The sequence below is a fragment of the Phoenix dactylifera genome, chromosome 1 (genome assembly GCF_051530095.1).
Source record: "Phoenix dactylifera cultivar Ajwa chromosome 1, Ajwa_hap1_PhDact_Kaust_v1.1, whole genome shotgun sequence".
Classification (NCBI taxonomy): domain Eukaryota; kingdom Viridiplantae; phylum Streptophyta; class Magnoliopsida; order Arecales; family Arecaceae; genus Phoenix; species Phoenix dactylifera.
Window position 1 is genome coordinate 62,244,808 of NC_143190.1, and position 144,179 is coordinate 62,388,986.

Sequence of the window (144,179 nt, forward strand, 5' to 3'; positions counted from 1 at the left end):
GCAGGGAGTAGTGGAGCAGGAGGCCGCGGCGTGCCTCTGGAGAATAGCCTGTCGTTATCAAAAGATCTCCGACTCGGGGTCGGAATGCTGGATCATAGGGCAGCCGACCCGGGGTCGGGCTGCGAAGCCGAGGAGGTCCGACTCGGAGTCGGAGTGCTGGATCATAGGGCAGCCGACCCGGGGTCGGGCTGCGGAGCCGAGGAGGTCCGACTCGGGGTCGGAGTGCTGGATCATAGGGCAGCTGTAGCTTTCCTGGATACGCGTGCCGATCACGTGGGGCATGGCGGCTCAATTCCCCCATAACAGTAGCCCCCCACTTCCGAGCCTGGAACCAGAAGGGGAACAGGTGAAGGGAGTGATGTTTCGAGATTGCCGCCATCCTTCGGAGAGGCGCGCGCACTTCAAGCTTCCCGCCTTCTTTATGGCGTATGGCGGTTGCTGCTGACCTGGCAACCTGAGGATTTCGGCGGACATCCTTCCTTAATGGTGTCGATTCGCCTTTGGGGTGCGAGCGACCCTTCGGCGGCCAGGCGTCTTCTGGCGTCATCGAGGTGTCACTTGCCCTTTCGCCTATTTAATCGGGGGCCCTCCCCCGTCCGTCTTCTTCTTTACGGACATTTTCGAGTTTCTCCTTTGCGCTACCATTGTTGCCGCCGAAACGTTCGCTTGCTTTTCCTCCACTTTTTCTTTTTGTACTAGTGCACCCCAGTCGTTCCGGCCTTTCCCTCCTTCTTGACCCCGTCCTGACCGTAGATTGGCCATTAGGGATGGGCGAAGTGGGAGCAGATAGCATCAAGTCAAAACTGGTCGCCGAGGACTTAGACGGATTTGTGGCTCGGTACCACCTTCCCGAGGCCTGCAATGTCACGCTCCCAGGGCCTGAGGAGAGGATGTCTCATCCTCCTCGAGGGAAGATCGCCATCAATGAGGGCATCCTCCAGGCCGGGTTCCGCTTTCCCCCTTCAGACCTAGTCTTACAGGTGCTCCGGGGTTTAGGAATGGCACCGACGCAACTGGTGCCGAACTCGTGGCGTGCTCTGACGGTCTTCCAGGTTCTCTGTCGCTTGCATGCGATTCCCGCCACCTTGAACGTTTTCTGGGAGCTCTACGGCCTGAGCGGCCACCCCCAGGACAAAGGGTGGTGGTGCTTCGCAGCGCGGCGAGGGTGCGGCCTTGTCAAGGAGGGTCCTACCTCCATTCACCACTGGAAGGAGCGCTTCTTTTTCGTTGATGCAGACCCCTCCTGGGAAATCAGGGCAGTCTGGGGGACGCCGGTGAAGTCCCCAATTGGCCTGTCGAAGTTGTCGAGGGAGGAATCCGAGGGCGTCGCCGCCTTGAAGGGGTTGGTCGCCGAGGGCCAGCTTCCCCCGGTGGGCCGCCTTATTTCTGAGGATACCTTGGTGAACGTCGGTTTGAGCTCGGTCCCCACCGACCGTGAGTCCGCCATCGTTTCTTTAGCTCTTTTCTTCTCTTTCGTTCCTTCTTCCTTTCGGTTTCTCAGTCCCTGACCATCCCGTCCTTCTTGCAGAGGTCGACGACGTCATGCGGTCGGTGAAGTCGAAGGCTGTTGGTAGGGCGTCCCTGCTGGAAGCAGTCCGGAGGAGGAAACGAGCTCTTCCGAGCGGGGCCCCACCGGCGAAGAAGTCCCGTAAGGAGATACCTCCGATGCCGACCGACGAGTCCGGGCCCACCGGTCAGGGAGATGTCGTGGGCACCGACCGGCAGCTGACGCTGTATCAGCCCTCCGGTGGTAAGGTTGCCGCTACTCCGGAGGTGCCACCTGAGCCTGCTCAAGACGGACGGGTCGGACGTGATCGGTCCCCGACCCGGCCTTCGACTCGGTCGGCTCCTGATGACTCGAGGAGGAACGCGCCGAGGCCCCGGCCGAGCGGGACCCTATCAATTCCTGGGGCGACCCCCGCCCCGAGCGCGATCAGCCGGACTCTTCCCCAGGCGATGGATAAGGGTAAGGCTGCAGAACCACCATCCGGCTCCGGGGAGAAATCGGGGTCTGCCTTCACTACCGATGGCGCCCGAAATCTCATCGAAACAGTGTTGCTGGAGAAGGACCGTCGGCGGGTCCGGGAGTTGGATGTCTCTGACGTTGGGGCCGCCAGCTGCGTCTGTCTCATGTCGGTGAGTGTTCTTCTGGCCGTCTTTCACCATTTATTGGCTCTGTTGTTCTCCGCCTGACTCCCTTATTTTTCCTATTTCTTAGCTCGCCCAGTACATGATCCGTCTGGAGGAGTGCTACAAGGAACAGGCGGGGCTTTTGGCGAAGGCCGAGGACCGGCTGAAAGCAATGGAAGAGGGAGGCCGGGCTGCGGCAGGCAGGACGACCGGGGACCTCGAGGCGAGGCTCCGGGAGGCCGAAGAGCGGGCACTCGGCTTCGCCGCCCTGGAGGAGCAACTGTCAGAGGCTCGGGAGCAACTCAAAGCCGCCTCGGGCCTCGAAAGCAGGGTCAAGAAGGCGGAGGAACGGGCTGAAAAGCAGTCCCGGAAGATCGCGGACTATCGAGAGCGGTGGGAGAAGGCCCAGCGGTCTGCCGACAACGCCTGCGACCGAATCCGCTCTTTTGAAGCCAAACTAGGCGAACTGGAGTCGGCCCTGGAGAAGTCATGCACGGACGTCCAAGAGCTCCGTTCGCGCCTGAAGGAAGCCGAGGCCGCTCGGGTTGCTACCGAGGCGAAGCATAAAGAGGCTCAGGCTGATCTGCTGAGGGTCTCCTCTGAGGCCGAAGGCCGGATTGTGGCGAAGGTCTTGGAGGCCAAGGCTCAGATTATGGAGCGAGCTGAGGCGGAGCTGGCCGAGAAGAGGGCGGAAATCGGGCGTCAGGCGGTAGAGGCTTATCGCCAGTCCGCCGAGTTCGCCCATGATATGTCGGAGGCAGTGCGGACCTATCGCCAGTCTGACGAGTTTGTCCATGACGCGTCGGACGCGGGGGCCGAAGCCTTCACCTTGGGCTTCGAGGAGGGCCTGGCAAGGGTGTCGGCTAAGTATCCCGAAGTTGACCTGAGCGAGATCTCCCTCCTGGACTCCTCTCCGGCGCCATCGCCTGCTGGTTCTCCTGCTGCTTCCCTACCTCCCGCGGACGAGCCCGGCGTTCCCGACCCGGGAGTTCCTCCAAGCTGACCTCTTGTACCTTTCATTGTCTTTTTTATTTTTGTATGTCAGCGTTTTGCCCAATTGTATGGGCCTCGGCCCTGAAAATTAATGCACGTTGAATATTTCTTCATCTCGCCCTCGTCCTCTTTTTTTTTTTTTTTTTTTTTTTAGCTCTTGGTTGCTTCTTGCTGACTTTTGATTCCCGAAGTTCTTCCGGCGCTAGGCCAGGCATCCGAGGGTTAAACCTCAGGAAACTCTTCCGGCGCTAAGCCAGGCATCCGAGGGTTAGGCCTCAGGAAATTCTTCCGGCGCTAAGCCAGGCATCCGAGGGTTAGGCCTCAGGAAATTCTTCCGGCGCTAAGCCAGGCATCCGAGGGTTAGGCCTCAGGAAACTCTTCCGGCGCTGAGCCAGGCATCCGAGGGTTAGGCCTCAGGAAACTCTTCCGGCGCTAGGCCAGGCATCCGAGGGTTAGGCCTCAGGAAACTCTTCCGGCGCTAAGCCAGGCATCCGAGGGTTAGGCCTCAGGAAATTCTTCCGGCGCTAAGCCAGGCATCCGAGGGTTAGGCCTCAGGAAACTCTTCCGGCGCTGAGCCAGGCATCCGAGGGTTAGGCCTCAGGCAACTCTTCCGGCGCTAGGCCAGGCATCCGAGGGTTAGTCCTCAGGAAATTCTTCCGGCGCTAAGCCAGGCATCCGAGGGTTAGGCCTCAGGAAATTCTTCCGCTCGCTGGTCGGCCAAGGCTGGCGCAAGCCGAAGCGACCGGTCGGGGCTTCCGGCTAGTCTGCTCCCGGGATGATCATCGGGTTAGCCAGGCATCTGAGGGTTGTCAAGCCTCAAGGAAATTCCGCTCGTTGGTCGGCCAAGGCTGGCGCAAGCCGAGGCGACCGGTCGGGGCTTCCGGCTAGTCTGCTCCCGGGATGATCATCGGGTTAGCCAGGCATCCGAGGGCCGAGCCTTGGGAGATTCCACTCGTTGGTCGGCCTAGGCTGGCGCAAGCCGAGGCGACCGGTCGGGGCTTCCGGCTAGTCTGCTCCCGGGATGATCATCGGGTTAGCCAGGCATCTGAGGGTTGTCAAGCCTCAGGGAAATTCCGCTCGTTGGTCGGCCAAGGCTGGCGCAAGCCGAGGCGACCGGTCGGGGCTTCCGGCTAGTCTGCTCCCGGGATGATCATCGGGTTAGCCAGGCATCTGAGGGTTGTCAAGCCTCAGGGAAATTCCGCTCGTTGGTCGGCCAAGGCTGGCGCAAGCCGAGGCGACCGGTCGGGGCTTCCGGCTAGTCTGCTCCCGGGATGATCATCGGGTTAGCCAGGCATCCGAGGGCCGAGCCTCGGGAGATTCCACTCGTTGGTCGGCCTAGGCTGGCGCAAGCCGAGGCGACCGGTCGGGGCTTCCGGCTAGTCTGCTCCCGGGATGATCATCGGGTTAGCCAGGCATCTGAGGGTTGTCAAGCCTCAGGGAAATTCCGCTCGTTGGTCGGCCAAGGCTGGCGCAAGCCGAGGCGACCGGTCGGGGCTTCCGGCTAGTCTGCTCCCGGGATGATCATCAGGTTAGCCAGGCATCCGAGGGCCGAGCCTCGGGAGATTCCACTCGTTGGTCGGCCTAGGCTGGCGCAAGCCGAGGCGACCGGTCGGGGCTTCCGGCTAGTCTGCTCCCGGGATGATCATCGGGTTAGCCAGGCATCCGAGGGCCGAGCCTCGAGAGATTCCACTCGTTGGTCGGCCTAGGCTGGCGCAAGCCGAGGCGACCGGTCGGGGCTTCCGGCTAGTCTGCTCCCGGGATGGTCATCGGGTTAGCCAGGCATCTGAGGGTTGTCAAGCCTCAGGGAAATTCCGCTCGTTGGTCGGCCAAGGCTGGCGCAAGCCGAGGCGACCGGTCGGGGCTTCCGGCTAGTCTGCTCCCGGGATGATCATCGGGTTAGCCAGGCATCCGAGGGCCGAGCCTCGGGACATTCCACTCGTTGGTCGGCCACTTGTCGCTCGCCGCCCATCGGGGTTTCTCTGTGCCCAGCCGCGACCGTGTTTCTCCTCTCCTCCAAGCGTTGCCTGGGGGGAACACGAGAAGGGTATTAAACGCTAATTAATGCGTTACCTGGGAAATCGGATCGCCAGTTGCTGCTGGTGAGGAGTGTTAGTTGAGCGGCCGCGATACGCGGGTTCTTCGAGGAGGATGCGGCCTGGGCGCGAGCGGAGACACGTGGACCTAGGGGTATACGTCACCCGGATCGTCCTGCACAAAGAATGCGATTTAAGGAGAATGACGCTTAGGAAATCGCGGGGAGATACGCCTCGGGAGCCGGAACGGCTCCGGATTCAGTGCGCCTGCATTTATTGGAGCCACCCGTATCGGAACTACCAGGGGGCCGCAGCTTGGCTATAAATACAGGTGCAGGTACGATGGAATTTGCCAAGCCGGAGCTGCAGGTTGCCATGGATCGCGGACCTCCTCCTTGGCATATGACTGAGAGACTCCTGTCGAAGGAAAGGGGAGGCGCTCCCCTTACAACTTCAGCCAACTAGCCGTTTCATCTGGGATCAACAAGGAGGGTCTCCCCGGCGGAACTCCGCTCTAGGCGTTTCATCCGGGATCACATCTCCCCTCCTTGAAGTTCAGCCTCCCGGTTGAGCTCTGCGCCGGACGCTCAATCCGGGACCGCGCCTCCATATACTCTTCCCCCTCGAATCCCTTCTCTTCCCTACCACTGGGGAAGATGGGAATATCCTTTGGAGGCGGCGTTCCCCTGGGGGCAGCGGGAGCTTCTTCTGCGGCGGCTCCTCCTCTTTTTGGTGAGGTGCTGGATGGCGCCTCCGGTTAGAAGCACCCACTTCTGGTGGGACTGCAGCCGCCCTGGGTTGAGGGTTTGGGTCCCCACCTCTTCTTTACTTTCTTTACTCCCTAATTCCCCTCTGGGAATTCCTTGTAATCACACGAGCACGCCACTGTAACCAGAAATTATTGAAATGAAAAGTATTGCACCTTTTTAAATTGTCTTTCTGGCCTTGTTGTTCTACTGGTAATACATCCGCAGGTTAGCGGAATTCCAGCCCCTTGGAATTTTTCGGCCATCTAGGGCTTCCAACTGGTAGGAGCCAGGTCGGTTTACCCAACGAACTTTATACGGGCCTTCCCAATTTGGCGCTAGCTTCCCACCTTCCGTAGGTTGAGATGCCTTAGCTCGCCTCAGCACCAGATCTCCAATTCTGAAAAGCTTCGGTCGGACTTTGGAGTTGTAATATCGGGCCACCCTCTGCTGATACATTGTCATCCGTACCTGAGCTATTTCCCTTGCCTCTTCCAAGAGATCCAAGTTCCCTCGGAGTTGCTCTGAATTGGCCTCGGGTCGGTGCGCGGCCACCCGAGGCGAGGGGAGTCCGAGCTCCACGGGGGCAACGGCTTCCGTGCCATAGGTTAGGCTGAAAGGCGTCTCTCCAGTAGGAGTCCGTTGTGTGGTCCGATACGCCCAAAGGACATTCTCGAGTTCCTCGACCCAAGCTTGCCCCGTCCGGCCGATCCGCGCTTTGATACCTTGGAGGATTGTCCGATTTGTGACCTCGGCCTCGCCGTTGGTTTGGGGATGCGACACGGATGTGAACCGATGCTCGATCCCGAATTCCTCGCAGAAGTCCCGGAAGTGCTTGTTATCAAACTGTCGACCGTTATCCGAGATGAGGACCCGAGGTACTCCAAATCGGACAATGATGTTCTTCTTCACGAACTTCCGGACTTGTGCCTCCGTGATGGTGGCCAGTGGCTCTGCCTCCACCCACTTGGTGAAGTAGTCGATGGCGACAATCAAAAATTTCCGCTGGGCCGAAGCGACGGGGAATGGTCCGAGGATATCCATTCCCCACTGTGCGAAGGGCCAGGGCGCGGTGATTGGCGCCAAGGGGACAGAGGGGACTCTCTGGACGTTGGCGTGGCGCTGGCAGGCGTCGCATTTCCGCACGTGGTCCTTCGAGTCCTCCAACAAGGTCGGCCAATAGTAGCCTTGCCTCATGATCTTATGCGCCAAGGACCTAGCCCCCAAGTGCGATCCGCAGATGCCTTCGTGGACTTCGCCGAGGGCGTAGGCCGCTTCCGCGGGGCGGAGGCACCTTAAGAGGGGGGCGGTAAACGAGGTCCGATACAGCCTCCCTTCATAAAGTACGTAGTGGGCGGACTTCTTTACAAGCCGCCGGGCCTGATCTTCGTCTTCAGGGAGGATTCCTTCGGCGAGGTAGGCGACGAGCGGGTCCATCCAAGACGGCTCCGGATCAATTGCCATCACCGCTCCAGCCCCGTCAATGCTCGGGGCATCCAGGGTCTCCAGGTAGATTGCCCTCGACAAGTTGTGCGCGTCTGCGTCCACTAGGCGGGACAACCTGTCGGCCCTGGCATTTTCGCTCCTCGGGACCTGCTGAATGTCAACACTGCCGAGGTCGGGAATGAGTGTTTGCACCTTCCGGACGTAGCTCTGCATGGTCGGGCTCCGCGCCTCGAACTCCCCTCGAACCTGCCCGACCACCAGCTGGGAGTCGGTGAAGACTTTCAGACGCCGGATGCCGAGCTCCTTGGCGAGTTTGAGTCCCGCGACTAGGGCCTCGTACTCCGCCTCATTGTTGGTCACTGGAAATCCGAACCTCAAGGCATACTCGGCTATCACTCCATCGGGATTGGTGAGGACCAGCCCAGCCCCTCCACCTTCAGGGTTCGACGACCCGTCAATGTGGAGCGTCCAGATCGGGAGATCGAGGCTGGGTGTCTCCGGCGGCTTAGGTTCCGCCTCCTGCACAGTGCACTCAGCGAGAAAGTCCGCGAGCACCTGGGCCTTGATGGCTGGTCGGGGCTGGTAGCGGATGTCGAACTCACCAAGTTCTACTGCCCACTTCACCAGCCGTCCCGCATTCTCTGGATTGCTGAGAATCTGCCGCAGTGGTTGATCGGTCAAAAGGGTGACAGAATGAGCCTGGAAATAGGGGCGAAGCCTCCTGGTCGCAGTCAGCAGCGCGAAGGCGATCTTCTCAGCCTTCGTGTACCGCGTCTCGGCATCCCGGAGGACTCGGCTGATGTAGTATACAGGCTTCTGAAGTCTTGCCTCTTCCCGAACCAGTACTGCGCTGACTGCGGTTGGGGAGACCGCCAGGTAAAGGTAGAGCATCTCCCCCTCTTGCGGCTTGGACAGCAGGGGAGGAGACGCCATGTACTCCTTGAGCTGGTCGAACGCCGCATGACATTCGGCCGTCCAGAGGAAGTCTTTTGGGCGCTTCAACACCTTGAAGAATGGTTGGCAGCGTTCGGCCGACTTTGCCACAAATCGTCCGAGCGCGGCGACCCTTCCAGCGAGCTCCTGAACCTCCTTCACTTTGGTCGGAGGGGACATATCTTGGATGGCTTTGATCTTGTCCGGGTTGGCCTCGATCCCGCGCTGGTTGACAATGAAACCGAGGAACCTCCCGGCCGAAGCACCAAAAGCGCACTTCGCTGGGTTTAGCTTCATGCGAAACTTTCGCAAGGTGGTGAAAGTCTCCTCCAGATCTGCAATGTGCTGGTCTGCATGGCGGCTTTTTACCAGCATATCGTCCACGTACACCTCCATATTCCGGCCGATCTGCTCCTTGAAGATTTTATTGACGAGGCGCTGGTAAGTGGCGCCAGCGTTCTTCAGACCGAAGGGCATTACCTTGTAACAGTACAGCCCCCGGTCTGTTATGAAGGCAGTTTTCTCCTCGTCCTGTGGAGCCATCATTATTTGGTTGTAGCCGGAGAAGGCGTCCATAAAAGACAGTAGCTGATATCCGGAAGTCGCGTCGACCAGTTGGTCTATCCGTGGAAGCGGAAAGCTATCCTTGGGGCACGCCTTGTTCAGGTCGGTGTAGTCGACGCACATCCTCCACTTCCCGCTCGCCTTCCGGACAAGTACGACGTTTGCCAGCCACTCGGGGTAGCTCACCTCTCTTATGAAACCTGCCTCCAAGAGTTTGTCTACCTCCTGGTCGACCACCCGGATCCGATCCGGGGCACAGTGTCTCTTCTTTTGCTTTACTGGTCGGTGGGTCGGGTCGACGTTGAGGGCGTGAGAAACGACCTCCGGGTCGATCCCAGGTACATCGGCCGCCGACCAGGCAAACACATCTGCATTGGCTCGGAGGAATTCCACTAACCGGAGCCGAGCTTCCAAGTCGAGGTTGGCACCGACCCGGACCGTGCGGTCCGGGCGGCCTTCTTCGAGGGGAACTTCGATTACGCCCTCGGCCGGCTCCCCGTGCCGCAAGGCCACTTCGTCTCTGGCGTCAAGTGACTCGACGCTTAGGGCCTCCATGGGCTTCTTCCCTTTGAGAGTTGCTAGGAAACACTGCCGTGCGGTCGGCTGGTCACCTCGGACCTCTCCAATCCCGGCCGCTGTGGGGAACCGCATGAGCAAATGGTAGGTAGAAACCACCGCGCGAAGGGCGTTCAGTCCGGGTCGTCCGAGGATAGCGTTGTAGGCCGAGGGGACACGGACGACCAAGAACCCGAGCCGCACCGTGGCTTCTGCGGGTGCAATGCCCGCAGTCACAGGCAGCTCGATGACACCTTCGGCCGAGATAGCGTCTCCAGTGAATCCTATGAGGGGGGTGGATGTTTTGTGCAACAATTGTCGGGAAAAGCCCATCTTTTGGAAGGCCTCGTAATACAAAATATCAGCTGAGCTTCCACTATCCACAAGAACACGCCTTACATCGTAGTCCGCCATAGTGAGAGAGATCACCATGGCGTCATCGTGGGGAGTCTGAACCCCCTTTACATCTTCATCACAAAAAGTGATTACATTTCCGACCCGCTGCCTCTTCGCGACGGCCACTCCTGATACTTCCGCCGAGCCCCCTGCGTTCCTCACGGGCCGAGAGCAGCCCCCAGTGATGGTGTGGATCACTCCCGCAACGGGTCGATTCTGCTCCCGAGGCTCCTGAGGGGCCGGGTCGGCTGGACGCGGGTCTGCGGGGGGACGTCGGTCGTTTACATATCGACCGAGACGCCCTCGGCGAATGAGAGCCTCGATCTCGTCCCGAAGCTGGAAGCAGTCTTCGGTATCGTGGCCGTGGTCTCGGTGGTACTCACAGTACGCCCGAGAAGGCTTCCTCCCAGGGATCTTCTTCATCTGCCTCGGGACCGGGAGGTCCTCCCGCCCCTTGACCTCCATGAGGATCTGGGCCCGGGGGGCCAGGAGTGGGGTGTACCGGTTGAAGCGTCGGTGCGGAGAACGAGGGCGTGTGGCGCCGTGGTTCCTTGCTGGTGACGGGCTTCTGCGCCGGCGTTGAGGCGTCGGGCTCCTCCTCTGGGGTGCCTCTTTTCGCCTTTTCTTCTCGGGCTTTAGAGGAGTCTCGGCGGCCTCCTTGTTCCGGTGGGAGGCTGCCTCCTCGGCGTCTGCATACTGGTTTGCCCGAGACAACAGCTCCGGGAAGCTCCGCGGCAGGCGTTTGTCCAGGGAGAAGGTGAGTCTGCCCTTCCGGAAGCCTCGCTTCAGGGCTGAGAGAGCCACCTCCTGGCTCAAATTCCGGACCTCCAGTGTTGCCTTGTTGAAGCGGGTGAGATAATCCCGCAGGCTCTCTCCCTCGTTCTGCCGGACATCGAAGAGGGAGTCGGAGACCAGTCTTCGCCGGCTACTGACGGCGAAATGGCTGATGAAGAGACGGGTGAACTGGTGGAAGGACTGGATGGAATTAGCCTCCAGGCCGGCGAACCACGCCCTTGCCGGGCCGCGGAGGGTCGCCGGGAAGGCCTTGCAGAGGAGAGGATCCGATGCTCCATGGAGGAGCATAAGAGTCCTGAAACTCTCCACGTGGTCCCGTGGGTCCGCCGCCCCGTCGTAGGGTTCGATCGCCGGCATTTTGAACCCCGGCGGGTTTAGGGTTCGCAGGATCCTTGAGGCAAGCGCCGGCTGGGAGGAGATTTCCAAGTCGGCGAAGGGATCTTTGGAGTGGCCCTTCAGGACCTGGAGCTGTCTGTGGAGATCGTCCACCCGCCGGTCCAGGGAGCGCGACCGGTGGGTGGGAGACAAGGAGCGGCGCGAGGGGGACCGACTGGAGTGCGGGCCCCTCGAGGACTGGGGTGTCTGAGAACGCGCCCGGGTCCGCCTCTCGTACCCCGCGCAGCTCCGATGAGAAGGTCCTGGCAGAATGGACCGCACTCGAGAATCCTCCCCGCGCCGGCGCTCCTCTCCATGGGAGAGGAAGGAGCGCGGGTTGTGAGGAAGAGGCGAGTGCTCGGGGAGCAGCGGCTCCTGAGCCCGCTGCGGCACCCGAGAGATCACACCCTGCAGATTCTGCACTGCCTCCGCGAGGGTGCGAACCTGCTGGGCTAGCTGGTCGAACTGAGCAGGTTCGACCGTCTGAATGGGAGGAGAAGCGGTGGAATGCTGCTGAGAGTGTGTTGGGGACGCAGCAGCCTCCCGGCCAGAGGCGCGAGAGGCTCCGCGACCGGAAGCATTGGAAGCTCCGCGACCACCTCGCCGTGCCATTACGATCGTTCTGAGATTCGCCCTCCTTCTAGCGCCAACTGTTGCTGGTGGTCCAAACCGAGAACGATTGACACGACGGTGTGAACGGGGTTCCGCCTGAGTTGTCTTGGTTGGTGCTGGTTGCACTCCACCTTCCGCCAAGGAACCTGCAAACAAGCCTTGCACCACCACCAGGGTGGTGATGGCCCTCCGACGGTCAAGTCAGAGGAGATTGGAGGAGGAGAGATGATAATCACAAGTGGGAGAGAGTGCTCTGGGAGGTATTGCTTACCCCCCCCTTCTCCCCCCAGCCGCATATATACCTGGCTGGGAGGTCTCTCAGGGGGGTTTGTCGTCGTGGGGCACGATAGAATGGCCACTGACATGGCCGTTACGGGGCGTCGTGGAGCAGCGCTGGGTACGGTCATGGCAGGGCGTAGTGGAGCTCCGCTTTGTACGGTTGATACAGGAGATCGTGGGCAGCATCGGGTACAGCCGTTGCAGGGAGTAGTGGAGCAGGAGGCCGCGGCGTGCCTCTGGAGAATAGCCTGTCGTTATCAAAAGATCTCCGACTCGGGGTCGGAATGCTGGATCATAGGGCAGCCGACCCGGGGTCGGGCTGCGAAGCCGAGGAGGTCCGACTCGGAGTCGGAGTGCTGGATCATAGGGCAGCCGACCCGGGGTCGGGCTGCGGAGCCGAGGAGGTCCGACTCGGGGTCGGAGTGCTGGATCATAGGGCAGCTGTAGCTTTCCTGGATACGCGTGCCGATCACGTGGGGCATGGCGGCTCAATTCCCCCATAACATATGTAATGTGTAATTTTTAAATATGGTGGTTATTTAACATAGATCTACTTTTTAATGAAATAACCACATAGGAGTGAATTCTACACATTTATTTGACAGAATATAAAGCTCATGAGTCAAGCAAATGATAGTGGTGATCTTTACTTTTAATCATGCAAGAATCAAGATCTATTTCATCTTTTCTTGATTCAGTCTTTTAGTAGTTATCAATTTTTCTTCATTAAGTGCATTTCTGAAAAACTCAATTTTGTTATAATTATTAACAAGTTTTCAGATTGTTATATGTAAAAGATTAACCATATATAATTTGATCTTAGTATCTTGACAGTAAATCATTAGTCTCACAGAGAATAAGACGACTTGATATTTTTGCAACTAAAATCTTTTCATTGAATATTCTATATGCATTGCTTGATGAATGATATCCAAGGATAGACATATCTCTATCAAATTTGGCATTATTTTTCATAAGAACATATCAAGCATAACATGTACGACTGAAAAATATGAAAGATATGCAATGGTTCATTTTCCATTTTTCAGAAGATCAAAAGGAGTTTTCATCTAAAATAGATCTAATAGAAATCATATGTATGACAAGCAGTGATGATAGCTTTTTAATAGATGACTATCATACACAATTGTCTTTTTCATTTCTTCAAGAATTCTATTACCCCTATTTTACTTAAGATGTCCTTGGTGCTGAAATAGTTAATTTCTGCATAAACTTTATCAGGATTTTGGTTTTCAACACTGTGCCATGATACTCTTTATCTTCACAGTTAGGAAACCTTTATCATTTGAAACACTTTTACAAGATTCAGCAAATACAGAAAATATTTTCAAGTTTATTTTCCAAGAACAAATCCAATGTAAGCTTTTGAAAACTTAGAGATGGAAACAACATCTTTAGATTTAGAAATGATTTTTGGTTGTTTCCTTAGTTAGCATGCATAGCAAAACTTTGACCTTTAAGAAGATAATTTAAGTAAGCCAATGGCAAGGTCTTTTGAGATTAAGTATATACTAGCATGAGTTGATTTTGTATGCTAAAGATGGTTTCTTTAATCTTGGTATTCATAGTGCATATATTTAAAAACATACCAAGTACACATTATCATATCTATGATCAATAAACAATAATGCCATGGATAAAAACTCTCAATCAAGCATATAGAGAATTCATAGAATTATTCTTAATAAATTAATCATTTTGCAACTTATCCAATAGTGAGTAAAGTATACTATGAAGTGATTTGATCATATTTCCAAAAGTATTTTCTATATCACAAAATTGATCACTACTAGCAATTCATATCAAATACTAAGCAAAAATAATGATGAGATGCAAGGATTACTGATTTTTGTTAATAACTTTTCATAAGTATATTTTAAGTTTCTTTTGTTCCATGGGTATCTTGGTACACCTATGTGTACATCCTCATTTTCTCATTTTGGGTACCCAAGCTTGCTTGAGTCCTTGAGAGTTAGGACATATGGTTCCTTTTGAAACCCATATCTGTTTAATAGTAATAACTTTACCATTTGATTTAATTATACTAGAACGATAGGTAAAGTTGTTATTCCCATCTTTTTCATTTTTGAAATAAGTTATCTTATTTAATGGTTTGCTTGGTAAATTGATAACCTTTTTCTCTAGAGATTTATGGCTAAGTGAAGGAGTCAAGCTAAATTTTGATTTATCAAAATCAGCATGTTGGCTTTCAAACATCATTTTTAATCTTTCTGAGCTTACGGTGAATTTGTTAATGCAAGATTTTAATTGATTAATTTCTTCGCTTAAGTTTTGATTTTCTTTAATTAAGCTATGATTTTTCTGAATCAATTCTTCTGAAAATGACCTTAAGCATTCATTTTCAGAATTTAGTTTCTCTTGTATTTCATCATTAGAATTTCTTTCTTTTGAAATTTTCAGATTTAGTTTCTTAAGATTTTTATTCTTTACAGCTAATTTTCTACATTCACCATACAAATCATGAAAAGCATTTAATAATTCATCATAAGAAAATTCTTCTTGAAAATTATTTGATGTAAGAGTAGATTCAGTTTTTACCTTGTCTTCTTGTGCCATAAAGCACAAGTCAGTTACCTCTTGTAGTTTCTTGGAGCTAATATCATCATTGTCGCTCCTAACTTTTATTTTCTGGCTTGACTCTTTCTTGGTCAAGGCTTTCTTCCTTTTTATCTCTTTCTTCCTTTCTTCTTGCTTCCTTTTCTTCTTTGTCTTTAGGAAGCTGATTTGCCTCGGAGTCGACTCGGACCTTATTGGAGTCGACTTGGTGAACTTGAGAGTCGACTCTGAGATACTTGGAGTCGACTCGACTGAGGGAGATTCAACACCCTTTTCTGCAGTCTCATTGTTAGTATATATTTGAAGCACATGTGAGCTAGTCTGAGATTTATCATAAATATTTTCTAAAGTATCCCAGATCTCCTTAGCAGATAAGCATGCAGAAATTTCATTAAACTTCGTTTCTTGAATAGCACAATATAACATGTTCATAGCATTAGCATTTAATTGTGCTAAGTCCTTCTCATTAATATGAGAGAGTGTGTGAAGGTCATTTATTATGATTTTCCATAGATAATAGTTTTGTGATTGAATGAAAATGCGCATGCGTATTTTCCAATGTGGGTAGTTTATACCATTAAACAGTGGAGGTGTATCAATTGATTGTCCTTCTCCTAGAAAACTATCTATTTGAGTTGTCATGATCTTTGGCTCTAGTCGGTTAAGACTACAAATAATATTTGAGCACCTGCTCTGATACCACTTGTTGCCCAGTAGATACAACCCAAGAGGGGGGGTGAATTGGGTCTTTTAAAACTTTTATGCTACTTCTAAAACTTTATGATTAACTATGCTAAGTTGTATAGATGCACAGTGAAAGTTAAACTTAGCAAGGGTTTGATGTATAGACTTCGACTTGATTAAATATGCTTGCAACTAAAGGATGTGCGGATAAGAATTAAGCAAGCAATTTATCTAAGTAAGTAAGTGTGTTAGTTAGACAATAACTAGAGGCATTACAAACACAAAGGACATATAGTGGTTCGGTGCACCCCAGCACCTACATCCACTCCCCAAGACCTCTTGGGAATTTCACTATAATCCTACCGATTACAGCCGGTTGTTTTACAAGCTCACAACCCAACTTGTTGTTTTACGAGGTCACAACGAACTCGGTCGGTTTTCCCAGGCTCACCGACTAGAACCACTCCGATTGTTTTCCCGGGATCACAATCAAACCCTTACACATTGGTTTTACCCTCGGCTCACCAACAAACCTAAACCCCGTTGGTTTTTCCTTTGGCTCACCAACAAACCTTAATCCCGTTGGTTTTCCCTTTGGCTCACCAACAAACCTTACACCGTTGGTTTTCCCTTTGGCTCACCAACAAACCTTTAACCCCTTGATTCAATCCCTTGATTGAATCAAGTTACAAGATATTAAAACAAAGAATAAAAACAAATCAAAGCTTCTTAAACAAGCAGATATGACAATATAAACAAATAGAGTAAAGAGAAGCCCTCAAACGAGTTTTGAAGATGGAGGAGCTCGGCTTCTTCTTTACTTGATCCTCCTCTGATTTGGCATGAAGTAGAGGATCCCCGAGGCAGCACACGGATGGAGAGGAAGCTTTCGGATTCACTTGGATGCTCTTCTTCTCTCTATTTCGTTTTGGATGGCCCTTTTGTGCTTGTGGGAGATTTCCTTTGTAATCTCTTTGAGATCTCTTTCCTAGATGATCTCTCCCACTTCCATGCCTTCTCCCCTAGCTCTCCTCTTGTTTTTATAGCTTTAGATGGCGTGGAAACAAGAATCTAGCCGTTAGAGACAAAAATAGAGCCGTTGGACACAGTCTGCACTTCCTGACAATATTACCGTTGGGATCGGAGTCGACTAGCGCGATCAGGAGTCGACTCGCCTGTTGCAGGAGTCGACTCGTGCTTTACTGGAGACGACTCGGCCACTGTTCTAAATTTGAATTATGGTGCATCCTCGACTGGGAGTCGACTCGTCTTAACCCGGAGTCGACTCGCCAACTTCTGGAGCTGACTTGGCAATTTCGAAGTCGGCTCATCCACTGAAGTCCGTGGATCCAATTTTGAATTTTGTCCTCTCGAGTCGACTCGACTGTCCTGGGAGTCGACTCGAATCTCAGAGCCCGAACTCCCGATCCTCTGTCTTTTGGCTCGTCCAGTCTTGGAGTCGACTCGAACTTCCTTGGAGTCGACTCGGCTCTCAGTTTGCGAAACTTGGTCTTCTGCCTTTTTGATGTGAAGCTGTCTTGGAGTCGACTCGAGCTGTCTGGGAGTCGACTCGAATCTCAGAGGCAGTAACTTGATTTTCTGTCTGTTGATGGTCGCGGAGTCTCGGAGTCGACTCGTGCAATGCGGGAGTCGACTCGAATCTCAGAGTCCCAAAAATGCTCTCTGACTTTTTCCTTGTGTTCCGCTGAGAGTCGACTCTTGCTTTCTTTGGAGTCGACCTACCAACCATCGGAGTCGACTCGCGTTCCACTGGAGTCGACTCGAATCTCAGACCCGAAAACTGCTCTCTGACTTTTCTGCCTGTGACTCCTAGGAGTCGACTCATACTTCTCCGGAGTCGACTCATACTTCTCCGGAGTCGACTCGAATTCCACTGGAGTCGACTCGAAGACTGTTCTTTTGAATTTTTCTTTTGATTTTACTCCTCCAATTTGAATCCTTTGAACTTTAAACTTGGGCCAATAAATTGTAGCTTTCTTCCAACTTGAGAGCTTTGGAGGCCTTCTTGTGTTCTCCCAACTTGCTATGTTCCTTGCAAAATAAATATCTTTCTCCTTGCAACATAAACATTAGTATCTATACTTCAAGGTTTTGTGATCATCAAAATCAATCTATGAATCAATCTTTGGGTCATCACAAGGTTCGATTATCAGATCCTCAACCACTAGCATATTCAAGAGAGGATCCAGAAGAGAAGAAGCCACATCCTCCTTCAGCATAAAATCTGTTTGAGAGCTTCTTCCCTTTCATATTACTTATATTGTGCTATAACTCTATAACTCTCATATTCTATTTTTATTACTTGATTCAATCAAAAAATTGAATTAAGGGGATTGAGGTTGGTTGGTGAGCCAATGTAAAACCAACAGTGTAAGGTTGTGGTTGATCAACCAAAAAAAATCAACTGGAATAGATTGTAAGTCCGAGAAAAACAATTGGGTTGGTTGTAGTCGGTGAACCTGTGAAAACCGACCGAGTTCGTTGTGATCTCGTAAAAACAACAAGCTGGGTTGTGAGCTTGTAAAACAACCGGCTGTAATCAGGAAGATTATAGTGGAATTCCCAAAAGAATTTGGGGAGTGGATGTAGGAGCAAGGTTGGCTCCGAACCACTATAAAATTTGTTGCGTTTGTGGTGTGGTTCCTTGAGTATCTCGTTTTGATTGCTTTCTTTATAGTTAAGATTAATCTCTTAGATTAAAATCAAGAAAGCTTTCATAATCACATTAGATCTTTCGAAAAGAAACTAAAGTTTTTATTCAAAACCCAATTCACCCCCCCTCCTTGGATTGTCTGCTGGGCAACACTTCTAATGTGAATTAGATCTCTAAACACCCCCATGAACCCCACACCACAACTGTACCGGGCCACAATTTCGCCAGGGTAGACCAGGTGTCATACGGCCCACTAGAATGGCCTGTTTTTGATGAGCCAGACCAATCCTTTTTAAAATATATATACATAATATTGGTGACGAGATGCTATTATTGGGTGATATCAAACCCACGTTGGAAACACCTAGGAGATGCAAATAAAATAAAATAAAAATTTAAAATTATGCTATTGTCCCTGTCTTTTTCTCGTACTGTCGGGATCGCGATTTATTTACATATCTACCTATTAAGGGTATTTTAGTTATTTTAATTTAAAACCGTTAATTTTTTGGCGATGTTAGATAGCATAAGTATATATGCAAAAATAAAAATAAAAATATGGTAGAATAGCAAAACAAATATTTTACGAGGATATACATGCAAATATCAATTTTGGAAGGGTATTCATGCAAAATTTAATATTTAGGAGGGTATTCATGTAAAAAAAATTATACTATATCTATTTTAGTATATTTTTTAAAATTTTTGAAATTATTTTAATATAAATTCAGATAATTTGTTCTAGCCTTGTTGTCTTTGTTGGTCTCCTGTTCGTGTTTAGTAACTATCAATATTACTTATTTTAAGATAATTAATATATATTTCATATAATTGAATATCTACTAGAATATGATATATCATCTTAATAATACGATAGAACTTTATACATAAGCCGTATTTAATAATTCAAACTCTTGGATTTCAAGTAGATGGTATGACACTCTAAATTAGAATCAGTGGTAAAAAATGTCTGCAAGCATAAATTTATAATTTCTTACCTTGTACGTGTTCGAGGAGGAAAGTTTCTTGAACTAGTTGGTCGGATCAACTTAATAGATTTGTTTGGTTCTAGTTATGAGTATGTATTCAATGACACTAAAAAAAAATTGTCATAGAGAATTATTACAGCGACAAGAAAAATTGCTTGTTATAAAAAAAACTATGGTTCTGTGAGAACTTTTCTCGTTAAAAAAAAAAATCTTATATGATAACAAATAATTTTTCATCACCAAATGTTTATTTACTTTATGGTGCTAAAATTTTATAATATAAATAACTTATAGCCAATGATAAAATAATATTTGCAAAAACTTAAGAAGGCTTTGACGATGACAAAAATCTGCCCTAGATCTCAATTGACGTTGGTTTCCAATTGTTTGTGCGACATTACGTATATTTGTATCTTTTCGGTCTTCGAATAGAGTTTATGTATAGGCTCATCTGTGGTAACCCTTTTTTTACAAAGAATCTTTTTACTTTTTAATTTTTTGTTTTTTATCTTTTCTTTTTTTCTGAGTAACTAAATGAGTTGATTGAATCAAGCCTTCTAGCTCGTTACAAGAGAATTGGACTAAGATAGGTTGTTATACCTTGGGGACGAGATCGCTGCAAATCCGTACGTAAGGAGCATATTACGTTCTTAGATTAGTATCTTTTCAGTATTTTAAATTTATTTTAGTAAATTATTATTTTATCAAATAAAAGTATAGTAATTATTAAATAAAATAATTTTCTAATACGAATTGTCACCAAAAAAACCCCGTGGGCCTTGATAATTTTTGCCACATAAAAATTTTAATAACAATAATACTTAGATCACCATAAAAATCCAGTCTACGTTATCGCACCACATCCATGACCATCACGGAAGACTGAGAAGTAGCCCTTTTTGTCCCAAACATCTCGCTTACAGCATCATTTATTCAGTATTAATTCTCTCGCTTGTCATTTATCCACTAATTACATACTTTTTGGTAAAGCTAATGCAGCATCTTTTTGCTTAATTAGGGAGCACTTCCCAGATTAACTCGGGATCAAACGAGGGCATCCCCGCAAGCGAACACTCGTTGTTCGTTTCGGCGCACCCCGCCGTCATCAAACTCTCTTCCGACACCGACGACGACGTCTCCGACGGGCCCTGTTCCGCCGCCGCGGCCCGCGGCTCGTCGTCTCTCCGGCTCTCTCCCTTTGCCTTCCCCTTCTCGGACTCGGATCTCAGCTTCGATCTTCTCTGCCGCCCGAGCCGCTGGCAGATGGCCTGGATCTTGGAATCGACGGCAGATCCTAGCACGCGGAGCTTCTCGGGGCAATCGCCACCGTCCCTGAGGTCCGGGAAGTTGAGGCGGGCGTACTCCCCGCGGAGCTTGTAGGCGGCGCGGTCGTAGGCGTAGGCCGCCGACTCGGCCGAGTCGTAGGTGCCGAGCCAGACCCGCATCCGATTCTGGGGGAGCCGGATCTCGGCCACCCACTTCCCCCAGTGGCGCTGCCGGACGCCCCGGTAGAGCTTCTTCTTTGCCGGCCCGATGCCGCGGTATAGGCGGTGATGCTGTTCGGCTGCCGCGGCTGCCCAGGCGGGAGCGGCGGCGCGAGAAGGGAAGGCGGCGGAGTAGGGCCGGGATTGGGAGGCGATTCGCCGAAGGAGCTCCGTCTGTCGGAGGTAGACGCCGGAGCCGAGGGTTTCCGGCGCTGCCAGCGCCGGCGGCGGGATGTGGGAGAAGATGGAGTCCAGTGGATCGGTTCCGGATGTGAGGATCTCCGATAGCGCGGAGCTGATCCCGCCGGGAAAAGCCGCAGGCGGTGGGCCTTCTAGAGTTCCGTCCATCATTTCGGCGATCCCTCCCTCCCTAATTTCTCTCCCGCTTTCCGACATTTCTGTAACATAAAAATTAAAGAAAAAACGGGAGAAAAGAAATTCTAGAAAAACTGTTCCATTTCTCCGACAAAAATGGAGGAGGAACTGAAACTAGTAACGGGAAGAGATCAGGAACGGTGGGGAAAACTTTGGGGAGGAGATCAGGGGTATTCTGGGAACGGCATAGAGAGATTTGAGGAAGACTCGGGAAATTCCTGGGACCAAAGAATAGGTTTTCTTTCGTCGCTTGCTGTTAACTACGCCGAAATGGGGGAATGGGGGAGAATTTATAAACGCGACCTATGTTCCCTTGTTTCCGAAATGCCCATGGGGACCGCGAGTCGGGGGGGGGGGGGGCGGAGAGGGTATTTTGGGAAGAGAGAGGTGAATGGGACCCAAGGCAGGGAGGGCCATGCCTGGGACCCGCGGACCAGTTAACGTTAACAAGCGAACTTTTAGTATTTATTACGCTTAGCTGCGCTGGCCACATCGTTAAGTGCCACGCGTCGGTCGTCTCCCCGCCTATCCCCCATCGTATCCTGGCTGGGGCGGTGGCCGCCCGGTTACTCTCGCCCTTTCGCTCTATAGCTCAGCTCGGCTCAGCTTGGCTCAGATATCCGCTCTTTTTCCTTTTTTTTTTTTTTTTTTGGTGAAAACAATAACTCATATGACTCCAATATAAGTACCACCTGCCAAATTATATATAAAAAAAAGTAAAAAAAAAAAGATATATCAATTATGGATGTTTAGAGAAATTTTTTAAAATATCGGATGACAAAAAATACGAGTCAATCTGCTGCTATGTACATCTTTCAGAATATATGTGATGTCTAAAAATTGTTCACCTTTACCATCCCCAAGTAGCACCTTACGTCTTTGCGTCCAATCGGTAATGTTAACATTGATGGTAAATATAAAATCTTTTCAATGCATCTCATATATATTATAAAAAGCGAAAGAGGACACCGAGAGAGGCAAGGTGAAGCTTTCTAAAAAAAGGAAAGTCGAGATACACCAAGAGGCAATAAGAATATGATAAAAAATTAAAGTTAACTTGGAAAGAATACGAATCAGGGTCAGTTTCATATGAGTACGAATCAGTGGCAGGTACCTAGCCCTATTCTTGGTAAAAGAATCATTATTTTATTTTTTTATTTTTATTTAGATATAAATTAAGCCAGTAATATATTAGTTAAGAGTGCACGGTATATTTTATTTATTACATGCCATATTACTCTAATTATTCTTTCATACTTGTCATTTTCTTTCGGACTTCTCATTAACAACGAATCTTTAGTTATTTGTAGGCATGGCAATGGGATCTATTTTTCCTGAGTATCTGATCCATCCAAAATTCTAATAAAATTTATTTAACAAAAATTTATAAAATTTTAAATATATTAAATATTTACATTTAGTAATTTTGGGATGAATTTAAGATTTGCCCAACGGATACTTGCAACCCAGGCCTAGTTATGTATAATATATGTATCCGTAAAGATTTGGAACGACTTTGGAATTTGCTTCTGGTACAGACTTATACTTTTACCGTTGAGCTACAAAACTTATTTCTATTCAGATTGTTTGCCGATTTATTTATATTCATTTTTAGTTGATATTATTATCTTCTTCCTATATTTTTTTAATCGCGGGTCGGATGCCCGATCTGAATAATCGGATCCAAATAAAGATTAATTAGACAGGTTCAAGTGATACAAATAGAAAAGTTTTGCATGCACCCAACCCATGGCTATTCATAATTATTTGTAACATCTTCGATTATCCCCTCCTTCTTTTTATTTAAAGAAATACATAGATGCTTATAATGTTATAATATCATGTTGGTATTCGGCAAATAACTAACGCATAATTGAGCTATTCCTAAAATGTTCTATATATAATTGATAAAGTTCCTACTAATTGTTTACGCCAATTTGTCAATGTTCATGCATGATATGATGTTTGTTGTTCTATATATACATGATTGCTTTAGCTATTTGCATTTATATATAGGTTCACATGATCATTCATGCTTGTGTTTTTATCTTCCACTACTATTTTTCTAATTTATACTTCTCTTGAATTCCTTGCAAAGAAGAAATTTTGTATCATCTCTTTTTCCTAAGTCCCAGTATTTTGGAAGAGGAGGGCCATGGGCTTTGGACTCAGTGTCTCAAATTCAAAATTAATATTTAATCAGCATATACGGTCTACGGCCTATGTCCGGTCATCCCCCATCCTTGTCAGAACAGCAAGCTACCCGCCTTACCACTGGACGGGTCGTCTGCAGTTTTTCGTCTTATTAATCTATAATTCTTTAATGTTCGAGGACCGTCATCCAATTGCTCACCTTAGAGGACTAGTCAAACAATTACAAAGCTTCAAAATTAGTTATTTTTATGGTAAGCAGGATAAATCTTACCATTCTAATTAGGCCTGTTAACGAGCCGAGCTGCTCGAGCTCGGCCCGTTAAAAGCTCGGCTCGAGCTCGGCTCGTTAGTCAAACGAGCTCGAGCCCGAGCCTAAAATAAGGCTCGTTTAAATTCAAGCTCGAGCCCGAGCAGCTCACGAGCCCAAACGGGCTCGAGCCACAACAGTGAGACCAAAAAAATGGGCCTCATTTTAATGATGTAAAGGCCTCATTTGTGGTATTTAATGTGGATTTTTGTTATGGGGCTCGAGCCCGAGCTCGAAACGAGCTTTACGAGCCCAAACCCAAGCTTTTCTTTTACCAAACAAGCCCGAGCTCGAGCTCAATACAGAGCTCGGTACCGAGCCCGAGCCCGAGTTCTGTGAAACGAGCTGAGCCCGAGCCTCCCCAAGCTCGGGCTCGGCTCGGCTCATTAACATGCCTAATTCTAATATGAATATATTCAAAAAAATAAAAAAAAAAAGAAAATGGAGAGTGTGGTGAAGACTCGTAGCTTTACAAATTCAGGCATCAGAGTGTTGTACAACATTCGATGCAACCCATAAATAGTCTCATTCGCCTCGCGATATATATGGGCAATCTAGAAGGCTACGCAATCTCCCAACAGATTGTGGATGTCCTACAACTGCAGGTGCTTGTCGCCCGCCATAGCATGGTCCTAGATCCACCTAATCACAATCGCTCAATCTCCTTCCAACTGAACCTGATCCGCCCCTACGATAAACTGCCTGTAGGTATACCCTCCTAAGTGGCTTTGATTTCAAATCTAGGAACAGAGGTGTCATAGAGCCGACTACCTCCAGTTGCAACTAATCTGAATCAGTATCTTTGATCACAAACTCGGCCCCTTCTCTTCAAATTAAACTTATCCTTTGTAGTTAGTATTCTACGCCTTTGGTGTTCCATGAGACCTCATGTTATGAGAAACATGTAACGTTACCTTTTGGTAAGGAAACTTGGGGTTGTTTATAGATTTCTTGGTGCCCATCATATGTGATCATTATGCAAAATTCTTATAGGACCATTGCACTGTCGCCATTTGAAAGTTCAAATGGATTATCCATCATTTCTCTAAGGATAAGTTTGGTTCATAACTAGAATTAGAATTGGAATCGTAATGGATTGCAAAAGATATCAGATGGCCATATTTTCTGATACATTTAGTTCGTGATCAAAATCGAAATCGGAATAGAATTTGAATTTAGGATTAAGTTTTGGGGATTAGGACATTTCTATTTCTTTTGGAATCAAAATAGAAATAGAACTCCTTCCAACCAAATAATTGGATAGAAGTTACTTATTCCCATTTTCATTTCAGAGCTCAACTTTTTCTAATCAAACATGTCCTAAGAGTGTAATAATTTGATCAACACAATGGATCATACAGGTGTGGAGAAATTAATACGATAAACTACTATGTATGCTTAGTGATGCCGGACAGTAGAGAGAGAAAGAAAGAGAGAAAAGAGAGAAAGGAGAAATAGGGAAGAAGGAGAGAGGAGGGGGGAAGGGGAAGAAGAACTAGGCATCGCACCTAGCTCCGCTCAGCGTTTCACACGCCAGAGCTTAAAGAAAGAGAATCCATTTTTTTATTCATCATGGCATAACCCTAAACGAAGTATGGTCCAACAAATTTATAGACCTAAAAAAAATGCAAAAAATCCTAAAAAGAAACTAGTCTCACAAAAAACTCTCAAAATAATGAAATACCAAAATATGCCCTAAAGGCTGTCAAATAAAAAAAATATCCTAACAAGCCCAAATAATATAAAATCACTCCAAGAAAACAATCAAGCTGTTTGAGCTATCCTCCTGCGGCGACCTTAGACCCGAGTGATAGGTAACTTAGCACTAATATCCGCACCAACTCCTCCTAGTTGGGAAGAAGTTGACCTCGACGAAAGCGGCTCGGTGTAGTTCCGATAGTACTCCAACAAGTTCGGGTCAATCTGCTGTAGCTCCTCTCATGTGATCCAAGTCGAATCGGACTCCGGTTATCCTCTCCAACAAACCAAGAAGTGCTGAATGCTCCCATCACTGGATAAAATGGTTTGGGCAGGGCGACGATCAGAGACGCGGTTGCAGCAAGAAGGCTCGTCAAATTGCTCCAATTGGGTCTGAGTCCAACAACTCGGCGGGGCGAAAATCAGCAATTCGTGGGACCTGAATGGCCTGCGACTGTGGCCCGGCAGATGAGGAGTTTGGGGTTGTTGGGGAACTGGGCTGGCAGGTTGTGGGCCTATCTATGGATGAGGGTTTTTTTTTTGGGGGGGGGGGAGGAGGGGGGAGAATTTGTGCAGATGTGCAAATGGGCTTGTCGGGCCCGAGAGATGAAGGAGGGAGGGGGCTATGGTGCTGTTGGGCCCGTGCTTTTAAAGAAGAGGTCGAGCGGGCCGGTGACTTGGGCCTGTGCAAACTCAATCGGGCCCGTGACGGTATTGGGGGAATTGGGGGGGAAGCTTACCCTAGATCCCGAAGTGGGAAGGGTTGGGAAGAAGGAGAGCTTGGCGGCGGGAGCGACGGACTGGCGGAATAGTGAGGGAGGAAATGGCGAGGGAAAAAGAAGAACATTTGCAAGGGTTAGAGAGGGTGGGGGAAGGGGGTGGTGCATGCAGCAAAGTAGGGTTCGAAACCCTTTTAGAGGGGAAGGAGGGGTTCAGGATGGAGGAGGGAAGGATGGAGGGATGCGGACGGGAGGGGAGGTGGGGGTGATGAGGTGGAATCGAAGCCCTTTGGCCTCAGATTAGGGATGTGCAAAGGGGTATGGAGGTGGTGAGGGTGGTGACGGCAGAAACGGAGGTGGAAGGGAAAAGAAGCAAAAGCGAAGCGGCACGGGCGGAGGCGGTCGCGGCGAAGGCGGAGGCGGCGAGGGCGGAGCGGCACTGCGGGCGGTCACGAAGGAGGAAGATGAACGGTCAGTTTTTTTTTCTTTTTTTTTTCTTTTTTGTCTTTTTTCAACTCGGATCCGATAGGATTCGGGTTATTGGGCGCGACCCGCTCTGATAACCCGTTACGGATCCGTCATGTGCACTTAAGGGTCACGTGTTTTTTTTTTCTTTTTAGCATAATGGACTTAGGTTAACGGGCTCAACCGCTCCGGTAACCCGTTCCTAGTCCGGCTCCTTCGTGGAGGCTTTGAGGGGAAGGGTTCGCAGTGGTTACCTGCTTATGAGGAAAACGGAATGCAGTAACGACCAAGCGTGGATCTCGGTTGGCGACAAGGCTACCGCGGTCACGTGAGGCAACCGATGTGGGTGTGGGGTTCTTCCTTGGCTCCGGAGGAGGGGTGACAGCAGTGCGGGGCGGCATCAGGTCACTCGAGATCGGTTGTGCTCCTCTTTCATGTCTGATTGCTGGCTTTTCTTCTCGTGTGCCGCCGGGAGAGGGGAGTACGCAGGCGAAGGGGTTTTGGGTTTCCGTTGGACGAACTTCTGGAAATGGGAAAGAGGAAGCCGGAAGAAAGAGGCTTTGGAGAAGACATCCAAACCCTTTCAACCTGGGCCCGCATGTGAATAGTGATGCCTGCAGGAGTCCAGAAAATTTTGTTGTCATGTCTCTGATACCAAACTTGATGCCGGACAGCAGGGAGAGAAAGGAAGAGAGAAAAAGGAGAAAGGAGAAATAGGAAAGAAGGAAAGAGGAGGAAGGAGGGGGAAGAAGAACTAGGCTTCGCACTTAACTCCGCTCAGGGTTTCACACGCCAGAGCTTGAAGAAAGAAAATCTATTTTTTTATTCATCATAGCATAACCCTAAATAAAGTACGGTCCAACAAATTTATAAGCCCAAAAAAAATGCAAAAAATTCTTAAAAAGAAACTAGTCTCACAAAACACCCTCAAAATAATGAAATACCAAAATAAGCTTTAAAGGCTGTCAAATAATAAAATATCCTAATAAGCCCAAATAACATAAAATCACTCCAAGAAAATAATCAAGCTAGCTGAACTATACTCCTACCACTTCCGCACCACTTAGCATGGATGTTTAAAAAAAACTTTGAGCAACTTTGAGGAACGCCGAGAACTATGGAAGTTTTGAGCGGATCTGAGCACGGTGATTGGACAGCCCTTTCGAAATTTACTTGCTTTACAAATGTGCTCATATATTTCACAGTATTTTCTATTGACTCGCTCTAAATCTATTTATGTTAGTATGAGTCGTGCTATGGACATGCATGAGCCAATGGGAAGCCTAGAGTTTTGAGCTCTTGCATGCAAAATCCCAGTGCGAAAATAGAGCTACACGAGTCGAAGCCTCATTGACAGAGGGTAAGAGGAAAGTTTCCATTCAATGTACAATAGATATACGTAGCCATGTTGTCCTCTCGCCCTACCCCCTGCCTACTTGGACGTGCTTCTCTTTCTATATATATCAAAAAGTAATCTGGACTCAAAATAAAATAACTCATTTTAAGAAGGCTTTTAGTACAATGCAGTGAAAACATATGAATTTCTAACTTATTATTTCAAAATGAAAATATGCGACAGTGTGAGATAACTGCCATGATTCTTCCCAGTAAGATATGCCACTACGTGATGCCAGCAACCAAGTCGATACCTTTAATCCGCATTGGATATGAAGGATTGTGTTGCTGCTAAATTCTGAACCAAAGCTGGATGTTGCTCTGCTTATCTCGAGATCGGTAAAAACCGAGCCGAACGAGGTCAGATGAAATTGAGGTGAAGAAGATCTGGTCGCCTTCGAGTCTAGCATGTAAGAAGTCCACTTACCGAAAAGTTTCCGGTGGAGAACCTTCCGATGCTTAAATCAGAAAAGCAGAACGACAGTGTAAAAAGGAGAAAATTTCTAAAGAACGGGTAGAGGTACGCCATGCTTTCTTCCTTCAATGTTCTCTCTAGAAAATGTTCAAATGCTATATACATAATTCGCACAGATTATTATTCGTCACATGTAGCGAACGATGGGCATTTGCTTGCACTGAAATCAATTTAGGTCTAACAAAAAGGGAAGGCAAAAAACCTCTTAGATGCCTTTAAAACAAAAGGCCTAGAATCTGAAAAACAAATAAGTAAACGGTCGATATCATGGTATGTTACATGGCATGTAAAGATTTGTTTCTTTGGATATTATGTAACAAAAAATTCATTCACCAGGAACTACGTTATAGGATTAAAGAGCTTGTCATGATTATTGCTGTCAACATGATGTCATAAACCCAAGAAAACCATGTTTTGCGTTGTCATCTCAGCCTGCGGTTCGAGCCAAATGGTGGAAGCCAAGCCAAAGCCTTTCATATCCACAGCCACAGAGCCTTGAAAGCACAACGTCCGAACAATAACTCTACTCCCTTCCCCATCTACGAAGTCCACGAAAGCCGCGCTACGTTTCAAACCTCGCTCCCTGTCATTGGAGCCTCTCCGAGTGCGACCCTCCATTTAATCTCTATCCCACCAGTATATTGGATTGGATAGGAATGAAGAGTAGGCGCCTGTTCACGTCGTCGTGGGTCCGCAGTACCTCTCGCAGTACTTGCACATGTAAGACCAAAAGGTGGCGCGACAAAGTCAGTGCTAGGTCGACTATCCAATACCACTGGGAGAGAGAGCTATAGAGAGAGAATAAACGAGAGAGATAAGAGTGATAGAGTCCACACATACAGAGAGAGAGAGAGGTCTCCATGTGAATCTAGGAGACACTTCTTTCGGCTCCTAACTTTATCTTATGAGATCTCAGGCAGATATAATGATGGCTACCTTTACCTCTGACTTTGTTGAGCTTGAGATGTTGGTCTTCCAGTCTAGTAAGGCCTCAAGTCTGTCCAAAGTTCCATCCAGTGGAAAAATACTGCATACACACATTAAGAACAACCCAAACTGCACCTGTAGATGTATCGCCAGGTGTCGGTGTATTAATTTCGTGCATGGTCCGAAACCAGCTTCATTTACTCCATCTAGAAGTATACAAGTTGTATACGCTATGGCCTGGACAAAAACATGCAACACATTTCATACGAAATGTGGAGTTCAAGATATGCATAGTAGTTGATTCATAATTAATATTTAGATGCAACTGCGAAGTCATGACGGTTACGTTTTTTTTTTTTTTTTCCTGCGAATTAAGAAGAGGACGGTTACAAGTATTAATGGAGCATAATGCAAAATGCCGTAGAGACTGGAGGGGCGCCAATTTGTGCATGCCTCTGAAGCTACATGAGTAAGCGACTTGGGTTACTTTTCTTGTATCTTACTCAACCTAATCAGAAACCTGGTTCGAGGAGGAAAAGGCCGTAGGAAAGATATACATCATCAACGAGGTGACACTCAGATATGAGATTTCGTGTCGGTAAATCATTTTCTATATTGGAAAAGTTTAGATTAATTTCGTGTCGGTAAATCATTTTCTATAGTGGAAAAGTTTGCCACATGAGCATGACATTTCATGGAAACACACTGCTCATTCTCTTCTTCAAGGTAACGTGGCATCTTATAGTACGATAATTATCTTCTTTCATCTCGAGCACATGGGTGGTTCTTTGGTACGTAGAATGCCGTGAATTCTCTCTTTGCCAAGAGATTTCAAAACCCAACAGCCCATGTGTACTTAAGTAATTAAATTTAATAGCCAGCCTCGATCAAGAATTTTGAATTGACAAGCTTTTAATTTGACACAAGCCATCGGGACTGAGATGACATCTTTGCGTTCATATGGTATGTTCAACCATTCCGTAATACCATTAAGAAATCTTCTACGCTAGAATATAATAGGCATTTGAAAAATTCATGACTAGCAATACCAATGCCCAGTTCAAAACACAACTGTTGTGGGAATAAAAGATCTCGGACTTAGTCCCACATCGACTAAATAGCGAAAAGGTCCGTGCCTTAAATGAAGAGCTAGATTACCCTTCCCTCAGGAGGCGCCTTTTAAAGGACAAAATCATGAGGGGTGGCGCCCTCCAGCGAGCCTACTAGGCCTAGAGCCACCGATTCCCAAAACGGACAATACTTTCTATGGGGATGCAGTCTTCTTTTCATATTCCAGTTCGGTGGGGGCTAACGTCTGAGTTCGGAGGAACTTCGACCTCAACAATAGCGTGCCAGGTAGGGGCCCTTGACCTCGGCACAGACCTTCCCGCTGGAGGGGCTGATGTTGTGGAAATAAAGGGTCTCGAACTTAGTCCCACATCGACTAAATAGCGAAAAGGTTTATGCCTTAAATAGAGGGCTCGATTACCCTTCCTTCAGGAGGCGTCTTTTAAAGGACAAAACCGTGAGGGGTGGCGCCCTCCAGCGAACCCACTGGGCCCGGAGCCACCGATCCCCAAAGCGGACAATACCTTCTGTGGGGACGTAGTCTTCTTTTTCTGTTCCAGTTTGGTGGGGGCTAAAGTCTGAGGTCGGATAAACTTTGACCTCAACAACAACAAACACATGACCCTCCTACATTGCCTACTAGCAAGCAAGTCCAATTCAGACAAAAATTGTCATGCCCCAAAGTCAGAGTGTAACGGATGCCGCATGTCTGTATATCGGACCAATGTAAGGCTATACGTCATATCAGAATAATATTAATTTTTAAAAATTTATTTAATCAAGAACTTATCCAATAATTCATACAATAGTTTAAAAGTGACAAGTCAGCATTTGCTATCTATTAATATAAATTAAATAAAATATTATAACTCATCTAACTAAAACTTTAATAACTAGTAGTATCTTCAAAAGAACTAGCGCACTTCTCAAGTCCCGAGCAATCATGCATCTGGATCTGAAAAATATAGAAAACATAACAATGAGCTACACTAGCCCAGTAAGCAAGATAACACCCTTGTCAACCCTAAAGGATGAATTTTGATGATTACAAAATACTTGAGACAATGTTGTGTACTAATGATATTGGCTTAATTGTAAAATTTTATAAGTCAAGAAAAATCAGAAGAAATGAAACACTGCAAAATCATAAGTTCTTCGCAAACACTTCATTGGATATGTTCTAAAAGGAAAATGATCTTAATCTAATCCATGGAGATCAGAGATGAAGTCTAAAGTTTTCTTTTTGAAAAACTTGAGTCAACCCCTAAGCAAAAAGGACATGTTTAAGTTGATTCTGGTATGTTTTATTCAAGAAGCATAGTCAATGAGTCGACCCCCGCAAAACATGAGTCGACCCTTGTGTAGTTCAAAGTAAACAAAAAGCTTTTACCATCTAAGACAAAGTTTGAAGAGTCGACCCTTGTTCAAAATGAGTTGACCCCCGAAATTGAAGAGTCGACCCTTGCATTTGAAGAGTCGACCCCTGTTCAGTCTCAGCGTCAGCCAGAAAATTATAGTATGAGTCGACCCTTGTATTTAAAGAGGCGACTCCTGAGGGCGATGAGTCGACCCTTGTGTTTAAAGAGGTGACTCCTGAAGAAAATGAGCCGACCCTTACGGTTAAAGAGTCGACCCTTTGAAAATGGCACAGCAAGTACCTTCTCAACATCTTGAAGTGCTGATCCAGAATAAACATGAGTCGACCCCTGAGTTACATGAGTCGACCCCTGTACTGCTGGGACCACAACGGAAAGCTTGCAACAACTTTTGTCTTCTTCTCTAATAGAAAAAGATTCTCATCAAAACGGAAAGAAAGAAATTCAAATTCCGCCGAAGAATTTGTCTATAAATACGAGGAAACCTCAGAAGGAAAACAATAAGAAAAGAAAAAAGATTCTATTAAAAACAAAAAGGTTTCCACTGAGAAAAAGAGAAGAAAAAGCTTAACAGTTCATCATCCTCACCGGTATTTCATCTGAAACCTTCTTTCGTGAGGAAATCAGTCGAAGCTTCTCACTACATCGAGAAGAGCAGCTGTTCGAGCATTGGAACATCCTTCCACAGCCAACCTCTTCATCAGCTTCAACCTTCATTTTTATTGTTTCATTCTTTATATTCTGAAGCTTTAAGTTCTCTGGTTACAGCATTCATTTAGTTGGATTAACTATTGCTGCAACAGTTTCATTCATTTGAAACTTGTAAAGGCTCTTCCAAATCTTGATTGGAAGTTGCTGTATCGGAAGTATTCAGTAAGGAAGATAGTTTTTGGTTGGTTTGTCTGAAAACCAACTGGGTTGTTTGTGATCCCGGAAAATAAAAGATTTTTGGTTGGTTGCCTGAAAAAACCGACTGGATTTTTGATTGTGAGCCTGGAAAACAATCAAGTTGTAATCTGCTGGGTTATAGTGAAATCTCAAGTTAGGCTTGAGGAGTTTGCATTTGCGTTTGTGGTTTTCTCTCTTCCTCCACTGCATATTCCTGATTGCTTTCCTCATCTTATTCACTGCTTCATTTGTGCAATTTTATTTCCACTGCAAAATCTGTAAGTTATTGAAAGATAACAATAACTCATACGTTGTTCACATTTATTTTTTTTAAAACACCCAATTCACCCCTCCTCTTGGGCTGCACCTCTGGGCAACAAGGGGTATCAGAGCCTGGTACTCACAGTAACTTTTTGATCTAACAATCAAGAGTTAAAGGTCATGGCAGCCGCTATGGGATCCTCTGTTGCCGAAGGACAATCTACCAACAAACCACCTCTTTTCGATGGCACAAATTTTACTTATTGGAAAGTTCGTATGTGTATTTTTATTCAAGAACTTAACTATGATTTATGGATTGTTATTGTTAATGGACCTCATACACCAACTAAGATTATAGATAGCATCACCATATTCAAACTTGAGACTGAATGGGATGACCATGATAAAAGAATGGCTCAACTGAATGCAAAAGCCATGAATGTTTTTTACTGTTCCTTAGATGCAAATGAGTTTAATCGTATATCTATTTGCATGACTACTAAAGAAATCTAGGATAGGCTGGAAGTTATACATGAAGGCATAATCCATGTGAAAGAATCTAAAATTAGTATGCTAGTGCATAAGTATGAATTATTTAGAATGGAAAACAGTGAATCTATAACTGAAATGTTTACTAGATTCACTGATATTATAAACGGCTTGAAAAGTCTTGGTAGATCTTACTCTAACAGTGATCTTGTTCGAAAAATTCTTAGGTCTCTTCCTAGAGCATGGGAAGCAAAGGTCACTGCCATTCAAGAAGCCAAAGATCTCAACTCTCTCCCACTGGAAGAACTGTTGGGTTCCTTAATGACTCATGAGCTTTCAATGAAACAGAACCTTGAGGAGGACGAACCCAAGAAGCACAGAACCATTGCTCTTAAATCCACTCTACATGAAGATGAGAGCAAGGATTCTGAATCTGATAACAGTGAGGAAATGGCCCTGATTACAAGAAGGTTCAGAAAATTCTTCTGAAGAAATAGAGAAAACTTCAAGAAAAGGCCTATAATCAAGGAGGAGCAAAGCAAAGAAAATAAGGAGCAATATGTTTGTTATGAGTACAAAGAGCCTGGACACTTTAGAACTGACTGTCCTCTATTAAAAAAGGCTTCGAAAAGGTTAAGGAAGAAAGCTATGATGGCTACATGGAGTGACAGTGATGAATCCAGCTTTGGAGAAGAAGAACAGCAACAAGAAGCTGCAAATTTGTATCTAATAGTCCACAAAAATGAGGTATATTTAAATACTAAATATGATTTCACTCTCGATGAACTTCAAGATGCTTTTTCTGAGCTTATGATTGAATATAAAAAACTTAGTTTAAAGAATAAGGTGTTGAAGATTAAGAACCAATCATTGGAAGAAAAAAAATGCTCTGCTTCTGGATAATAAGAAGGAACTGCATGAAGAAAATCAGAAGTTAGCTAAAGAAGTTGGAAAACTGAAACCTATAGTAGATAAATTCACCCTAAGCTCTGAGAAATTAAATTTAATTCTAGAAAATCAGAAAGCTATTTATGATAAGGTTGGTTTAGGATATAATCCTTGGAGAAATCAGAAATCGTTGAAAAACATATTTGTGAAGCCAACTTATATTCAACCGAAATCTACACTGATTAAGTTAGACAAACTGAAACAAGAATACACTGTATGCAATCTTAAAAGCCAAAAACTTGTTAGTAATGTCTCAATTATGAAAATATGGATTCCAAAGGGAACCATCATTGCTAACATTCAAGGACCCAAGAAAGCTTGGATACCAAAGATAAAAAATTAAATTTTTATTTTGCAGGCGTGTCTAGCATGCCAAGCATCAAACAGAAAATGGTATTTGGACAGTGGGTGCTCTAGACATATGACAGGGGATGAATCCCAATTCATGTCCTTCAAAAAGAAAGATGGAGGAATGGTTACCTTTGGTGATAATGGAAAAGGCAAAATCATTGGTATTGGTAACATTCGGATTACTCCAACTACTTTTATTGAAAATGTTTTATTGGTAGATGGATTAAAACATAATTTGCTAAGCATTAGTCAATTCTGTGATAAAGAATATATTATGACTTTTGAATCGTCTATGTGCTTAGTTTCAAGTACTAATAACAGTGGTGTAATATTTACTAGGCATAGACATGGAAATGTGTATTTGGTTGACTTAGATCAAATACTCATGAAAAACATGGACTGTTTGGAGCTATAAAAACCAAAAAAAGTAAAGCTAGCTGGTTATGGCATCGAAAATTAGCTCATGCAAGCATGGACTTAATTTCAAAACTTATCTGAAAATAATTTGTTTTCGGCTTGCCTAAACTATCATTTGAAAAAGATAAAATCTACTCTGCATGCCAACTAGAAAAACAGACCAGAACTCTTTCAAATCTAAAAATATTGTCTCCACAAATAGACCCTTAAAGCTTTTGCATATAGACTTATTTGGACCAACTAGTACTGCAAGTCTAGATGGAAAACTTTATGGCTTTATTATTGTGGATGATTTTTCTAGGTATACATGGATTTTATTCTTGGCACACAAAAGTGAAGCATTTTCATCTTTCACTAAACTGTATAAAAAGATTTCAAATAAATATGGATTGAAAATTATCAAGATTAGAAGTGATCATGAAACTGAATTTGAAAATCATGACTTTGAAAATTTCTGCACTGAAAATGGTATTGATCATAACCTTTCTGCACCAAGACCACCACAACAAAATGGTGTTGTAGAGAGAAAGAATAGAACTCTTACTGAAATGGCTAGGACAATGTTATGTGAAAGTGACTTACCTAAGTATTTTTTGGCTGAAGCTATAAATACAGCTTGTCATGTTCTTAATGGAGTTACTGTTAGGTCAATTTTAAAGAAAACTCCTTATGAACTTTTGAAAAATAAGAAACCAAATCTTTTATACTTTCATGTTTTTGTTTGCATCTGTTTTGTTCTAAATAATGGTAAGGATAACTTGGAAAAATTTGATTCAAAATCAGATGAAGCTATTTTTCTTGGATATTCTTCATCAAGCAAAGCATATAGAATATTTAACAAGAGAACTCTAGTCATAGAAGAGTCAATACATATTATCTTTAATGAATATAATGACCCTTCTTCAAGAAAGAATGTAGATCTCGATGATGATGCAGAAGAACTTGATAAGCAAGTCAAAGAATTAACCCTAAAGAATGTTTCTGCATTTGAAAATTCAGAGCATGATGAAAATCAAAGAGAAGAGGATCAAATGCTTAAAGGTAAAACTAGTCTACCAAAAGAATGGAGGTATGCACATAGTCATCCTGGAGACTTAGTAATTGGTGATCCTTCACAAGGCATTAGGACTAGATCCTCTATTAGAGATTTTTGTAATCATTTTGCATTTGTTTCTCAAATAGAACCAAAATCTTTTGAAGAAGTTGAAAAAGATAACAATTGGTTAATGGCAATGCAAGAAGAACTAAATCAATTTGAAAGAAACAATGTTTGGAATTTGGTTAGAAGGCCTGAAAATATTTCTGTAATTGGAACAAAATGGGTTTTCAGAAATAAATTAAATGAAGATGGAATTATAATTAGAAATAAGGCTAGATTAGTTGCAAAAGGATATAATCAAGAAGAAGAAATTAATTTTGATGAAACTTTTGCACCTGTAGCTAGACTTGAAGCTATTAGGCTATTACTTGCATTTGCATGCTTCATGGATTTTAAATTATTTTAGATGGATGTCAAAAGTGCATTTCTAAATGGTTTCATAACTGAAGAAGTTTATGTAGAACAGCCACCTGAATTTGAAAATCATAAACTTACATATCATGTTTTTAAATTGAACAAAGCACTTTATAGCTTAAAGCAAGCTCCTAGAGCTTGGTATGATAGATTTAGCAACTTTTTAATAAAGAGTAATTTTTCAAGAGGAAATGTTGATAAAACTCTATTTATTAAAAAGAAAAATGCTGATATTCTGATTGTTCAAATATATGTTGATGATATTATATTTGGTGCTACTAATGAAAGTTTATGTGAAGAATTTGCTAAGCTCATGCAAAGTGAGTTCGAGATGAGTTTGGGTGAACACAACTTCTTTCTTGGACTCCAAATCAAGCAAACAAGAGATAGAATCTTCATCTGCTAAAGCAAATACACAAAGAAAATCTTAAAGAAGTTTGGTATGGAAGATTCAAAATCAATAGGTACTCCTATGAGCCTCTCTTGTAAATTAGAAAAAGATGAGCATGGTAAATTCTTTGATTCAAAGTTGTACAAAGGAATGATTGGATCTTTACTTTATCTTACAGCAAGTAGACCTGATATAATGTATAGTATTTGTATGTGTGCAAGATATCAAGTAAATCCTAAAGAATCACACTTAATTGCTGTTAAAAGGATATTAAGATACTTAAAAGGAACAAAACACTTAAGTTTATGGTATTCTAAGGCATCTACAATTGACTTAATTGAATAATCAGATGCTGATTTTGCTGGTTGTAGATTAGACAGAAAAAGTACAAGTGGAACTTATCAATTCCTTGGAACAAACTTAATCTCTTGGTTTAGCAAGAAACAAAATTCCGTAGCACTATCTACAGCTGAGGCTGAATATATTGCTGCAGAAAGTTGTTGTGCCTAAATCCTATGGATTAAGCAACAACTTGAGGATTATGTCATAAAACAGAATAAAATTTCTATAAGGTGTGACAACACTAGTGCCATAAATCTGACTAAAAATTTCATACAATACTCAAGATCTAAACATATAGAAATCAGACATCATTTCATAAGAGATCATGCTCAAAATGGGGATATAAAAATGAAATTTATAAATACTGATAAACAAATTGCAGATATTTTCACTAAACCTCTTAATGAAGAAACCTTTTGTAAATTTAGAGGTGAATTATGCACTTGTGATTCTTTTTGATGACTGATTATGAATGATAAATTGCATATTTTGATTGACTATTGTTGGTTGAATTTTAGCTGATTTGTTATATGGTTTACCATTGATTTTTAAATCATATTTAAAAAAATTTTGTCTCTTGAATTGTCGGAGGAGACGACTCATATGAATGAGGAGTCGACTCATGTAGTAAGGGACGACTCTTAAATTAAAAGAGTCGACCTCTAACTTACAAGAGACGACTCTTAAGTTAAAAGAGTCGACTCCTAATCTACAGGAGACAACTCATTAGTTGAATGAGTCGACTAAAGTGGAAACTATTCGAAACGGATTCTAAAAGGCTTTCTCTCTCTCTCTAAAACGTTGAACCTGAAATGTTTCATACCCCTTAGAGCGCCTTTCTGTCTTCAAACTCTCCTTCAAACAAAAACCTCCAAAACCCTAGAAAACTTTTTCGAGATTCTGATTGATCTTCCAATGGTAAGAATAAAGCAAGTAACATTCGGACCAAAAAGGAAGAATATCACTTCACACACAGAGAGGAGAACGAAGGCTAGGGCAGAGAAGAAAATGAATCCACAAAGGGAAAAAACACCACCACCTCAACCCGTTACGGACCCTCTGTCTCCTCCGTCCTCAGTTTCAAAGCAAGGTCCCCTCTCCATAAGAAATGTCTCTACCAGAAGAAGAGTGGATTTTAAGTTTTTGGAGAAGAAAAATTTACCTTTAGGTCAAAATCTGAAGGAGATGGGTTGGGAATACCTATGGTCACTAAATGTACCGACCTACCCAGACTTGGTACGAGAGTTCTATAACAATGCCAGATATGGACAACGACAAATCTCGTCCAAGGTAAAAAATATCCCTATCTTAATTACAGAAAAAATTTTAAGAGATGCTCTTCGGATTCCAAATGATGGAGAAAATGGAGATCACTTAGAGAATAGGAATGAAGGGATTAGTGCCATTCTCAATAGGGAAATCATAGAAGATTGGACTGAAATCAGTGCCAATCAACTGAATGCTGAGATGCGACTGCTGCATCACATGATCAACAAAATATTCTTTCCGAAGACAGAAAAATTTGATCATGATTCAGAAAGGGATATACTAGTAATGCATCATATTATACAAGGACTCCCACTGAACCTACCCTACTTAATGATCAGATACATGGAAGCTCAAGGACAGAGAAAAGGAACTTCACTTTCTTATGGTATGGTCTTAACTCAAGTCTTCAGTTACTTCAATCTGAATTTAGAAGGAGGGACCAAGAAGGAATTACTGTACTCAGATATGTACAATGACAAATCACTGAAAAGAATGGGATTTGTCAAAACTGAGGGCAAATGAACTCATAAAGGGAAAGGAATCCAAGATGAAAGTGGTCAAGATACTTCTACACCACTCAAAGGCAAAAGAATCCCTACACAAGCACCTCCAAAAGAACCTCCAACCAGTCAGCCTCCTCCAATACAAAGGCCATCAGATCCTCCACTCAGACTTGAGAAGTGGCAGTTAAAGTCTATTGGAGATAACATTATAACAGCACTGTTTAATTCTAGAGTCTGTTTTAGCAAAGTCCAACATCTCACTAACATGACCCAAGAAGAAAAGGCTGAACTGCAAGGTTTAAGGCAACTTGCAGCTAATCAGCAAAGAAGAAATGCTGCAATTGATGAGCAACCAAGGACTCAAGGAAATTATGTTCAAGGCTCTATACAAGAACTAAAGGAAGAACACACTCAGCTTACTAGCTCTATCTCTGCACTAAACAGCAAGATTGATGGTGCTCTCGCAAAATTGCTCTCCCAAGTGCAGGAGAATCGCACAAGTAGTATAACTCGGAAGTCCGAGGTCGATTCCTCAGGGAACGATCTATGGATTATTAGCGTAATTTCAGATTTAATTAATTCAATAAACTTGTGGATTAAGATGATGTTTTGCAAATAGAAAATAAATCAGTCAATAGAGAATCGAAGTTAGGATAGATTAAGATGGTGTAGGGATCCAGAATCTCCTTTGATAATATCAAATTCATGCAATAAATTCTATGATTCTTTTATTTTCTTTAAGAATTATAAACAGATAAAATTTAATTATGGAGTATGTTCTTGATAACATGAATTCTTTTTTTAAGCATTCAACGTGCCTTATAACGTCAACGATGAATCAAATAATCGAGGAAGACATGTATCAATAAGCATAAATCATAAAAGAATTTTCAACATATAAGAATCATGACATAATCAAAAGATAAATCATCTAAAGCAAAGGATTAGAATTTACATCATGAACTTGGTACACCAAATGATCTCCCTTCACCCATCACCTAGGATATTTAGCTCATCATCTTCCTCTCTCTTTCTCACTCTTTTTTTTTTTCTTTTAATAACAGAAACAGGGCATCCCCCGTTTCTCTCTACACTTTTTTTTTTTTCTTTCCACTGCAGCAGCCCGGCTCCACTCTTCTTCCTTCCCTGTTTTTGTGTGAACCCCCAGACGAGAACTCCTTCTCCCTTTATATAGATCGCCCCCACCCCGGATATGGATTCCCTGATTCTACGTGGAGAGGAGGAGGAATGGGTGCCTGGGATTGTGCGCAGGAGACTGAGAAGGCGGAAGAGGCGGACACGGAGGGGAGCTGAGAATGCATCGCGTGATCACTGGGATTGGATCTCCGAACGGCTGCGTGCTGCTGGGCAGATCACGGAGGAGGGGGTCGGTGGCTCCTTGATGGCGAGAAACGGGAGAGGATGATGCGGCGGGATCACTGGGATTGGATCTCCGAACGGCCGCGTGCTGCTGGGATTTGGTTGCTGAGAATCTGATCCGAAGGAGCTGGGACGCTGGAACGGAGGAGGAAGCTGGGATGAGATGCGGAGGAGCTGGTAGAAGGGGGATCTCGGCAGGTTGCACGGACACGGGATTGCTGAAGAAGATTGCCGCGGGATGCTGGGAGGATGCTTGAAACGGGTTGCTGGGATGTGAGAAATCAGTGGAGGAGGCAAATGGCGTTGATCGCGGGCGGATGAAGAGGAAGCAGACGGGTTGCTGGGAGGTGATGAAACACGTGGAATGTGAGGAAGACGCACGGATGGTGCTGAGATTTGGGATGAGTGAGATTTGGAAAATCCACACACGGAAGAAGAAAATGGGTTGCATGAGGGCTCTATGGGGATGAGATGCACAGGCTGCTAGCTGCTGGGATTTGGTTCCAGTGAACTGGACGACTGAACCTAGCCTCTTTCTAGTGTGCAGCTGGGTTGACTCATACGGTTGGCTGGTCATCCGTGGTGATGCATCTTTTTGGACCTAATACATATTTTTTTCTTTGATTTACGATCACCTGCACCCCACAAAAATATAATATTAATGCAACACTTTTATCATTATTTATTAGTAATAATATTAATTTAAGCTGCGTGTAGATCGCACTTTTGTGCTCTCATCACACCCCCCAACTAGCTTATTGCTAGTCTCTAGCAATTAACGAGTAAACAATAATATGAGAGTACAAAAAGTGTTAGTCAATCCTTTGACTTTTTATTAAAGCTAAAGACATAAAAACTAAGATATGTACCCACTTTCGTAGGGCATCACGATTGCACTTAGCACGTGCAACAAGCCGTTAAACCCCTATGTTACCCTAGTGGACGAGTGTCGTCTCGTGAGGGTTTTCAGGGATGTTACCCACAAACATCATGAATGATATGATATGAGATCCTAAAAAAATGAAATAAATTTTAAGCTAATGCACATGTAATTAATTAATATATATTTTCAAGCATGGCAACTATCAAAACAAGGAAAATATGAAAGTGTAGTGTGCATAAAATAGTATGACTTTCTCGGAGTACTACTACCTCCACCACAACATGGCACCGCTTGAATTTTAGGTGTACTACTCAAGTTCACAAGTGTTTACTACAGTTTATTAGAGCCTGATCTATCAAATTTTCAGAATATCACATGTTGTCTACATTCGTCAAGAATGGTTCGTATGTAAAGAAAGAACTATCAATCCCAACTAAATATCCAAAGTACACAAAGGTCCAATACAATGGAGTCAAACCAGCCATTACCACATGTCACTGGGTTCAGCCCGACCAACCCTATTCATGCTTTTTTTTTTTTTTAAAGACATATGGTGATTACAATAGTCCAACCCCCTTAGGCTCTAGCAAGGTCCATGTAGCGAGTTTTCGGCCAATGACTCTTGATCCAGTTGGCTCAAGGCATTAGGTGAAAACACCCCTCGGGCTTAATTACTCGAACCAAACTACGCCACGAGGTTAGACTTGTCATCTCCTCATTTATTTATTTATTTTAATTTTTTTTTTTTCAAAATAGAGAAGGTAAACTGAACCATATAACGTGACTGTATCGTGACTATAGGTCAACCAAGGTCGGAACATAAGGCACTTAGGTGATCTAGCCAGGGTATTCAACCTCTATCTTTATGTGAAAACCAAATCATGAACCTTATAGTACGGACAAGGATACTCGTACTTCTTTTACAGATACGGCTTAATAAAAATGCATTAAACAAATATGAACTCCTGAGGCCTTCCTATAATCATTAAGTACATGTGCGGGGATCTAATAATAGGTCTCTGATCAGTCATAATATGCATGTGCTCCTTGCCGTAATAGTTGCACAAACAAAATATGAAAATACATGTGCATTTGCTTAGAAAAGAATGCAATTTTTTTTTTTTTAATCAAAATACTTCCCTCCCCCCAACTTAAACATTGCATTGTCCTCAATGTAATAGATACAAGAAAGCTATAATGAAAGACAGTAGAGAAAATAATATTGAAGAGAAGAGGAATACCTTGAGCTATTGATATCCAGAAAATAAAACCTACAAAACTAGAAAAATAATCCTAATTAATATACACGTACCTTTGCCTTCATGCTCAGTCATAAGAAGGCTCCCCCAAGAAAAAGGAGTCCTCTTCATCTGCAAAATTCTCAAGAAAAGGTTTTAACCTGTGTCCATTTACCTTAAAAATTTTACCATCCCGTGGATTCTCAATCTCAACCGCCCCATGTGGAAAAACAGTTTTTATAATGTAAGGACCTGTCCATCTCGATCGCAACTTACCAGGAAACAGATGTAAGCGGGAATCATATAAAAGAACTTTTTGCAAAGGTTCAAAAGATTTTTTTAAAATTGATTTATCATGTAAGATCTTCATTCGTTCTTTGCAAATTTTAGCGTTGTCATAAGCATCTCTGCGAATCTCATTAAGCTCGTTTAATTGCAATTTTCTAGCTAGACCGGCATCTTGTAAATCAAAATTCAATTTTCTTATTGCCCAATATGATTTATGTTCTATTTCTACGGGCAAATGACACGCTTTTCCGTAGACTAGCCGGTAGGGAGACATGCCAAGATTGGTTTTGTATGCAGTACGATAAGCCCATAATGCATCTGATAGTTTCAAGGACCAATCTTTCCGTGATGGGTTCACCGTTTTCTCTAAAATACGTTTGATCTCTCGATTGGCTAACTCTACCTGGCCACTGGTTTGCGGATGATATGGGGTAGCAATTCTATGGGTGACACCATATTTTTTCAATAAGGTTTCAAAAGGCTTATTACAAAAGTGTTTTCCACCGTCACTAATTATGATTTTAGGCATCCCAAATCGTGAAAAAATATTTTCTTTTAAAAACTTCAGGACAGGTTTGTGATCATTGGTCTTACAAGCAACAGCTTCTACCCATTTGGACACATATTCGACACCGACTAAAATGTACTCATATCCAAAAGATGGTGGGAATGGGCCCATAAAATCGATGCCCCAACAATCGAAAATTTCGATAATAGTAATGGGTTGAAGAGGCATCATTTGCCTACGAGTTAGACTTCCAATACGTTGACATGGATCACATGTTCTGCAGAACTCGTGGGCATCTTTGAACATAGTAGGCCAATAGAAACCACATTGCAAGACCTTTGCAACAGTTTTCTTAGAGGCAAAGTGTCCACCGCAGGCATCAGTGTGGCAGAAAGAAAGTACACTTTGTATATCATGATCCGGTATGCATCGTCTAAAAATTTGATCATTGCAATATTTAAACAAATAGGGTTCGTCATAGTAATAATTCTTTACTTCGCGCAAGAAAATTTTTCTATCTGTCGACCCCCAATGCTCCGGCATCCGGCTTGTAACAAGAAAATTTACAATATCTGCATACCATGGTATACTAGAAAGTGCAAACAACTGCTCTTCAGGGAATGAGTCCTTGATGGAAAACTGTGGCACTGAATCATGAAAAACTAATCGTGATAAATGGTCAGCAACCACATTCTCTACTCCTTTTTTATCTTTGATAGTGATGTCAAATTCTTGGAGTAGAAGTATCCATCGTATTAAGCGTGGTTTGGCTTCTTTCTTATCCAACAAATATTTTAGTGCCGCATGGTCCGTGAAGATAACAATAGGAGCACCAAGGATATAAGAGCGAAATTTATCTAAAGCAAATACTACTGCAAGCAATTCCTTCTCGGTGGTAGTGTAATTCATTTGAGCATCGTTTAAGGTTTTGCTTGCATAGTAAATGACATATGGCTTATTATCCTTGCGTTGTCCTAAGACAGCTCCTATTGCATAGTCGCTAGCGTCGCACATAATTTCAAAAGGTAATGACCAATCGGGTGGTCGAACGATGGGTGCAGTGCTAAGCATAGACTTTAACTTCTCGAATGCATCTTGGCAAGTTTCAGTCCAATTGAACGGTGTATCAAGGGATAGGAGATTACATAATGGTCGAGATATGACACTAAAGTCCTTGATGAATCTCCTATAAAATCCGGCGTGACCCAAAAATGATCTAACATCTCTAACTGTCTTGGGTGCAGGTAGCTTAGCAATTAAATCAGTCTTAGCTCTATCTACTTCCATTCCTTTTGATGAAACAATGTATCCTAGGACAATTCCCTTTGGCACCATGAAGTGACATTTCTCCCAATTCAGTATCAAATTCTTTTCTATACATCGAGCTAAGACTGCTTGTAAATGTGACAGGCAATCATCAAATGAGTCGCCAAAAACGGAGAAATCGTCCATGAACACTTCCAAAAATTTTTCGTTCATGTCTTCAAAAATGTTGAGCATGCATCTTTGAAATGTTGCGGGTGCATTACACAACCCAAATGGCATTCGTCGGAAAGCAAATATGCCAAAAGGACAAGTGAAGGTAGTCTTCTCTTGATCTTCTGGTGAAATTTCAATTTGATAATATCCCGAATAGCCATCAAGAAAACAATAGAAAGCATGTCCTGCAACTCTCTCCAATACTTGGTCTAGGAAGGGTAGAGGAAAGTGATCCTTTCGTGTGACCAAATTCAGCTTTCGGTAGTCAACACACATGCGCCAACTCGTCGGGACACGAGTTGGAACTAGTTCACCTTGTTCATTTTCTACTACCGTCAAACCCGATTTCTTAGGAACGACTTGAGTAGGGCTTACCCACTTGCTGTCGGAAATTGGATAAATAATACCCACATCAAGCAACTTGAGGACTTCTGCCTTAACCACATTTCTCATTGTAGGATTTAACCTTCGTTGCATTTGCCTTGTGGTTTTGGCATTGTCCTCCAAATATATCCGGTGCGTGCAAATTAAGGGGCTAATTCCCTTCAAATCGGCAATAGACCACCCTAAGGCTCCTTTATGATTCTTTAAAACATCAATTAATTTTCTTTCTTGGGTATGATCAAGTCCAGACGAGATGATTACAGGAAAAGTATCTTCGGGTCCAAAAAAAGCATACTTAAGTTCCTTTGGTAAGGGTTTCAATTCGAGCTTGGGTGCTTGCTCATGGGATGGTACTATTTTCACCTCTCGAGGTGACAATCTCTCAAATTCTTCTACTTTTGGTCTCCACCCATTGACCATCTTGATATCTAGATTATCCACAATAGGTGTGACTGACAAATCATCATCATTGGTTCCATTAGGACACCAATCAATTAAGCTATCATTGAATGGGTCGTTAATTGCTTTAGCTAACAAATAATCTTCTGCGATGGTTTCAACCCAATCAACCTCCTTACTCTCTTCGGGATCATTGGATTGTTTGCACACATTAACAATGTTCAATTCTAAGGTCATGTTACCAAAAGAAAGCTTCATGACGCCATTCCTACAATTAATCAATGCATTAGAAGTTGCAAGGAATGGACGTCCTAAAATGACCGGAATCTGAGACTGTGAGTTCGAAGCCGGATGTGTGTCCAATACAATAAAATCGACAGAAAAGTAGAACTTGTCTACCTGGACTAATACATCCTCGATAATCCCCCTTGGAATTTTAACTGACCTGTCAGCTAATTGCAAAGTGACGGAGGTTGGCTTCAACTTACCTAAACCAAGTTGCTCATATACAGAATATGGCAACAAATTCACACTCGCCCCTAAATCTAACAATGCTCGCTCTATCCTAAAGTTGCCTATGATGCATGAGATGGTTGGGCAACCTGGATCTTTATATTTAGGGAGAATGTTGTGCTGCAATATAGCACTCACATTTTCAGTTAAAGATGCCTTCTTCTTAACATTTAATCGGCGTTTGACAGTACACAAGTCCTTCAAAAATTTGGCATATGAGGGTACTTGTTTGATTGCATCAAGAAGAGGTATGTTGATCTTTACTTGTTTAAAAAGCTCAAGAATTTCAGAATTAGGTTCGAGCTTTTGCAACAGCTTTAACCATTGTGGAAAAGGTGGAGGAAAAGGGCATTCAACTTTCTTAGTAGAAGTTGGGACCTCAACTTCTTCTTTGTCTCTTTCATCAACTTTGGGAGCATCAGAATTAGAAGTGACTCGCGGTCTCAATTGGACGGTTTGATCAATGACTTTCCCATTACGCAAAGTCATGATGCTCTTTGCATGCTCTGTATGCGAACTAGAAGGAGCCATATTATTACTACCGTGCACTTGTGGGTTAGGTTGGGGTTGAGCTGGAAGCTTACCCTTCTCTTGGGTACTTAGGACGGTAGTCAACATTGACAATTGGTTCCTTATGTCTTCAAAATTTCGAGTATTTTGAGCATTGATATTAGCTTGACCTTGTAGAAAAGTTTGTATGGATTGCAAGGTATCCTCAATATTTGGCTTTTGAGAAGGTGATGGTGCATAAGTAGGATGTGCAGGTGGAGGAGCTGAATGGTGTGACTGTTGAGGATGATCGTTTCTCCACCTAAAGTTTGGATGATTCTTCCAACCAGGGTTATAGGTATTCGAGTATGGATCGTTATAAGGCTTTTGGTAGGAGTTCATAGCATTTGCTTGATCGTGCAAGACTTCTTTGAATGCCAGTATGGTGGGACAATCTGTAGTAGTATGACCCGACATATCGCAGATACCACAACACTCATTTCTAAGTTCTATAGTCTTGACAGGCTCAATCTTCCTAAGCTCAATTTCTTCTACCTTCCTAGTGAGGGCTGCCATTTTAGCATGAAGATCATCCTCAGTTCTGAGGTTGTAAAGGCCTCCCTGTACAGAGCTAGTAGGCTTAGGCAAAGACTTGTTGTTTCTATCCCCGTTATCCCAAAGTTGGGCAGTCTCAGCAAGGGAATCCAAATATTCCCACGCCTCATCAGGGTGTTTTTCTAAAAATCTACCATTACACATGGTCTCTACAAACTGTTTCAACTGTGGAGATAAACCTTCATAAAAGAAGCTAATGGTTCTCCAAGTTTCGAATCCGTGATGAGGGCATGAGAGAAGAAGGTCTTTAAATCTTTCCCAACATTCATAAAATGTTTCATTATCTTTTTGTTGAAAATTGCTGATATGTCTTTTCAAAAAGTTGGTCCTTTGTGTGGGGAAGAACTTCTTTAAAAATTCTCTCTGCATATCTTGCCAATTTCTTATTGATCTAGGTTGCAAAGAGTTCAACCATGTTTTGGCCTTATCCTTTAGAGAGAAAGGAAACAATGTCAACTTGAGGACATCCTCGGTGACATTTGGCACTCTAAATGTAATGCTCAATTCTTCAAAATCCTTTAAATGAAGATACGGACTCTCGGACTCTAACCCGTGGAACTTGGGCAGCAATTGGATTACCCCGGGTTTGATGTCAAAATGTCCTACATTATCAGGAAAAATTATGCATGAAGGCTGACTAGTCCTAGCCGATTGTAGGTATTGTCTTAGAGTCATAACATGGGATTCTCGTTCTCGATTGTGGTGACTCCCCGCATCTTCATTTAGATCAGCCATCTCACAAGGTGTGAGATATTGCAAAGGAATTTCAGAGGTATGTCCTAAGGGATGATCTAAAGTTGTACGACTTAATCGACCGGTGTCGTCCCTATTCCACTTTAACATGCAAAATAATTCCCGCTCTTTTTTTTCTTCTTTTTTTTTCCTTTTTTTTAAAAAAATAAATAAATATAAGTACCAACTAAAGATACCCTAAAACGACATCAAAAATCCTATTCACAATCAAACATGCAACAAAACATTACACCTCAATTTCTAATGTTTTTCTTAAATTTCTAGACAGCTCCTAACTGGTTTAAAGAGGGCACCTAAGCCTCCAATCCGGTCTAATGAACTGAGTTGACCAGGTAAGCTCCCAGGTAAGTGGAGGGGTCACGATGCGTTCGCAAAGGTCCCACTTAAAACCCACTTGCCTCGAACAGATGAACTGTCTTCCTTATAGGGACAAAGCTTGCCTAGACATCAACTAAGCCACAGAGCGAAATTGGTGCAACTTTCGGTGGTCTTCGTCCTATTGAGCTCGAATGTCCTTAGGGGCCAACGTCTAGTTGATTTTAGTTAAGCTTGGGACATTTATGCACTGGGGTGATTTTTGGGCTAAGGACGAGTGATGAAATCCCGACCTTATCTTTTTAAATAGGTTCAGCCCTTAGAATATTTTATGTTGATGCCTTATACTATATGCAACAATCAAGAGATTTTTTTTTTTAATGTTTTATGACATGACATTAAATTTCATTGAATAGGTGATCAAGCAAATTAATTATTATTTTTTTTTAAATTTATGAGTTGAAGTCTGAAATTTGAAATTTGAAATTTAAAATTTAAAATTTTTTTAAAATTTTAGGTTTTCCCTCTTTTTCTAATTTTGAATGATCACACTTGATCTTTTTTTTAAAGTTTTTTTTTCTTAAATTTTCAATTAGCAACAAGGGTTAATGAGATATGATAACAATAAAATTCTGATTCTAAAAAAAAATAAATGCAGAAAATTTAAAGTAGAAAGCAGCAAGGTTTCGTATTAATCTGATGGTCTTAAAAATGTCAGAATGTCAATCAGACCGTTCAGATTATCTAACAATGTGTCTTGCACTAGCTGACCAAATTTGAGTCAAATCAGACGGCTAATTTCTATGATATCAGAGTTTGATGCAAACTGTGCAGGGGATTAAAAATAGTAGTAAAGATGCAATTTTTTTTTTTTTTCAAAAGAAAAATACTAACTACTAAGGTAAAAATTAAATCTAAAATTATACTAATAACTCAGCCGTTCCCCGGCAACGGCGCCAAAAACTTGGTGCTCTCGCAAAATTGCTCTCCCAAGTGCAGGAGAATCGCACAAGTAGTATAACTCGGAAGTCCGAGGTCGATTCCTCAGGGAATGATCTATGGATTATTAGCGTAATTTCAGATTTAATTAATTCAATAAACTTGTGGATTAAGATGATGTTTTGCAAATAGAAAATAAATCAGTCAATAGAGAATCGAAGTTAGGATAGATTAAGATGGTGTAGGGATCCAGAATCTCCTTTGATAATATCAAATTCATGCGATAAATTCTATGATTCTTTTATTTTCTTTAAGAATTATAAGCAGATAAAATTTAATTATGGAGTATGTTCTTGATAATATGAATTCTTTTTTTAAGCATTCAACGTGCCTTATAACGTCAACGATGAATCAAATAATCGAGGAAGACATGTATCAATAAGCATAAATCATAAAAGAATTTTCAACATATAAGAATCATGACATAATCAAAAGATAAATCATCTAAAGCAAAGGATTAGAATTTACATCATGAACTTGGTACACCAAATGATCTCCCTTCACCCATCACCTAGGATATTTAGCTCATCATCTTCCTCTCTCTTTCTCACTCTTTTTTTTTTTTTTTTTTAATAACAGAAACAGGGCATCCCCTGTTTCTCTCTACACTTTTTTTTTTTTTTTTTCTTTCCACTGCAGCAGCCCGGCTCCACTCTTCTTCCTTCCCTGTTTTTGTGTGAACCCCCAGACGAGAACTCCTTCTCCCTTTATATAGATCGCCCCCACCCCGGCGATGGATTCCCTGATTCTGCGTGGAGAGGAGGAGGAATGGGTGCCTGGGATTGTGCGCGGGAGACTGAGAAGGCGGAAGAGGCGGACACGGAGGGGAGCTGAGAATGCATCGCGTGATCACTGGGATTGGATCTCCGAACGGCTGCGTGCTGCTGGGGAGATCACGGAGGAGGGGGTCGGTGGCTCCTTGATGGCGAGAAACGGGAGAGGATGATGCGGCGGGATCACTGGGATTGGATCTCCGAACGGCCGCGTGCTGCTGGGATTTGGTTGCTGAGAATCTGATCCGAAGGAGCTAGGACGCTGGAATGGAGGAGGAAGCTGGGATGAGATGCGGAGGAGCTGGTAGAAGGGGGATCTCGGCAGGTTGCACGGACACGGGATTGCTGAAGAAGATTGCCGCGGGATGCTGGGAGGATGCTTGAAACGGGTTGCTGGGATGTGAGAAATCAGTGGAGGAGGCAAATGGCGTTGATCGCGGGCGGATGAAGAGGAAGCAGACGGGTTGCTGGGAGGTGACGAAACACGTGGAATGTGAGGAAGACGCACGGATGGTGCTGAGATTTGGGATGAGTGAGATTTGGAAAATCCACACACGGAAGAAGAAAATGGGTTGCATGAGGGCTCTATGGGGATGAGATGCACAGGCTGCTAGCTGCTGGGATTTGGTTCCAGTGAACTGGACGACTGAACCTAGCCTCTTTCTAGTGTGCAGCTGGGTTGACTCATACGGTTGGCTGGTCATCCGTGGTGATGCATCTTTTTGGACCTAATACGTATTTTTTTCTTTGATTTACGATCACCTGCACCCCACAAAAATATAATATTAATGCAACACTTTTATCATTATTTATTAGCAATAATATTAATTTAAGCTGCGTGTAGATCGCACTTTTGTGCTCTCATCAATTGACAAGCTGATAGAAGAGCCAAAGGAAGATCAGTCTGGACCTTCATCTTCAAAACTTTGAACCTAGGCTGAACTTAGATTAAACCTAACCTGAGCTTAGACTGAAACCCATGTTTTCAAAACATAACCTTGTACTAAGCTAAATTTCATGTCTTTTTGTCATACTTGTATGCTGACTGATACTAATTGATACCAATTGTAATCTTTTTGATTTATCAAGTGTATTTCATTTACCAAATGCAATGAATGCTTACCTTTCTTGGAATATATGTCTTTATTGGTTTGTATGCTGCTCTGATACATATTGCATCTAATACATATCAAAACCTTTAATTAATCCTTAATGTTGGTATCAAAAATTATTTTTAGTTTCCTTCCTTTTGTTGATGACAAAAAGGGGGAGAAATATGAAAAGAATTCAAATCTGAGAAATGAGAAATGAGAAATATGAAAAGAATTCTAATCTGAGAAATGAGAAATAAGAAATGTGAAAAGAATTCAAAATACCAATCTCTACATTAAAGATAATATATAGGGGGAGATTTAAATTATGATGGTATACTATGATACTGCACTATCAAAAAAAAACTTAAGAAAAGATGAAGAACAAGAACTCTGCATAATTCAAATGTTTGTAATTGATAGGGAGAGATTTTTCTCCTTAATTTGTTGAAATTATGCATATATCTCGGAATGTCATTTTTGCTCTGAACTTCATTACAAAATTCTGATAATTGTTGAGAAACTTATTACAAAATTCTTTTTAACTTAATGGTTTTGTCATCATCAAAAAGGGAAAGATTGTCAACCCTAAAGGATGAATTTTGATGATTACAAAACACTTAAGATAATATTGTGTACTAATGATATTGGCTTAATTGTGAAGTTTTATAAGTCAAGAAAAATCAGAAGAAATTAAGCACTGCAAAATCATAAGTTCTTCGCAAACACTTCATTGGATATGTTCTAAAAGAAAAATGATCTTAATCTAATCCATGGAGATCAGAAATGAAGTCTAAAGTTTTCTGTTTGAAAAACTTGAGTCAACCCCTAAGCATAAAGGACAAGTTTAAGTTGATTCTGGTATGTTTATTCAAGAAGCACAGTCAATGAGTCGACCTCCGCAAAATATGAGTTGACCCTTGTGTAGTTCAAAATAAACAGAAAGCTTTTACTACCTGAGACAAAGTTTGAAGAGTCGACCGTTGTTCAAAATGAGTCGACCTCCAAAATTGATGAGTCGACCCTAGTTCAGTCTCAGCGTCAGCTAGAAAATTATAGTATGAGTCGACCCTTATATTTAAAGAGGCGACTCCTGAGGGCGATGAGTCGACCCTTGTGTTTAAAGAGGCGACTCCTGAAGAAAATGAGTCGACCCTTTGAAGATGACATAACAAGAGCCTTCTCAACATCTTGAAGTGCTGATCCAGAATAAACATGAGTCGACCCCTGTACTGCTGGGACCACAACGGAAAGCTTGCAACAACTTTTGTCTTCTTCTGTAACAGAAAAAGATTCTCATCAGAACAGAAAAAAAGAAATTCAAATCCCACCGAAGAATTTGTCTATAAATACAAGGAAACCTCAGAAGGGAAACAACAAGAAAAGGAAAAAGATTCTATTGAAAACAAAAAGGTTTCCACTGAGAAAAAGAGAAGAAAAGGCTTAACAGTTCATCATCCTCACCGGCATTTCATCTGAAACCTTCTTCCGTGAGAAAATCAGTCAAAGCTTTTCACTGCATCGAGAAGAGCAGCTGTTCGAGCATTGGAGCATCCTTCCACAGCCAACCTCTTCATCAGCTTCAGCCTTCATTTTTATTGTTTCATTCTTTATATTCTGAAGCTTTAAGTTCTTTGGTTACAGCATTCATTTAGTTGGATTAACGGTTGCTGGAATAATTTCATTCATTTGAAACTTATAAAGGCTCTTCCAAGCCTTGATTGGAAGTTGCTGAATCGGGAGTATTTAGCAAGGGAGATAGCTTTTAGTTGGTTTGTCTAAAAACCAACTGGATTATTTGTGAGCCCGGAAAAACAAACGGTGTAAAGTTTTTTGTTAGTTTATCTGAAAACCAACTGGGTTGCTTGTGATACCGGAAAACAAAAGGTTTTTGGTTGGTTATCTGGAAAAACCAACTGGATTTTGATTGTGAGCCCGAAAACAATCAGGCTGTAATATGCTGGGTTATAGTGAAATCTCAAGCTAGGCTTGAGGAGTGGACGTAGGTGCTGGGAGTGCACCGAACCACTATAAACCTTGGTGTTTGCGTTTGTGGTTTTCTTTCTTCCTCTACTGCATATTCCTGATTGCTTTCCTCATCTTATTCACTGTTTCATTTGTGCAATTTTATTTCCGCTGCAAAATCTGCAAGTTATTGAAAGATAACAATAACTCATACTCTGTTCACGTTTATTTTTTTTTAAAACACCCAATTCATCCTCCCCTCTTGGGCTGCACCTCTGGGCAACAACCCTAAAATAAGGTCAAAGCATGCCAAATGATTAGTTAAAAACACAAATTATTGACTAAAAAATAAATCATTTCTCGAATAATGCAATTTTTTTTTGAAGTATAATATTGTTTTCACAAAAAAATACCAAAAATCATATATTAGGCTATGGCCATATAACTCAGTAGCATGGGTTAGAATGCACAAAGTACCAAATACCACTATTATTAACCATCAGTGATACGGTATCCCAAATACCACTATTCTATCACGGTGGTGCGGTGTCGAAATTAGTTTCTGACAGATTACAAGTCAATAGGGCCAATGAATAATTTTCATTCGCGGGGTAAAATCATACCATGCAAAGAATGCATATAGAACAAATTTCTCATGATTTGCCTAGTCATGTTTTCTAAATTTTATAACATAGTAATATATTTTAAAAATAACCATAACATTAATATGCCTGATCCGTTTAACTAAGCATCAAATAGATATCATAATCAAATTTAATAAACTAATTATTACTTTATCCAAAATATTTCAAAAAATATGCTTTGAAGCATTAGGTTACTTATCTCTTATTACTTTAAAATCCCATTCCAGTTAGACGAATCAGATTCTTCTACTTTAATATCATTAAAATATAATTAATTTTTATTAATATCTTAAAAGCCAAGTAAAGTCAAAATTAAAATACTATTGGAGATACAGCTTCATGCCCAAATTAGATCGGTCAGATAGCAGTGCATGACTACCTGGATTGGTCTAAACAAGGTGAATTCAACTGGTCAGTTGAAGATCAAATAGTGGCCAAATTTTAAATGATCTAGCTGGGGCTGAAGTAATGGATCGGTCTATCGTCTAGGTACCAAAGTGGTTTAAGGTCTCCAAATTGGGTTAACTTGGATCCAATCAACAAAAAAGCAGGGCTCACGCTAGGATCCCCAAGCCTGTCTAGAGAGAGAAAGAGGGAGAGAAGAGAGAATCTCAGTTCGAGTTCAGCCAGGGATCTAAGTTTGGTCTGTCATAGTGGCACGAGCCATCCTGAATTAATCATTATGTTTGGCCCATGATTCAACAGAGAGAAAAAAAAGATTTGAAAAACTAACCCATAAGTAAATAAATAAATAAAATGAATAGAAATAAAGAATTAAAGGAGGTAGAAGAAGGTAGAACGAAGAGAAGAATAAAAGGGAAGAGAAGAAAGAAAGGAGAGGAGAGGAGAGGAGAGGCCGGGGGTAGTCGATGGCTTGGCGGTGGTCTGGCCAGCAGCTTGCGGCGAGGTGGCCCGACCGGCAACAAGATGTCTGTGGTGGTTCGGCCATGAATGAGAAGGGAACGGAAGACGAAAAAGGAAAGGGTAGCGCCCCTAGTTGCTCAAGGTGGCAGCTTCCTCGGCCAAGGAAGAAGAAGTCAAGGCAAGGGACTTACCGGCAAACAGCAGTAGCGGTGGATCTCGCGGTGGTGGCGATGGATCTCGTGACGGTGGCGGCTCTTGATGAAAAAATTGGATCTCGGAGCAGGGGAAAAACAGAGTCATCGAAAATCTAGAAAAAAGGAAGAAAATTCGAGGATGGCGGAGCTCGGATTCGGTGACACGATGGCCACCGAAAGTGAGGAAGAAGGGAGAGATGCTTGTTGGTGGATCCAGAGGAGGGGATGAGGGGAAAATTTATATAAAACTTTTGAAGGGGATAAGTTCGAGATCGTTGCACCGCCCGCGATTCTTATGGTGGATGATTGCGACCCAACGGCCAGCGGTCGTTCGCACCAATCACGCAGAGCCGTCACCGGCTACGGCTCCTCATTCTTATTCTCAACGGCGAACGATCGGGCGGGGGATCATGATCCACTGTTCCGAACCTCATCTTCTCTCTCTCTCTCTCTCTCTCTCTCTCTCTCTCTTTGAAGTCTTGAATTGAAGTTGGTTGGGCCTGCCGACTTCAGTCCAGAAAAAGCCCAAGAGGCCGGTTCTCACAAAAGTTTCTTCCAATAAATTACCAGGTAATATGATGCTAAATTTTCTAGCTCTCACAAGAGCCAAGAATTTTCCGATGGCCAAGTCATATTCATCCTAGTAGTATAGTTTATTCTAGAGGAGCGGGGGAGCCAACGAAGTACCAAAGCTGAAGTGGGATGGGCTTGGGGAAAAAAATGATCTTTTGGAGCCATCCGGCGTTTGACGGCAACGCGCTCGCCGTCTTCCAGGCCGAACAGACGTCACACACGTGTCCTGCGCCGTGTCTCTACCCCAACGTTTTCACACTGGTCCCATACACCGACGGGCAAACTCGTTCCGTACGTATCAAAAATTTATGGACCCTTTGGATCGCAGAATTTTTTTATTAAAATATTTTTTTAAACTGGTATCTAAATATATAATGCTTGAAAAAATAATTTTTATATATTTTTGGAAGAAAAAATTATTCTAATTTATAGCTAATAAGAATTGAACTTTCTCATATCCCATATATTTTTTTTTTAAAATATGAAAATTTTATTTCTACGAGAAGATTATCTTTTTATATTTTAAAAAAAAATTCTAACCAAACATAAAGCTTTCCTCTAGTTTTCTGTTGACCATATTTTTCTTTCTTCTCCTTTCGAGAAACAAAAAATTCCAGTATGTAGGCAATTTAAATTATAATATATTATGAACTATATGGTGAGGATATGTAGCTTAATCTCATGATGTTATTTGAGCTGCATTTATGGAAAAACCATTTATTTAGTATTGAGATCACAATATGTTACAGCTTAAACTCTTTGAATCCAAATAAGAGATGCTGCTCTGCTGCAATGTCCATTCTACAAATAATGGCTTGGGGAATGCGTTGAAGTGGACTAAAGAAGTTTCTTGGATCCACTAATATGGACTAGGCAATTCAATACTTAACATTTTTTTGTTTGATAATAATTTTGCAAGAACCTGTGCGGATGTATGTTTAGTCCAACATCGATTATTCGCTGAGGAGATCTTGAATACTTATACAGAGCCAAGAAACTCAAATAATATTTTCTGGCTAGTTTTTTTGGATGAGGTCCTGAGTTGGGACAAATGGTATTAAAGCAGACTAGTACATGGTTCATGTGAACTAGAGGATATTGCAACAAGGGCTCATTGAAACTAACTACTGACTAATTATGGTACTTGTGATATGATTAGGGAATATTGCAGCATGGGTTCATTGAAGCTGACCATGAGCCGATTGTGGTACTTGTGATTAGATTTGAATAGATTTAGACTTTTAGTCCAATAAAAACGTCAGGACTTAAATGGAGGGAGTTTGTGAGAACCCATGCAAATGCATGTTTAGTCCCACATTGGTTATTTGCCGAAGGAATTTTGGGTACTCATATAAGGCAAAAAAACCTAAATAATAATTTCCAGCTAGCCTTTTTAGATAAGATCCTAAGTTGTTGCAATTTTTTTGCGAGTTATACTATTCCTCCATACCATATGGTATACAATTCTTTTCGTGAAAATAAAATGAGCTTCCCATAGAATTGTTCCTTTTTACAAGGATAATTGCAGGTGTTGTTGACATATTTATTGTTTATTGGAACAATCAATATAATGGAAATTTTAGAAGCTTGCAAAAAAAATATTTTACTTGTTTCTTTAATACAAATATATTATCTTGTTTTCTTACAAATGGTTCAATCTTACTAGAACCTACCATGCTGGCAATCACACAAGCAATTTTCAGTTGTCATTGGCAATAGACATGCGGTCGGAATAAGAACCAAGCATCATATGGTGCATATCTTGACAGAGCTAGTAAAGTACAAGATCAATCATTTTTTGAAAAAACAAATAAAAAATTATTTTAATTTACCAAATAAGAAACTATATATTTAAAACAAAAAAAACATTTTTTATGCATAGAACTCTCACAAAACCATACCCCAGTCTGAACTGGGAAAATATTTTTTTAGTCTGGTAAATAATAATTTCGTCATGTTATAAAAGTTACATTTTGTTCCCAAGTAGAACCAATTCGCAGCTGAATGGCGCATAGCAGACCTCATTATTTGTGTGCTACAAGAGCTCATTACTTCACTCTTTTTGCTAGCGAGACCTTGAGTATAAGCTGACGGACTTTTTACGATGTACGTCGACCAAATCAGACGGACGGTAGAGGTCAGATTGACAAAAAAGGTGGGACCCACTGGGGACCACGGTGTTTGATGCAGTGGGTGCGGAGGACGGCCACTGACCGGATCTCCGTGAGGTAGTTTGTCAAACGTTATGAGGAAGAGGCTACGCGCGGTGTGGTGTGGTGATTTCACGTCAAGAGGCTTCAATGCCTCTGCCGTCGGGTCGTTCTCCGTACGCTATTCTAGCGTTGCCCCGCGGCTCTACTTGGCTCAGTTGGTGGGGAATCGAAACCTGGTGTCGGTTTGACGCTTTTGCCGAATTAATTTTTCATTCTTCCACGCGGAAGGAGGTTAGGAGACTGAAAGGGTGACGTGGTGAGTTTTTATCGGGCCTGTTACGTACTATTTTTTTATTTTTATGGTTAATAAAAACTACAGAATCCAATCCAAAAAATATATTTGATTGTCATAATTTTGTTTCTTTTTTAAAAAAAAAAAATTTTGCTATTTTTTAAAAAATAAAAGTAAAATATTTTTGTTTTGTTTTTTGAAAATAGGTTTTCACCTTTTTCCTCCTAACCATTCGTCTTCCATTCAATATGTCCTCAATTCTGTTACCCCGTTCTAAATGTACGAGTTCTTTGAGTTTTGTCGTCCATCTTTCTGCCCGATACCAAGTTGTTCTTTATTTTTGGTAGCTTCGTCAGCTCCATCCTATTTTCTTTTTTTTCACTGCTTTCTTAACCACATTTCTATCCGATATCGAGATTTTTCTTTTCTTTTTTTCGTCGCTGATCATGTTGTCGGCCCTCATTATAAAAAAAATAAATTAAATATAACTTTTATTATCAAAATTCTAGAAAAATATAAATAAAATTTTTGTTTTAGTTTTTTTAGAAGAAAAATAGCAGTGATGCCGAGAGCAGCCTAATTTTATCTATCTAGAAAATTTTATTCGTCGTCTTTCCTTGCGTCGGCCGAAGTTATTAGATGGATTAGATCAAGTGAATCAATATAAATCTCGGGACACATGTATGGTGTATAATGGACAATAAGAAGGGATAACTTGGCAACTTGGCAAATGACTATTAGTTTGGTCAACTGTACGTGGTCCGTGTAATAATTACTTCTATGATGGTGATGTGATTTCTGGATTAGGAATTTTGGGTGGCTCGGATGGGCTTCAAGTCCAGATTCAAGTTCTAATAAAGTATATAAATTCATCCGGATAGTGGTGCACATGGATCAGACCAATTTGTTTCTAAATCCTGATTTTAACCAATTCTAAAACAATGTATGTCTAGTTTTGAACTAAAAATTTTAGCTCAACTTAAATTGAAAAATTAAAAAATCTAGATCTAACAAAAAAAAATTCTGATTTGTTGTTAAATTTGGATTATGTGGAATCAAATGCAAATCAAAACAATCCAAAATTAATACAATTGTGATCTAAACTAAGAAACTAGGTCACAAAGTTAATCATATGCATAAGTTTGGATGCGTGACGGTTAATGGTGATTTATATATAGTTGTTAATAAATTATGATGATTGAGTTATTAAATTTGATTGTAGCTCTATGAAATATAGTTTTCTGCATGTTCATGATGCTATTAGATGCTTCGATGTCGTCTCTTGGTTTTATCATGGGTTTGTTGGCCAGGTTTCTTTGCAATTTGTGATTGATCAATGGAATAAACATACATATTAACCTAAACAGAGTTCATTGTTATTACATTTTTGTTTTTTTTCTTTTAATTTTTCATTCGACTTAAATATGTATGGTAATTCCAGATTGGGTCTAATTAGACTTGGTTGCAGGTAGTCAAAAGCTAAACCATGTCATGATCATGCTAGGGTGTGTGCATATATACACACAAAAGAGAAGTCTTTCAAAGTTACAAACAATTGCATCAAAAAACTAGTTCAAAGCCTATAATTCGTTCTCGATCGAAAAGCCATTGCATTATGATCATGCAACACTGCATGCACAAACACATGCATGGAGAGATCTTTCAAATTTATAAACAATTTGCACAAAAAACTTGTCCAAAGCCTCCAATATGATTGCATAGCGGTTCATCACTGGAGGTTTGTCTCTACTACTTGCAGGGATGGGTAACTCTTCTTGCACTTACATGAAGCCTTGCTTGAAAAGAAAAGGAAAATCAGCCTGAAAAATTTTATGAAAAACCTAATTGGACAAGTTTATTTCATTGTCTAAGGATTGCAAATGGATCTGATAATTTGGATACATTGAGCCGATTAACATTTTGACATGAATCGGACCTCTAACATGGATGTTGGTTGAGTTTTGTTCGACCCAAACTCAATGCAAAATTGAGAAATTGTGCGTACAGCAACATATCATACCACCTTAGAAGACCATCATGGGCCAAATGGCCCCATGTAGAAACATGCTAATATTCTTCACTATAAACCTGGCCCATAAGATTCGCAGACAACGTAAGCAACCAGTAAACTAGTTGGATACAAGACAAATTGGGCCGCAACCCAACATTTTCTATTTTCGTCACTTCATGGTTGCCCATCCGACCTAATTGGCGATCAAGTTGATAGCGATACCGATTGAAAAGTTTACATATCTTAAAGCTATATATGTGGCCTCCATGCGGTAGCTAAAATCGGCACTAGACAAGCACCAATCCGCAACTTGCTTGGAGAATAATGCTATGTTGTAGCTTTGTCATGGGTAACCCTCACTCACATTTTCGTGTAGACAAGAAAGAATGGCATGCTTGGAGAGTGGCATATTTGACATGAACAAGTTAGAACATCACAAGCGGTCAAGTCATAATTGATAGGAATATGGAAATATTAGGCGCTACGAGATAGAGCCTCCATGCTAGATTAGTTGCTCGTATGTGTTTGACAAATCAACTTATAAAATAAGTTACTCATAGGGAAAAAAGGTTCCAAAAGGCGCACATACGCGTGCCCACTTGTTTTATCTGCCAACTATCACTATCTCACATTCAAGGCACTATGAGAGTATATTAGCCTAGGCTGATCCTCCTCCCAATAACTTACATTTTTGGATAGTGAGTTGGTGACTCATATGCATAATTTATCATGAGAGAACTAAGACAGCTTAAATTACATTAACTATACCATTTTCACCCTCCTAAACCATTCCTTCCTTGTGGAATCAGGGAGGTGCTCTCAAATCCAAGTTAGTGAAAACCTTCTATTTAAAACATCAACCTGGGAGCATTAGCCGATCTGGTACTAGGCCTTGCATATTTTCTAAAACCGGTTCGAGAGAACCTTCTATTTAAAACTAGGCCTTGCATATTTTTTAGAACCAGTCCGAGAGATACATGTATTCTTGCCTGCCATAAACGCGGCATTTCTTTTCAAATAGGTGAAAAAGAAATTATCAAAACATAGGCTAGATACTTGTGATTCACAATCATTACTTGCTTCACTATCTCAGATGCATCAACTTGAAGTAGCTTGGCACCATGTGATTGGTGTGAGTCAATTAGGTACCACAGGTCCCCCCATTGACTCAAAACACCGGTCTGGGCTTTGGACAACATCTCGGCCCAATTTCACCCAGCCCCCGGTCGCAGCCAACCAACCAAAGGTCCCCTCTTCACGACCCCCTAATAGGCATGAAAACGTACAATATCATAAAATGTCTATGCGTATTCTCAGATCTACGTCTCATCTATCCATTCAACGGTCGATTGGATTCTCGCATACAAATCATTATGAATTCCCCAGTCCTGCCGGCGGCCTTGTTTGCTCTCGGGGTCTGTTTATATAAAGCCGTCCTTGGACTTCTTTCAAAGCTCCCTTTGGTCCTTCCGCCTGTCATCTTCGGAGAAGGGGTTTTACTCTCTCTTCTTTTTTCCTTCGTTCTTCGGTGCTTGAGGCGGGTAGATCTCGGAGAAAGGAGGAAAGAGAGACGAACCCCCGGCACTCGTCTTCTCGGAGAAGCCTCGGGGGGATCGGATTCCGAGCTTCGCTTTGTTTTCTAGAAAATTAGATTCCCCCAAAGACGTGCGTTCTTGATTCGATTCTGAGGTCAACGAGACGAATGGAACGGGATTAGGGTTTTCTTTCGGGGGAGATAGTCACAGATCTTTCCTTGCTCCTATTTGTTCATCCGCCTCCAAGAAGAAGCGAAGGAGAGATGAAGGCGAGTGGTGTTCTTTTCTTGATGGTTCCTTTGGTCGTCTTTTCTGTACATCGTTTCTCCGATGCAGCAGATGCAGCGGAGGTGAGAAAGAATCCATATTTAAGCCATCTTCAAGCGATTCTGAGTGTAAAAGAGAGAATTTTTTGCAAATGGATTCGCAAAATAAAACCTTTTTGTTTTCCTTTTGCTCTTTCAAAGAACAATCTATTTTTTGGTATACTTATCTTGTTATTTCCTTTCGTTTTTTTTTAAAAAAGTTGTGTTCTTTCTATGTATTGTTGATGCCGTTTAGAAAATTCTTGGCTGATCGCAGTAAATTAATGGATTCGCAAAATAAAACCTTTTTGTTTTCCTTTTGCTCTTTCAAAGAACAATCTATTTTTTGGTATACTTATCTTGTTATTTCCTTTCGTTTTTTTTAAAAAAAGTTGTGTTCTTTCTATGTATTGTTGATGCCGTTTAGAAAATTCTTGGCTGATCGCAGTAAATTAGGGCTAACGCTTCTTGAGATTATGTATTATAATGTAATTACAGATTAGTTTAAGTTCAGTAGATTGGCGCATGATCTGTAGAGATATTTCATTCTGACCAATCACGGAAAGAAAAAAAAAAATCATATTTTTGATGACCCTAATTGGAGGTCATCACAGTGTAATATGAGGGACGGTGCTTTACTTCCATTTTTAATCTTTACTGCCTGTAGTGTTTTGTTTCTTCTGAATTCAGGTTCAGGACCATCTGAAGGGTTTCTCAGACAAGAATAGCCCTGTTCTGGATTCGAATGGTACTCAAATTGCTCCACCGGTTAACGTGAATGATAAAGAAAAGAAAGATGGAGATCAGGACAAAGGATTGCAAGAGGAAACCAAGAAAGTTCCTGAGAAGGATGATTCCAAGAAAAGTTCAGATGAGAAGAAAGATAAGCAATTGCAGCAGCCAAAGGCACAGGACAACAATGGGAAACAAAGTTCAGATAAGGATTCAGATTCCAAAACACTGGCGGTGGATTCCCATGTGGAAGAGTGCGATCCATCTAACAGATGCATTGCCGAGGAGAGCAAGTTCATTGCTTGCCTTAGAGTTCCTGGGAAAGGTATTTGATGCAGGCCTTTGGTCTTTTTGTTTCTTCCTCAGGTTTTGGACTTGTGGCATCTTTGCTCGTGCCTTTTTTCCCACTTGTGCTGGAAGAGAAAAAAACCAAGAAATTATAGGAAACTGACCTGTTTAAACTGCTCGTACCAGCATAACTTGCATGTTTTGGTATTACATCTAGGATCATATATTAGTTCCCAAAAGAATTATATTTTTCCGAGTCATGACTGGTTTTATTGCAGTTGGCACTGAAAGATACACAGCAATTGCAAAATTGTAAAGATTTCAAACAATGCTAGGAGAACCATCTTTTCCTTGATCTTACTAGTCCGCAATGATCTGTGATGGTGAGCAGTCGTGTTGACTCTAGAACCACATGCATTAAAATATTAGTCACAACCCACCTAAGATAGCATATATGTATTGCCAAAACTAAGAAAGAAGATTGAAGGAAAAACAAGCTACATGGTCAGCTTGTAAAGAAGACTGGAGAAAGATATATTAGGCAATCTAAAATATCTGAAGGCACCAGCAAACATTAATTTGTTTATCACCGATAAAATGATGTACATGGGAAGAAATAGCTAAAATAAACAATGCCTAATTGCTTAAAAATTTAGGTGATAAATAATACCATTGTCAACTTTATTGTGTATTAACTTCATGTCTTTCTAAACAATTATCTAAACAAGGTCCACTATGCTGAATGGTTACCAAAACATTCTCCAAAAATAAAATATATTTTCACAGGCCTTCTGACAATGTTGCCTTCTCTTCTTTGTGCTCGTTGAAAATTGACATTTTCAGTTGTACGTGCTTCTTAAACGTGATAGTTCAGTTGGTGCAATGGCCTTAGTGGGTCCTTGCATTTTCACCCTATATGGTGCAATATATGTCGACCCTATTTGCATTATGCTGATGAGACAATTATTGTATGATTCAGTGGGAAGCACAAAGTATTAAATAACATATGTTTTTGCCTCACACTCAAGTAGTAGACAATAAGGTACTTTTCCAATTCTTGCCATTGCAATATGTTAGCAATCGTATCGGATTCCATAGAGGTTATACTCTGATTTTATCTGTTACTAATAGTCTCCCATATTATCATATTTATGTCGAAGCTGGAAAAAATTATACTTAGGTTCACACCAATTCTAGAAAATTATTTACCTAGTTTATTGTTTTTTACCAGATTCGCTAGCTCTCTCACTTCTGATTCAGAATAAAGGTACAGGATCCCTTGATGTTAACATTGTCGCTCCCAGTTTTGTCAATCTGGAGCAAGCAAAAGTTCAACTTCAGGCAAAGGAAAACAAGGAGGTATATATCTCATTCTATCCAATTTATACTGTCATCATTGCAAAAACTGGCGCTTGGGTGAATGCATTTTAAAACATTGTGCACACATGAATGATAGAAAATATTCTAGTCTTATAAATGGGAAGGGTGAATATAACATCCAGATATTTTAATGCTTGATACTAATACTCCTAGAAAACTCAAAAGCAGCAAATTTGAAATAAATGGTTTTGCTCTACCTTTGTGAAGCTGCCTTACTTAGCATATATCTTGCATATCTGTAAACATTCTCACGTGACTATATTGTGCAACTGCACAATAATGTACATGTTTATGTTCATGCGGTTTTTGAAACTGGTGAACTAGTAAGCTGCGGTAGGGCATGAGGGAGACACTTATCTTTAGTAAATACCATAGGTTTGGTGGGTATGGAGGGTTTGAGAAGAAGAAGAGGGGGAATGTAACTTCACCTGATGGCGAGGTTGAAAAGGTTAAGCAGATTCTTTCTATGATGTGCCCTTGAGATCAGGGTTAGAACTAGAACAGGAAGGGTGACAATCAACTCTTTAAGGTGGTCTTCCTCGTATCTGCCAGAAAAAATATTGTGATATCCTCCAATTGTGTCTTATGGATGTTGAGTGGGTTGCTAATGTTTAGGTAGTCTGACCTTAGACTACAATATATGGGTTTAATGATGCTAATGTTGTTCCGGACTACTAGGCTTGTTTAGATGCTATTTAAGAAGCCATGGTTGGAATGAATGTCTTTTGCCCCCTTATTCTTTTTTTTATTTCCCTTTTCTTTTTTATGGCTAGTATAAATAAATTCACACGGTAATGATGCATTAGGTTTTATTGATTTGTAGGCTATTATCATCTTCTTCTTCTTCACTACTGGACACCCAGTATTCTTTTTTATCATTATACACCCAATATTGTTGAACCCTCTTGTAAGTCCTTGAATTTGCTTTGTTGCTTATTTGTTAAAAATAAAATTACATTATACTGGTGAAGAGTTTTATAGAAAATGATTGACAAAGTCCACAATCAATTTGCTAGAATAAGGTTTGTTTGTGGTCTGGCGGAAGATATGTCCTGTTTGTTAGCCTTGATTAGTTGCAGTTGAGTAAGCTATAGTAAATGACTTCTAATTCCTATGAATTGTCCAAAACATCCAGAAAATTTTCTCAACTTTGTTCTATTTTACCAATTAATTCAGGTCTCTCTCTCTCTCTGAACAATTTTTTTGATAAATTTCAATTTATGACTTTTTTTTAACTTGCTACAATTTCTGCTTTTATGAGAAGCAATGTCAAATTCCAAGTCCATGGCTATGCTTTAGAGATGCCAACCACAAGGAACCTGGATACTTTTTTGTAGACAGCCCTTAGAGCTGAGTATTTTTTCAAGGAGAACTCTTATCCTGTGCCTCAAAACTGTTGTTTATATCAAAAAATAAAAGCCATACAATGAACCTGGACTTGTATACTCTTTTTGCTTCTGGAAACATTTGTATCTCAGTGGAGCCACTCCAACTTGGATAATGCAGGTGAAGGTTTCCGTCGATAGCACGAATGACACCACGATTATTTTGGAAGCAGGAAAGGGACATTGCAGCCTCAATTTGCGGAATACGATCTCCGATTCGGTCAGAAGGAGTGAAACATCTAAGTTATCTGGATTTGTCAATCTAGCTCTACGAGCCTCAATTTTACATGTGCTCCTGGCCGCAGTCGTGCTCATAGGAGCAGCTTGGTTATGCATCAGATACCGGCAGATGTATCACCAAGAAGATGGCCCTAAATACCAGAAGGTTGAGGTAGGCTTACCTGTTTCAACAGGAGGGAAGAAGGAAACAGAGGAGGCCGATGGTTGGAATAACAACTGGGGAGATGGTTGGGATGATGAGGAGGCGCCCAAAACACCATCTAGTATTTTATCAAATCCATCATCTAAAGGTCTTGCATCACGGAGATTGAACAAAGATATCTGGAAGGATTAATAGCTGTACAATTTCCAATTGGAGCAGAAAGGATGGATTTCATCATTGAAAGCTCTTTTTCTCCTTTTCTTTTTCTCATTTGGTTTTGAACTAACAGCGCTTAGTTCTCAGGTGATTGTTCTTTCATGCGAGGATGATAGGAAAAACTCAAGGAAAATCCACTACAGGTAGGCACAGTCAAACAACAGATATATTTACTTGATGTTACGGGCCAAAATTGTGATGCAACTACTGAAAATTACATCTATATTTCTAGCGGGAGTTAGCTGGTAACCGGCAAATAACCCATGGTAAAACACATTTTTCTTAACCCCAAACAGTCATCTGGTGATAATTTTTTCTTTTCGGTCCTGGGAACAAGCTTATTCTCTTCTGTGCAAGGGGCGTCTATGAGCTATAATGTGTGATCAATCAAATTTTGCACTGGAAGGAAGGAAATTTCTAACAAGTCTGTAGAAGCACCATATCTGTTGAATTTTGCTCTGCTGAGTGGTCCATCAGTATCGCTTGGAGGTAATCATAGAAGCACTGCATTCAGGTTCACCCTCTATTGGCCTTATATATCCATCAACTCTCTTAGCTAAATCTTTTTGCAGCTGCAACGTCAACTCAATTTCTCAAATTAGATTAAAATTGCATTGTCTAGAAAATTGCATTAAGCTGTTAAATTCTTCAGCAAACTTATATCCGTTGCTGAGGCATGAATTCCTCAAATCAAAGCCATCTTGTTTGAGTGGTGACATGTTGTCTGGTTCCAATGGGGTGATATCAACATTAATGTCTCCAGGTAGCCCTCAGGCTGGCTAAGTGGCATCTCAGGAAGAATTGTGTTGCCGCTGCATTCTGAACCGAGGTCAAAGAGGTTCTCGGTGTACCGAAGACTGAAATGAGGAAAAATTGATTGATGCTAAGATCAACTTGCAAGAAGTTCATTTGTCAGAAAGTTTTTGCCGGAAATTTTTCGGTGCTTAAGTTAGAATACTAGAGCAATAGTGTAGAAGGGAGAGAATTTATAGAGTGGAATCTTAAAATAAGCTCACTTCCGGATCTTCGAGTTATCTTTTTATATAGGGTAAAATATGCATCTGCTACCTGATTTAGCACTACTTGCATTAACTGTGTAGTAACGGTTCACGTTGACAACGTGATAACTGTCCTGCGCGAGCCCTATGCGGCGATGATCGTGCCAATCCTGCTTTGACCGTGATCTTGATTTAACTGTTCATATTTATTACTTTAAGCAAAGTTGCACCTCAATTTTTACTAAGGTCATTCACCTCGGTTATGGCCGAAGTCAATGAGGCCGGTTTAGGTCGATGTTAAGATGTCCAATATTCTCTCCATCATTTGCTCCCCATCTTCGAGTTCGAAATTAATTTTAGTTCGGGCAATGGGAGTTGTATCGTCATCTTGATCGAGGATGGGACATCTAGAAAGAAGTATTAAAGCGCGGACTGATCTTTTCGAAGCCTCATCATGTTGGAGTTGTCCTGAAGCGTCCTTATATTGGCATTGTCTCGAGTTGTCATTATGTTAGTATTGTCTTAAGGTGCCATTAATGTTGTGATTTGGATGAGCCTTTCACGCTATATCCTAAACGCTCGAAAACCAAACCATCACTTCAATCAAAGTCGTTCATGCCTCTATATATAAGGCTATCCCCTTCATTCCTTTCGCACTTCTTGCTTCTTTGCAAATCTTCCCAACGGTTTAAACTCTCTCCTAGGCGATACTTCGGCGAAGCTCTCGTTCTCCAATAGTTCTTCTGGCGTTCTCTCCGGCTTCTTCCTAATGATCTATGGTGGGTTTCCGCTTTTGGCTGCTTAGATCTTTTTTCTTTTCCTTTTCTTCTTCATTTTTTTCTATTTTCCCCACCATAAGCAAGGCTGAGATCGAGGTCTCGGCAGAGAGTTGGTCATCCAACCAATCTTCTCGAGCTCGACACTCCTCACCTCCAAGTGAGGCTAAGTCGGAAATTTGCTCTAGCCCATAGTACAAAGAGTTGCTCCTTACACAGGAAGAATTGAACATGCTCTAAGCTAAACACTTTGTCCCCCCGGAGTTTAATTTTGAGCTCGCCAATCCCGAGGATGGGGTGACAAAGCCTCCTTCTCGACTCAGCCTGTATGAAGAGACTTTCAGGATCGGGCTTAGATTATCTCTCTACCTTTTCATTGTCAAGTTGATGAGGGTTGATAGCCTCATCCCGAGCCAGCTGGTTCCGAACTTCTTACGGGTCATCGTAGATTTTCTTGCCCTTTGCTTTCTTAACAGTATCTGAGCCTCGATTTCTCTTTTTCGGGAATGTTTCACTTTAAAGAGGCATCCTCAGGAAAGCAATTGGTGGTATTTTTCTTCTTGGAAAGGTCGTTAATTGATTTGAGGTACTCTCTCTTCTATTCAGGATGGAAGGAGAGATTCTTTTTTATTTCTTTTGAGCAGCCATGGCAGTTTAAGACCCTATAGAGGACACCTCGAAGGTCTTTGAATCGACTTTCACGGTTGTTCGGTGACGATCAAGGATCCTTGGATACTCTTCTTAAATTGAAGATTCGTCTATTGTAAGAACCGTTGTCCGAGGAGACATTAGTCAACGTTGGTTTGGGAGTAAAATTTCTTAGAATTTTTAATCTTTTCTCTTCATCGTAGAACTCTATTTCTAACGTTCTTTTTGGTTTTGTAGCTATTGCAGCCATGAAGACTGATGTAGCGTTGATCCAAAAGGCAATGCGCAAGAGGACGACCGCGTTTGAGAGTGAGGGAAGAAGACGAAGAGAGGATCGATCTACTTTGGGCTCTTCTGAGGTAATAGCTAAAGCTGTTGTTCCCAAGGTGTCGAAACTTCGAACCGAAAGAGTGGAGCTCGACCTCGAGGTTGAGATTGTGTCTCCCATTAGGTCGGCTCCTCCAAAAGGGGTTGTTCTCGCTCAACTGTCAGTCGCCGCTTTGACCGCCTACCCTTCATCATCCGAGTTAACTACTTCAGGCCAAGCCGATCCAAGTTCATCAGCTCTAGTGGAACACAGTTTTGTGGCTCCATCCTCTGCTCCGAGCTCATCTCCTCTTGCTGCCTTCGAGTTCTACATTCCGAAATGGTCGGTTAAGGCTTCTAACTCGGCCTTGACCTCTCCTCGAGTGGCTAAGGATATAGTTCGTGCCATTTAGTTGCACACCAACAAAAACATAGTAAGGTTTGTCCATGTCAACGACCTAATCGACGGGACCTTCACCTTAGTCATCTGAGTAAGTATCTTCATGCCAAATTTCATAGTGTTTTTCCTCAGATACTAATTATTTATTTTTTCTACCATGGCCACGAAGCTTACTACATGTATGAGACTGTCATGATGCTTAGCCATCATACCTCGAACTTTGAGGAGAAGTGGAAAGTTGACGAGGTCAAGGCGAAGTCGAAGGCCGATCTTGAACAGGCAGAAGAGCGAACACAGCTAGCTGAGGAGAAGGTCGAATAGGCAAAAGCTCAAGCCTCGGCCACACGGACTCGCACAATAATCTCTTACTGTCCTTTTTTGAGGCTAGGGAGGCCTTCTTGACATTTGAATAGTAAGTAGCAGAGTTGTCTATGAAAATTGCTCAAACCGAACAAGAGGCTGCCAAGGCCAAGGCGATGGCTAGTAAGGTTAAGGAGAGGGCCGCTAAAGTGGTTGAGGAGTTCATCTCTTTGGATAAATTCAAAGTGGAGTATGTTGAAAATGCCTCCGATAGCTTTGTGAGAGGCTTCAAAGATTGCCAAGCTCAAGGCCTTCGATTTTATCCAGAGATGGACTTCAGCAGTCTTCACATCAACCTCAGCGATGAGGAGGACGACGAGGATGAGGATGGCGACGATGAGTGAAGCTTTTTTCCTTTTTGGTTTTCACTCAGCCTTGTCGAGCTTATTGTGCTTTGTTTTTGCTTGGGAGTCCGAGGCTAATGTACAAACTCTTCAAGTAATGAAGTTTCTTTAAGTACTTAAATTTGGTTTGAAACAGCTTATTTTCTATTTGAGTTTGATTTATTGTACCTAACTTTTTTCTTTTGATGCCTTTCCTTAGGCTTAATTCTAACCAGGGGATTGGTGAGGATCCCAACCGATCTTGGGTTATCCTTATATGAGTTTCTGGAGTTCATCTCTAGATTTAATTCAACTTCTAAGTGAGCTCAGTTTATGGAGGTCTGGAATGTGTTTGAAGTGTTTCCACGGGTGTAGCTGGTTTTATTATTGAGCTCTCCTTGACCTCAGAGGTCTTAGGTCAAGGCCCATGCATTTTTGGGGTGTCCCTGATCCAATTTGATTTGAACGTATTAGTCATAGTTGTCCGATCTGAAAGATAGAAGTATAACAAGAGAGTCTTCATAAGGAATTAACTGGGAATACAATGTGCCTTATTGGCAATATACTCGTAGATTCTCGTAGTTCCAAGTTCGAGAAATTGGGATACCATCAAGACACTCCAACTTATACATTCCTAATCGTATCGGTTTAGCCCCTCGACACGATCCTTCCCAATACGGGGCCAACTTTTTGAGTTCTTCTAGTTGTGACACTTTGGTCCTCTTTAAGACAAGATTGCGAGGTCGGAAGAACTTGCCCTTGACCCTTGAATTGTAATACCGAGCTGCCTTCTATTGATATGCCGCCATGCAGATTTAAGCATGTTCTCTAGTCTCCTTTAGAAGATCAAGATTGGCTCGGAGCTGATCTGAATTTGTATGGTCGTTGATGCCTTCTACCCGAAGTGATGGAAGTCCAATCTCTAGTGGAATCACTGCTTATGTTCCAAAAGCAAGGTTGAATGACGTCTCCCCGATAGGAATTCGATATGTTGTTTAGTATGCGCATAAGACACTGAGAGCACTTTGGTCCATAGTCCTTTTGCTCGGTCTAATCTTGCTTTTAGCCCTTGTAGAATTGTTCGATTTGTCACTTCGGCTTTTCATTCGTTCGGAGGTGCGCTATCGAAGTGAATTGGTGATCAATGTTGAGCTCAACACAAAATTTCTTGAACCAAGCATTGTCGAATTGATATCCATTATCTGTGATGATTACTCAAGGAAGCCCAAACCTACAAATTATAGCTTTGCAGACAAAGTCTCGAGTGTTTGCCTCGGTAATTCGAGCCATTGGTTTGGCTTGTCCCATTTAGTGAAGTATTCCACAGCCATAATGAGAAATTTGCGCTGGCCGATTGCTATTAGAAAGGTTCCGAGAATGTCCATTCTCTATTATGTGATTGGCCAAGAAATGTTGATCGGTGTTAATGGAGTAGCATGTCATCGTTGAATACTGGCGTAATGTTGACATCTGTCACATTTTTTTATGAAGGCAGTCGCATCTTGTTGTAAGGTCAACTAGCAGTATTCTTGTCGCGAAATCTTATAGGCTAGGGATCTGCCTCCTAAATGATTGCCATAGATTTCTTTAGGTACCTCCCGAAGCGCATAATCTGCCTCGGTTGGATGGACGCACTTAAGGAGCGGCAATGAGAATGATCTTCAATATAATTTGTCATCGAGAAGGATATAATGGGAAGCTTGGCGCTTTATCTGCTAGGCCCCAACCTGATCTGTGGGTAATTTTTAATCCTTTAAAAAGTTGTTGAAATGATCCATCCATCTCAATTCTACCATGGCATTCATCACGCACTCAGGTTCTTTGATGCTCGGCATTTCCAGCACTTCAAAATATGTGGCTTTAGTTAGATTGGAAGACTTTGAGGTCGCCAGTTTCGCCAGTAGGTCAACCCTCGCATTTTCCGTCCTTAGGATTTGTTGTATATCGAAGCTATAAAAGGCCAAAATAATGTCCTTCACCTTGCGTAAATGTTTGATCATTGACGGTCCTCGAACCTCAAACTCTTCTCGTACTTAACCGACAACTAACTGTGAGTCACTGAAGACCTTCAGTTTGTTGGACACTGAGCTCCTTAGCAAGCTTGAGCCCGGTGATAGGCACTTCATATTCAACATCGTTATTTAAAACTAGAAACTTGAACCACAATATATATTCTATAATTACTCCATCTGGGCTTGTAAGTATGAGTCTAGCTCCACTGTCCCTGAGCTTGATGACCTGTCCGCATACAAAATCTAGGGCCGCTCGGTAATCTTCTTTTTCTTGGAGAGCTCGGGATAACTTTAATCGGGAATAATTAGGGGTGGCAAAATATGACCCGACCCGCCAACCCGACCCGTGTTCGACCCGTCATAAACAGGTTTGGGTTTAGCCTAAACAGGTTCGGGTCGTAAACAGGTCGACCCGTTTAACCTGTTTATTAATTGGGTCGGATACGGGTTTTAGATGTCTAACCCGTTTAAACCGTTTAACCCGTTTAACTGTTGGGCAGGTCTAAACAGGTTAAACAGGTTAAACGGGTTAAACAGGTTAAACAGGTCTAAACAGGTTAAACGGGTCTAAACAGATCTAAACAAGGTCGGGTTGGGCAGGTTAAACAGGTTCGGTTGGACAGATTAAACAGGTCTAAACAGGTTAAACGGGTCCGGTTGGGCAAACAGGTTAAACAGGTCGGGTCGGATTGGGTAAACAGGTTACCTGTTTATTAAACAGGTTAAACGGGTTGGGTCGGGTTACCTGTTTAATAAACAGGTCGGGTTCAGGTTTGCAATTCCTGACCCGTTTAATAAACAGGTCGGGTTCAGATTTATAGTTTTCTGACCCGACCTGTATTTGACCCGACCTGTTTATGCCTGACCCGACCCGATTGCCACCCCTAGGAATAATACATTCTACTAGAAAGTCGGCTAAGCTTGTGCTTTGATTGATGGCCGAGACCGATACTCTGGGTCGAACTCTTCGAGCTCAATTGCCAACTTTGCCAACCGACTGGCATTTTCAGGTCTTTGCAAAATTTGCTTCATCAGCTGGTTGGTTAGGATTGTGATTAAATAAGCTTAAAGTATGGTTGAAGCTTTTGAGCTAAAATGATGAGGGCATAGATCTTCTTTTCCATCTTAGAATACCTTGTCTCGGCATCTCGTAAAACCCGACTTGTATAGCAGAATGGCTTCTGACACTTTTCTTCTTCTTACACCAAGACTGAGCTTATAGCGCAAGGAGAAATAGCTAAATATAGATAAAGTGTCTCACTGACATATGATTTTGTCAAAAGAGGTGCTGAGTTGAGATACTTCTTAAATTGATCGAAGGCCAGCTGAGACTCTTCAATCCATTGAAAATTTTTTGGGTGCTTCAAAGCTTTGAAGAACGGGAGACAACATTCGGTCAATTTGGACTCAAATCTTCCCAGTGATGTAATCCGACCAGCTAGGCATTAAACCTCTTTCACTGTCTTCGATGGCTACATTTTTTGTACTGCTCGAATTTTTTTCGGGCTTGCCTTGGTCATTTTTTGTGTTACCATGAACCTTAGAAATTTTTTCGAGGTGACTCCCAAGCACACTTGGTTGGATTGAACTTCATTCGGAACTTTTTAAGATTGTGAAAGCCTTCTCTAAATCGGTTATGTTGATCTGCTTCTTGGATTTTTCACGAGCATGTTATCCATATGAACTTCCATATTCCGGCCAATCTATTCTTTAAAAATTTTGTTGACAAGCCGATGATAAGTTGCTCCTGCATTCTTTAGGCCAAAAGGTATTACTTATAGCATTAGAGACTCTTGTCGATTAGGAAAGCTATTTTTTCTTCATCCTTGGATGCCATTTGAAACTGATTATACTTAGAGAATGCATCTATGAAGGTCAGCAATTGATGTCTTAAGGTTGCATCCACAAGTTGATCAATCCGCGGGAGCGAAAAGCTATCTTTAGAGCAAGCCTTATTCAGGTCAGTATAATCAATACAAACTTGCTATTTTTTATTAGCTTTCTTGATAAGTACAATATTGACCAACCAATCAGGATAATTTACTTTGCGTACAAAGTCGGCCTCTAGTAGTTTGTCAACTTCTTGGTCTATGATTTGTTGTCTTTCTATGGTGAAGTTTATTTTCTTCTGTCGCACAGGTTGGTATGCTGAGTTTGTATTGAACTTGTGAATAATCACTTCGAAGCTTATTCCTGGCATGTCAGTGGTCAACGAGACGAAGACGTCAATATTGGCGCGGAGAAAGTTAATCATTTTAGCCCGATTTTCTTCATCTAGATTCAAGCCGATTTGCACAGTTCGGTCAGGTTCTTCTTCCCTTAAAGGGACCTGCACCAATTCTTCAGCTGGCTCACCTCGCTGTTCCTTCAGCTCACCCACTTTGCTATTTCTTTAGCTTATTCTTTGTGTCCAACCCTTCAATAGGCAGTGTTTCCACTAGTTCCTTTCTTTTAAGGGCGGCCATATAGCATTGGCGAGCTAACATTTGGTCACCTCAGATTTCTCCAACTTCGCTTCTAGTGGAGAGCCATATGAGTAGATGGTAAGTAGATTCCACAGCTTGGAAAGCATTGAGGCCAGCTCGGCCCAAAAATGCATTGTAGGAAGAGGGGACCTGAACCACCAAGAAATCCAACCTCATGGTGCTGTCTCAAGCCTCTTGTCCCTCAGTGACCGGTAAATTATTGCACCTTCCATGGGGACAGAATCACCTGAGAAGCTAACCAAATGCGAGTTGACTTTGCATAGTTATTCAGCAGGTAACTTCATTTGTTGGAAGGCATCATAAAATAACACGCTGGCCGAACTTCCATTATCAACTAAGATTCTCTTTACATCATAATTTACAATTGTAAGAGAAATAACTACAACATCATATGAGTGGCCCAGAGCAAAATATTTATTGGAATGGAGGCTTGGAGTACGTCGCTTTTCATCCTGAATAGGACTCCTACGACAGGCGTGCTGACTCTATCGGGACCAGTTAGAACTTTGGAGTTGAGAATGGTGGCTACCTTAGCGCGTATGGCATGTTGGTTGGTGGAAGTGGCGACTAGGCTAAACAGGTTATGGTCGAATTGGTGTTGGTCGTGTTGTTATTTGCTACAGGCCCTGAACCATAGCAATTCAGAGCCTACACCTATCATATGAGTAGATTAAACTGCTCGGTATTTGCTGGTGCAACAGGCTGTGTGGATGGAGCGTGCTCCGGGCTTCGCAATGAACCTCATGAGGGCGAGGCATTGGATGCTCTACGATTACTTCGTGATCTCATGATAATGATTTCTCCCTTCTTCATGTGCCGATGTGTGGGGCCTTCCTTCTAGTACCAATCTGTTACCACTAAATTCTGAGCCAAGGTCGGGGAGATGCTCAGCGTGCCCAAGACCGAAGTAAGAAAAAACTAATTGTTGCCGAGGCCAACCTACAAGAAGTCTATTTGCCGGAAAGTTTTTGGCGGAGGACCTTCTGATGCTTAAATTAGAATACTAAAGTAACAGTGGGGAAGAAAAAAAAATTTGTAGAGTAGAATCTCAAAATGATCTTACCACCCCCCCCCCCCCCCCCCCCCCACCCCCGATCCTTAGGTTATCCCTTTATATAGGGTAAAATATGCATCCATTACCTGATTTAGCGCTACGTGCATTAACTATATAGTAACGGCCTGCCGCACGTTGACAATGTGGTAATTGGCCCGTGCGAGCTGCACGCGGCGATGATCGTGCCAAATGTGCTCTGACTGCAACTTTGATTTAAATGTTAGTCTTTATTACTTCAAGCAAAATTGTACCTCGGTTTTTTTATCGAAGTCATTCATCTCGGTTATGGCCGAAGTTAATGAGGTCGGTTCAAGCCAAGGTCAAGATGTCTAATATTTTCCCCCATCAAATTAAACTATTAATTATTGCGCTAATTTAAATTAAAGGGTACGAGCTAAATTTACTTAGTAAAAGTTGTTAATTAGTTTGATTTCAGGGCACAGGCGGATTGTTATTAGTTCCTTGTTACTTTTGGTAGGTTGGAAGACAGAATGGTTGTACCAATTAATTTCTTACCGTCTATGATGAGACATCATAATATGCAACATTTGAAGGATTATAGATTCAAACGATTAAGTGATTTTTGAAACATTCCTTTCATTGGTAAATAATATCGGAGGGGTGGGTGATCCCGATTCGATCATCGGATGGGCTGTCTATTTCACCAGAATAGTCATCTTCCTCGCAAGCAAGTCAAGGTCAATCAAAGAAACCAAGAAAGATGCTACTCAGCACCATTTGACACTCAAAAAGAAAGCCTATAAACATTAGGGAATACAACGCTCGGAGTTCTCATGTCAAGGAGTAGACAAGCAGACACTGTGAAAAAGCCGTGTGCACGAGGCAAGCATATGACACCAACCAAAATCTTTTGGAATCAGGTTAGTCAAAGGTCAGGAAATACAGCCCGATCAAGTGAGGCCAGAAAGACAAGCTAGTGGACTCGTCTGCCCATTGCCCCTTTCCACCAAAGCAATCATAACGAATCCAATCTGGATTTCAAAATGATGAATTTTCTTTCCGACTCCTGCGAGTTTGCTGGTCTCACCCTTCGGATACTCCAATGACGAGCGGCAGCCACCGGGTGACAAAGCTGAAACTTTTTATTGGTTTGAAACATGGATGGTTGTCCCTCCCGATCATTGGTCCCGTGTCACAGGGAGCTCCAGCGGGCATGCTAAAGGCAAAACGATGGTTATTGCGGAGGAGCTACAAGATTGCTTTGCCATGTATCATGTTGTGTAGGTGGAGGTTATTGCAAGCACGTATAGCAAGATAAAGAGAGACTTCTACATTGTATAAAAGATATAAGCAGTGCCTTTATCGAGGAGGAGCTTTTCTGCAAACTCCTCATACATTCAAGCTCCTTTCCATTTGGACACTGCAACATACTGTACATGAGGTACTCCTGCAGATGTTTCACAGTGAATGCTCTGATGATAAAGTTGTGCGAGAACTTATTTCTTGGGAATCTCGAGCTGCAGCGCGAGAGATCACAGCTTGTTGCATTTTCACAGGGTGCAGATGAATTTCTTCTAAGGTCGGGCTCATTGATTGCCCAACCCGATCCCCTCCCCTCCCTTTTTTTTATTTTGCTTATTTTGGGCCACGTGGATCGAAACTCAAAACCTGGGTCCAGGATGGACTAATCCTGACTCTCGTGAAACTAGGATATGAAATTTAAAAAATTCCATACGAGGGTTCAAGGCTTTTAAGAATTGAAAGCTAGGTATGGAGTCGCGACCAACTAGTATACTAGTATGTTCCATTGGTGGAGCAACGGAAACGATCCCATTCTTTATGGTGGAGGTGGAGCTAACGATCGCATACTTGAGATGCCCGCATGCATGCACACACACACACCTCTCCATAAAGCGTTTAGCTGATATTCCCATTTATGTTAGGGCAATGCTACACTCGGAAATCTCACTCAGCTTTCACCTATCACGGCTCACAATGCCGATTCAAAGGGAGCAATTGCATTGAAACAAATCGGCCGAGCAACTTTGAGCAACGACTCGAAGTAATAAAAGCATTTTCTTCCTTTCACCACTTTTCCCGTCGCACATCCATGTAGGATTTTTCTTCTTGCCACTACAAGATTAAACTCGAGTTGTCCTTGTGTTGCTCTAGCAGGATGGCTTCGGGCGTCAAATATTCATCTCTGATGCATGCGAGACGAGCGCAGAGGCAAGAAGAGAAGAAACTGCTTCCCTATCTAGCACAGCAAATTGCAATTGCTCATTGCATTCCAAAGAAATCCACTCAAACACCAATAAACATTTACACATGCTGGGCAACTTGAGTACAGGATCAATAAATCCTGGGACCAAAATGAACATGTACCTGATTTAATTTTTAAAAAAAATGAAGACCCAGTGACCATCCGGCAATGTCCAGATGACTTGCTCGCTCACTTCAGCAAGGAAATATATTGACAAGCATCCCAAAAGCAAGTATGGTCACCACAACCAAAGGAACATACAAGCAGCCATCCGCCTTGCTATAATCGCAGGCATCCAGCTAGAGGTCCATACAGGGTAGATAATTTAAAATCAAAATATATCAATTCTGATCAGCTGCTGAAGGGGAAGGAGAATCTACATTCATTTTGTCATGGTGAAATCTTACAACAATGCATGTTATATTGTCGGCACTTCCACGTGCAAAGGCAGTCTCTGTCAGCTTCCGAGCTGCGGCCTCTGGCTCCTCTTCCATTCTTGCAAGTGAAACAGCATCCTAGTTAACCAGCATATAAATGAAAGAATATCACACAACAGCAAGATGAATAAAAAGAAATCCATGAAGAAGAGCTCGACGGTAAGAACATATAATCAAGTTAGCAACAAGTACGAGAATGACTCCAATGCGGACAGCTGATGGATGCACATGACACACTGAAGTTTTCATGCATCTTGACAAAGCATGATGAATACACCAAGAAAACTAACTTGACAATAAAATTAATGTAATTTTACACTTCATGGTCAAATTAATGATAGATACACATGCATTCATTCAGAAGGGCATACAATAGTACATAATAAAACCAAGAAAAATGAATAAAAGTAGAACAATGCATTGCTCCTCATCAAATCTGTATGCTGTTCTGTTAACAGCTCCCCTTTCATGGTAGGTCATATCTCTCCTATTATAGAGGACTCACAATGTTCTAGGACCACAATAGTTTGTGAAATGTTTCCCATGATTCCCTGTTCTATATGTTTTTTTCTCAAGATACCTCATTTCCATAACGCTTCCATCTGGGGTCAGTCTTGTTTTACATATATCTACTTCTGGTGAAAAAGACTTCTTAACTCCTCCAATCCCTACGTGGCAGGCCTTCCTTATGTGATGCCCCATACTGCTTGAACCCATGGCCCACAAATTCATATCTATTAACATTCATGCAACACATGCGAGGCCTCACTCAAGTTTCGTAGGAAATACTTTGCTAGAATCATCTCCCAAGACAAATTATTTCAAAAAGAATTTCATTACCAATAAAAATTTACAGATATGCTCTCTCTCTTCCCCTCCCTCCCTCCCCCCTCCTATTGCCATGGTGACCTATCTTCACATGATATATAAACAACAATTGACCTTCCACCTCTAAAGTGACAATTCCTCTACAGGCTATTGTCCAATCAAATTTTTTCATTTGGCCACTAACAACAAAATAATTGTCCAGCATTTCTGACCAGCCAGTCGCATGTTGTAATGTGCCATATAGCTGCAATCAGTTTCTGCATTAGATCAAACAGACAACCAAAACTGTTAAGTTGGAACATTTAGTAGCTTCAGAAGCAACTCTCTAACAAAGTTGTATTAATATTTGCCGCAAGCCTACTACCCATGTTCCAACAGCAACTTAAACATGAAATTCCCTTGAGACCTGTTGCAAGAGCAAGCAACACAAAATGAGGTGAGTGGGAAATACAACATCCACAGCTTCTGCAGAAAAGCCAAAGGAATACGCCTGATAGCTCCAAGATATCTATAGACTACTGCAATTTAATTGTTAGCACCACCGTGACTGCTACTCGGCACCTGCAACAGGGTGGCTGATATCTTCTCTGAGATGCACCAACTTGTCAAAGATCAGACCAATAAATTTTAGATAGCTATGTCATCATAATATCGAGCACCAGCCTATGTCATAGAAGGACTTCAACAAACACCCAGAGTTTAATTGTAGTGACTTTCTGCCCTCTGCAACTTTCTCAACATAAGCAAGGAAGGAGACATACTAATTGTGATGTCTTAAACAAGGGAGGAAGAAATGCTAACTGCACATGAACAGGTGACTTCCTTATGTCCATGTCAATATTTATAATTCATACCTCAACTACAATATTTATGTAATAAAATAATATCTACAACACTTGTCATGGCTTATCAACATATTGTAAACGAGAAACTGACCTCATTTGGTACTACATCCCAAAGCCCGTCACTAGCCAAAATAAGGAGCTCCAATTCATCATTAACCTCTTGTTCCTGTAGAAATTGGTTAAAATAAAATAACATGTCTATAGCACATTACAATAATGCCATGATAAATGTTCACATTGTTCCAGAGTACATAAATATTCTTGCACATATGATAGTGTCAAATAAAGCAATAATACAATATTACATGCCAATTTTTGTTGAAAAAGCAAGGGCATAATTAATTGGAGTCAAAATGCTAAAGCTACTCATCTGTAAATCTTAGCAAATGTCTAAAGAACAAAAGAAAACAAGTTGGATTCTAGACTAACACATTAGTTTCCTAAGTAGGAAGGCAGCGTCTGCTATAAATCATTTTGAATTTGGAAATTGCTGCCCTTCATAAATGTAATGAGCAAATTGAGATTTAAAATCATATCAATAAGCGATGTGTTTTAAATGACTAAAGAGGCAATCCTCAATGATGAGTCATTTGAGATTTGGAATTACATGCCCGTCAGAAATGTATTAAACAGACTGAGATCGAAACATGCACCTAAAATCATGAGCTTTTAAGGGAACTACTTATGTTATACTCTTGGCACAAATATTGGCAAGAAAAAGGCATTTGGCAAGAAAAATGCATTTACACATCTATAATACCCAATACCAACAATCAAAAGCTCTTAGCTGGTAAACCAGCTAAAAGTTAATTGGTCTGGGAAAAATTCAATGCATGGCCAACAAATATAGGTGGAAAGATAAGATATAGTTATGTATGCTTTGCATACAACTTAGTAGTTTGATCATGTACAACTGAAAAATGGTGAAAGGATAGGACGTATAAAACATTGGCCACACTTTCTTCACATATAATCCTCTTCTGAAAAAATGGTCTGAATAGAGTTACAAACCAGGTATCTCAAGTGAGAGACCAACATGATGACCCATTACACCCAGACCCCTGTTTTTACATATTTATATGTACTCCTTAGGAACTTGTAGAAAATAACTAGCAAATGCGGGCTTGACTTTTCTACTAGAGAATCAAACCTGAAAAATATTTATAAAAGATATTAATAGAGCATATGTGATACAAGTTGGAAATTTATCAAAAGGAGCTCTAATGTAAAACCATTTATCTATCTGTCATAGTTAAATTTCTAAAGGGTCTCTCAAAAATTTGAAGTCTTACTAAGGTCTATATGCAGAAAAATCAAAAATCACCTGTACAATGTTAGTCTTACCGGCACAGATTTCATAAACTAACATGTCTATATTAAAGAATACATATATACATACATCAATACATATTATACACACAACAAGCATCTTCTGCCTGCTATCTAGTAGCCTAGTTATCTAGGACCAAATATTTTTTTAGTAAACAAGGTCTTCCACCGGTCCAATAAAATTGTAGATAGCAGAATGATAGCTCCTAGAAATAATTTATATTATTGTTTCAATTTGTGTTAATAACACATCAGTACATATATTAGTTAAGTGATTTATTGATTTTATTCTATGTAAGACATGGGGATATATAGTAGTTATATAATAGTTCTATAAACAACAAAAGCTTAAAAATTCAGTAAACAGGGAAAAGGGAATTGGCCCCTAATCTCTTTCATTCTGTCACCCTCAGTATCTCTAAGTAATGGTCCCTCTCGCATTTTCCTTTGTGTTTCTCTCTCCTAGCTGCAAAGCAAGTGCAGCAACCTATAATATGAGAGATGTCACATGCATGGCGCCGGGGGGGGGGGGGGGGGGGGGGGGTAATCAACGTGCACTGAACGCTTTTGCTATGTTATGCAATCAAGTGACTACAAGAACTTAGAATTTTGTAGGAGGCAGCATATAAAAAGCAAAAAGAAGGATTCTACATAGTTCAAAACTCTTTCTAGTTGGACATTTTAAGATAGTTAAGATTAAAATTTATAACTTCCAGGACACAGCATGTGCAATTAATGCACGTGTGATTCAATTGGAAGATGTATCTGATGGAAGGCTGTAGATCCATCAACTGACAAAATGTATCCATTGCCTTGAAAATTTTATATTGACATGAGCTGATAACTGTACTCCCATTTTTGGTTGATTGGCACCACATACATCACCAATGAATCCGTATAATTTATTTTGCTGCACAAAACATCACCCAAGGATTTGAGGTAGCTAGCAAGTGGGTTCTGGAACGAGCCTGGGTGCATACATATCCCCTTAATGGCCTTCCATTTAGTTCTTCATGCTGCAGGAGTAATTAATGCACTAAATACAGATAAGTGCTAATTATTTTTGAGACGTTAAAGAAGTGCATTCATAGCTACTGGATACACTTAGTACGCTTTGTCACTTTAGCAAAAGGTCTAAGATACTGAGAAGACGACATCATGTACCAATATGGAAGATGACATCATGTACCAATATGGAGTGACGAATACAGATACTAAGCAGTTTGACAGAAATAATAGACTAGAAAGGAACTTGCGACATTATTTCAATATCAAATCTCACAAATCTGAGAATAAACAAGAGAATAATATGATATGAGCCATCACTAATTTATTTATCAGTAACAATTTCCTCTTCAAGCGAAGGTACTCAAAGCAAAACCTTGGCCAGAATATCTGACTACTGGAAATAACATATATTGAAACAGACTTTTCCAGCTGCAATACATAACTATGATTTGTAGCATATGAACTACAGTAATTCAAGCGAGCACTTGAACTGTTATCACAGTGTTGGAAACATCAAACTGTCTGACCATTGCTTCGCATTGAGAAAATGGCAAAATGAGAAAAGGATATCCACTAAACTTTCAAGTATAACAAAGCAAGAAAGGTCACGTAAAAGAGCTAAAAGTTGATTTAGATTTCTCAATATGTTAAGATACCTGAATCTCAGGCTCTGCCACAACAAACTGTTTTAGAAGACGGTTTCCAAATGCACGTGACATTGCCAATACACCTGCTACCCTCCAAGTACCTGCCAACCAAAGCCCCCTAATTAACTAACAGTTACAATTGTGTGATCATTCAAAATTCTGAGTCTTTTCTTTCCAGATGTAATTAGCATGCAGAACAGGTTAAACATCCTAGCACACAGCAAATCAAGTGTTTAATGCTTTGGACAGAAAAGGACAATCAATTGTTTAATTCAATCTTCGATAATCAACAAGTAATTTTCAAGCTTTGCTTTGTTCCTCTACCTTAAAGTTCGATGCATGAGTTCTGTCAGTCACCTTATCATCTATACATTAGGAACAATATCTGATCCACCAGCTATTATCCTAGAAACAGTGGAAGCATAACAGCATAAAGAGCAAGATAAATACTTAACATGGTAGCTTGGGATGCTAATATTTCGAACATTGGTTGAACCATATTTTTTGATGATTCATGCTGGAAAAATGGATACTGTTACAGCATGGACCTTGAACAAATTGCAGACTTGAACTAACCAGAACCATGAGAAAGAAAGCATCATGGAGAAATGGAAGGAGACTTACCAGCCCACATTACTACTCCCCCGGCATTCTCAATTCTCTTGCGTTCATCACTTCTATTTGGCTTGTGGTCATCTGAGAGTGGAATTGCTACAACCAAGAAAAACAACGGACACCTCAGAAATTCTTGACTAATTATAGCATCCTGGACAGAGTATATGACATAGGCAAGACTAGATATAAGTTTGAGGAAGCACACATTAAGTTGTGAATAAATTCACCATAAAGAGGAATTATACAAATTGATAAGAAGAAAAGTGATCAAGCTTTAGGAAACATAATACATGAAAAAACTATGAAACTTACTTCACACAAACACAAAATTTTGATAAGCAAAATAAGCCTTAAATATGACAAATAAAGAAGGAAAAAAATGCAACTCAGAGAACTACTCCCTCCAAGTCTCAAACATTTCACAATTGTTTGGAAATGTCATAATGAACCATAATTGAGTATTCCAAAGATTATTTCTTAAATTTACCTATGTTCATTTTTTATAATTCATAACTTACACCATAGATAAAGATTAACAGAAAATAAACCTTATGCCAACCAAACAAGAAATATGTACTACCAATTTGCTGTTTATAAGATTTCTAATAGCACTACCATGTATTGAACATTGTGAAGTACTCTACAGAACAATTCATGGACAATTAAAACAAAATATTTTTATTATATACAACAGAGTTGTCCTAAAACACATGCAACTAGACCCCGTTTGGCCTTGCTTTTGGAAGACCAAAAATTACTTCTATGAGGGCTAGAAGCTCTTTTGGATGATTTTAAGATGTTTGGTAAAAATTTTGAAATAGCTTTCAAACTCCTCCAAAAACTGAAAACAGTCTACTAGGGAAAAGCTCCAATTTGGAGCTTTTGAACAAAAGCTCTACTTGAGAGGCACCGGAAGCTATTTCTTTTGGAGGGCAAAAGCTCGTCCAAAAAGACCAAAGTTCGAGTCCCAGCAATGAATATTTTATAAATTAATTTAAAATACTCTTTATTTCCATAACCATTTTTATTGATTTTTATACCATAATCATGCAATTAAATATTTTTAATTTATTTATTATATTATTAATTATTTTAGAATTGATAATACTTATTAATAATAGTTTTGATAGTACAATATAATAATGTTATAATATAATACAACAATAAAATTTTATTGTATTATGTTGTATTCTAATAATATTACAGTATTATCATCACTATTATTCTAACATCATAATTATATTATTATATTATATAATATTATCATAACACAATAATATTTTAGAAATATTGTTACATTCTATGAAATATAAAAATTTATTATGTATTATGTTATCTAAATTAAAATATCAAAATAAATATCTATAGATTAAGATTACTTTATAATAACAATTTTAGATAGTACAAATAATTAAATAACTGAAAGTACTATGCAATATCCTTTATTGTTATTTTTTAGTACTAAAAGTATTTTTTCAGTTTAGTTACCAAATACACGTTAAAGTTTTATGGCACTTCAAAAATATAATTATCAAACAACAGATAGTTTTTTTATTAGAAGCTCTACTAGCAATAGCATTGCTAACAAAAGCTCTATAACCTATAATAATATTAGACGGGGTCTTAGTCTTGTTGGCATCAATTATAATTGTCTTTAATAGAATATCAACCAAAACTAGGTACATCTAAAATATGGTAAGGAGTTTGAGAGAAAATTAACATAGCTTTTGAAAATAAGTCTCTAAAGCATGGTTCAATTTTCCATGCACTGGTATCCAGTATCCTGTAACCTCAATCTATATGCTGCCATGAAAGCAAGCCAGCTATGAATTAAGAAAACTTAAACAAATATCGAATTGGCAAGCTGTACCACAAATAAGAGGATGAGCTTTATGGTTCAAAATATGACAATCAAGGTTTGAATCATTTCGGCTCAAAATCACATTAACCCTCTCTGTGAATAGTGAGTTTTTTTACAAGGCAAAACATTGTCCTCATGCAAGTAACATGAGATGCTGTTATTATCTTTTATCACCCATCAAGAATTGCTGGATGATACATATTCTTGCAAAAAACAGATCAACAGTGATTGTCATCTATGAAAAAAGCACCTTTTCCTGCCTTTGATACAACAGTGCGTGAATCTCCAACATTTGCTACATATAAATGGTTGCCAACCAGAACAGCTGTTGAAGCGGTAGAACCATCATCTCTCAAAGTATTGCTTTCAGCATCCAGGAAGTCTGAATCAGTTTTTTGATATGTTTCACCTGCAGAATACCCCCCAAAAAAATACAAAGCCTCTAATCAATTTCTTACTACATAACAGTCATGTATGACACCCAACTAGAAAATATTATTATAGAGGTGTAAAAAACTGTAGCCAGTTTCAACAAATCTTTATAAAGTTGAAAGTACTTATAGCAAGTTTGGTATCTGTCATAAACTGGGGGTGCTTCATGAGGTTCTCGAATAAGTGCTGCTTCAGATATTCAGCAGCACGTGAACCGCCATGACCTGCGCTGCCAAGTCATCAACAAGAATAAGAGGTAGGAAAAGAGGATACATAAAATAAAAGAATTGAATATCAATAGAAAGAAAATCAGACCATCAAATATGCCGAAGAGATTAATTGTTTGTCCATCAATTTTAGATGATTTTACATCATAAAAGTCCTCCATAGTTGCCCTTTTTCCCCTGAAGCTTGAATATCCACAACTCAATTTTCCATCCTTGCTGTAAGGAAAATAATACATAAGGCCTAGTTTGCATCATTCCAGAAGTGTAATATTATATAAATGGGCATCCAGCTAGTTTTTCATCATCCTAAAAAAAAAGTTCCAGCTGGAAACCAAAATGACAACAAAACTTGCCCCAAGTATTTTAAGCAGGCATCCATCTGGTTAAAACAGGATGATAATACAGTTCAAAAGTCTCCATGAGGACATTCACAGACTACTATTCTGGTAAGATACATCAACGCAAGCTGCTTTTAGCCAAGGGTTTCAATTTTGTGCACTGTATACAACACTGCAAGATACTGTGCCAGGTCAAATGCCCATCTCAGCAAACAGGCCTTTGTATCATTCCAATGTCAATTGGCACAAACTGGCATAGACCACACAAACGCCAGCACGCATACACAATACAGAGATACAGAATGAAGACCATTGTACATGTATGTGGTGCAGCATACTGTGCCAGTCATATATCAAATGTCCAACTCAGCAAACAGGCCTTTGTATCATTCCATGTCAATTGGCACACACTCGCATGGACCACCAGCAAGCCTCCATGATACAGTGATACAGAATAAAGACGACTGAACAGTACCCATATGTGGCCAATGTGTATCTTACAATATACGTTCAAGCCAGTGCAGTATAAAATTATGATTTTTTCCTTCATTATAGTAATTTAACCGTGCTATCGTAGTTTCCACGCAAGAAGGATCTTTCACAACACTAAAACCAGCCAGTTACTTGCTTAGTAATTAGCAGCCTTACCATCTTTGCCTGATATTCTTCAATATGCATCTCCTGCCCAACCATCATATACAATGACATGTTAAGTCCTCCTACCATGCTATTTTGCAAATCCTTCTACAGAAACCTTAGTTATATTTTGCATTACGTAAGCAAGGGTTTTTTTAAGGTATAAAAATTGCCAACATAATTTGGATCACACTGGGGAGAAGTTCCAGTTTTGGATATGGAACATGGCATTGTGGCATTTTTTTTTTTTATTAAAAAAAATACCATGAAGGACGCATCTGGTAAGGCCTATAAAAAGCATTTTTGCATAAGAAGTTTTTGCATTGGCTTTTAGGCTTAACATACAGGTGAGTAAAACCAATACAACTTGTCAAAATTTAAAGTTTTTTAAATATGACTAAGATCTTGATCTTTGTATCACCTCATATCAAGGTTTAAAACACTACCAATTTGTACCATATCGGTACCTTACTAGGACTATATGGCACTATACTAACACATGGTGTGCTTATCCATGAAAGGACAACAGCATAGAGGTGAAAATCATGACTGCTACAATTTTGGTGTTTTTTTCTTTTTTCTTTTTTTTTTTTTTTTTTTTGGGGGGGGGGGGGGGGGGGGGGTTGGAGGGTGTAGAGGCACCTTGTTGGTATGATTTAGTACAATCAGTACTAGCTGGGGCACACAAGTACTTAAATTCTTGTTTCATATACACTAGCCATCGCATAAATCAAAACAAACTCTTTTACTATTCCATTGCATTTGAAATTTTAGATGGCAAGGTTTGCCATACTAGTTGGTATCGTACCGTACCAGACGAAGCGTACCATATCCGTACCAAACTGGTACATGCTGAACCTTACCATACCGTACTACATACCACAACCATAATAGAATGGTATCGGTATGAGGTCCAATACCGAGACAGTAAACTTATTAGATGGTCTATCTTAAAGACTAAAAAATATACCTTGTTAGATGGTCTAACTTAAAGCCTAAAAAATAGCAGATCGAATGCTCAATTGGCAAATCAAACTGTTCATGTAATATCAAAGGTACTTGTTAGCACTCTTTTACAAGAACAGCTGCCTAAACAATGCAAGCAATTGCATACAATTAGGCTGCACCAGTTGAGGCCCAACCACAAGCGGCCCCTACGCCAGGATTGTTCTTTTGGCAGAGCCACAAAGCCATATAAATTAAAAATAATAAAACTTATTTCCTAATAAAATATGCAAGAAATTATTTGTCTTTTTTTATTAATTAACGCATTGAGGGGGATAGAGGTAAAAACAATGTTAGTGATACAAGACCAATCTATTTGAGAGCACCTCGATTTCACTCCAATTACTAGTGTACTAGAAGTCATGATATATTTATATAAAATGAAATATTTGACCAAACAAAGAATCTATACAAGTTTCAAAAAGATGCAGGATTAAGAAAAGTATTTTTTGTGCCATCATCAATATGAATGAGGCAATGTTATACATAGTATGGCCACGGCAGAAAATAATATTGAGAGAAAAATCCAGGGGAAGACAAAAGTTTAGCTTTAGGAAAGTAACGAGAACCAAGCAGTTGGGTCTACCACATACAATGATAGTACAATGAGTATTCAGCATCCATAATCATCTATAGCCAATGGGATTTATTAATTTTAGAAATCAAGTTTCCTGTCATGACTAGAAGCATTTTATATTTTAAAATTATTAGATCAGTTTAAATCTAGAAGAGATTGAGCAGAGAGGCTGTGGAATAAGGAAGGAGAAACTGGGATGCACCAATTTGAATATATAATTGCAAGAACAGGGGACCCATTTGATGTGGATTAGTGTTACAATAGAGTGGCTGTGTTTTAGAAACAAGTAATTAATATACAAAAAGGTTGCTTAAGGAGTGTTTAGTACCCCTTTTTTTTTGTTGTGGGTGGTGGGGTGGGGTTGGGGGGGGTGGGGGAGGCGGGGTGATGGGCATTCCAAACATATATGCTGGCCAACCTCCTAGTATGATACCCAAGTGGCTTGCATAGTCCTCGGCAACCAAGGACCGACAGCTATGTTTTCAGGAAGGTTGGGTTATTAGGTGATTTAGAACTTAGACGCATAGATTTTAAGCCCATGCATTCCTCATTGACACCCAAACAACATAGTTATAACTTACAAGCTTCCCTAATCCATATTTAGGTGTTTATTTCTTGGCTCACTAATCAATTGATCACTATAATATAGCTCTTTGTTGCATTAACTTACATTATTGAGCATGTTTTCTTTTTAATGATCAAAAAATTTTACTGAGTGATGTGTATAGATAATTTGTAATTTTACTAGTTAACATGTTACACTAAAATGTCCTTCCCCAAGTTGTTCTTCCAATGTTTTAGGTACTGCATGTTGTGCTTGTGCCAGGCAAGAGCAGACTTAGCACATGCTGCTGTGCCTCATTCCTTGCCAACAATTGGCACAAGCTGGCACATTAGTGGCATGGGTTGAGCTGCAAAAACACAGTTTGACATTGATGAGCACAGTCATTTTTTGTCTCTATTTTTCAATTGGGGCCCTTTACACTTATATCTGGTGTTGTTTAAAGTTGTTTCATGTATTGGAGCAATAATTTCAAGCTACATATGGTGTATATTTGTATCCTAATTTATTTCCATTCTTTCCAATGAATTTCACTAATGATATCTAATTTTCTAGTTATTTTTGTACATTAATGAATTTAATGAATTTATGCATGCCTTGTTTGGTTCGCACTTCCCACAATAACTTTGTCTAGAATATTTGAAATGAAAAACCTAAGGTACTTATTCTTCTATAACTCAGATAAGAATCTTCTGCCCAAAGCAGCCAAATAATTTTATTCAGGTTAAAGAGGAAAAAACACCTAAGAAGTATCTTCAGCTTTTGGATCCCAAAAGTGCCTTTCACTTTTCTTGCTTTATATAGGTGGATAAAAAGTTGTTTGGCTTACTAAAGCTGGAAAACCAAATTTTATTCAGGTTTATTTCAAGCTATTTATGGCATTGCCCTCTTGCTTAAATGCTAGCCAGTCCCTGACCACTCATGTACCACAACCAACACCGGAACATTGCAAGTTAGTTTAATAGTCCTTGACAGTGCCGTTAGTACTAGTTTAATAGTCCTTGACAGTGCCGTTAGTACATTACCGTTCCAAAACAAAGTATGAAACCAGAAACAGTATGGATGTTGGGACACCAAAACCATCCATACCAATATGTACCGGTTAAATCAGTCCATACAAATACATACCTATGATAGCATAAAACCGCAGCGGTCATTATTGATGGTTTGTCTTTCCTTTTTTTCTTTTGATGCTGTCGATTTTAGTATGTGCTGTCAGTACCAGACCATACCATAGCATTCCATTTCGATGGAAAAAGCGAATGGGGGTTGGTACCGGTATTAAAACCTTGATATTTTAGAAATTGAAGGACCTACAATTTATTTCAAATTTTAGAAAACCTGAACAAAAGTTTCAAATTAGGTTCATTCAACATATATTCTAGTTAGCCATTTCAAGTATGCAAGTAAAGCACTACAATATTTTGGCACATACTACAAAGATATTCATGCAAAGCATGAATACTCTTCTAAAGAGGCAGTAAAGTTATTGCTAGACATGCTGGATTTCATGCAAGCTTTGATCGATTTCAATATAGGGGTGTACTGGTCATGTCTCGGTAATAGTGCACATAATGGTATTTTTCTTGTATCTACTCATTGTTTGCTAATACAGGGTGGTATAACATCGTACCAATCTATGTGGGGTAGGGGTGGCAATCAGGTTGGGTCGGACATAAACGGGTCGGGTCAGAAAAGCATAAACCTGAACCCGACCTGTTTAATAAACAGGTCAGTCGGGTTCGGATTTATGCTTTCTGACTCGTTTAACCAAATATTACTGTAAATAAGTAAATACTAAATAACCAGAAGAAAAAGAGGCCGACTTTTTGCCATTTTGCGGAAGGGGCGCCATCGTTGTGCTTCCCTCGTCCTCCCCACCGGGAAGCTTATCGTCGCTCCTCGCCCCGCTATCGTCGACCCCTTCCTTGATCTTGTCCCCAACCAACCCTCCGACCTCGCCCCCACCCTCCAGAAACCTGATCTCCTTCCTCGGCTCGGCGGACGAGGAAGAGAAGAAATTCGGAGACACTCTCGGCCTTGTTCCTCGGCGCCCTCCTCCTCCTGGCGGCGGTCGACCTCTCGGCCTGGACTATCAGGTTCGCCTGTGCTCGCCCCTTCCGTACTCCGCTACGGAGTTCCGGCATCCTTCATCCATCCAACCTCATGCCGGAAAAATCCTATATTTTTCGGATTCTCCAAACCCTATCTCGCCGACGAGGAAGAGAAGAAATCCGGAGAGACTCGAGCGACAACGACGAGAGAGCCGATCGGGCGTCACGATGTGTTCCGATCGAAGATTCGATGATAAAAAAATGATTCGATCGCCTCTTTGGAAGGATCAGGGGGCTAGGATTCCCGTGCGGGGGAGAGATTGGTTTGCAGGTGACGATGAACAGAGGAAAGGCTGAAAGGGGGAAACTGTGGCCGTGATTCATAAGGGATACCAGATATGGATTAGAAAATTATTTAATATCTATAGGTTAAACGGGTCCAACAACTAAAACCTGTATCCGACCCAATTAATAAACAGGTTAAACGGATCAACCTGTTTACGACCCAAACCTGCTTAGGCCAAATCCAAACCTGTTTATGGCGGGTCGAACACGGGTCGGATTGGCAGGTCGGGTCATATTTTGCCATCCCTAATATGGGGGAAGTGGACCAAACTGTCAGATGAACAAACTATTTATGAGCAACTTATATTCAGTGCCCAAATTTTGACATGAACTTGACTTGCTCATTATGGCTAGCTCAAGCTCGACTTGACTGAGCTGTGGGCAAAGGAATAGAGAGAAAAAATGCAGGGATGGGGAATGATCCGATATGTGGAATTGACTAATGCATTAGGCACATGCAATGCACATGAAGAGAAGAGTGCATGGCTATAGACTTATGTAGTTTGAGTTCTTTTTCCTCTCGAACCGTATCATTTTTAAATCACCCCTACTTTTGCTTCAATGACATTATTTCTTATTTAGTAGTAGAGAACTGAACCAAATAGTGTATCTTCTATAAAAGGGAATATCAACAGAATGACACTCTAGAACAGGCAGCTCATGGCCTTTGTGTCATAATAATAAACATCTAAAATTCAAAAATGTGATGTTTCCATTCATGGTCAACTAAATATAAGACACCAACAGTTCTAATCATATCATGCATGAAACAACATTAGCATTTCTGATTAAACTGGATTATGCCCAACTAGAATTAATAAAACATACTACAAGTATTTATACTCCTCACTTTAATGCAAAAGAGTGGTGTTAGTCCTTTCTTATTTTGGTGATGTAGATTAATCATATAAAGATTTAATACATTCACCATGACTGGCATGTCAGTTAAGTACAATCCTCAAGGTATGCCATACCATACTGAATCAGACAGTACGGAGCTTATCATACTATATCGGTTCGGTACTTGTACATGGTACAGGGGGCGTACCGACGTAGTAATAGGATGGCATTGGTATGGAGCCTGATACCGAGACGATGTACCTTAACTATCCTTCTAGAAAGGATTTTCAAGACCTCTCATCTCTAGAAAACTAATCTTGGAAAAAATAACCAATATACAATTTCTAATGAAGACAATCACATAAATAAGATTTATCAAATTTCAGTGCTTCTTATGAACAACCAAAAAGATAACGTGACCACATAAAATTCTTCAGCTCCGCAAGGCATCCATCTTAATGCAATATATATTCAGCATACAGCATATAGGGGCAAATAGCAAGCTCGTCATGGAGATGTTTTTAAATATTTGGCATGCAACAGGAGAAGGTATCCATAATGATTTTGAATGAGCATCCTATAAAACATTTCTAAGTACTAAATAGGTTAGTGCACAAGTTACAGAATCCAACACAAGTTCCTGAAGAACAACTTTTAAGTTTTGAAAACACACATATACCCCTAATGATCACTACATGTGATGATGCAATCAAGATTCCATACATAGCAACTAGTGGCTGTTGCTTATTCCATAATCAATAATTTAAGTCTTGGTGATGTATGGTAACTAAGTGGACCTTAAATTTGATAAAGTTCAGATATCTTATCTCCTCCTTTTTGCTTTGGCAAAAGTAACCATAGCATGCCATGCTAGTCCATAACGATGCATATCGGTCCTGAAGGGTACATGGTATGAGGAGTGTACCAAGTATCAGTACATTGAACTAACCCTATACCGAGCGCACCTACACCATACCTAGATGGTGCCGATACATGGTCCAATACCAAAATTGCGAACCTTGAAAATTGGATGCTGTCGTAATTGGTCCTTATCTCTCACTCAGCGCCCAAAGCTCAACTTCAAGTCAAGGTCTTCACATTAGCTGAGATCTTAATTTGTACCGGTATTGGCCTCTTGCCAATATGATACACACACACATACATACATACCTACATATATATATATATAGAAAATCTCGGCTCCGAGCATCTCAGCAATATAAAACAAGAAATCCCAACATATCAACCAATATCTTCCAATCAATTTTTACTTAAAACTGATTTTTTAGTTGATAAATCTCAAAGTCATTGTCTAAAAATAGTTATTAATCCTAGATTTACATAGAAGCCAAGGTTTTGTTATCTTGGTTCTAAGGCATTGGCTGAGAGCTCAGAAATCTCACACCTCTCCAAATTTTCCCACCTTACAAGCTCAAGCTGATATAACCCAAGATCTTGGTTCATATCTCAGTCACCCATTGAGATGACCAAGATCTCGGCTTTTAAAACCTTCAGGCTAAGGTTGACCTATCTTCTCCTTCCATCCAAGATTTAGCCCTACTTTTAGATTCTTTCTTTATTAGCTTGGTATTTGGGCACATCAATACATGTATACTACTAAAGGATGATTACTGAATGTATCTGGCCCATTCTGCCAGAAAAATCCAAAATCATATGCCTTGTACATGTCCAGTTTAAGCAACTTCACCATAAATATGATTGTGTTGTCTCATGACAAAACCCCGATCATATGTATCAAACACTCTATGTACATGTACTGAAGCACGATTGTTATGTCACCATTCCAGATATCTGATCGCATCACCAATAACAATTAAGTTAGCCAGTTAGCCATTTATCGTACATTAAAAACTCATAAAAAATCATATCTAAAATAACCACATTCCATTTGATGCTCCATTAGCCTTGATGTTTACCAACCCACTTCATGAAGATCCTGTTCAACAGAACCTTCCATCTTATCAAAATCAATTTGCATGCATGCATTTTAGAGGAACAATAAGTTAGTGGACAGTCATCAGAAAAATGAAGCATCTTGAACCACCAGTGCTCTCACACAAAGCTTTGCAAAGGCCTGCCATAATGCAGAGGTGGATGGAATATAAATGCTTGAACCATGCGCTCCCCTAGAATAAGAATTAGATAGCACCCATATAACAATTGATTTGAGCAACATGCGCACAGCCACCCTAAACCCTGCTTTTTTTTCCCATGTGTTGAAAGTAAAGTCTTAACAATTTTCAAAACATAAATCAACAAATAGAAGAGCATCAAACAAGTGTTAGAGCACAGAGTCAATCACTTTCAGCATTAGATACTGACAAATTTTCCAAATTTAAAGATTGAGGAGCGTTAAATAGGAGTCGGAGGAGGCGCAAAAGCAGATCGCTTTCAGCATTGGAAACCAATAGAGACAGAGATCAACAATCTTGGAAATGAATTAAGTGCTTTAACTAGAGTCATTTCAAAACCCATACCTTTTCCATCCTCCACTGACATAATCACCATCTTGGACGTGATCCTTTTCAGGCAAGACATTGGTGGCAGCTCCAGCTTCTGCCACAGCACCTGAGTCCACCATCATCTTTAGGATTGCCCTAAATTTCCGGGGCTTGGGAGGACGCCTCACGCCCAATCTTGGAACTAATTTCCACCCCGGACCCTCGAAATTCCCCTCCCCTGCGGATCTTGAATCGCTCAGATTCCCCACTCGAACGATGACATTCCTTAGGCCAGCATTGCATACCATCTAAAATGGTAGAAGACGACCTATGCCAGAATAATCCGTGATAAAGAAAAAGAACAAATAAAGCAAAGATGAATCCAACACAAAGAACCGATCTTTTCAGGTGAAAACTGAAAGCCAAGCTACCGGAAACGGAAAGCAAAGATGCCTTCATTCCTGTTTCACCTACCAGAAACAGAAAAGAGAGACGCTTCCTTTCCTGTTTCTATCCCGAACGAGATCTTTACGCCGATCGTTCTCATGCAAATGATGAACAAAAACTAGAAGCCCGGGGGACAAATTCAAGAAAAGGACAAAAAAGGGGGAACAAACAAAAGTATTTAAAAACAATATGAAACTTTACAAGAAAATACAAAAATTTATCAATGAAACGCGAAGATCTAGAGCAAATTAACAATCAAGAAACCTCTGATCCTAGCTACGTTTAAAAGATGGAGATTCCAATCAACTCGAACCTCTTCCTTTTCTTGATTTATAGCAACAACCAGGAAAATCGGATTAGATTCTGACGCGACGATCCTCCAGGATTCCAAAAGCGGAGACGGATCGCAAGATTGAGCGCGAACACGAACGCGAATGGGCTCTCGGTCTGGATAACCGGATTCCGTGATGCGAAATCGGAGAAGTACAAACCCTAGAGAGGAAGGGGATCTCTCTTCAGGCTACCTCTTCTCTGAGCTCAAATGATTAGATTGCTCAGAGAGAGATTTTAAAAGGGGGACATGAAGAGAAAGACGGTGAGAGAGAAAGAGTGAAGAGGCGCCTGGTTTTGGTGGGCTGGCACGAGGAAGAGAGAGAACGTGGCGGTCGCATGCGTCCCGGCTTGGATGTCGTCACCGCCCTCTCGTCTTTCTATCGTGGAGACCGGTAAGGTATCTGGCTATGACCGATACCGACTTACCGATATGTTGGTCCCCCGAGGCTTCCTTTAGGATTGAGATAAGCTGTTAAAAGCCCGCAGATGGAAGTGTAAAGGTCTCCCGTCAGGATGAGTCAGATCCAATCAAGGATGAATTCTAGGTCCAGGTGGCGTCATGTCAATTTTTTTTTGGCCCAAATATTATGAAATGCGAAGAAACAGACGCAACCTTCGTAGATGACAGCCACGCCATCCCTCCACAAGAGATATCGCTTTTCTTCCTCAACAATAGATAAAAACCATCCATCTATAAAGTTGACAATATGATAGCTATCCACAATAACACTGTAGGTGCAAATATTACACCATAAAGAATCTAACTTAAAATATGAAACCTCATTCAGTTAATGAGTGGTTTTGATTTTGTTTGAATTTGTTTTGCCATCACATGTTTTTTTTCGATTCTAATATGATCTACACTGAATTGGTGATTGAGTTTGCGAAGAAAGCTATTAAATATGTTATTGTGTGCTAACTTTCGGCATGGGCGACTGACTTGTTCATAATAGGGTGAAATAAAATATCTACTGAATGCCACAATTGGTGCTCCATAGACCTTATAAAGCATTTAAGTTGGATGGAAATGGTTGTGCAATGTGGAAATATGGACAAGGTCGCCCATTTGAGTCAGCTTGAGAGATTGTAGAGAAAGAGCATGAATAAAAGAAATTTAATATATAATATCAGGTGAAAATTAAAGATTCAAAATAAAAACTAAAAAGGTGTAACATATGTCAGATATATAAATGCAACCAATGTTCACTTTGAAAACTAGAAAATGTCCAAGGAATTAATGATGCCAGGGTTGTATTTATTTATGAGCTATGACAATGCTTGTGATTGAATATCAATAACCAACTTAAAAGATTGTATTGAAATTATTATACAAAGAATGTGCAGACAATTTGGATAAATTTGAGATAAAATTTTGACAACTAAAATCAAAGCATGCATATTTTTATGGAGTATGATGTTTAATATATGATTCTCTAAAACTTAATTGCACAGAGGACTTGTCTAGTTAGCATGGATAGGTATGTTAAGCACTTAAAACTAAAGAGATACTTGTTTTCAATTTTAAAGTGTACATAAACTAACACTTTATTTCAAATACTTGATGAATTACATTATAGTGTTTTAAGTGGAAAAAAAATGAAGTTGGTTTGGTATTAGTTCCATGTGCTTTGACCTTGGAGTGGTTTGATTTGGTTGGTGGTGCCTAACTATTATATAAATGGTCATATTTCTTGCTTCTAAATCTATAGTCAAACTTGCTTACATTCATACAAATATTTTAAAAATTAACAATATGTATTAATTATTTCAATCACGAGTATGAACTAAAATATATTTGTACGCACAAATTTATGCAATCATTTTCTGGACTCCAATAACCTAATACCCTGCACCACTCTGTATAAGAAAAAAAAATCTTAAATATTGTCACATGTTATGTGTCATGATATTATTTAGATGGCACTCGCATCCAAGAGATTGTTGCATGGATATTTTCCTATTTTGAATGGCTTGCAAAAAAGAAATCCATCTATTTACTCCTTTCTCATATCAATTATTTCTTTTCAAGTAAAAGTTGTCAAGAGAATGCAATAATACTCTCAAAAGATTTAATATAAAATATGTTCCAACGACTGCATTGAAGCTCACCGCAGCATGGTCTGATGACGATGTGGCAGTTAACCTGCTTCTCCAGTCTCCGCTGAGGTGTTAAATTATTGATGGTGCACCAATTGCATTTGCTTGATGACACTTCATTAAATGCTATGTCCAAAGACTCGTTCCCCAACCCTGCCGTCCTCGTTTTTATATTCTTCTACCATCCAATCAGGAGATTCCACGTTCATGCGAACATCCGCGAATCTAACCGGTTGAAGTACACGAGGTTGCTTCCTCGTACTTTGCTTTTCGACACTCCCCTGTTGCAAGGAAACAGCGGATCAGCCCGTTAGATACGCCACTTACAGTGAATCATAGGTCGTCCGTCAGATGTCGCACATCGGAAGATGGCGTGGAATCAAGCACCAGAATAGAAAGCAACAAGCGGATTGTGTGGCTGCGGAGGTGTAACGTTGCGAATCCTCCTTGGTTCCAGCTTAGGTTTTTTTTTATTTATCGGCTCCTCACATTAAACATAGATAAGTACAACCAAAAAAATTAAAAATAGAAAACATGCCAATCAGCAACTATGTTGGTCTTTCGATACACATGCGTGGCCCTAAAAGAGCCACAGTCTCCTGCCATCCGCTGTATGTCACGGAGAAAAAACTACAGAGATTCGGACAGTAGCGGTAGGAGTATATGTAACGGGGGCTTCCTCCATAAATAAGAAACAAGTATGCTTATAAGAGCTTCACTGGCTCCTGCTGTAAGGTATCTTATAAAATAATCATCTTTCTTCATGAATGTGGAAATAATGAGGAGAGAGACATCCATTTAGTGAATTGGATCTCAGAGACAAATTAGGATGCAAAAACAAGAGACTTCTAAACAACTCATGGGTGCATGGCTTGCTAGTCAATTAGTTGGTCGATTGCCTTCATGAATGATACATAAATAAGATTAGTACAACCTCTTTGGTTCCAGCTTAAGGTTTTTTTTTTTTTAACATCAGCTTCTCACACTAAGCATAGATGAGTACAACCAAAAAAATCAGAAAAAAGAAGTTGGCTAAGCGAGTAAGGAATATTCATATGGTTCACCCAAAAAAATCCTTCGAATGTTATGCCGCATAGAAAGCTACCCAGTTAGTGGCTGTGTTGGCCTCTCGATACACATATGTGACCTTGAAGGAGCCACGATTCCCTATCATTCGCTGTATGTCATTAAGCAAGGACTGTAGAGATTCGGACAACAGTGGTAGGAGTATATGTAACAGGGGCTTCCTCCAGAAATAAGAAACAAGTATGCCTCTAAGAGCTTCACTGGCTCCTACTGTAAAGGTATCATATGAAATAATCATCTTTCTTGGTGAATGTGGAAATAATGGGGACAGAGACATCCCAATTAGTGAACTAGATCAAGTGAGGAGACAAATTAAGATGCCAAAACAGAGACATCTGAACAACTCATGGGCGCATGGCTAGCTAGTCAATTAGTTGGTTGATTGCCTTCATGAATGATACATAAATAAGATTTTTCATAAATTGCCTGATTATGATAGTTTTGTGTTTTAGTTTATCAGAAAAAAAAATGTTCTAAAAGTCAACATTGGTTGATATGATGAAAAAATAATCGCTAAAAGATTAAATAAAGTACAGTATGATTTCATCCCCATCTATGATATAAAATCATCTTTTATTTGATAAATCAAAGGTGATTTTATTAATGAAATCATCTTTTATTTATGGCTATCATAAATTGCCCCATCATGTGCTGGTCTATGCAATAACATTGGAGGTTAAGAAACCTTCATTATTTTTATTTTATAATTTTTTTTTTGAAGATATACTTCTCAAATCTTAGCTATTTTATCAAATTTTTTTTTCATAGAGATTGGAGCAACATTTTAAATAACAACCTTATGATTATCATAATTATTATAATTATATAATAGTTTCAATCACCCCATAAATTATATACAATAATGGATGAAAAAAATGCTAGATGTTGTAGTGAATAAAAGCCATTATTCTTACTCATTCCCTTTATTCCAAATAAAATGTTATATTTAGTCATATTTTAATTAGAATTTTCGTTCATAAATGGTTGTATAAAAGAATAATATTTTTTTAATTTCATAAAAGGTCAGGGAAAGATGCTGCCATTATTTCCTATTATTATTTATAATTTTATAATGCAGTTGTAATAGCCATAATAATTATTATTAAACTATTCAAAATTTCAAATGCTTCTTTTGAAACAAATAATCACAGGCACAATTATCATAATGGCCAATAGCAGCTTCGGGTCTGTTATATATAACAGAACAATGTATCATTCAATGCCTTGGTTTGTGCAAAGAATTACAATCTCTTGTTACTTTGTTATTAATTAATTCAAAATTATTTAACTAAACTATTTTATCAAAATACTCTTGTGTTCATGCAGGTCCGTCTCGACCTACCGTTTGCCACGGGGATGTCTCACGGAAAAGTCGAGAACCGGGGTGCGCGCAGAAAAAGAGCCGAAAGCCCAAAGACTGCTTGCTCACCTTTCACCATCATATGCCGCCGGAACATCCTACAACCGTTACCTCCCCTCTCAGTCTCTCTCCATACCAATATATCGGTCCCCTTGGTCGCCGGTCGCCAACAATGAAAAGTGGCCGCCGGTCGCTGATATATTTGGATCATGTTACAGAAGTGTCGGGCTATTCAGACCACGTTCTTTTTTCGAAAGATAAATTAAAGTTGATGGTTGGATCGTCTTATTCGCTGCTCAGTATTTTGCAGTATTTTTATAAATCCAGCCGTCTTTAATTTTTTTTTACTCTTTATGGCTTTTCAAGATATCTAAAAAAGAAAAGAAGTTTATCAGGTTATCTATGAAAAGAGCTTTCACTGGGCTTCTTTCTGAAGATATATTAGGCGACAATCACAATCACAACTTATGGGGACAAATAAACGAGGGTGAACAGGGATATGAAAGTAGAAAGCTAACCGGAAAAGACCCAATAGTGTTGTAGCTGGCTGTCCATTACCGGCCGGTAATGATGTGCAAACGAAAAAAATAATAAAAAAATAAAAAATAAAAATAAAAAATAAATGGAGAGCCGCGGCCCCCAGGCGAGGGCATCGTTAGGCCCCGCCGCTGAGGGCTGCGAAAATACCTCCCCCTCCTCCTCTCTCTCTCTCTCCCCCACCCCCTCCCTTTAACTGCTCTTTGTGGATTCTTCTTTTCGACCCTTCCACAAAACCCTGAGACCCCGGCGACGAAGAAGAAACCAAGAAGTTTCGCAAATTTTTAGTAGTCCAAGAATGGAGAAATGGGAACCGATAAAGAGACGCACCTGCATGTCGACGAGGCGAAGTTAGCAGTTATCTTTTTCTTCTGTTAGGGTTTCTTCCAAGAATTCGGCTTCTGGTTTGTAAAAGCTTCTCTTTGATTCAATTTACGAGTTCTTGGATTCTAGATTTCTTTTCTCTTCATGTTTTGGGTAAAGATTCAATATTGCCGGTCAATGGTGCTTCTTGTTTTGGCAAATATTTTCTTGTTTCCTCTCTTTTTCTGGTTTCTTTTTTCTGTTTTGTGTGGATTAAGAAGTTCGTCTCGTCATGATAATTTCAAGAACCTGGTTCTTGATCCTTTTTTCGTGTTAAAAAAAGTTTCCAACTTTGCTGCTTGTTTTGAGCTAGTAACTGCGCAGTAAAAAGATTTTTTTTTTTTTTTGTAAGTTTCCGAACATGGCAAATAACAGAACAATAAGTTTGTTCATATAGATATCCTGCTCGAAGAAGATGTAACTAATAAGCAAAAAAAGATGTCTTTCTTGCCATTGATTTTGTTGATATCAAACTTGTTCTTCTTCTTACTGTGGTGAGGTTCAATGGTTAACAGCACTATTAACTAATAACTTATTGCTTTTGAATTAAGAGCTATTCCAATAGTTTGAACTTTAACCAGAAACTAATAGCTAATAAGAATAGTGCTGAAAATTGATTTTGTGTGGATTAAGAACTACCTCGATGGTTCTGTTAAAGTTCAGCACTATTCTTACCCAAGCTGGGAAATTGCTCTGTTTCTGTTCATATTGCATGGTTAAACTGTTCGATCACAGTGCTTTCTTTTTTCAGAACCCTATAAACAACTAAAGTTATGAATGTGACCCCAGTGATTTTTTTATTTGTTTATTTCTTGTAAGCTTTTAGATGTCTCAGTAAGAGATGACAGCACATGAAACAATTGGGGAAGATGCTATAAGACTTAATTATTGACTTATCTAAGACAAGACAAGAAGGAAAAGGTGGAAATGACATAGCTGATAGATGTAGCTGTTAAATCAAACATGCTAATATCTTGGCATGCAGACACAAACATACACACACAAAAGGAAAAAAGAAAAAAAATCTAAAATCATAACAAATGCAAACCTCAAAAGATTGAACCTTGCAGGTATTTTCTTGTCAATCTGATTCTTGATTTTGTCGGCATGTTTGAAGATCGTAATAGGCTAATCTTATGCAATCTGGTATTGTTCTATGTAGTTTCCCATTGAAGAATGTTCAGTGGTTGCTTGACTAGAAATTTGATGCCTTCTAACTAGATGTGCCATAAAAAATCAATAATAATTTGAAATTTTCTTTTCGTTTATAGATAGGACCGACATATCTACTCAAATAAGAAAGAGCTTCTATAATCCATCCCATGTTCTTTTCCAATTTAGATGACCCATGACAGTTACTGGTGTGACATTTTTTTACCTCCTCTATTCTATATATTTGACTCATTGATGTGGATAATTGCACATTGCAATGCCACATACTATGGGAACTCTCATCATGTAGCTTGGAATACTAAAAGTGGGATGTCATATAGATTCTAAAAGATTGTCATTGTTTATTGTTTATTTATTTATTTGTAGTCTTGTTGAGTTGCTCTGTGCTGTTTCTTTGTGTCTTACAGTTTTTTCATATTGTTTAGCTGTTACTCTATGCTGTAGTTTCCACTAAAGGAAGGAGACTTGTTACGTGGCAATAGAACTTTCTGATGTTAATTAGATTATACGAGGGATGTGGAATATTATAATGACATTTTAAAGTCCAGAGGTTGACTCTCATCAGTACACAGCATTTTGAAATTAAATGAGTCATGAATCACCTTAGAGAGAAATTTGTGAGGTTAGACTTCTTTCTTATGTTTTAAATGTTACCACGTATCTTTCATTTGCTTGACCCTTACCCAGTATTTCCTGTAGTGGTTTGGGACTTTGGATGATAAGTGACAAAAAAAAGTGAAAGAAAGGAGCCACTCATTATTCATAATGCTTTGGAAATACTTAATGTGTGGTTGGCTGCTAGCTCCTTTTGGTGATTTATGAGGTCTATTCTCCATACAGGTTTGCGTATTTCCTTATTCCATCTTTGTTTAGATGCTGTCCAAGTCTGTTGAACCCTGAAGTTGCATTAAATTGCATCATATGACCAATAAGATAGGTCCCTACCTGCAAGTTGGCCTTCCACCCTTTTTTGCCTAGAGTTACTTTGTCTAGAAATTTGTCACCATTTTTGAGAGTCATGTAGGTTAGTGGCTAGAAACATTTTTTAAACTGTTGGGACGAAACTTCTTGGAACAACATGTGAAAACTTAGTCTTGAAAAATGATTTCCAAACTAAATTTGAGTTTTAGTTGGCAGTTAAACCAATTCATACATATTGGTTTTTAATTTTTGCCACTACTTCATGTATACTTCCAAGTGAAGTTCAAGCTAATAGGTAGGTTGAAGGTGAAACTTAGTGTTTGTAATGGGAGAAAACTCATAGTTAGAGTAGATTAGACAGTCAGAATTTCATGTGCTTTCCATAAATTTTTCATAATGTATTTAACAAACATGTTGTTTAATTATTAAGAAGTTTTTTTTCCTATCTCATCCATTAATCTACTCCAAACTCTAGCTTATGAATATCCTTGGACAACGCTACTTATTTTATGAATCAAGCGTCTTCCTTGCATACTCTTCATGCAATTATTTTTACCATACTGCAAAATTAGGGGTAAATTATGTGATTTTTCCTGTGTGCCTATCTTGTTTCTATACATCATTAGTCTACTACATAATACCCTGAACTGTGGTGCAGCTCAAGTCTTTTCTGCATATACATAGATTTGGGTATTTACTTCTCTCTTTATGTTTACATGTTATCTCTGTTAGTAGATACACAGGCTATATACTGGCTTTACTGAGGATACAAGTGGCACTCTTTGTGCCTTTTCATGCAGGAAGTTGGGGGGACCACAAAAGGAAGAAATTTTTTTAATATAGGTAAGGCTTTTTCTCAAGGGAAGGATCTGCCCCAGGAGTATGCTTAGGGTTACTGATGGAGAACTGAAAATCGAACCTAATTCTGGACCCCTTTTTTTTTTAATAATGAAACAAATGTCAAATTGCTGTTTAAAACTAATATTGAATAGAGCTTGTTTTCTGAAAATTGAAAAAAAAATCAAGCCCGAATCTTTAGCAATCTGACCTGATTCCCCAAAATTAAATCTTCTCCAGATATTACCAGATCCATATTCTTGATGTGGTGGAGCTTGGATTTGGAATGTTAGCCCTTCCAGGATGAAATTCTGGATCAGGCTGCTTTTGATCTGCATTGATCACTTGGAGCTATATGGATGTTGAGCCTGTTCACCTAAGAGGCAAAGTGGCTTGGAGTTTTTTTTTCCTTTGTGTTTTGGGAGAGGACATCTTATAAAATACATAAGAGGAAACATGTCAAGTTGAAAAGGTGAAAAATAAAGCCAAACTGTTAATGCATTGCATCTGTTTTCTTATATTATCTAGAGAGCATGGGGGTCATCATCTTTATCTAAAGGATATTGTTTAATTTTCTTCTAGACCCTCTTCTCCATCCAATGCTGTGGTTTGTTTTGAGTCATCATTGTTTACCTTGCAAAGATTTTAAATAGTTCCCAGCTTCAGCTAATTGGTGTTTTTACCAGAGTAGACATATCATTCCCAGATTTTAAATGGTTCCCAGCTTCACCTTGCATGTCATGCTTTTGCCTATATTTATATCATTCTCTTATTGATGAATTTACCATCCTTTCATTGGAAAAAATTGTTCTCTTATAATTCTTAAACTTTTCTAGAACAATTTTATAGTCGTTTCATATAGCTGTTTGATTAAACAATGTATGTCATTCCACCCTGTCTCGTGATGATAAGGAAAAAGTATTTATGATTGACAAACATCTAGAAACTAAAACATCTAGAACCCAAATGACAAGCATTTGGGTGGACGAGTTGCTGCTTGCACTCTCACTGTCAATTACAATCACATTATTTCTGACTTTATACAAATATTTTGACCATATGCTGTTCAGAAATAACTAATGTCATGCAATTCCCACAGCTTGGTTAGTTGACAATGGTGCTTCCAACCAAAAGGTTCTGGGATTATTCCTTCAATACACTTAAAAACAAATTAAAAACAACTTTTAAACATGTCTATTATTTATTAAATATAAAATTTTCTTGTATCTTACCAAGTTCCAAATTAGTTAGCTGTTTCGCTCGGTTTATTTTACAAATATAGTTATGCAGCATGCATGTTCATGATCCTCCTCATTAACAGTATTTTTTCACATGAAATGTGCCAGAATGAAAGTAAAGTGAAAGATTAATATGGTTCGTAATGTTCTGAGCTAGCATGGGTGCATTTCACACAGCCTGGGTTAGTTTTTACCACATGCAGATATAAGTACATATATGTGTATTATGTATTATCCTTTTGTGGATGTTGCAGCCAATTACTATATTATCATGATCCATTCCTCCACTTAAAAGAAAAAGGATTTCTTGTTGTTTCCATACCTTTGTATCAGATGATTTTTACCTGTAAGAATTTTGCAGTGCAGATGTCATGTGCTCATCTATAAATTGATGGATGTAAAATTTTTGAAGCCCTGTCAACATTAAAAGTTCCTCCTTTGTGGAATTTGGGACCATTTTCATTAACTCCAATGTTTTCAGGTTCCAAGATTGGAGTTCAATGCAATCCCTGAGGTCTGAGAGGCTATTTTCCAGAAGAAATAATACTTTTGATTCAGTAACTAAATTTATCTGGAGAGTTTGAACTGGACTTTCTGTAGTTCCTAGCAGCATTATCTGCCATCATTCTGTAAAAGAATCTTCTCTGGAAGAGATGCCGTTTAGGAAGAAGGTACTTGATCCTCAAGGATCTTTCCTTCAAAGGTAGAATAAAATTTTTGTTCTGTCTTGTGTGATTGCAGTATCCATGGACCCCATGTTCTTTTATGTCCCAGTGGTCAATCATGATGATAAATGCATTAATTTGGATGATTAGTTGGAAACTACTGCAAGTGCCTTGCAATCCTTCACTGACATCTTTTATTACTCCATATCATATTTCAATGACTGGTTTCATTGCTCCATCATCTTGATTTTTTGGGAGGTGTGTTTTGGTTGAAGATTCTTTTTCAATAGACAATATTTGTCATCATGCTTCACTGTTGATGTTCTTCCTCTCCCACAGGTAGCAGACTCATCTTTGGTGGTGCATCTATTACTTGTACGGCATGCTGGACCTTTTTTGATCAAATGGATTTATTAAAATTGGTATGAATTTTTCTAATCATTCTTAGTAACTTATGGAAACACTCAAGGTCTGTTGTGCTGGAACCGGGGTCCGGACTGGTTGCCTGACGGTATGGGTTGGTCCGCTCTATACCGTTCCGTGCCTGCCCATACCAACATAGTAGAGGAGGTAGGGAAGAGAGAGAATGGGAGAGAGGAAAAGAGAGAGAGAAGGGGGAGAGAGGGAGGGAGAGGGGAGGAGGGCCGGCGGAGGGTCAGCGAAACGTGCGGAGGTGGCGGAGGAGGGGCTCCGCCTCCTCAGCGCGGCTCACCGACCGGCCTCCGCGGCCTTCCTCCGGCCGGCCTCCACCTCCCTCTCTTTTCTTTCCTCTCCCTCTCTCCCTCCCCTGCTCGCTCTCTCTCTCCCTCTCTTTCCTTCTCCTTCTCCCTCTTCATCGACGGCTTTTCGTTTTCGTTGCCGAAACCGTCTTGGTTCGCTGCCGGTACTGCTCGGTACGCTCTAAACCGTTCAATTCAAGACGGTTCCGCCGACCATAGAAACACTTATGTTGCAACTCCACAAACATGAGATTTGCAGGTTGCTATCTTCTTGCAGGGATTGGTTTTACTTTTTGTTGATTGTGATATTGCACGTTTTTATTTATTACATGGAATGGTAGTTTAACACCATCTAATTTTTTCTTTTGTTTTCATTAAAATTACCTTCTAGTTCCCTTCTCACAAGGAGTTGAGTAATTTTTTTTTTTTAATTACTTGTCTGGTAAAGCTGAGCATGCTATGCACATGTAGTTTTCTTGAGAAATGGTGTGATTTTTTCCGATGGGTTTGTCCTTTCAGCTGGTTTTATTGATCATAATGCCCAAATTGAAATGGTTGGCAACTCAGCATTGTTGGATGCAAAGACTCATTGATGTTTATTGTTGTGTTACAGTATGTGCTCCAACTTAATTGAATAACACCTTTGTATATGGAAGTCACAAGATCTGCTGGCATAATTACCGAAACTGCATGGGCTGGGGCTGACCCTTCCTTCACAAGATCTGCATAAGTCCAAAAGTGTTGGCACTTATATCCTCCACAGCTGTTTAATATTAATATTTCCTTTCTAACAATGTGATTCTTTGTTACAATTAATTCATCATCATTAATTATGGCGGACAATGTTGAATATATATCATCATTAATTTTGGTTTAGAGATTTGGTTTGACAGTTTTTTGTGTAGGAGACGTTGGTTGGATATTGATTGTCAGACATATGGAACCTCTAGCTTCAAATATTCCTGCCTGTTACTATTGTCATATCAGCCTCATTTTATTCCTGGTGATTATTGCCTAGTAGGAATGCTTATACAGGTAGACAATATGCTGGAATCAAAATCTCATATAATTCATTTACTTCATACATTATAAGCCAGTAAATCATATGTTTCTGATACATGCAGTGGTGTGCAAACTGTTTTTAACTTGTACGAAGGAAGGAAATCATCAAAAATAAATTATTATCAGCAATGACAGTGAGGATCAGTTTACAGAAAGTTTTTTTTTTTGTCATTTTTAAATCATCTTTTTATAATTATCATGATTATATTTTACATTAGATTGATATATGGCCTTCCCCTATACAGAGGAGTTTGGCTATGCTTCATAGATCACTGTTAAACAAGTGACATGGTCCATACATGGATCGACTTTGTTGATGATGAGTATATTGAATTAATTGAAGTGTGTTCATGTTGGACTAGGAAGAACTAATTTGAATAAGCACATAATAGAAGAGTTAAACCAGCATGGGACAAAGTAACCAACTATGAATCTTTTTCCCCAATATACAACAAGATTATGAAGGGACCACGAAGCCATGTTGTAAGGGATTAAGAGTTGAGATCAGTGTTACCTGAACACTTAAAATTTTGCATTATTTTTAATGTGTTGGAGTTGGACACTTGGGACATTCAAGACACTTCTTCACTACCATCAACTCATGATGCCGTCATTGGTATGTGCCTACTTTTGGCACTAATTTGTGTAAGTTTCTAATGCTAATAACACAATTAGTAATCATTTTGTCAGTTTTATGAATGTAACTAGCATAGTTCTAGCTCATTATTCATTTTATGCATGCATAAATACATATTTATACATACGTATATAAGATACAAACATGTCCCCTAGTCTAGTTTGTATAAGATTCCTCTGTCAGGTTCTTTTGGACACTTGGAAACGTATATCACATGTTCATGAAACACTGGTTGAGATTGTAAACTAGAAAACATTGACATGGCAAGAAAGTTCCCCCAACGTTGCTAAAAGCATGACAATAGATAAGAATGAAGGGCAATAATAGGTATATACAGCTGATATATAGATATGCCGTTCTAGTCATAGCCATATCACATGTGATATCACAGAATTTTTCTTTTTGCTTTTTCCCTTTTTTTAATTCTGTAGCTGTATAAAAGAAGGTAAGAAGTACTGCATGATAATGTAATTTATATGCCATTATCTTTAGGTCATATGAATTATATACTTTCTACTTCTGGTCATGCAGTCATGCTAATGGCAGCCATTCATAGTAAGGTTGCACACATTGATGAGCTAGATATTGCAAAGCGAAATCAAGATATAGAATGGTTTTTGTTATTTTGATCGTCATGGTGCATAATGCAGTCAATTTAGTGAATTTTCAACAAGAACACTATAATTTGGTAATATGAAAAGAAAAAGATTTGCCATTCCTCTTCATGGATACTAGTGTAATATTATCGTAAGTTCTGTCAAGAACTTGGAGCATCTGGTATCTCTTTCCATAGAACGAGAAGATACCTGCTGGAGTCATGCCTATCGCAAATAAATTGTTCAACTGCCTCTTGGTACTCTGGTTTCGTAGCTACTGCTTGACCTGTAGGGGCACCAAATACAACAGCATTTGATTTTGGATATACCTACAGGCTCTTCAATCTAATGTTGATCAGTCAAGCAACTTTTGGTAGAAACTGTTTTTTTTGCTTTTTGTGGGGGCTGCAAAATTTTGAGGATTGTGGCACAAGGTTTTATGATTTTTCATTAGTTATTTTTATCTATAGGCTGGTACCTTATGCATGTAAGCCATGGTTGTACTATATTACTATTTGAATATCATTATATTGAAGCTAGAAATATAATGCCTTGGTTTGTTTATTTTTACTATCTTACACAAGAAAAGAAATTCCTAACGTGTCCGCGGAATTGTTGTTCCCAGTTATACTTGCTTCTTTTACTGTTAGTTTTTTGTTATATGTCTAAGGTTCCAAATTGTTTTTCCTGTGTTTAGAAAGAGACTTGTCCATCTTAATTTGTCTGGGTTTAGCACCATGGATTCTTCTAGTGTCACACTTCAACAGTTTATCATTATTTTGATGGAAGTTGGAACCACAAACCTTTATTTATTTGTCTTTAATTTCATCTGAAAGCATTAAGAAATTCTTGTCACATGCAATTTGAATGCCTAATTAATGGTGCTTGGGGCATCTCTGGTGTTGCTTAAAAAAGTACCTATATGACTTTTGAAGCAAGAAAACACTTTCTTAAAAAATAAGTGTTTGATAGCATTGTCTATAAAGTGCTTCTACAAGACGAAAAAGTCAGAAAAGTGCCTTTGGAGAAGCTAGACAATCTAGTCTCACAAAGCAAAAGCAACACCAAACATGCCTTTGGTGTATTCTCTAATTGCAAATTTTGGTATGCTTAGATTAGAGAAATTATTTGGTAGTTTGGCATAAGTTTGGTTTTTTTTGGATTTCAGTATCACTGGGTAGGAAAATAGAACCCAAGAGCCTGGATCCTGCTTCGAAATCTAAGTTCAAAATTGAAAGATGCTTTGGAGAAGAGACATTTGGTCTTTTTCCAGGGAGCTGTGGATTGCCAACAGTTAGAATTATTAATATTAAGAAAGCAAATAATGGAGCAAGTTTATGGTAAATGCATGTGGCAATGATTGTGGAAATCAAAATATCAGACGAGCATTGATTTCTTAATGAATGGTAGTGGATTCATCTTGGGAAGTATACTGCATAAAAAAAGGGGAATAGCCTTGGATTTAGTTGTAGTAGCCCTTGGTATAAGTGCAAGTTTGACTACCCTTACTAGCTTGATGGCATAGAAAGTGGGGAACTATAGAGATGCTTGTGGGCGAGCCACTTCAATTTATGATCTTGAATATTACAAAATGAACATTTAATTAACCACTTGAAGTTTAAGTTTGAAAGACCTATCCATCTATTTAAGATGGATTTCTGGATTCTACTCCACCATGGGTTCAATCCATGTTTTAAGTTTTTTGGAAGGGAATTCTTGCTATTTCTGTCCAACTTTTTTTTTGGTTACCTCTCTCTTTCAAAATTGACCATTAAACCCAAATTGTGACCTATTCTTAACAGGGTAGCTTTTAGCCTAATGTCCAAATGGCCCCAAACTATTAGTATTGGTTTCTTGTCATTTTACTTCTATGGACTTTATTACTGTACTTCTTCTTCTTGAATGGTTCACGTGCACAGCTGTGCCAAATGCTAGTGTATTCAATTTTTATTTTTTTGACTAAGCTATATTGCAAAATTTTTATTTTTTTAACTAAACTATGTTACCAAACATCCTCAAAATGTCAACTCTGCAACACGCTTACCATTTGTATGTAAATTGCCACAACGGTATCTAAAGTACTACTATAATTTTTTACTATCCTTTTAGGGCCTTGACGGAATTTGAGGGTCACATATCACTAGTGTGATTGGCTTTGAGGAGGTTTGAAGGGGTTAAAATGGGTACCTAGCACATGTTGGGACATGGATGTCATTTTATTGCTTTAGGTGACACATTTTAGGAGTTAACCAATGATCTAATTAGAGCATTATTTTTGTTTCTTTTCTAGATATTTTTGTGATTCTTAGAAAAAAGAGTTGTCAATTTTATTTATTTTCTTGTTTTGGGGTTCGCCAATTGCTTTAGAGGGGTTTTGTCAGCTTATGAGAAGGCAAGGGGTTCATTGAAAACTAGGAGTTCAGAGTTGGTCCAAAAGTTTAAACACAATGAAATCCTAATTTCACTGTTCTTTTGTTCCTCTCTTTCTTTTGTTCTTTCTCAAAAGCCATATTCAATAGCTTTGATGGTTACATTAGACTTCATACTTTTATACAAAAGAATCAAGGTGGTGAAAACCCAATTATGGCTTTGCTCTCATACCAGTCATGGGCCAGCATGGTAAGTCCTTTTAAAGTTGGTGGAACAAATTAAGGCCGCCATCCCTGTGGGACTTCTACTCTCGATTTGAATACAATCTTTCTTATGTTCTCCTCAGACACTTACCTAGAAGTTTGTCCTGATGACTGGATTGAACTTCCAGATTGCTAAATGAAGGTCTCCATTCTCCAAATTTATGTGGACAAAAACACCCTTACGACTTAAAAAGATTACTTGATTTTATTGCCTCCATGATGCTCATAATAGATCGGCCATAATTTGTCTATATCTAGATCGCATTAGTTAGACTGTCGGTATGTGCGACTTCTTTCAACCCAGAGTTACTCGGTCACTGTCAGCTGGCAACATCTTATGATGCCCAATCTTCTTGCTCGGTAAATTTGTTTCATTGACTTCTTTGTTTCTCAGAAAGTTTATTAGTTCCTTATGATCTATCTTCTAAATTCCTTGATGCATTCCTGCTATTTTTCCCTTTGTTGCCTTAGATTCTGGTTTTCTTGAATTCTATTGCACTCTTTTCAGGTGTTTAACATAATATCATATTTTCATACAGCAGAGCCATGGTCTTATAGTTCCATCGCTGTTTTGATTTAGTCCCAGAAGAAATGACCTCAATTACCATGATAGACATAAATTGTCATGGGTGACTGATCGAAGTTGAACAATGGAAGGACAGAAACATAAAATTCATCCAAGCGACATTGGTGAAATCGAACATTCTCTAAATATTCCTCATATGCTTACTGGACTTGATTAGCTTTGCAGATTTCTTGTGCATTGCTTGTGTATCAAATTATTATTCTTAAGGATCTGAAATTGAAGCTGACAAAGTAGGGGTTCATGGTCTAGACAGTTAAGTCCACTGATATCCCTAGCTAAAAGGTAACTGCAGACATGAAATTCATCAACAGTTTACACTTTGGAGTTTCAGCTTGCTTAATATAGATGACAAAAGTTCATGAAAGAGCTAAATGGGGAGAATGATGTGTGAAAGCTGATAAGCTTCATGTTTCTACGTTGAATGCTAGTATCTTGAAAAGTGCCATTTAATATAAAACTTCTACATGCATCCATGCATGCTAGCTTTGAATGTTTCACATGGCTTTGCCTATGCAATATATCAGCATGTTGATTTTCGTGCTGACTTCTATCGTTACTATCTTGCATGGCCAAAACCTGAAAACAAGCATTTTTTTTGGGAGCTTATTTGCTGCGTTCGTTTCCATATCTGGCTTGGTCATATTTTCACTTCTTATTGGCAATTTGCAGGTTAGTCTTCTGTTCTTCTTTATCCAACCTTACATTGCCTGGTCTGTTTTCGCTATCATTTGGTTGTATTTGTATCTACAATTCAGTGCTTGACAGATGCGGCACCAAACTTGTAACATTGAAAGTGATGGTGTTGTGAAAAACTTTTAGTTACATATATGCTTCTTAAACACCATGCACTTTTTGCTTACAAGATAAATTGTGTACTGAATTACTGGGCACAACGGACAGCAAGTACTGAATATCTCCCCACGACATAAATTCCTTTTGGGTATTCCAACAACATGGATGCGATTTGCTGGCTTTAATATCTCCTTATTAGATGGGTAATTATGCGGTCCCTCGTGCCCCTTTTGGGGTTGCAACAACCAGAACATTTAGCAAAATTGCAGACAATGGTACACTTTCTTGTTGTCTGCTGTTACTCTGTCATAATCTTTTGTCTACCTTTGCAGCCTTCAGCTTGCTGACTCCTAGGTCGTATGCCCTATGATGCTTTGTCTTCTTATCAGATGACTTCTATCGTATGATCCACTTTAAGTTTGCAAAGAATGTTAAAGGATATGTTTTCATGTTTTCAATGTATATGACGTAGCTTGGTTACCTATGCATAAACTTGTTATGTCTTGGTATGATTAAATGGGTTGGTTGCAGAAATGAAGTTTGAATGATGTTAACATTTCTTGTTCGTTACTAGAAGTTATTATGCTTTATGTATTGCATGTTTTCCCCGAGGCCAATGCTAGTTTGATACTGCAACAAACAACCCAGACTTTTGACTGCACGTGTTCTCATGTAACTAAGGGCTTTTTTTTTTCGCAGTCATGAATACTCTATTTTGTGAATTACACCTCAATGTTCTGGTTAGAGCCTACCTATTATGAGTCTTCCGAAAAATTTCAGGAGACTGTCTCTGAAATTATGGGCCTCTTATATTTCAATATTTCTTAACCAAGGTCATGCATGGTGCTGCTTTGAACAAAAATTATGGATTGTTCCTTACTAGTAACCTGCAAGGATGGTTTACTTTCAAGTAAGTGTCTGCATGTCATTCACAACGTCAATATATTTTTTGATGATTGAAAGTATGTATTGAAAGTATATATTATGCCATCAGAACACAAATATGTATATAGATGTTATGTTTATTTGCATATGGAATTTGTTTATTTCGAGTGAATACAGAAAAAGAGTATTACTTTGTTTACGCTATTTTTACATTGACAAGTTCAGTGAACCATGTGCTGCTTCCATAGCCATACCTGCAGTCTGCCACTGCCCACTGTGAGAATAGAAGAAATGCGAGTGAAAAGAATGGTCGAGAGCATTTGAGGGGAATGTGTGTCTCATGAGCAATACAGATGGCAAGAAACAAGTGGGGTTGGTTAAGAGAATCCCCTTAAAGATCTAAGCGAAGACCTGAGGAGGGACATTGAGCCCCATCTCTGTTTAGCGCTGCTAATGAAAGTAAGTATATTGCTTGCAATTGTCTGCATCCTTTCTCAATCTGAACAATAATAGTAGATGTTTTGAGAAAACAAATTACCTGCTTTTCCTCAAGGGTCGAACTTTTCCAAAACTGTCAAACTTGTCATAAGGCCAGCGGCAGCACAATCTGGAGCATGTGCCATAGTCAATTTGTTTTGTCTTCGAGCTATTAATTCATTAGAAGATGACCAGCGATTTGGTAGCACCTTTTGTGCTTATCAATGTGACAGCCAGCTTGTTGAGAGAATGCCATTGTCGCAATGGCCAAGTAGCTGAACGAAAAAAATTGGACCTGATCAGACTAAATTATTTTCAAATTCCATCCTTCGAAGATCAGAGAACCAGTCTCGTGTCTATGGTTTGTTTATATAAAGGTCTCCATATCCACGGCTAGATTCACATTTCGATGATGCCAACCAAGTGGAAAAAATGGTTTAATGGCTTGTTGTTATGTAGTAAACTGGTTAAAGCAAATCTCAAAGTCCCGCAAGCAAAATTTGAGATAAAACTGATATCAAGGATCACATGAATTATGTATGGACGATTTGGGCGCTCATTGAAGAACATGAAGTAACGTTTCTCAAACCTATCCAGTACATCTTGCTCGCTGTTATATTTTCTGTGAATCATGTTAAAATCAACTCGTCCTGTAATCATGCGTGTTTATGTGTGTGTGCGTGTGAGAGAGAGAGTTTTTATTCTTTCTTGCAGGTTCCCATGTTTGAAAAGATGGACGTTCAACTTATGGATGCCATGCGTGACCGCCTTATGCGATCACCCATAATGCTCTTTATTATGTGTTCCGGAGGGGGAACCGGTGGATGAGATGCTCTTTATCATGCGAGGAAAGTTGCTGGGCGAGAACACAAACCGTGGAAGAACTGGTTTCTTTCACTTATTTATCTCAAAGAAGGTAACTTTTGTGGTAGCACTGGAATCTCCTGTCAAGATTTCAGTATTCCCATAGCAAACCAACCACCAGCATTCTCATATTCTATACGACTTCTTCTTTTTCATAAAATGTAAAAGCATGTCTAACGCCAAGTGCAACCGGCTGGGGTTTTTGGTTTAATTTTTGTACGGTGATTGGGTCTTGTTGTCGAATGGGTGGTGACACCGGAGGATGGGCGATCCAAGTGTGAGATAGCGAAGGATCTCTCCGACAGTAAGGATTGACGCTCGAGACTTGCCAAAGGCTTGTCTGGCAACGGGGATCAGTCCCTTCTTGGGAGAGTGGAGACAAACCTCTCGGGTCGACGATGGTTCAGGCCTCCCCAGCAGACGGTGTGGACCAGTTATAGAATTTTGGAGGAGTTGAAGAACCTCCAATGATACTTCTCGAAGGTCCTTGAGCTGACGGCAGAATAAGTGGAAGCGTCCAGAAAGGTGTGGGAATCGATGACAATCATCGTCTGCAACCTTGTTCGAAGAGTTCCAGCAGAGTGGGTTGCCCGAGAGTGAAATTCAAGGGAAAACTTGAGTATGATATTGAATCCTTTCATATGGTGGAGGATCATCGCACATTTTGATTCAAGGGCGAGGAGGATTGGAACTCGGCCTTGGTCAACGGTCCTCGGTTGGTGGCAGGCTAGTTACTGGTAATGGAGCAATGGGTGCCGAATTTTGTTCCAGGCATAGATACGGTGAATAGGGTTGTGGTCTCGCTCCGCCTCCATTGTAATTCACAGTGTGGAGCTCCTAAAAATTAGGAGATCCATCCTTAACTTATAAGGCAAGAAAGGAGGGGCGTACGCCCCTCCTTTCTTTCATCCCGTAATTATCCAAGGGAGAGCATACGCCCCTCCCTCTTTTCTCCTCTTCATGCACGCCCACTTTATGCCCCTCCCTCTTTTCTCCTCTTCATGCACGCCCACTCCCTTATCTCATGAGGGGCGTGGGCTGATTCAAACTTGGGTGCCTAATCCTCTTCTAAAAAGAATTAGGTGGCTCCATCCATATAATTACAAGAAAACTCATCTTTTCTGACGCTTTTTATAATCTTTACCAACGCTTATAAGTATCGGCTGAAGTTCCCGCGACGTAAACAGAAGTATCGCAAAAGCGTCGGCGATACTGGAGTGGCAAAAGTTTTTGCCGACGCTAAGAGAAAGCTTCGGCAAAAACAAGGCTTTTCCGACGCTAATGAAAGCGTCGGCAAAAACGACATTCGTCGACGCTTTAAAGCGTTAGGAAAGCCCAAAGGATGCCCAGTTCTGGGTTTTCGCCGACGCTGTAAAGCGTCGGCAAATGTATTTTTGCCGACGCTTTTTTTAGCGTCGGCGTGGGCGTTCAGTTTACCGACACTTTAAAGCGTCAGCGTAGGCGTGCCACAACTTTTATTTACCAACGCACTAAAGCATCGGGATTGCTATTTTTTTTAAAAAAAATAAAAATATGAATGTAAATTATAAAAACACATTATAACAATATGAACCTGTATTACATTTACATTGACACAAACATTCAAATCATTCAAAATATTTAAATTTGTCATATCTTAGAATTATAATGTACTTTGCAAAATAAGAAACATATACATATCAAACTCCATAAAAACCAGTCTAGAAGGTATCAGGGACGGGATTCAGCTCCATCATCATCATCTCTATGAGCGTTTGAAGCCTCAGGAATCTGCAAAAAAAAAAAGGGAAACCATATATGTAAATCAATTTATTTGTTAGGGTCCTCTAAGAGACCCACAAGGCTGCACCTCCTCCTTTCCAACAACATTTTTTTTATTTTTTTGTTGTACTCATGCTAGATTAGTATGATTCACCATTCTGCCCAAAAAAGTAAAATTTTTATTATCATTTACAAACTTTTTTTTAAAAAAATTTCAACCAAATATGAGATATTTTTTCATTTTTTCGTTGAGCATATTTTTTTTCCTTCTCGTCCTGCAAGCTAGATGAGTTATGTGGACTTGTTTGGTTCATGAGAAAAGAAGAGGAGAAAGATGAAGAAAGACCTCTTCTTTGGCTAGAGTTTTCAAATGAAAGATATAGAAAAGTAGCATTCTCGTGGGAATAAGATTCACATATTTTATGAAAATAAACGACGAGAGATATAGGAAAGCTGCTTTCCTACCAATTAAGAATTAGGATTTTTTTTTCCAAAATTACTCTTAAGCTTTAAAAATCTATGAATAAGATATTTTTCTTTATTAATGGTGTAATATATATTAGTTTTCTAAAAATATATTTCAGTGAAAAAATTCTTCTCGCGAATCAAATGAATCCTCCATGTAATTAGTTTTGTAGGTCGATACATCTTTTCAAAGCGTTTAGTACATTTTTTTATTAAAAAAAAATACAATACAACTAATCTTCATTGCAAACCCACCAGCAGCATCTCCTCTTTTTTCTCAAATAAAAAACAGCCAACGCGGGGGGGGGGGGGGGGGGGTGGGGGTATAGAATATCAACACTATAGAATATCATATGGGGTAGAATTTTTATTTTGTCATATTTCTTCTATACCTATTGTAAAGAGAAAATCCAAAAGTTAAGTAGGAATAGAACTTCTACTAACGGAGTCCGTCAATCTAGTAACTTAAAAAAAAAAAAAATTGCACTAAGAGAGATCGTCCATAAAGAAAGTTCGTCCGCACCCTTTTTCTTTCTCATCCAACCTATCTATCTATCTTCTTCCTTATCGAGCTATCTATCCCATTCGTGAGGTCTTTCTTCTTCTTCGAGTCCCTTTCTCCTCCTATAAATTTTTCTTTCTCTTTTAGGTTCTTTGCATCTAAGAATTTATGGAATCTAAAAAATGATATGTATATAATTTCTTATATTAGAGAAAGTTAGAAAACTATGTATTGGTACTGATGAGCGCTATATTTTGAAAACTATGCATCAATTAATCTAGAGGTGTGTATTGGCTTGCAAGAAGATTAATTTGTTTGGTATGTAACACCTGACCATATAGTGTATACCAGTAGAAAACATGTTTTGAAAAGTATGTATCGATTTACCTATAAGTGTATATTAGATTACTACTATGTGTGTATTAAATAAGCTTGCAGTATATATTAAAAAATTGATGAGTGTATATCAAAATCTGTATATCGGTGCTGATGAGCTGGGGGGGGGTGGAGAAAATGCTAGCATAGGTGTCAGCTATGGATGTTAAAGTAGAACAAAATTCATATAGAGCGGGCACTATAGAATATCAGCACTATAGAATATCATATGGGGTAGAATTCTTATTGTCATATTTCTTCTAATACCTATTGTAAAGAGAAAATCCAAAAGTTAAATAGGAATCGAACTTCTACTAACGGAGTCCGTCAACCTCGTAACTTAAAAAAAAAAAAATTATGCATTAAGAGAGATCGTCCATAAAGAAAGTTCGTCTGCACCCTTTTTCTTTCTCATCCAGCCTATCTATCTATCTTCTTCCTTATCGAGCTATCTATCCCATCCGTGAGGTCTTCCTTCTTCTTTCGAGTCCCTTTCTCCTATAAATTTTTCTTTCTCTTCTAGGGTCTTTGCATCTAAGAGTTTATGGAATCTAAAAAATGATTATATATATATATATATATAATTTTTTATATTAGAGAAAGTTAGAAAACTATGTATTGGTACTGATGAGCACTATATTTTGAAAACTATGCATCAATTAATCTAGAGGTGTGTATTGGCTTGCGAGAAGATTAATTTGTTTGGTGTGTATCACCTGACCATATAGTGTGTACCAGAAAAAAACATGTTTTGAAAAGTATGTATCGATTTACCTAGAGGTGTATATTAGATTACTACTATGTGTGTATCAAATAAGCTTGCAGTATATATTAGAAAATTGAAGAGTGTATATCAAAATCTGTATATCAGTGCTGATGAGCTCTATGTTTTGAAAATAATATATTAATTTACCTAGAGGTGTGTATTGGCTTGCGATATGATTAATTTGGTCGGTGTATATCACCTGACCATGCAGTATGTACTGGTAAAAAGTATATTCTGAAAACTGTATATCAATTTATTTCGAGATGTGTATTGGACACTTTTAGATGTGTATCAAATAAGCTTACATTATGTATCAAAAAGTCAATGAGTATGTATCACTGGCCAGGTAGTATGTGTCGATAAATATGATATTCTAAAAACTATATATTAATTTGCTTAGAGGTATATATTTGTTTCCTAAATGGCTAATTTGCTAAGCACATATCATTTAAATGTGTACTAATGAACGTCATGTTTTAGAAACTGTGTATCAATTTATCTAGGTATGTATATTGGCTTGCTAAATAATTAATTTGCTAGGTGTGTATTACTTAACCATGTACTATGTACATGATTTTTTTTTTTTGCTTTTTTAATCACGAGACTAATAAATCCATTAGTAGAAAGAATCTATGAGTTTGGGGTTTCTTTTTTAAAATAAGCACTAGAGAAAATATGACAAAATAGGAAGCATGTCTCATATTTTTTTCTCTGCCTCATGTGATTTTTGTTTGTTAAAATAGGTCTTCTGGATATGTAGGGTTGTATGCTATTAAACATTGGGCGAGGAGCCATGATCATCTTAATGGTATGTACAAAGATGTCATTTACTAAAGGCTACAAGCAGCTATGATGACTTTGTGTGCTAGTAGGTCAACCAAGATCAAAATAAATCTTGGGCATTCCTTTCACGATCAACTGCCTAAAGGTTGGACAATCAGACTTCATTGTGTCCCAAGTTTGGGTTACCACACTTTGCACGACTTTAATGTCAAGCCATTCTGCAGCCATATGGCTCTCGAGCAATATAGCAAGAAAAATACCGATGATTACTGGATTCTTTTTGATAACTTAATAGTGTGGTCACAGAGATCGGTCTTTCCAAGCATGACTTTTTCTTTCGTCTTGAGGAGCAAGGAATCATCGGAGAAATTTATCATCCGCTGTCGGCGTTCCTTAACGTCGACCGGCCGAGTCAGAAGTCCAATTTGGGCAGGGTCTTTCGGCCACAAGCCATGAAGGTATTTTCTTTGACTGTTATATTGTTCACTTGAGAGTGTGCCATCTTATTGATGTTTTTCTATTCCTAGTTTTTTGGGTCGGGCTGATTGACAATTTGATCAGACTAGTGCTTGGAGAACAACTAAAGAATAGTGGATTGCTTCAATGGAATAAAATAAAAAAAATAAAAAAAAAAAGGACGAAGATGAAACATGAAATATGATCTATTGTTTTTTAGGGTACACTTCTTACTTCGAGATATTTGAAATATGATGAGTGATGTAGTGGTCTTTCAAACTAAACATATGTATCGAGAGGCCAACGAGGCTGCGGACTGGATGGCGGCGTATGTCGTGTGCCACTCATGAGACATTCTATGAGCAGGAGAGGAGGAATTGCGTAGGGTACTGTATGATTTAGTTTTTGCAGATTTTATTGGATGTATTCATTCACGTGATATGAAATATCCGCTTTAAGTGCAGGAAACAAAAAGAAAAGTAGGCTCAAGGTTGGGCCAAATTATGTTCAGATCTAACAAATTTTAGTCATATCTTTAGCTGAGCTTGCTCCAAATCTAACCTAACCAACCCGATGAGCAAGTCTAATTTCAATGCCAAAATCCTTCCCCAACTCCCATGTGTCCACTTATGAGCCGTAGCATTGGACGGCTCGTAAGGCTGCTCGCGTTCGACGTCATAATGGCACTGCCGGGCTAAAGAAGCGAGGTTTAAAAGGGACCCTCGCTGGCTTTTTTTTTTTAATAATAAGACAGCCGATGTGCTGATGACGCGTGGCGTCCGCCGCCTCCGGTTACTCCCGGTCACGTGAAAGCTCGTGCGGGATGAGAGGCCCTGCGTGGCCCCACCACGTGAGGGCGGCCCTCACGAAATCTAGCCGCCTTGCCAAGCTTGTTTCTCGCCACGTGCGCCCGCACGTCATGCACATGCGACTGCCGCACACGTGTCAACCCTTCCTCTTCTGCCCGTAACGGGCTTACCACTGCTCGGTGGCCCTACTAATCTTCCAAAGAATTCCATCAGATAAGGTGGACCCTTGGATTTTGATCAGACGGTTTAGTATAATCCAAGGACCCTTCCTCTTCTGCTCGTAACGGGCTTACCACTGCTGGGCCTCGATCACCCAATATTGGTGTTCGGTGGCCCTACTAATCTTCCAAAGAATTCCATCAGATAAGGTGGACCCTTGGATTTTGATCAGACGGTTTAGTATAATCCAAGGACCCTTCCTCTTCTGCCCGTAACGGGCTTACCACTGCTGGGCCTCGATCACCCAATATTGGTGTTCGGTGGCCCTACTAATCTTCCAAAGAATTCCATCAGATAAGGTGGACCCTTGGATTTTGATCAGACGGTTTAGTATATAGCGCCATCCTCGCCTAGGATGGCGCTTTATAAGTGACGCTATAGACATGAGTACCGTGAGAAATTGATCGAATATGGCCTCCGAAATGGATATAAAGCTATCTTCTTGAAGGCACACAAGATTTGTATACGTGTGACTTGTGAGTTGCGACTAATTTATCTTTAGAATTCCAATTGCAAAGCAAATCTCGTTTAATCATTTTTTTTCCAAAAAACTAAGTTTAAAAATCTAGTATATAAATTAATTCATATATTAGTTTCTGAAAGTAACTTAGTAGGTTAACTTGTCCAATTGTTAGAATGTATTCTCTTTCACTTCAATAAATATCATTTATCAAGCTTTTCTACTTTCCCCAGCTAGAAAACATCCTTCTTACTAGTAATATACCTTAATTTGAGTTATTTTGAAGGAACTAGCTGGCTTCGTCCCTCATCTTAAAACAAGAAGAAAAAAAAAACAAAAAGGAAGATGTCTCCGCCTAGGATTTGCCTAGGACATTCCATGATGTTTTATGTTTTAACTTTATTGGGTATGTTAGGACTCGTGTAGTTTGACATTCCTGCCTTAGCAGCACGAGAAAAAAAATAAGGGATAATGATGCACCATAGTTTGGTGCATGGAAAGGATAAGTACCAACAGACAAAAATGATAAATGCCTCTTCTTTTCCCCCTCATGCCTTGCATGTCCACATGACTTACTTAGCTATCCTTATGGCGCGCAGATACAATGTCTAAAGAACTTATAATTAGCACGTCTCTTGATATTGCAGCAGGTTGTTCTTGATACTTTGCAAGGAAATTTTTACTAGCTTAAAGATGGTACGCAAATAATTAGATAGACAACCAGAGCAGACGTGTCAAATTACTTGTTAAATCAAATGATACGTTGCTAGAGTGGAAAAACTCTTTGATTGATGTCTTGCATGGAGAGGTCTAACCAAAAGCGATCGTATATCATGATTTAGGATCTCGTCTAAAAAAGCTAATTGAAAGATACTATTTTGATTTCTTGATCCTATATAGGTACCCAATATCTATTCAGTACATAACTGATATAAAAAACTATACAGGCGTGTATTTAGTCTTATATCGATTATGCATTTGGTAGATTTTAGGCTCTTGTATAGAGCCAAAAAATTCAAATAATATTTTTTAGCTAAATTTTTTAACATGTCATCTAACTCAGGCAAAATAGGATTATTGCAGAACTTTTCATGATATAGGTTGCACCGGCCTCGCTACCTACCCTATCAGAGTTTTAATTGAGAGGCTATGCTATTCTGTTCCTTCTGTTGCTCTTGTTGCGATGGAACCACTTGGAAGGTTTTCTCCTTTCTGTTTGTATACTTCCACGCAGGGCCGGCCCAACCCTTAGGCGACTGAGGCGGTTGCCTAAGGCCCCGGTCCAAAGAAGGCTCGCCGTAGGAAAGGCCTCAAAGATAAAACAAAAAGGAAAAAGCCTCTTTAGTGAGTTCCCCTTAGGCCGGCACACTACAGGAAAGGTCTCAAAGATAAAATAGAAAGGAACAAGGCTCCTCTTATGGCTCGTTTGGTTCGTGGGAAGCATTTTTTCTTCTAATAATATGATTCCTGGAAAGCAGATTTCTATAAAGAGGATGTCTGGAAAAGTACTTTTGGCATGTTTGGTTGACAATGGGAAAGTGACAGATTTCTAGAGTATTTATGTTTGGTTGACCATCCACTTTCCTAGAAAAATTATGTGTAATTCCTATTATACCCTTAATAAAAATTAGATCTTTAATACCACTTTAATGTTTTAGGGCTTTTTTGGAAAAAAATAAAAATGGATTGATTTCCGGCTCACGGGAAAGTAACTTTTCCATGTTTCTCATGAAATTTTTTTTTTCATGAAACGTGAAAATCATATTTCCATGGAAATACAACTTTTCCGTCTCTCTTCTTTAAAAACTCCAACCAAATAAGAAATATCTCATTACTTTTCCGTTGACCACACTTTCCCTCTTTCTTTTTCCGCAAACCAAATGAGCCCTTAGTGAGTTCGCTTTAGGCCCCCAAATGTATTGGGCCGCTCCTGCTTTCACATTTCCTCTCCTTTCTTCTTTACAAAATTCAATAAGATAGCATCAATGCCATGTGGCGATGAGCATGTCGAGATCAATTAGTGTTGTGGTTCAAATTTGGCCCGAGGATGACCATGCCGGAGGAGTCGAGGGAGCTGCCGGAGTGTTAAGAAAGAGGAGGAGAGCCATCTCCCACGCGACGATGTACCTGCACAAAGTCTCACCGGTGCTTCCGGTAAGGGCCCTCCGACGATCAAGTTAGAGTGGAGCTCAGTTGGTTCAGCCAAAAGTTCCTTAGGCGTTACTTGATGGGACTACTTATAGTCTCTGTAGGGGCGCCCAGATGGCGGAGGTATGGCCCGTTCCCATCATGAGTGGGGATGGTGTGCAGCCAGAGCTTGCTTGTGGCGCACAGTGCAGTCTGTCCTTGTGAGTGGTAAGGCGTTGACAGTCGTAGCAGGGTATGGCTGGAGTATCATGGCATTGTCCTTGACTGTCGCTGGCCAGCAAGCAAAGCATGGTGTGAAGGTGTTTACAATGTACGACTACACAAGCGGGCGTAGGCATGCAAGTGGATGCGATTTTTGGCGAGGCTGGGCTCGGTGAGAGGTCGCATCACATATTTGATGAGGTCGGCTTAGCTTCCTCAATAAAACGCTCCGAGCTCGAGGCTCGGGGCAGGTCGGCAAATATAGGAGGCACTCCGAGCTTGATTGGGACAGGTCGGCGAATACAGGAGGCGCCCCGAGCTTGGTCGGAGCGGGTCGGGGAATACAGGAGGCGCCCCGAGCTTGGTCGAGGCGGGTCGGTGAATATAGGAGGCGCTCCGAGCTTTATCGGGGAGGGTCGACGATTATAGGAGGTGCCTCGAGCTTGGTCGAAGCGGGTCGGCGAATACAGGAGGCGCTCCGAGCTTGGTCAGGGTGGGTCGGCGACTACAGAAGGCGCCCCGAGCTTAGTCGAGGTAGGTCGGCGAATACAGGAGGCGCCTCGAGGAAGCTTTTGGGGCTTCTAGAGCTTGAGCTCAGGACGTCATCATAAGCATCAGAAGGTTGCTGTAGGTCGCGGCGACGGAAAGATTCGGCCGAGGTCGATCATGCATTCGGCGGAGTCCGAGCTCGGACTGGCTCTTAGCGGGGTCGATGTCCGACTCTATTGGTCCTGGGGCCCATTTGGCCAAAATTGGGTGGTCCCATTATTGTTGGTCCCTCTGGAAGCAACTTATTTTCCACCATGTGTAGGAATCCTCTATACCTAGTTAATCTGAGAACTCCACCCTTTTGAGGAGTCGGTTTTATGTCGTTAAAGTTAATTTTTAACTCCTATTTAAGGCTTATCATCTCGCATCATGCTTCTGCTACATTCCATGGAGAGGAGAAATATTTGAAAAGGGAATAAAACATGACTATATGCTATATTCAAAGCCATAGGCTCAGCCCTCACGCCCTACATGGACCAACTAAAGTTAGAATATGTAGGTCAAGTACGTCTCCTCTCTTCTTATATCTGTTGCATTCCAATCCACACACTTATATTGGATCATGCAAACATAATTGCATGTGTAAATCTATGCAGATAAAATGGAGTATGGTGATGTTATATGATGCTTGAAGTGCATCACCAATCAATCTTAGTTTAGTTGGTTGGTATTACTTTCCACCCGAAGGTGTCTGCATTCAAACCTTCATGGTCGCTAAGGCTGTCGCTCCAACCTACCTCAAACCACAATAAATGAGTTGGGTATGAAATCAAAGTCAAATCCATTGAAATTCTCCATGTGGGCCTAGATTTCAGTTTTGTTTGCCTAATCTGACCCAAACCTGTATAAACTACCTGGTTTATTATATACTTACATACATACATATAAACCATACATGCATGCATACTTATGTATGGGAATAAATACTGATATATGTGTTTCATATTAGTTTTATTTTTATATGCTTCAATTTAAAATAAAAAGCAATGATATATTTAAACATTTTGGATATTTAATAGGTCCTCGAAACATAGTATTTTATACTCGGTAGGTACCCAGATTCTGCCTCAACTTGGTCCAAACCGGTAAATATTTTTATTATCTGCACCCAAACACGGCCTAATAGCATATCTAGTGGTGGCATCCTCGATCACATTTCTAAAAAAAAAAAAGCTCCAATTGCATCTAAACATGACTTAAACTAGGTTTTCATCTTTTCTATAGTTCAAAAGGTGCCTTGGGAACATCTTTGGATGGGACCTTGTTTAGTATGTACATTACGATTTTTAAAGCTTTTACTCCATAAGAACAAAAGCAGGCTAGAATTACTACTCATACTTCTTATCATATCTATAAGCATCTCATTTATCCGTAAGTGCAGGAATGTGACTCCCAGTGAGCTCATGCGCATATTTTCTGAAATGAATAATATAAAAAAATTTATTTTGAAGCCAATAGAAAGATGCCAGCTAAAAAGTGGAAAAAACAAAAAAAATCCACTCGGCGCCAACGAGGGCAAATGATTGCATTGCGCTGAAATGAACCATACGGAGGAGGAGACTAATTTGCCCTTTGGAGATGGCTGAGCAGTGGCGGACCAACTCATAGCCGAACTCATTGGATGGTAGGGGAGGGAGGTCTCCTGCATCCCATTTATGCCTCCACTCCTTCTCTTCCAAACAATGGAGGATACCGAAGTTCCACGGAGATCTCAGGATCGATTGGGGTGTCCATGGCATGTCAGACATGCAAGTGTGATCACGTTATTTCAAAAATTATTTTATCTTTAAAGAAAACATTGGATGAATCCAAATTTAGCTCGTCACATATTACGATCATAATAGATGACTATGGTGAGATTAAGATTGTGGATAGAGGTAGCAATCGAAACAGATTGGACAAGATACGAATCGGATCGGATACATAATAGATTAAAAATATATCAAAAATCTAAATTTGAATCTGATCATTTTATTAGACAGTCCGATCCAATCTACAATGGGCTAAATTATGTTAAAAGGGTTAATTAGGTCAAGTATTGCTGCCCCTTTCGTTGATCAAATTTTTAGAATTTTCCATCAATCACAACAATCCCATGCTTGGCATTAATCCTTCCTTACATTTAGGCCCTACTAATTTTCATTTTTGTTTTTTTTTTTAATGTTAGATTTATTTCGCACCCATGTATTCTACATCTAGAAAGAGACTTCGGTCATCATACATTGTGATCTATAGTTGTTTCTATGCAAGAGTTCAGGGTTAATATCAGGGCATTGACCCTCACTATCAGCCCTCTTATTTCCAGGTATTTTATTGTGCAGTTCAACCAAAAAATAAAATAAAATAAAATAAAATGGAGCAAAATAAGCTAAACAATCATGAATATGGGTAGATTGTTTTTAAAGGAGACATCTTAGTCTTTTTCTTTTTTTTTTTTGGTAAAACATCTTAGTCTTTTGAATGACCAGTGGCTGCACTCTATTGCCCTAATTATACGAATTGACACTCTTTTCTGGTGGAAATACCTATTGACATGATCCTTCTCGGCAAATGAGAGACTCTTTACTATTCGAGTCTATCTGGTCATGCATGTGTAGGTACTCAATAATATTTGAAAATATAGATCGCGAGGTATCATATTTGTTTGCTTTTGAAAATGGAGCAAAATCTCACCATGCATTGGTACATTGAAAAGGTTTAATCCTACTAATTGGAATTATGGGCACCCTAGCTTTGTACAATCGACAAAATCAAATAGTGCAGATTAAATTCAGCCTTAGATAAAATTCATCTTCACATATCTAGATGCATATGAAGATTTTGTTAGAAAAAAATGCAATCAAGAAACAATGATATCGTAAACTTCTTTTCTCTTTTTGTGTAATTAAATAGGATATCACTAACCAAGCAACAATAATCTTTACAATCTATTCAAGCAATTAACAGGTAAAATAATCAAATAATCCAGAAACAAGAGAGACAACATAAAAAAAAAATCCTTCTATGTGAAAGAAAAACACTATGGGACCTAGGTCAGCCAAAAACTTCTACTATTTAGAATAATGAAATTACAATAGATCCTCTCTAGTTCAACTAGAGGCTGCATAAATATTAACAAAATTTAATCTTAGCTTCCATAATAAGAACATTCATCACCAATAAGGCAGATTTCAACAATAAATAACAAAATTATAGATCTCACCAAGTGTTGATGCTTAAAATAATCAATAGAGAAGGATTTTCAACGATTCAAACCATTCAATCTATAGGACTCAATTCCAGAAACAATATACTAAAATTTTAGTCAAATCTAAATACAATCAATTATCCGATTATCCGATAAAGCAGCATAATTTTTTTCTCTTTTTTTCTCTTCCATTTTCAATTGAATCCCCTTTGCAATACGACTCACCCAAGCCGGTGGCCTCGTCCTTACCTTTATGCGGTGAGTCCCACGTGAGGAGGGACCACACCAAGAGATTTAACATTGCCAAATGATATGAAAACTTCCTAGAAAATGTTATAGATCAGAATTCAGGGTATTGATCATCTATAAAACTCGCATAAGAAAAAAAAAATAGAAATGAAAGATTGTCGTACACACTGACACTTGTTGATGGTTTGAAGTTTTAGCCACTTTTTCTTTATTGAACTTCCTCCTTAAAAACTATTTCAACTTGTCGGAGCATGAAGGCATAACTTGCTTTTGAGAAAAGCAAATTCCAATTCCATGTAAAGAAAGAACTCCGAGATAAAAAGAGAGAAGCCTGATGCGGTGCTGACATTAACTGCACCGTCCTTGGTCATCACTGACTTTCCTTTCTGGAGTGGATAAAGAAGCCACTTGCAGTTTCCCACAGAGGAATGTTCCTCAATATGGCTCCTGGATCGATATGGTTACTATGGAGATCGGACGGGAGCAGTGAAGCGACATGACCACCCCCAACCGCACTGAAACCTCTCTTTTTTTTTTTTTTTCCATGTGAACACCTGCAAACCTATACTAAAGTGGAGGTTGAGCAAAGCACGTAGATAGAGAGAGAAAGAGCCATTTTTGTCGAAATTCTTCTTGTACTTAAGTGTGGGCCACGCGGTTTCCTTGATTCGCCAACCACATTATTTTCAGGAGAGGCCAGCCTCCCAAAATCAAGGATCATATGAATTGAAGAGGCAAAATGATAATTTTTGGTTGTACCACAGTAATTTTAAATCATCTCCACTTATCAAATTACCATCTAGCCCGATGTGAAAAATCCATTCTTGAGGTCGGACATCCAAAATCACTCTAAGAAGTGATCACAGACTGAAATTTAGGAATAAGAATGCCACTCAATTCAACAAAAACAATTGGTATATCGATGTATCATTATGTGGCAATATATTGTATTAATGATGTATATTATATTATAATATATCATTAATTATATTGTTGTCATATTATTATTCGATTGTAATTTCTAATTATAATAGAAATATATTATTATACTTTTTTTATGTTATAAAATTATTTAGTATATTACTTCTATTTATCTTTTTTCTGATCCAAATAAATATTAGTATTATAATAGTAATATGTTTATAAATATAAATAAAATATTAATTTTGTAATAATTAATATATCTTGATAGGATTAATATTTATAAAATTATATTTTTATAAAATATCTTAATAAATGTATCAGTAATTTATTATAATATATTTAATGCAATATATCAGAGATAATTTTGCTATTATATGGATCTTGACCTTATAAAATATCAAACAAGTTATTTGTGGATATAATCACCGAAATATCGCATACCAAATATCATGATCTTAGATTATCAAGGTTCAGGTTATCCAGAATTATGAATCACCGAGTTCCATCTTAATACCTACTCTTACGTCTCTTGGTTTGGTGCCGCGTTCCGTTGAGGATGCTATCACCAATAAACGAGATATTCTTAGCTTGAGATTGACACGTACATCGACTTTGGCAACCAGAGAAAATTAATTAGCCATGTACGTGCATGACTATTACCAGGTTGAATTTGGGGCAAGAGGCAAGATTTCTTGCTATTTTGAAATTAATGGCAAAGATGAGATCGATGCAATCATCATACAGAATTAACTATGTGAATGACTATTTTCCTTGAAAAACTGTGTACATGACTATATTATGCAAGTTCCACTTCGCTCGAGAATATTCAACTTTTATCTTTCTAAAATAAAATGGCGAGCGTGCCATCATCATGTGTCTCGGAACACTAACTTCTTTCAAAAGCGAAGGGAGGCAATTAGCAAGACAAGTTCTTCTAGTAAGCATATTCAAAAATTTTAATCTATAAAACTTGGATGAATGATCTCAAACTTGGTTTGCAAATGGACTTGGAGTAGCTCCACTGGCCACATGCGGAAGGGATTGCACTAGCTTCTAGATATGGATCTGTGATCCGCATTAAAGATTCCTTATGGTTTCTTAATTGAAGTCCATTCTTCCCAGCCTACTACTTAGTGGATCTAAACTATTCAAGCCAAGAAAATTTTTAGATTAAATTACACAAACTTTTTTGAGTTTTATTTTTATTATTCTTACATTCAATAGTTTATAAAATCTATACTTATACTTAATTAAATTAATGGTATTAGTGTATCTATTTATCTTATATAAAAAGTCAAAATTTTCTTTGAATAAGAAGGATGCATATGTTTTCTTATATCTTTGGATCGTTGTTATATCAAGTAAAATTATTCTGATCATTTTTTTTTTTTGATGTGGCATTTGGGTCTTATTTAAAGTTAACGGTTTGACTAATGTTCTGTTAAGTTATAAGTTAAAGTATTGGATAAAAAAAAAATTTATTAAGATAAGTGTAGGTTTTTTTTAATATTGGATGTAAGCATAATTTATCCCTAATCTCATGGAGATTTTTGTAATTTATTTTCTTTTTGCAAATTACCAATGTACCTTAAGATGGTAATATGTAAAGATCCCAGACCTTAGCCAACCTCATCTTAGTTTCCCAAGCATGAACCTATTAGTTTTCTTCTTAAAACAGCATGATAGAGTCATTCTCACCCCTAGTAGCCAAAGAAAAACCTAAAGAAAGCTCCGCTCATGTGTAAAGTGTGCAACCACATAAGCTTAATTGACCACCATTATATCTAATTAAGTCAGGCAATAGTAACAAGATCAAATGAAGTTTGAATTCAAAGCAAGCAATTGTGACCAAGTATCATGTTTCTTAGATGAAAAGAACTTTAAAATTCACTAGTTCCATGATTATGAGATTTGACTTGTAGATCGAATCTGAAGATCATCTCCTACGCAGCTCATGGCCAAAGGGACTCGCACAAGCTATTAGTTACCTCATCTCATGTTAGCATTTTGAGATTGGCATTTTAGGGTAGCATTTAGCTAGCAGTTTACAGGGACATGCGAGCTAACATTGCAAGCGGAGCTACCTGTACATTATTCTTACTCCCCAATGACAAATTTACTACCTGTAAATTTTGATGGTAGTTTTTCAGAGAGCAGCGATTGTGTCGGTGTTGTATTTGTGATCAGAGATCACTACTCCAGGCTGATAGCTGCACAAGGACGACGTAATTTTGAGACTGGTGCTCCTGGAGCGGAACTCAAGACGACGTGGGAAGAAGTTTTCTATGTCAAGCGGGCGCTCAAGGCTGAGAGTATCATCCTAGATGGCGACACAGTAGAGATTATTGAGCGGATCCTACAAGAGGGGATGCAGAAGATAAATCATCCGCTTCTAGTCAATATCCGGAGGCTATTGGGGAAGTGTGCTGCCTTCTAAGTTGTGCATATTTTTCTGGAGGCGAATAGGACTGCGGACTGGATCGTCTTCTTTGCTGCTCACTATTCCGAAGAGATTTTTTTGGACCCACCATGTATTTGTTCCTTCGTCTCTAATGTGTATTCTTTTTTTGGTCTTGCTCAAGCTAGACTACTATAAGCAGCCAATGTATAAAAAAAGAAAAAAAAAGAAAAAAAAAAGAAAAAAAAAAGAAAAAAGAAAGACAAATTACCACCGTCACCATTAAGATAACGGCAATAGCCGGTCATCGTGGATCCCGGTCGGTGGCACCCGCTTGGCTTCTCTTTTTCAAAAATTCGGCTTTGCGTTTCGGCGGGAGGCCGTTGATTGCGGTTATTTTCTGGCCGTTGCCTTCCATTACCTTTTTGACCGCAACGTTCCCGAAGGGCGCACTTTCCCCTATTTTTGGGTGGTTCTATATACACCCCCCCTATTGCTCAGGACACCCGCCAAAAATTTAAAAAAAATTAAATACTCTCTACACCCCCCCCATTTGCTAAGGACACCCCTAAAAAATTAAAAATTTCTAAATTACCCCCCACCCTTCCCACCCCCTCACCTAAATTGCTCTCTACACCCCCCAAACCCCCCCCCACCCCGCTCTTCCCCTCCAAAACACCCGCCGGCTTCTCCCTTCCGCCCAAAAAACCTCGCCTCAAGCACCTCCCCGGCCATCTCCCGAGCAACGAGCACCTCGCCGGCGGAGGAGGAGAGGGGAGGCGGAGGAGGAGGACGGGGAGGCGGGGGGAGGCGGAGGGGGAGGTGGGGGATGGGGAGGAGGAGGAAGGAGGACGGGGAGGTGGTGGAAGAGGAGTGAGAGGAGGTGGCGGAGGAGGAGGGGGGAGGCGGAGGGGGAGGACGGGGAGGTGGAGGGGAGGCGGAGGGGTGATGGGGGAGGCGGAGGCGGAGGAGGAGGAGGAGGAGGCGGAGGAGGAGGACGGGGAGGTGGGGGATGGGGAGGAGGAGGAGGAGGGGGAGGGGTGATGGGGGAGGCGGGGAATCAGGAGGGGTAGGAGGGGGGAGGTGGAGGAGGAGGACGGGGAGGTGGGGGATGGGGAGGAGGAGGAAGCGGGCGCAGGGGGGAGGGGGGAGGAAGAGGAGGAGGAGGGGTGATGGGGGAGGCGGAGGAGGAGGAGGAGGAGGAGGCGGCAGTGAGGAGGAGGGGGAGGGGAGGAGGCGGCAGTGAGGCGGAGGAGGAGGAGGCGGCGGCAGTGAGGAGGAAGGAGGGGTGTACTGAGAAAATTTCAAGGGCAATATGGTAATTACACTAAAGGTTAGTTTGGGTATTTTTTTTTTGGTTTTTGGGGGGGTGTCCTTAGCAATAGGGGGGGTGTATATAGAACCACCCCCTATTTTTTATCTCAATGAACGCGAGCAAACCAATAAGCCCCGAGTCTCCTTTAAATAACAAGAATGCCATCAAACTTTTACCGGGCTTCGGCGTGCCCTGTGCTGTCGGTGGCGTTATTATGTTCAGAAATGTTTTATTCGTTAAAAAATGGCTGGTTTTTTTTTTTTTTTTCCAATTCACGAGCAGTGGCTTTTGTCGGGTTGTCCATGGTTATATATAAACCTTGGATTTTCATACTATTAATTTCGCGAGGTTCAGTCAAATCTGATCTCGAAGGTGGTGATTGGTGGGATCTTGTGTTTTAATCTAATATTATAAAGTTTATTTTTAATTATCTATGTAGATCCCCAGAAGTTTGGTCACCACTTGGGACTTAGTACGTTTCCTTAGTAAAGATGGAAAGACGAGCTTACAAGAATATTTTGACTCAAGATAGCAGCATTGGAACGTAAGATGAGGCCGAGACAAGTGAAGTCCACCTATTACGTCAAACCATGCCAATCATACTTCAGAGATTGAGAAATTATAATCTACACAATTACACCACAAAACTAAACTGAGATGATGTATGCAGAGCAGCAATTCAAGATAAAAAATAATGGCAATTCGAGATGAACGCATGATGCATGGCATCTATAGAAGCTGAGATGCGTGACTGGCATGGTGCACCATCATGTGGTGTACATGATACAGGATATAATTTTTTTTGGAGACTGACATATATAATGGTTGCATGCCGGATAATATTTCAACGTTATTTTCGCTCGAGGGATCGAAGGGTAGGCTTGCAAAGCTGCAGGGCTATGAATCATGGGTTGCTTTTTTTTCTCTTTTCCTTTTGGGTTACAAATCATAGGTTGTTAGAATCTGCTAGATGTTGTAAGAGTGTTCAGACTTGATTCATGAAATGAGCTTATTCTTAAAACATGCAGATCTACTCTACCAAATAAAAAACTTATAAATCCACAATTTTGTAGGTTAATTACTCTTCGAGATCAACTCGTTTATAAGTTATGTCAAGTCTTTTACCTTCACTTGATTTCAGCTGGACCTTCCATTCATCCTAGTTCTCCCGAAAGAGAATTAGGTTCCGAAACATGGCTGTGAATCCTTGGAATGCTCAATTTGTAGAAAGTTCCTCTGATAAAAAGATAAACGAAGTGTGCATTTGTAATGCATGAGCTCAGTGCAATTCCTAGTTGTCATGCAATTCGGCTGACAGGAGTGATTTTAGAACGAGTTTTAAGTGGAAAAAGAAAAGGTTAAAGCAGGCATGGTTTAGATGCTACTTAGGTCTACAAGAAAATTCTTACGATGAGGCATGCCTTTGCCTTTAAATGTTGCTTAAGCTTAGCTTGTCTAGTAATCAATGGAGCAAACTAGAAATTAAGCAGGAGCTGCCTTCCTAACTATAGATTGATACTAGAAACAATCTATAGTTAATTGGTTGTCGATGGTGATTGCAATGTTTGTCCTGTCAGCATCTCAGTTTGCTTCACAAGGTTGTGACAAGCTCGCAGTGCCATCTCTCATGATCCAAACTTTAATCAATACATGAAACACTCACGCCAAATGCAGTGGATAAATCGAAAAAACACGTCATTCCTAACTATAGATTGATACTAGAAACAACCAAATTGAGGGTTGTGAAATTAAGCATGTCAATGTTAATCCTGACCAAACTGGTCTGATAGAACAACTTATTTATGATCAATTTTCATGAATCAATATTAAGATTCATAGTAAAAGTGGTAGCGTCCCATGGTATAAAAACACTATATATATAAACAGGATTAATTGGAAGGGAAATACACTATAGTAATCAAAAAGTGAAAATTAGCCAGGAAAATTTGAGAAATCAAGGGCGGAAGTATAATTGAGTTAAGAGTTAAGAGTTAGTTGCTACCTGCTACCCTCGATGACTCACGGTTGAGCACACGCTGTGAAAAGCATAATGTATGGAAGAAAGCTCAAATGCCACTCGCATGGATGAAGCTGGACCTCATCCGTTTTTGATGAAAGGCTTCACATGTTTTTGGGGCATGTGTCAGGCTAAGAGGGTCTAAACCTGCGAGAATTTATGTGTGTGTATTTAATCCTAGTATATTAGCTATGCATTGAGTAGATCTTAAATACTTATATGAAACCAATAAATCTAAATTATACATTTTGGCCAGGATAAAATTCTAGATTCTTGTAAATAGTATCAGAGCAAATCCGGCCCATAATCAATGTGGATCAGAGAACAATGCAACATAAGTTTATGGAGGCTAACTGCGGACCGATCATGATGCTTATGATTGGATTTGAATATATTTAGAACTTTAGCAAGAATACCAGAGCTTAAACTAAAAAAGTATGTGAGGATCTATGTGGATGTATATTTAATCTCATATCGGCTATATATTAGGTAAATCTTGGATACTTATATGGGACCAAGTAACCTAAATAATATCTTGTGTCTGGTCTTTTTGAATGAGATTCTAAATGGCGTCAAAACTGCAGTTTTTTTTTTTTTTAGTCTGCCAACCAGCTTTGTCTACAGAGATGATAGGCCTAACTGGTTAGACATCCGCATGGTGTTGTCCATTAGGTAGCTCATTTAGATCAGCATAATGAAATATATTACCACCTCGAGTTCCCCCCGAGTTCTCACTAGTCTCCACGTAATTATCTTGGAGTTCTCCACGGAATCAGCTAACAGCGGCTAAGATTAAGACGAAAGAAAGCTTAGATTAAAGTTAAATTTGGGAGGGGCTCAGCGGTGATAGCGGAGATGGTGGCGGATTCTCTGTTAAATTGTCTTTTTGAAAGCCAAAGCATACATCCTGGCTTCCAACTGCGTGAAAGAATCCTCTTTTACAACATTGATGTTACTGAAATTAGGCTGTAGCAACACTTCGTTGTTTGCTTTTGTTTTCTGGCTAGCATTTAATCCTTTTCATTCCATAATTCCATACTAGGAGAGCTTAAGCGTCACAATCTTACATGAAAAAAGTTATATATTAGCTATATATAACTTTTCCATTTTCTTTTCGCAAATCTTAGCAAGTCATGAGATTCCAGCTCCGAGTGACATTATCTAGTGGGAGATGTGCTTATTGTGTGTGGGTTTATACATGTGTGATGCATATAGGAGATGGTCGATTATGAAGAGTTTACACCACTAATTATTAAGAAAAGAAGTAATTATGCAGGCTATATATATATATATAAGACATATATTGGCAATATGGAAAACTAGAGTTGAGTGCTAATGAATGTTACTAGCGCCTAAAAGATCAAATTGGCATGTAACTTGTTAAGCTTGCTGGTGACTAAAAATCTTGGCAAAGATCAACTCGGCATGTAAATCGTTAAGCTTAGTTATGCTTAATGAGGTAGATTTTGGTCACTTAAGCTGTTTCATTCTCACTTATCAATGTTTAGCAGACTCTAATCGTCCTCAAGTCTTCAGTGTGATCAGAGAACCAAGAGGGCAGAGAAGGTATGTTTACATTTTTTTGCAATCTTCAACAAGGACCCTGGAAATTAGGCAGCTATTTTTGAGTCGCTAATTACATCTAGCTTCAACCATTTAGTCTTCCTGGTTTTGATGGTGGGTCATCATTGAAAAGACACCATCATGGCTTGTGTGGGAACACACTCCAACCTTTTTAAGAGGAAACTGGTCTCCTTGTCTTCAGTTGAAGTTTTGATGTTTACTTCTATCGGAAAACTGAAGATGCAAATCCTAATCTCCTCGGTCTACCTAAAGCATTAATACAACAAACCATGAAACGTAACAAGAGTCTTGAAATTTGTAGGCAAACCAGGACTTGCCCTTGTGGTCATACCCCTTTACCTTGCAAACTCAAATTCCGGATTCAAATTTGATGTCTTACAACATTATATATTATACAATTTTGCTAACCAAAGTCCTGGTTTTATAACATTTTCCAATAGATCTTAAAAAGTAAATTAAAAAATATTTTCATCAATATGATTTGCTAGATTTCAGCCTTGCCTAGAGTGGCATGTGGATTGGGCTGGATGGAGGATATGCGCAATCTAAGCCCAGTTTATATTAGAATTTGGTCAAAAAAATTAAATCCAAACCTAATCCAATTTCCTTTGGATTAGATCGGATCGAGTATAACATTATTTTATATTCAATGAAATTTTATAATAGTAATTATACTAGTTTGAAATAGTTTGGATGAGTTTGTGTTTGAATTAGAAATTTAAGAATCCAAATCCAATTGGGCTTCGATTCAAGTTGGATCCAATTAGGTTATGGAGTGGAAGTGGGTCAATTCAATCTACTTATAGCTCTAGCATGGAGGCCTAAATCACCTTGGTTAGTTTTTTCTCATCTCCATCATTGCAAACATATACATTATTACAAGTTTATTGAAATAAAGGCCAAGAATCTTGAGAGCAGACAACATTTAACTTGAGAGAAGACTCGGCGACAGTGGTTGGATGGATTCAGAACTCGACAAAGAGCAAATGGAGAGCTTCCACTATTGCAGGACATCCGAAAGCAAGAATGGATTGTGCCGCCTTTCGAGTCAATCATGTATAGCAGAAGATAAATAGGATAACTGACTAGGTCGCCTAATTTTGGTGATTGTGATATAGTCACACCAGAGGCTTATCAAAAAAAAGAAAAAGGCGACCGTAAAACTAAAATTTTTGCCATCATGGTTAACCACTCCAAGAAGGAAGGCATCTAGAGCTTGATTTGCTGCTAAACCTCTTTATTTTTACTTTAATTACTCCAGCAAGAAAGCACATAGGCGATATAAAAAAGTGAAAAATGCTGCGCAAAAATAACCCTCGTGTGCAGTTGCCGTTAGGGCGTCCGGTCGCGCCTTTACTCTCTCCACCTCACTTTCTCTTTCCCGAAGTCCCAAAAATCCAAAACCCAAACAAATCCAAAACAAAAAAATAATCCGATCCCAAGACCCTTAGCAACAGGTGGACGGCCAAGATGCCTCCCATCCAGTGGACCCCCTGTGACCATCCATTCCGTTTTTAATGGCAGTAATACCAAAGCTAATTATTACTCCATTTTTCCTCTCTCTCCTCTTTTTTTTCCCCCGAAAAACGAAGAGATTGTATACCTGCCGACTGGCCACTGGGAGAGAACGCAGGCGCCGCGTGGGATGTTTTCTCCCATCCCAAGCTTCTTTAGCTTCTCAGGAGAGGAGAAATAAAATAAAAGAAGGACCCTACTTTTAACTAGTGCCAGTTACCACATCTCTCTCCATATATAGAGCTCTAGAGCTCCTCACTTTTCTACACTCCCTCCCTTCCCACCACCCTCTCTATCTTCTCTTCTCCCCTCCCTCTTAGCTTCCCCCCATCTTTATTGCAGTTTATCAGGAGTTTTAGCTAATAAACCACCTACATTGTTTCTTATTAAGTTGAAGATCAACTTCTTTGTACTTGCTGGGTTCTTTTTTCTTCTTCTTGTCTGGAAGATCTTTTCTCAACCCTCTTTTTGATAATAATAATAATAATAGTCTTGTTCTGAGGGATGGGTGGGGCTGTGGTGCTGTTCAGTGTGTTGCTAGTTTTGGTGCCTCTGGCTTCTGCTGGCCATGACTATGGGAAGGCCCTGAGCAAAAGCATTCTTTTCTTTGAGGCCCAGAGGTCTGGGTACCTCCCCAGTAACCAGAGGGTCACCTGGAGAGCTGACTCTGGCTTGCTTGATGGAAAGGCTAATGGGGTAAATTCTTTTCTACCTCTCTTTATTTCACATTGCTAGTTTATGTAGTCTATTTCCTTTCCAAATTTTTAGAAGGTTTACTTCTCATCTTTTCTTAAACAGCTTTTCTTATTTTCTTTTTTTTCTTTTATTTCTTGTAAGTAGTGGACGGGGCGTCAACTGCACATCTTCATTGTGCTGTAAAGCGAATATAATTTCGTCCTCTCTTTGTCTTTTATTTTTTGCTTTTTTTTTTCATTTATTAATGATGTGATGGGAAGATTTTATGGGCCATAAGAAAGGGAATCTCCATGCCATACTTCCCTTGCTCGCTGTCATTCAGTCTCTTTCTTTTCTGAATAAAATATCAAATTTCTAGTTTAATATCTTTTTAGCTTTCCGGATGCATCATTTCTTGATTTCATCTTAGGAAATTGTAGAGAAGCCATTGTAGAATTATTTTGTACTTTGAATTATTTATTTTTTCTCAAAAGCTTGACATGCCATTGTGTTCATGTTGACGCTAAATATGGACATAAATTATTTATTTATTTTTTTCAGTTACTCTTGCGAATTTTTCTTATAGAAGTCAGAACACCAAATAGGCACACATCTTTGTTCTATAGTAAGCCTATGTCTTATCAAATATTTAGGCAAAGGAGGAGAGATCTGATTCTTCTGTTGTCTTTCATTTACGTATTTTGTTTTCCATCAACCTTTTTGCTTCTTTACCTACAGGTAGATCTTGTTGGAGGCTACTATGATGCAGGGGACAATGTGAAATTTGGGCTGCCAATGGCCTTCACCATCACCATGATGGCATGGAGCATAGCTGAATATGGGAAGCAGATGGCTGCAACTGGAGAGCTGGGTCATGCCATGGAGGCTGTTAAGTGGGGCACTGACTACCTCATCAAAGCCCACCCAGAGCCCCATGTCCTCTACGGAGAGGTGGGTGCGCCTCTGTTGCAAAATCCCCTGTTATGCATGAGCTTTAGATCTATTTAAAAACAAAAAAAAAACATATACTCAGGTAAAACGAAATGAACTACGCTCCTCGGGTGTCTTGCTTGCATCTAGTTATCTTTTCCAACTTCAGTAGAAGAATATTACTATTTCTAATACCATCTTCTTCGCCTCACCTACTACAGAGAGAACAAGAGGGCCATTCTCTATCCTGTCAGCTTTTTACTTTTTGACTGCCTAATCAAAAGACCAATTCCTACGGGACCTTTTATACTGCTATACGTATGCCAAGGTAGCTCTGTGCCATTTTACCGGGTTTTCTAGTTACCAAGTCATTCACCAAGTAGTAGTCAATATGTTGTTTAGCGGAAAGTGAAGAGGTTTGTTTGGCCTTATAGATAAGAAAATTTGTGAAAAATACTAAATTCTTTTGTGAAAATGTTAAGTTATTTGGATCTCTTGGTGGAAATCATTTGTAGAAAATCCCTCTTTATTTTCTCTTAAGGACAGTCTTCAAAGCTACTGACAAAATCAGCAACTGATGGTTAAGTGGCTTGCTTGCTGTCTGTTTTTGGATGACTCCCTGACGAGGACCCATTAAAGTAACCACTTTTTCTAAGTATCTTGAAGTACGTCATGAAGCTTTGTTTGCATCCCTTAACCTTTTCCATTTAAAAGGTATCATTTAACTATTAGAGCTGCCATATTTATCCGCATTTGAAACGTTTAATTAATTGCATAACTAGCACTTGCACGTGGAATTAGGGTCAGAAGGTCATAATGTTATTAATTATTTGTATCTTAACAATTTAATAATGTTATTATTACTGTTCTTTGATTGTAATTAAGCTCACTTGGTTAATTTTTGTGCAGGTTGGGGATGGGAACTCAGATCACTACTGCTGGCAGCGGCCGGAAGACATGACGACCAGCCGGATGGCCTACCGGATCGATGCTGACCACCCGGGGTCGGACCTTGCCGGAGAGACGGCAGCGGCGATGGCCTCAGCTTCAGTTATCTTCCGGCGGTCGAACCCGGCTTATTCCGGCCAACTCCTCAGCCATGCAACCCAGGTCGGAACCCCAATACCACTAATACTTCTAAAGTAGCCATCCCAGGTCCCTAAACCGGCGCATGTTAGTAACGCACCGTAGTGTTTGTCTTCACTGCGCCGGTATAAAGTTTTCCCTGTCTCATGCATAGGAATGTCTATGCGGGTATGTTTAGGTTCCAGGGGTGCTAAGATAGACGGTTCGGATGGGCGTCTCTCGAGAAAGATAGACGGTTCGGTGCTCCCTCGAATCGTCTCCCCGTGGTCCCTTCCCTGATCTCTGACCGTTAAATTGCTATCTTGTCCCTTGCCGTCTCCGAGAACTGTGCCTCGTGATGAGCACGATCCAGTCCGTTATTTTACCACTAGTTACTACGAGCGTACGACTGTACGAGGTCAATTAAGTGGAAAATAAATAAGCAATCAAGAGATTACTAACGTTTAGTAACAAGATTTTGTCTTAATTCTTATCACAGCTCTTTGAGTTCGCGGACAAGTACAGGGGCAAGTACGACCGCAGCATCACCGTCGCTCAGAAGTACTACCAATCCATCAGTGGGTACGGGGTAAGTGAGATTACTGAATCGGGATCTACCCATTGGACGGTCGAGATTATCTGATGCGATCACATCTGTTTGTGCTCTGTACAGGACGAGCTACTCTGGGCCGCGGCGTGGTTGTACCGGGCGACGAATGACCGGTATTACCTGGATTACTTGGGGAACAACGGTGATGCGTTGGGTGGAACCGGGTGGGCGATGACCGAGTTCGGGTGGGACGTCAAATACGCTGGTGTTCAAGTTCTCGCCTCCAAGGTATATTAATTAATTCCATGTAGTCACGGTTGCTTTTTTTTTTTTTTTTTTTTGCTAGAAAAAAGGGGAAGGGGGGAGAAAGAGACAAGCCCACCCCCGCATATTAATCATACCCTCCCCATCCATGGGCCTGGCTTATTACCCCTTTGGGCCGGCATGGTTATACTCCGTGTGAGTACATCACATTTAGCACCATCGAAGCTACCAATGGATCAATAATTTCTTCCGGACCACGTGTCCGAACAGAGATAATTCGGTCTCCATAATTTAATCGACGCCCGCGCGTTTCAAACTCGGAACCATTTGGTTGGAAGTAAGGCCCAGTTCCACTGAGCTACCACCTTAATGGCGTCATGTTTGCGGTTTTGCTAACCAAGTAGCCTTCTAAATTGAACCAGGCATGAATTGGCTAGAGCAAACCCAGTTCGGACTCGAGCCTGAGTTCTAGGTTTTAGCTTAGGTCCATGCTCAATGCTTGAGCCCATGTATTCCAACCCGGCCCAGCCATCAGGCAGAGCGTGTTTGGTCCCAGCTCAAAGAGTTGTAATCCTGGGCTCATGAGAGTCTGGGCCCAATTGGAACCTAGCCTGCTTTATGATATACTGGTGTTTAATATTTGCTATATCCGCCATTGTTAATCTTTGTAAAACTGGATTCTTTTCTTTCATTTAGGATATGTTTGGATATTCCAGTAAGATTGGGCTAAAAATTCTGTAGGAATCGGGCTTGTTGGCCTATCTATGTTGCATTTCAGGGCTATAGGCTTAAAGGCTTTAATGGGCGGTTTAATTCACGAATCCTACAGGATATAGAAATGGGCCGTGGTCATGGGAAGCTGGATGGGTTTTGGTAAATGGGCCGAATAGGAGTTACTTTGATAATTGGGGCGAGTTAACTATATAAAATGGGCCCATGCATGCCCTGTGCTTGCCTACAGGACATGGAAGCAAGAACAGAACATGATACAGTTATTCGTACATTAACATGGCAAAAGTTTTCTAGTCCCAGTTGAAGAAATCTGGTGTCTCGCATATATAAAGCAGTAAAATGGCATTTTGTGCTAAAATGCCATTGTCAAACTATTCATCTCTTGTAATGGGTGTCTTCATCATCCACAGCTCCTTCTCCAAGGGAAAGCAGCTCATCATTCGCCGGTCTTTGAGCGATATCAGCAGAAGGCAGAGTACTTCATGTGCTCGTGCCTCGGAAAGGGTCCCCGCAATGTTCAGAGGACCCCTGGAGGCCTACTATTCCGGCAGAGGTGGAACAATTTGCAGTTCGTGACAGGTGCCTCCTTCCTCCTCACTGTTTACTCTGACTACCTTTCAGCTACTGGGAGGAACATACAGTGCTCTGCTGGAACTGCCATGCCTTCAGAACTTCTCATGTTTGCCAAGTCTCAGGTGATTTTTCTTTCTTATAAGAAAGATCTTATCTTTCTAGCTGTGTTCTCCAATATGAGTAACCATGTTTCATATACCTCATACTGTTGTAACTTATATCTTGTGTAACATTTCAGAATTTCAATGTGTAATTGTGCAGCAGTTGGAGCATATCTTAGCTAACATTGTTGCATATTTAATACAATTATGATCTCTTATAGTTTCCAAACTCTTTTACTGGGTCACTTACGAAACAATTACATAAAATCTTTCTGTTTCTCAATCTCAAAATTGGAGATAACAATCTTGTGAATTTTTAAAGTGCTACTGTCTAATGCTTCCTGAACCTTTTCTTCAGATTGACTATATACTAGGAGACAACCCAAGAGCTACAAGCTATATGGTGGGATATGGCGGCACTTACCCGCAGCAGGTCCACCACCGTGCCTCCTCAATTGTGTCCATCAAGGTCGATCCTACATTCGTGAGCTGCAGGGGAGGTTACCAAGCATGGTTCAGCCGCAAGGCCGGCGATCCTAACCTCCTCGATGGTGCCATTGTCGGCGGGCCTGATGCCTATGATAACTTTGCTGATCAAAGGGACAATTATGAGCAGACTGAGCCTGCAACGTATAACAATGCTCCTATGCTCGGCGTATTGGCCCGTCTTCATGGTGGCAATGGTGCTTTCAGCCAACTCCTTCCTGGTATGATATCTCAATTGCAAATATTCCTTTCCTGCTCATTTTAAAACTTGGATGGAATTGTTAAGTTTTTGCTTCTTGCTTGCAGTGGTGCTTCCTGCACCTAATATACCTGCGAAGCCAAAGCCATCTACTCCTGCTCCAGGTATTTTGTTCACTCCCTGCTAGTTAAATTCATTTCATTATGCCCATGCTATTTAGCAATCCAATTAAGTAGTTATAGATAATACTTTATCTTCGATTGCAAAGCTCTCCTTATTAATGATTGAATTCTATATGATTGGAAATCTAAACTTGTCAGCATGGTATCTCCCCATGAAACATGTGATGCCAATTGGACTATTACTCTCCTTCTACCATGTGTGAAATATTATGAAATTGAAAGGGAGAAAAACCTATATTTACTTGAACTTCTCCAACTCCGTGATCTTTGCCTGCCTCTTAAGTTATAAATCAAATTCCAAGAAATCTCAAATTTCATTATGAAATAAAATCCAAAATCCAAACAGTATTTTTTTTTTAAGATTAAGTTCAAGCCTTGCATTGACCTGCTGGAATTCTATCATACATTAGCCTTTAGAACCAGCTAAGAGTTTTGTTGTTTTGATGCAGTTTCTCAACCTAACTCACCATTCGTTGTCGAGCAAAGGGCAACTGCATCATGGAATCAAAAGGGAAAAACCTACTACAGGTATTCCACAGTGGTGACAAACAAATCATCAAAGAATGTGAAGGACCTCAAGATTTCTATATCTAAGCTTTATGGCCCATTATGGGGGCTCAGCAAGTCCAGCAATGGCTTTGGATTCCCAACATGGCTCAGCTCTCTGCCTGCGGGAAAGAGCTTGGAATTTGTGTACATCCACGCAGCTTCTCCAGCTGACATCCTGGTCTCAGGGTATACATTGGTCTGAGATCATCTGGAAACTCAAGCCACAAAAAAAAAAAAAAAGAGAGAGAGCTTGATTGGTTTCAGGTGTTGATTTATGCAGTTATAGTATATAGTCCAGAAGGGTTTTTTGTCCCCCTTCTTTTACCGTCGGTCTGGTAAAAACTAAGGATATATTAAATTATTAATAAGTGCTAGGATTTAGGGGAGAAAGGAGTGAAGGGACAAAGGGAGTGCTCATCCTCTTTCTCCTCTTCTTCCAATAGCCTATAAAGATTGGAAGATACTGTGATATGGAAATGGTTGGGAGGTAAGGACCTTCCCAACTAGTATTTAGGAGTTTGTGTTACTTCTCTTACCTCATATTAGCAACCTTTGGTTGTGTTGCTGCTGTTGTAAGCTTTCAAGTTGTAACTTTTTTCATATT

At 40.5% G+C, this 144,179-nt stretch overlaps 4 protein-coding genes, 1 long non-coding RNA gene and 1 other non-coding gene across 26 annotated transcripts in view; 4 read left to right on the forward strand and 2 right to left on the reverse strand.

Annotated features, from left to right (window-relative positions):
• Positions 1–19,555: 19,555 nt before the first annotated feature.
• LOC103696378 (ethylene-responsive transcription factor ERF061-like) lies at positions 19,556–20,943 on the reverse strand. The gene has a single exon (XM_008777980.6). It carries the CDS (start codon positions 20,680–20,682, stop codon positions 19,813–19,815), a length of 870 nt encoding a protein of 289 aa, XP_008776202.3. The 5' UTR covers positions 20,683–20,943; the 3' UTR covers positions 19,556–19,812.
• A 26,064-nt stretch (positions 20,944–47,007) lies between these two features.
• Positions 47,008–47,116, forward strand: LOC149768811 (small nucleolar RNA R71). The gene has a single exon (XR_016398610.1). It is a non-coding gene; the product is annotated as a small nucleolar RNA R71 (small nucleolar RNA).
• Positions 47,117–60,871: 13,755 nt separating this feature from the next.
• Positions 60,872–69,596, forward strand: LOC103696379 (uncharacterized). Of its 4 annotated transcripts, none has more exons than XR_015972162.2 (8): positions 60,872–61,305; positions 61,951–62,317; positions 63,512–63,639; positions 65,167–65,786; positions 65,876–65,909; positions 66,001–66,157; positions 68,303–68,862; positions 68,941–69,596. XR_015972162.2 is itself a non-coding variant. In XM_008777981.6 (4 exons), exons 1-4 carry the CDS (start codon positions 61,219–61,221, stop codon positions 65,617–65,619), a joined length of 1,035 nt encoding a protein of 344 aa, XP_008776203.4. In that variant the 5' UTR covers positions 60,872–61,218; the 3' UTR covers positions 65,620–65,844. The 4 variants fall into 4 exon arrangements, 1 of the variants encoding a protein (XP_008776203.4); XR_015972163.2 differs by having other exon boundaries at positions 66,001–66,132; XR_015972164.2 differs by lacking the exons at positions 65,876–65,909; positions 66,001–66,157.
• Positions 69,597–77,271: 7,675 nt separating this feature from the next.
• LOC103696380 (putative protein phosphatase 2C 52) lies at positions 77,272–95,501 on the reverse strand. 4 transcript variants are annotated; one of them, XM_039117506.3, is made up of 9 exons: positions 95,039–95,501; positions 94,315–94,606; positions 85,548–85,675; positions 85,358–85,456; positions 85,051–85,209; positions 82,949–83,035; positions 82,334–82,425; positions 79,432–79,506; positions 77,272–77,745 (listed from the first exon to the last, which is right to left on the reverse strand). In XM_039117506.3, the coding sequence occupies exons 2-9, from the start codon at positions 94,584–94,586 to the stop codon at positions 77,572–77,574; spliced, it is 1,086 nt and encodes a 361-aa protein (XP_038973434.1). In that variant the 5' UTR covers positions 94,587–94,606; positions 95,039–95,501; the 3' UTR covers positions 77,272–77,571. The 4 variants fall into 4 exon arrangements, with proteins under 4 accessions (XP_038973434.1, XP_038973436.2, XP_088565056.2 ...); XM_039117508.3 differs by having other exon boundaries at positions 77,272–77,725; positions 95,039–95,452; XM_088708930.2 differs by having other exon boundaries at positions 77,272–77,725; positions 94,315–94,586; positions 95,039–95,403.
• Positions 95,502–100,242: 4,741 nt separating this feature from the next.
• On the forward strand, positions 100,243–114,312 carry LOC103723429 (uncharacterized). 15 transcript variants are annotated; one of them, XR_016397897.1, is made up of 10 exons: positions 100,555–102,514; positions 103,331–103,438; positions 103,673–103,904; positions 105,152–105,341; positions 105,675–105,757; positions 106,668–107,732; positions 111,525–112,237; positions 113,060–113,270; positions 113,471–113,704; positions 113,799–114,312. It is a non-coding gene; the product is annotated as an uncharacterized LOC103723429 (long non-coding RNA). The 15 variants fall into 15 exon arrangements; XR_015972173.2 differs by lacking the exon at positions 113,060–113,270 and having other exon boundaries at positions 106,668–107,089; positions 107,179–107,250; positions 111,522–112,237; XR_015972174.2 differs by lacking the exon at positions 113,060–113,270 and having other exon boundaries at positions 106,668–107,089; positions 107,179–107,250.
• Positions 114,313–137,351: 23,039 nt separating this feature from the next.
• GH9C2 (glycosyl hydrolase 9C2) overlaps positions 137,352–144,179 on the forward strand; it is a 6,859-nt gene continuing 31 nt past the window's right edge. Inside the window, exons 1-9 of the mRNA XM_008814336.5 lie at positions 137,352–137,965; positions 138,683–138,895; positions 139,784–139,984; positions 140,439–140,528; positions 140,613–140,777; positions 141,896–142,180; positions 142,518–142,866; positions 142,952–143,008; positions 143,476–144,179. The exon at positions 143,476–144,179 is cut by the window's right edge and continues 31 nt beyond it. Of these exons, the coding sequence (XP_008812558.3) occupies positions 137,774–137,965; positions 138,683–138,895; positions 139,784–139,984; positions 140,439–140,528; positions 140,613–140,777; positions 141,896–142,180; positions 142,518–142,866; positions 142,952–143,008; positions 143,476–143,777 (1,854 nt within the window). The 5' untranslated portion in view covers positions 137,352–137,773 and the 3' untranslated portion in view covers positions 143,778–144,179. The remainder of the gene's footprint in view (positions 137,966–138,682; positions 138,896–139,783; positions 139,985–140,438; positions 140,529–140,612; positions 140,778–141,895; positions 142,181–142,517; positions 142,867–142,951; positions 143,009–143,475) is intronic.

Excerpts from the sequence above, each read along its gene's own strand:
- LOC103696378 (XM_008777980.6), bottom strand. The coding sequence starts at position 20,682 with ATGTCGGAAAGCGGGAGAGAAATTAGGGAGGGAGGGATCGCCGAAATG.
- LOC103696379 (XM_008777981.6), top strand. The coding sequence starts at position 61,219 with ATGAAGGCGAGTGGTGTTCTTTTCTTGATGGTTCCTTTGGTCGTCTTT. Across the intron at positions 61,306-61,950 it reads ATGCAGCAGATGCAGCGGAG|GTTCAGGACCATCTGAAGGG; the intron begins GTGAGAAAGAAT and ends TTCTGAATTCAG. Across the intron at positions 63,640-65,166 it reads AGGCAAAGGAAAACAAGGAG|GTGAAGGTTTCCGTCGATAG; the intron begins GTATATATCTCA and ends TGGATAATGCAG.
- LOC103696380 (XM_039117506.3), bottom strand. The coding sequence starts at position 94,586 with ATGGTATGCAATGCTGGCCTAAGGAATGTCATCGTTCGAGTGGGGAAT. Across the intron at positions 85,210-85,357 it reads AGATACCAAACTTGCTATAA|GTGAAACATATCAAAAAACT; the intron begins GTACTTTCAACT and ends GGTATTCTGCAG. Across the intron at positions 79,507-82,333 it reads TGGCAGAGCCTGAGATTCAG|GAACAAGAGGTTAATGATGA; the intron begins GTATCTTAACAT and ends CAATTTCTACAG.